The sequence below is a fragment of the Pinus tabuliformis genome, chromosome 7 (assembly GCF_031772625.1).
Source record: "Pinus tabuliformis cultivar Carrire ecotype Pingquan chromosome 7, CPIR1, whole genome shotgun sequence".
NCBI classification, from domain to species: Eukaryota; Viridiplantae; Streptophyta; class Pinopsida; order Pinales; family Pinaceae; genus Pinus; species Pinus tabuliformis.
The window spans coordinates 910511269-910655447 of record NC_142293.1 but is presented as its reverse complement, the minus strand read 5'-3'; the positions used below and the strand labels follow the sequence as shown (position 1 = coordinate 910655447).

Here is a 144179-nt window from a genome sequence, read left to right as displayed (position 1 = left end):
CTCCACAAATCTGCGCATAGGTATAATACAAAGCCATGATATTTGTAGCTTGGATTTTTTAGAAGTATGAGGCATGAGATTGACATTATTTGGTTTAATCCCACACCAACATTTACTCATGAATTGATGAAACCAGAGCTCATGGGCATTTACTGCATTTTCATTCATATGAATTCACTTATTCCATGTGCAATCAACTATATTGGAGGGTTAAACATAATTCTGGGTTTTTATACCCTCTTTGCCACCAGTACTTTACATTATTTTATGTTTTTTCATTTTCCAAGCATATTTTAGGGTTATTTATTGCATATTGGTGCTCTTCTAAAGCAGCACACCTTTATGTATATGGAGACATAAAGGTAGTGGTTCACCATGTGGTCTTAAGTGGAGATTACCCATACTCTAACAATTAATCAATGCTCAAGCACATATTTAGTGGCTGGGTTGTGTTTCATGGAGTAAAAACACTTATAAATGTGGAGAAAACACATCATTACTATAAATACAGAGGAAACCCATATTTTTTCTTGAAGAATAATACCTGGACAAGGAAACAAATCAGTATTGTCTTAAGAATTGATTTTATTTTGAACAGTCTCCTCAGCACTGACTGCATTTTCAAGAACAGATTCATCCATAACTGAAAAAGGAGCACATCATTACTATTGGTAAGGTTGGGCTTGTTTAATGGAGTATTGAAATCATTATAGCAAAGGGAACACATCATTAATATTAATACTAGGGAACTAGAACAGAGTCTAGGCATTCCCGAACTAGCGAACACATCAATAATGCCTTCAAGTTCAAAGCTGTTTGAAGAATCAACAATTTCCTGAGCCATGTCTGGTTCTGTTTCTTTATAATTACATGAAAAACTTAATTTCTGCTCTGAAGTATCACTCTCTATTTGTGTGTAGACATGAATCCAATCAACCTTGTAATGAGATGACTCACCTACATGCTAGGAAACACTAGGCATTGGCACATACATACGAGAGACATTGTCCACTTTCGAACCATACAATTCATCAAGGCCATAAAACTGTTTCTCATTGTCTGGACTCTAAATAATGAAATTTGTCTTCATGAACTTCATCCTCAATAGCTGAGTTATGAGGTTGCAGACCCATGACTGATGTCATTCCTTCAGTTGCGGTTTGCGACCCATGACTGATGTCATTCCTTTTTTTTATGGTTGTTTTGCTGATTTCTTGATCGTATCTTCCATATCGCTCCCCAAAAAAATATGATTTTCAATATGTGCCCCATAAGACACAATATTTACCAAAACACTGTCATACTTAAAAAGACCAAATAACTGAAGAATTTTACAAAGCCCCAAATTCTCTTGCCAATAATTTTTTTTTATAAAATCTTTTATAAAATCCCTTATGCTTTTTTATATATAAAACAGATCTATTTATAGAATATCTTTTTATATAAAAAAGCAAAAACCTTTATAAACTTGAACTTTTCAATATATCAAAAAATGACTCTAAAAACCTTCGAATACCTTTTATGTTAAAATCCTTCCATCTTTATGGCAAAACTTTCATATTTTATAAACATTTATCACGGGGAATAACCCATAAACTTTTAATAAATCCGTCCTTAAAAAACCCTAACACTTTAATATGGGTAAAAAGAATCCACCGAACTTTTAAAAAAGCCCTTCCGTAACAAATTTTTATGAGTCAGCGGTCACCACATGACGATTTAAACAAATTTTCTTGACTTGGTTAACGTGGCCGTGACTGGTTGAGACCTGCGTATGAATTCTCTATACGGTAAAGATAACCTGCATATGCGGTAAGTTTTTCATCTTTAACGTGGTTCTATGCTAAGCCCAACAGCATTATAACACTCTGAATACCACTGTAAGGAGTGTTATAGGAAAAAATATTTCTCTCTTCTATTTCACTATTGTTGATTTGTTTTTTGGCTCTTTGTAACCACTCTGATACCAAATTGTTGTAAAGGCAGAGGAATTCACTTTAATTTATTGGAAAGGTAGAGGACTCAAAACACAAATTCACACACAAAATATATGAGGTGCTGCTTTTTTATTGGTCATACAAAACATGATTCTTACAATGAACCCGGTGAAGTGAAGGGTATTTAAACCTTTCTAATTAGTGATTTGCCTAGAATATCTTGACATGCACACACACTTAACTCAGTTAAATCATGCTCTAAATATGGATTGCACTTAACTCTTTATCCATCACTCATCTTGACTCACCACTCAACGCTCAACATTCATTTAACTCACTCATTAATTTTAATCAACTCCTAATTACCATTTCTAACATATTACTGTGTTAATGATTAAAAATATGCCCAATATTTTATAGTATGTGAATCCCTAAAAATATGCCCAACATTGCCATAAAAAATATATAATTTTGATCGAAGACCTACTCTCCCTCTCTACAAAACATAATATCCCACTCTAATTAGGATGGACTGAAAGATGTAGGATAAATTTCAAAAATTCATGTGCTCCCAATTACAAATTTAAAATGGATGATGCAGGGATGATATGGGCACCTACGATACGAGATGGGACGCAACATGTTTGGCAATTGCAAATGGACACGATGCTACAGGAGGCTGAACACCGCAACAACAGGGATAGCCAGTTCCGAAGATGGGACGTGAGGAAATATGAAACGTTGATAAAAAGGTACGATATATTATGGTATTCGAACATACAACCTCTGCATTGATATGTAGGGTGAATGGGCGCTATCGGGGCACTTTAAATGGCCGATGGCAAGCCCGTTATTTGTTGTCGTTTTTAAAACAATCATTTCTTATTCAAAACTACATTTTATTTGTTGTCAATTAAATTGTATATTATTATTTTATATTTATTAGGCCGATAGGCCTTCCTTTGAATGAGTTTAGTCATCTACCTATTGATTCTCTGATTGACATCTGGCGTCCCACTAGCATCTGGTTTAATTGACATCTAGCATATGTTATCGGACTATTCCTCCCTCACCAAAACCGCTTTCCAATTTCTGCTCCTCCCACTTTCCGCTTTCTGCTCTTCCACGACTTCCTGCAATAATGTTTCTGGGTCCTTCCACAACCTGCTACAATAATGTTTCCAGTTTCTACTGTGCACGACCTGCCTTGTTGCCTAACTATGAATTTAGCTCTCGATTATTCAGTGGTCATCCTGCTATATCCTGCCATACTTGACCTTTTAAATACCCATCCCAACACCTGTTGTCTCCTCAAATCTGTTCTTTATATTCCTCTGCTTAGCTGCTCCTTCTAAGTGAATCAAATTTATTTATGAGTGTTGTGAAGAAAAGAAGATGGTTAAGGAAGTAGGTCAGCCTAATGTTCAAGGATGGGCTGCTAGAGACGAGTCAGGAATTCTCTCGCCCTTCAATTCCACTCGCAAGTTTCTCCTCGCTTTGCTCTCATAACTGCTTTTATTGATCCCCATTTGCAGAAAACTTACATTTAAATTGTTTGCTTCTATTGATACCCATTTGAAAAAAACTTACATTTAAATTGCCTTGAAAGGGAAACTGGGCCGCACGATGTTACTTTCAAGATAGTATACTGCGGAATCTATCACACTGATCTACATAAAATTGGTAATGAATGGAAAGCTTCCCAATACCCAATGGTTCCTGGGTAATGTCTTCATGATCTTCAACACTGCTTCACATCAAATAGCAAGACAGAAAGAGTGTATGCCTAGAAGTTCATGCTCAATTTTAATTTACTCGCAATTCTATTTTTGCAACCATGAAATAGTAGGTATAGTAGTTGAAGTTGGTTCAGAAGTGAAGAATTTTTCTTCTGGAGATTGTGTGGGCGTGGCCTGTAAGGTTGGAAGTTGCCGTCATTGCGATTCTTGTAGCAAAGGCCAAGAACAGTATTGTGAGGTGGTCATTTGGACGTATGGTAGCACCGATGTTGATTGTTCTGTCACTTTTGGAGGTTACTCATACTTGATGGTTTGTAACCAGAGGTGATTAATCATTATCCCAACTCATGCAACCATTTTTGTTTTAGGGCATATGGGCTAAACTCACCATAAAAGGCTTCCTTTTTTGTCCATATAATCTTGTTCATGTTTGGAATGGGATCAACAAGTTTCGGGAATCTCCCAATTGACTCAAAACCTCGGAAAATTTAATTCCGCCAAGTTCCGGCAGGCCTTGCCGAGATGGGTGGTTTGTCTCTTTTATATAAAACCGGAGACAAATGGCATTAATACTTTTTCTTTATATTGGTTAAATAGGGTTTTAATAATTTGGGTGGTTTGTGGGTTGTAAGTAGTTTTGTGGTGAAGGTACCAGAGAATATTCCCTTGGATGCCGCTGCACCAAATTTTATATGTGCGGGAATAACGGTGTACAGCCCCATGAAATATTTCCAGATGACGGAGCCTGGAAAGAGCCTGGGCGTGGTGGGGCTTGGCGGTTTGGGACACATGGCTGTCAAATTTGGAAAAGCTTTTGGGTTGCAAGTGACGGTGATAAGTACATCGCCTAGCAAGGAAAAGGAAGTGAGAAAAATTTTAGGAGTAGATCACTTTGTCATCAGCAAAGATGAGAAATAGATGCAGGCTACAGTCAAGTCTATAGAATATATTATTGACACAGTCTCTGCTAATCATGCTGTGAAGCCCCTCCTTAATTTGCTAAAGGTGAATGGTAAGTTGGTCATAGATGGTTTGCCAGAAAAGCCTGTGCAATTTGCTGCTCCGACTGTTGTTATGGGTAAGTCCTCCGTGCCCTTTTGTCTTGTAGATAAAAGATATGAACAAAATTATATTTCAATCAAACTGAGAGTGTCAAAGGCATCCACAACTTAGGCAGTAATGCTATCTCTAAATTTTGGATTTCTCTACTGTTTTCTTTAACAAGAATTTGGGTGTTAATCACATGGAAGCTGGGATTTAATTTTAATTTTGGTGTGTGCAGCCCATCGATTTGTTGTGGGGAGTTTGATTGGAGGAGTGAAGGAAACTCAGGAAATGTGTTATAGCTGGCGAGAAGCTTTTAGCTCTCATAGAAGAGTAGGTTTATGGCTGAATGAGGATGTGAGAAACTAGGAACTGTAACTCGTAGAATGTAATAGATGCCCGAGAGCTTGAACAATTTGGTTAATAAAGTTTGCATAATTATGTTATAGTTTAATTTTGTGTAATTAATTTATTTATGAGAATGAGAGCCTAGAAGAAGACATAGCTAACGAGCTCAGTACTGGATTGGGCTCTCAGCTACTTGGAAATTTCCACAATTCTCTTGCAAAGGAGAGGACTAAGGTTTCTGGTGCCAAAGCCAAAGATGGAACGAGGACAATTGAGTCTACTGCTATTTTAGGTAAGAAGATTCTAAGGATCCATGAATGCTCAATCTGTAAAAAAAAATTTTCTTCAAGTAAGGCTTTGGGTGGTCAAAAGAGACGCCATTGGGGTAGCGGAGCTTCAGATACTATAATTACTAGTTATGGCAACAAGGAGACCCCTAAGCTACAACAGCTGCCTGCAAGAGTGGAACTATTGGACCTAAGCATGCCTGCCCCTTTTGATGATGATGGTGATGCCAGAGACCTCAATACTCTGGATGGTAATGCAGTGGATTTTCATGGAACTTCCCATGCCCAAACCCACAACGCTCCTTCCTTTCTGTCTTCGTTGATGAGAAACCACCCAAGGCAAGGACTGTTCTTGTACAATAGTGATGCTGATTTAAGTAAATATGATGAAGCAGATAGTAAGGTAGAAAGGATATTAGATTTGGTAGAGGGAGCCATTCAAAATTCCCAACGAGGGCACAATCATGGTTGCAATTGTAAGGCACACCATTCATTATCTGTGATTGACTCATTTATGTATACCTACGCATATAAATTTCTTTTTGTATAAGACCAATAATTTCTTTTTGTATAAGACCAATAATTTCTTTTTAAGTATTACAACAATGATATCATGAAACTTTGAAAATATTTAACAAATAGCTTTATAACCTTTGGATTCAAATGAGTGACTGCTCTATGCAAGATAACTAACACCAACTCAACTATCTCTTTGGTTTGTACCAAACATTGTGAACATGATTTCACCGATTCCCAACATCAATGAGAAAATTTCGTTGTGAATTTGTAGTTATTTTACATTTATGGATTAGTTAATTTAGTAGTTATTTTATGTTTTTAGATGAGTTAATTTTGTTAAATTTATTATATATTTTAAGAATTAAATTTAGGAAGATGTAGTTATATATATATATATATATATATATATGAAGGAAGATGTAATTTTTTTAAATGAAGGTGCAAGGGAATTAGGGCAATAGCATAGTCCTCTTGTTCCCCACATTTGCTTGGAATAGGAGTTGTTGTTATGAAAGCTGGAAGATGCTGGACTGCTAGGTGAAACAGGACCTCCTACAATAACGTTTCTTTCAATTCTATTGTTGAATTTATTTTGTAATAGATATTTGTTTACTCATGTTGTTCTTATTTGGTTAATGATCATGTAAAAATAAAAAGAAAGATATTCCTTTCATCACTAATTTTGAATTGCTTGTTTGCTGGTTGAAGAGTGAAGAGGAAAATATTTTTTTCCATAAGAAATCTCTTTATATTCCATATGAGGAATATAAATGTTTCGGTCCTTTGAGGATTGCTCATATATTAAGGCTAGAAGCCATTACAAAAAATATCCATTATGAACTCAATACATCACATGGAGGGATTGAACCTATTTGGGGGCGATAACAAGTTAACAACATTTATTCCAAACACCTGAGCTAAATCTGGTTGATGTGTGTGTGTATAAGTTACACAGATTTCACATTTAAATTTGGATATAGATCCACCGGTGTTTTAAACATCAATAATTTGTTTTTACATTACATTAAGTCATTTTATGAACCATGTCACTCTTAACATGTTACTTTTAAGATTACTTACTAACTTGTTATCAACATTTATGCCAACCACCTGAGCTAAATCCGGTTGATGTGTGTGTGTATAAGTTACCAGATTTCAAATTTAAATTTGGATATGGATTCACCAATGTTTTAAACATTAATAATTTGTTTTTACATTGCATTAAGTCATTTTATGAACCATCTCACTCTTAACATGTTACTTTTAAGATTACTTACTAATAACATGTATGTGGTTTATAAAGTTTACATTTAATTCAATTATGTACAATGGCAGTGGTTTATAAAAATTATAATTTAATATATTTAAGAGCCTAATTCAGAATTCCACAAAAACAATTGTTGAACTTCTGACTCTATCAATCCCTCTTAAGGTGATATGTGAGGAGATGCCAACCTGAAGGAAATATGCTACATGTCACTACCAGAATTAAAAAATGAAAAATTAGAAATGGAGTTTATTCAAGAGTGGGCTTCTCTAAATCTATGGATGCCATTTTTGGTGCGGTCAAATTTATGGAAAGACCATGCAAAGTTCACAGCAACAATGGTCTGCACTGTGTAGAAATATTAAAAAGATTTATGAATAATTAAGTAAATGAAATATCAAAATTGTATCTTACTTGGGACAAGCACAGTAGATTTGATACAAACTGCTCATTTTTAAATCAATTCAAAACATTTTAAAAATATATATTTATATATAAAGAAAGATTTCTCAACCTTTCTTTACAATATTTCCTATTAGACTGCACTAATGTGGCAGGTTTCACGAAGAAAATGAATCAATGTTGGAGAAGAGTTACAATTGTGGAAGCATATGTTTGTGTAAAAGTTAACCAATACCCAAAGTGACAATACAATATTTTCAGTTTTTAATATGCTTTTGAAAAATACTTTTACTTTTTAATCATTCTTAGAAATTCAACAATTCCTAACTTCATAAGTATATAAGCCTCCCTTTGTACTTTTGGGACAATGAGAAGTTGATACCCTTTCTTTCGAATCAGTTCCCTTTGCATTTTCGTCTATTTTTTGCCAGATTTGACATCTGTTACATGATTTAATTATCCTGCATTGTTTATGGAATGATATGCGTTGTTTATGGAATGATATGGCTTTAAAGTTAAGTCACTACGTGGGTTGTTGTTTTATGCCATGATGTTGCGTCTTTTTATCGTGGGCGGTTGGTTTATGCAATAACGTGGCTTGAAAGTTGCGCCACTACTCTTATCTATTGAAAGAAGCAAGTTCATCATGGTTTTAAGTGTTATTTGCAGTGTTTTCCCAGGAAAACCAGTACGCAGGTTCACGAAGGATTGTGAAGTCCAGAGTTCTCGGTTGTTTTACTTGCAGGGTTTCTAGATTCCTTGTATGTATCAGAAGTTAAATATAAAGACCTAAGAAGCCTTGTGCTGCATGCAGGAATTCTGAGCGGATTTTTGAGCTGATGCCAAAAGTGATGGACGCTTGCTAGACTTTGACTTTCTGTGCAGTTAATTTCCTTTTGCGTCTTCAACGACTTCCTAATAGTTTTCCAACATGGGTGAGATTGCACAAAACATTTGATTCAATTTCATTTTAGTTTAGTTATAGTACGGTGGAGGATAGCTGAGGTCAATTTTGTTTACATTTCGGGTAGAAAGACACTTCCGTTGCTTGAATCTTCATTTCTGGTTCTGAAGGATTTCAGAGACGGTTCTTTGGGAAGGAATAAATTGCCATACTTGTTCATGACCTTTTTGAGTTGGGAGGTGTTTTTTTTCATGTTTGGCATTTAATAACTCTTAACGGTTTTGGAATATTATGTTTCAAACTCCCTTTTGTTTCTTGAGCTAAAGCATTTGCCCTTTACCCTTTGGAACATGCCACAGTGTGAAGGTTCGCATTTCCTTCTTTGCATCTATTCAAATTATACAAGGAAAGCCATGCATTTAGTCTTCAAATCTCTTCATCAATTACGCCATTTTAATTACGAATTTGATCACAAAGACCTGAATGCTACAACATACTATGGAGCGATGTGGGCTTCACGAGATGCAATGTCCTAAAGAATCCAGCTTATTGTGGTGGTTTTTGTTGATTTTACATTTATTTACCCAGGTGATTGCTGCATTGGACCTTTCCATTGACTATCAACTCACATGTGTTCGCCTTGATAATATTAGGCACAATATTATTTTTCTCCAGTTATTCTTAGGCACAATTTTCACCCAAATGATAGGGAGTTTTTCTTTCTGCAATTTTGAGGCCAGGATAATTCCATCGTCCCATATTTTGCAGGTTTAGTTTCTTATGGGCTTAAATTGATCCCACTTTTCTGGCTTGCCACCACCTCCTGGTCTCATACCAAATATCCGCAATGGATGATATGTTACCATTTAAAAGATTATTTACACCTTTAGATTTTTAAATAATATAAAATTTATTTATCCTAATCAATTCAAAACTAAATATAATATTCCTTCAAATAATACGCTGTAAAGAGTATGAAATGTATATAGTATCAAAGGTCATATCTCCACTATCATAAATTTCCATTTTAAATATTTGAAAATTCTTTCATTTTTGTAAATCATTTGATTTTCTAAAGATTCAAACATCATATCCCAATCACTCTGACATCACTTATATGTGCATCATCATAACAACTATAATATTACTTCTGAATGCAAGTGTCTGCTGTGGATAATATCAATAGTTAAAAATAAATATCAAACCAAATCAAAATCTCCAAAATTCATAAAAAGATTTATCAAGGCAACCGAGCACATTGTCAACGACCAAAGCGAACCCAATAAAATTTACATGAACCTGAAGTGAAATTAGAACAATGCATAACGAGCCAAATTGAATGGCTGAATAACGTTTAAGAAAACTGGAGAAAGAGATCTCCAACCAATAAAACCGAAAGGGTAATAATTTATTCATGTAAAACCACATTATTAAAGAATGTAAAACAACCTGAAATTACATCCAAATAGAATGACATCAGATCTGGTTTATCGTAAGCCACCGTTAGTCGGCTGCATTTATTTATTTGAAGAAATTTCACTATATTCTGAATGCGAATTGTGTTACTTTTATATTAATATTGTAAAAACTTTTATAATACTGAAATTAATTTGATAATAGTATCGGCCTCTCTTTACACTTTTGAGACCATAGCTAATAATAAAAACAGGACTCCATGAAAATCCGTATCATTGCCGGTACTAAAACCATTATAATATATTTGATGAATGTTTATTATATAACTCTCGTATCATGCAAGCTACTGTTACTGATGTCTAAACAACATAGCTAAAGAGTAGACAGTGTCTAACGGCTCCTTTCAGGTGGACGTAGTTACGAAGGAAAGTTTCCTTAACAAATCCGGCCTTCTCCAGAACTCGCGCCGAGGCCACGTTTTCAGGGAGCACAAGAGCTTCAATTCTCTTCACTCCCTGCAATTCTTTGAATCCCATTTTAAGTGCCGTTGTCACCGCTTCGGTGGTGAAGCCCATCCCCCAGTATCTTCTAGCGATGGCATACCCCATCTCAGCTCGGCAGTTGTGAATATCGGTTCCTTGTTTGAGCATTACGTGACCAATAGGCTTCCCTCTGAAACATATAGCCTTGAACCATGGATGAGGAATCACCACCTTCAGCAGAAACTCCCTGAGTTTCTCCTTGGATTTAAAAGCTTCCCATGTCATGAACTTGATCACTTCTTCGTCACTAGCCCATTCGTACAGGTCTTCCAAGTCGGCCGGGCAAAAGTTCCTCAATTCGATTTGCCCAACAGTAAAACTGCCACGCTTAGCTTCCATTCTTTCGATCTTCGACTCTCTCAAATGCTCAGCTGTGGCTCAGCGATTCACAATGGAATCTGTTATTTAAATGAAGAATATGAGCTATGAGTTTGCAGTAGCGCAACACTATGAGCTATGAGTTTGCAGTAGCGCAACACTATGAGCTATGAGCAACAATATGTTCTCAGACTATTCCTCCCTCACCAAAACTGCTTTCCAATTTCTGCTCCTCCCGCTTTCTGCTTTCTACTCTTCCACGACTTCTTGCAATAATGTTTTCAGGCTCTTCCACAACCTGCTGCAATAATGTTTCCGGTTTCTTCTGTGCACGACCTGCCTCGCTGCCTAACGATGAATTTAGCTCTCGATTATTCAGTGGTCATCCTGCTATATCCTGCCATACTTGACCTTTTAAAAACCCATCCCAACACCTGTTGTCTCCTCAAATCTGTTCTTTATATTCATCTGCTTAGCTGCTTCTTCTAAGTGAATCAAATTTATTTATGAGTGTTGTGAAGAAGAGAAGATGGTTAAGGAAGTAGGTCAGTCTAATGTTCAAGGATGGGCTGCTAGAGACGAGTCAGGAATTCTCTCACCCTTCAATTTCACTCGCAGTTTTATCCTCGCTTTACTCTCATAACTTCTTTTATTGATACCCATTTGCAGAAAACTTACATTTAAATTGTTTGCTTCTATTGATACCCATTTTCAAAAAACTTACATTTAAATTGCCTTGAAACAGAAACTGGGCCGCATGATGTTACTTTCAAGATCGTATACTGCGGAATCTGTCACACTGATCTACATCAAATTGGTAATGAATGGAAAGCTTCCCAATACCCAATGGTTCCTGGGTAATGTCTTCATGATCTTCAACACTGCTTCACATCAAATAGCAAGACAGAAAGAGTATATGCCTAGAAGTTCATACTCAATTTTAATTTACTCACAATTCTATTTTTGTAGCCATGAAATAGTAGGTATAGTAGTTGAAGTTGGTTCAGAAGTGAAGAAATTTTCTGCTGGAGATCGTGTGGGCGTGGACTGTATGGTTGGAAGTTTCCATCATTGCGATTCTTGTAGCAAAGGCCAAGAACAATATTGTGAGAAGGTCATTTGGACGTATGGTAGCAGTGATGTTGATGGTTCTGTCACTTTTGGAGGTTACTCATACTTGGTGGTTTATAACCAGAGGTAATTAATCATTATCCCAACTCATGCAACCATTTTTGTTTTAGGGCACATGGGCTAAACTCGCCATAAAAGGCTTCCTTTTCTGTCCATATAATCATGTTCATGTTTGGAATGGGATCAACGAGTTTCGAGAATCTCCCAATTGATTCAAAACCTCGGAAAATTTAACTGCGCCAAGTTCCGGCATGCCTAGCCGAGATGGGTGGTTTGTCTCTTTTATATATAACCGGAGACAAATGGCATTAATATTTTTTCTTTATATTGGTTAAATAGGGTTTTAATAATTTGGGTGGTTTGTAGTTTGTAAGTAGCTTTGTGGTGAAGGTACTAGAGAATCTTCCCTTGGATGCCGCTGCACCATTGCTATGTGCGGGAATAACGGTGTACAGCCCCATGAAATATTTCCAGATGACGAAGCCTGGGCATGGTGGGGTTTGGCAGTTTGGGACACATGGCTGTCTAATTTGGAAAAGCTTTTGGGTTGCAAGTGACGGTGATAAGTACATCGCCTAGCAAGGAAAAGGAAGTGAGAGAAATTTTAGGAGTAGATCACTTCGTCATCAGCAAAGATGAGAAATAGATGCAGGCTGCAGTCAAGTCTGTAGAATATATTATTGACACAGTCTCTGCTAATCATGCTGTGAAGATGCTCCTTAATTTGCTAAAGGTGAATTGTAAGTTGGTCATAGATGGTTTGCAAGAAAAGCCTGTGCAATTTGCTGCTCTGGCTGTTGTTATGGGTAAGTCCTCCGTGCCCTTTTGTCATGTAGATAAAAGATATGAATAAAAATATATTTTAATCAAACTGAGAGTGTCAAAGGCATCCACAGCTTAGGCAGATATGCTATCTCTAAATTTTGGATTTCTCTACTGTTTTCTTGAACAAGAATTTGGGTGTTAATCACATGGAAGTTGGGATTTGATTTTAATATTGGTGTGTGCAACCCGTCGATTTGTTGGGGGGGAGTTTGATTGGAGGGGTGAAGGAAACTCAGGAAATGTGTTATAGTTGGTGGGGAAGCTTTTAGCTCTCATAAAAGAGTAGGTTTATGGCCGAATGAGGATGTGAGAAACTAGGAACTGTAACTCGTAGAATGTAATAGATGCCCGAGAGCTTGAACAATTTGGGTAATAAAGTTTGCATAATTATGTTATAGTTTAATTTGTGTAATTAATTTTTTTATGAGAATGAGAGCCTAGAAGAAGACATAGCTGACGAGCTCAGTACTGGATTGGGCTCTCAACTGCCTGGCAATTTCGACAAGTCTCTTGCAAAGGAGAGGACTAAGGCTTCTGGTGCCAAAGCCAAAGATGGAACGAGGACAATTGAGTCTACTGCTATAAGGTTTCTGGTGCCAAAGCTAAAGATGGAACGAGGACAATTGAGTCTACTGCTATTTCAGGTAAAAAGATTCCAAGGATCCATGAATGCTCAATCTGTAAAAGGGGTTTTGCTTCAGGTCAGGCTTTGGGTGGTCAAAGGAGATGCCATTAGGGTAGTGGAGCTTCAGATACTATAATTACTAGTTGTGGCAACAAGGAAACCCCTAAGCTGCAGCAGCTGCCTGCAAGAGTGAAACTATTGGACCTAAGCATGCCTGCCCCTTTTGATGATGATGGTGATGCTGGAGACCTCAATACTCTAGATGGTAATGCAGTGGATTCTCATGGAACTTCCCATGCCCAAACCCACAACCCTTCTTCCTTGCTGTCTTCGTTGATGAGCAACCACCCAAGACAAGGACTGTTCTTGTACAATAGTGATGGTGATTTAAGTAAAGATGATGAAGCAGATAGTAAGGTAGAAAGGATATTAGATTTGGTAAAGGGAGCCATTCAAAATTCCCAGTGAGGGCACAATCATGGTTGCAATTCTAAGGCACACAATTCATTATCTGTGATTGACTCATTTGTGTATACCTACGCATTGAAATTTCGTTTTGTATAAGACCAATAATTTCTTTTTGTATAAGAGCAATAATTGGTAAGTATAAGTATTACAACAATGATATCATGAAACTTTGAAAATATTTAACAAATAGGTTTATAACCTTCGGATTCAAATGAGTGGCTGCACTGTGAAAGATAACTAACACCAACTCAACTATCTCTTTGGTTTGTACCAAACATTGTGAACATGATTTCACCAATTCCCAACATCAATGAGAAAATTCCGTTGTTAATTTGTAGTTATTTTACATTTATGGATTAGTTAATTTAGTAGTTATTTTATGTTTTTAGATGAGTTAATTTTGTTAAATTTATTATATATTTTAACAATTAAATGTATGAAGATGTAGTTTTAATTATATATATATATATAAAGGAAGATTTATTTTTTTTAAATGAAGGTGCAAGGGGAATTAGGGCAATAGCATAGTCCTCTTGTTGCCCACATTTGCTTGGAATAGGAGTTGTTGTTATGAAAGCTAGATGATGCTGGACTGCTAGGTGAAAAAGGACCTCTTGCAATAATGTTTCTTTCAATTCTATTGTTTAATTTATTTTGTAATAGATATTTCTTTACTCATGTTGTTCTTATTTGGTTAATGATCATGTAAAAATAAAAAGAAAGATATTCACCTCCTGCAATAACGTTTATTTCAATTCTATTGTTGAATTTGTTTTGTAATAGATATTTCTTTACTCATGTTGTTCTTATTTGGTTAATGATTATGTAAAAATAAAAAGAAAGATATTCCTTTCGTCACTAATTTTGAATTGCTTGTTTGCTGGTTGAAGAGTGAACACGAAAATATTTTTTTCCATAAGAAATATCTTTATATTCCATATGAGGAATATAAATGTTTAGGTCCTTGAGGGATTGCTCATACATTAAGGCTAGAAGCCATTACAAGAAATACTCATTATGAACTCAATACATCAGATGCAGGGATTGAACCTATTTAGGGGCGATAACAAGTTAACAACATTCATGCCAACCACCTGAGCTAAATCTGGTTGACGTGTGTGTATAAGTTACCAGATTTCAGATTTAAATTTGGATATGGATCCACTGGTGTTTTAAACATTAATAATTTGTTTTTACATAACATTAAGTCACTTTATGAACCATGTCACTCTCAACATGTTACTTTTAAGATTACTTACTAACTTGTTATCAACATTTATGCCAACCACCTGAGCTAAATTCGGTTAATGTGTGTGTATAAGTTAACAGATTTCAGATTTAAATTTGGATATGGATCTACGAGTATTTTAAACATTAATAATTTGTTTTTACATTGCATTAAGTGATTTTATGAACCAGGTCACTCTTAACATGTTACTTTTAAGATTACTTACTAAAGCCATTATAATATATTTGATAAATGTTTATTATATAACTCTAGTATCATGCAAGCTACTGATGTCTAAAAAACATAGCTAAAGAGTAGACAGTGTCTAACGGCTCCTTTCAGGTGGACGTAGTTACGAAGGAAAGTTTCCTTAACAAATCCGGCCTTCTCCAGAACTCGCGCCGAGGCCACGTTTTCAGGGAGCACAAGAGCTTCAATTCTAAATTCTTTGAATCCCATTTTAAGTGCCGTTGTCACCGCTTCGGTGGTGAAGCCCATCCCCCAGTATCTTCTAGCGATGGCATACCCCATCTCAGCTCGGCAGTCGTGAATATCGGTTCCTTGTTTGAGCATGACGTGACCAATAGGCTTCCCTCTGAAACATATTGCCTTGAATCATGGATGAGAGGAATCAACACCTTCAGCAGAAACTCGTTTCTCGGATTTAAAAGCTTCCCATGTCGTGAACTTGATCACTTCTTCGTCACAAGCCCATTCGTACAGGTCTTCCAAGTCGGTCGGGCAAAAGTTCCTCAATTCGATTTGCCCAACAGTAAAACTGCCACGCTTAGCTTCCATTCTTTCGATCTTCGACTCTCTCAAATGCTCAGTTGTGGCTCAGCGATTCACAATGGAATCTGTAATTTAAATGAAGAATATGAGCTATGAGTTTGCAGTAGCGCAACACTAGTCGAGTTGGATGAATGCTGCGGTGAAGATGGCGGAATTTATAAACACCCAAAACTGCGTCACATGCCGATAAATGTAACGTGGAGGTCGGCAATGAATTCCTATCGAATGCTGACTTCTGGTCGGTAGCAACTCAGAATCTCTCAGTCAGTCTAATATGAAGATGCATAGTGTTGCAGAGGTCGGCAGAGTTAATCACAAACCACTTTTAGGCTAGGATCCAACCCTACTAGCCTTGGAGAGGGCTCTCTCACTAGGGTTTCACTCAGTCAATCAAGTGACTGAAATAATTCTTGATCTTAGGTTGGCTACGATGATACAATAAGGTAATTTCAATTTGTTGTTTGAAGGTAGGTTAAAGAAGGAAGATCCACTTCAAATAGGCTCAATATAGTTAATGATTCAAGTGAATAAGGGATAACAATGATATTTTGAGCAAGGGTAGGATACGAATCTATGTTGATAAGTAACCAAGATTCATTGTAGTGTGTCGATGAGTTCAACATCAAAAGGTGACAATAAGAGGATCAAACTATATATCAATTCAAATTTCCATTAGAATAAAAGGAAACATATGAATGTTTAGTTAATATAAAACATAGCACAAAGTTAATTCTGCAAAACTCCTTTAAGATGAGAATGGAGAATTCTTTTCACACCATGGAAACATAAGAACCACTAATAACAAAGACAATACACATACCAATAGACATCTAACACAAGAATCCATGTCAAAACACCTTCTCCCTTCTTTTATTCAATTGAGAAAATGACAAAAAAAATGCAAAATTTGTAAACTAGCTTCTTCACACTGAACAACTCATTTTATGTTATATGTACATAATAATATTGAGTTAAAAAAGTCATTTCCCAGCTTCATGGGTTGATTTCCTCATTAAGAATTTTGTTCCTAAGTTCTGCAAGGAAAATAGATCTAACGGTTAAAAACTAGGGACTCATTTAAACAAATTATTTTCTAAGCGTTTACATTAATCCATTAGCCCCAATTCAATCTTATGAGTTTCCAAATGTTTTATCACAATTAATAACACCTAAAAAAATTTGCATCATGGTTTTACTAAGATAACTCGCTCAAAAATATGACTTTGCAGTTTCGTAGCTCATTCACAACAAGTCTACTACAGAACAGGTATTGAATTTCTAGAAAACTAGGGATAAAAAACTAACTCATATCTCCTAAATCCTAAACTATGTTACAACAAAAAGGAGTTTTTTATATATTACTGTTTCCTTTTGAGAAACCTCTCTAAGTTTCAAAAAATTATTCTCCAGCTCCTCACAATCTGAACCTAAACATCATAACTAAAATAGGAAATGACAAAACATGAAAACTAGGCTGCAAAGATGAATTTTAATATTCCAATGTATGAATCATATGAAGAAGCTTAAGGATTTTTGTGTTCTTTTGGTCTTTCTTAAAAAAACATTATTTTGTTTTTCCCAAATTCAGCTCCATTTGGTCGGAACCAACTTTTGAAAATGATGAAAAAAATAGTCAGGTTTTGCAGCAAATTCATAACAAGTCCAAGTAGCCCTCCATGCTTTATATGGTTTTGCACCTCCTCTGGAATAATGGATGAAATGGGTAGGATTTAAATGTATTTTTTATGGTAGAAATATCTAATTAGTATCTCTAAAGCTTAAAGACCTCCTAGATGATTGATTTCTACTTGCGCAACAATTTCATAGCAAGTCCAACACTTCAAGCTTATGATTGCCTTTCTGTTTCAAAATGGTCGAGGAGAACTCTTACCAAATAAAAAATCCTTATAAAACCTTATAAATCTATTAAAATTACAAATTTTCCACAGTTCACCAAAATGAGGGACTATGCAACTTGCACAACAAATGCGAATGCACATCCAAGGTTGGTGTACTTCGGGTCTTCTGCAAATTCTGAGACTAGTTGGAGGGTGTTCAAAAAGATTCACGAAACATTTAAAATTGAATAGAAGAGAGAAAAATTGTTACTCAAAATCCTGAGGCCGTTTCACCACTTATGCAACAGTTGCATAGCAGTAGATCACTTGTGCAGCAAATTCACAGTGACTGCTTGAAATCGACCTACAACCTCTCCTTTGCCCTTCTCAATGATTTATTTCACCTTGAAATTTCTCCAAAGCTCAAACTAGACTTTGGATGAGAGAAAATGAGTGTTTTATGATACAATTTCGAATTCTTATGCCACACAAAGCCTTCTTCTTCATATGATGGTGGATATTAAATTATGTAGTGAGATGAAATGCAAGTGTACTTTCGTGATCATAAAGTTGATATGATACTAACTGACTTTGCAACTAAATGGCATGATTGAACTAACACCGACTACTAATTGATGATGATCAATTTCCCCATGACCTAACCCTTTTTGACACAAATATTTACAATGACACTTTAACTATGATACTCATGAAACCATAAGCAAAATTTTACAGAACACCACGAAATGAATAACAATATAGAAACACTATGATCCCTATATTATAAGACAACAAAATTGGCTCTAACGGGGATCACATGCTCCCTATGAGGTGGTAGGAACACAGTAGACTAGTAGCCTAAACCATTGGTAAATGAAGTCCAACTCCAATATGCTCTAATCTGTGACCTTCTCCAATTGAAGCCAATTGAAAACTGAAACTCATACTGAAATTACCTTCCTCAGCTAAAGTTGGGAGTGAAAACCAAATTGTAACTAAACTAACAGTGTGTTCTAATCCTCAATATGAACCAAATCCATTCTTCAAACTTAAAACTAAATTGTACACTAAGAGTTGAAAACTCTACTACAAACTCAAACTAAAAAGAATGCTTTGGGTGCTGAGGTTATTCCTTACACCTACCTACTCAAATGTACTGGAAACATCTACTAGATAAGGTAATAGAAAAAATCCAGTGTAATCATGAATGTAGATGACCACTTACCTGAATTCTTCTCGCACTTTCCTTAAGTAAGCAAAGAAAATAAGAGAATGGAAGTTGTCACAAACCCTTCCTTGTACTTTTATTAATGCATTGTAAACCATCGTTTTCTCTACGTCTCATACTCATAATACATCATTACTAAGAATAGTTCAACGACTAAATTCAATAGAATTAATAATGATTGGTTCTTATGTTATTACTGGATTCCACTATCTCTGTCCATAGATTATATATTCTACTTTTATGCTCTATAATTGTAACATTGTATGATGAGGTAATCCACCACCTTTTCAACTACGACGACCACATATGTTTCTTTACCTTTGTTTTATTTCCCAATACAACCCTTAACTTATTAGTATTACCCTAACTCGGTAATTAATTCCCTAGGTTCCCTAACCCCGAGGAGTATACTTACCCACATTTTATTTTACTTATGCATTGATATAAAAAGGAACATCGAAGATGATTTGAGAGCTTATGTATGGTTACATGTATGATTAATGTTTTGACCCCAAAGTAAAATCTTATTACTCCTTATTTACAATCAATGTGATGCTATGACAATGGTTATAAAGATTGGTACGCTAAACCAATTAGTGAACCAATCTCGTCCTTCCAAATTAATATATGTCATGTGCAAGTCACATGGAGGCACTGACCTTCAGTTAAATGCATGACTGAGATGTAGCGATGGAATCCAATGGTGGTTTCTCATCCATCAAACCCTAATTGCATTAACCCTTTCCTTTTCCTTTGGCATTTGGCAGTCTCATCTATCCCTGTCCTATGCCTAGTTTCCCTCAGAGAAATCAACATACGTCCTGCATTCATGGAAAACCCTCATCCTATGCTAAAACATGCCATTACTAAACCAGTTTCCCATTGGATGATTTTCTTCCTAGGGTAAGGTCTGATCATTGTTCTTGTAAGTTTGGCAACAACCTCTTGGAGGATAGCAGCAAGACCATAGTTTGGGCCATGACAACAGAATCATTTCCACCATATCCAGGTAACTTGTTCTCAAAGAGGTAGTAATGGTTTGGTTTATCCTTGACTTGAATAGCATTGTCACCATTTCTCCTCGTCTTCACTAGTTTTTACTTTGTTCGCTCCATTAAAGGTTTTATGTTTAATTATGTGTCTTATATTAGATTTACCACCAAAACATACAGTTGCAACCTTAGTAATCCATGTAAGCTAAAATATTGCTTTCCTTTGCAATTTGCAGAGCAGGAATTTTGTTTTGCTTTGTTTATTTTTATAATTCATTGGGATTCTATTATAATGGCCACTTACTCTTTGTCATTTCTTTTTCCCTAATTGTGCGTTTCCTTATTCTAGTAAGATTTGAATGCTTGTTTACTTAGTTCTCATTTCAGAGGAACAAAGGGTCGTGGGTTTCGTTGGTTTCTTCGATTGGTTACCATATGTCACAACCACATCAGGAAATGATATCCTTATGGTCTTTTACAAGTTTCCCTAGTTCCTATCAGGCTCTATACTGTTAGAGTATTATCCTACGCTTATTCCTCCAGGGATAATGATACGTATTTACTTTTCCTTTTCCTATCCCCTCGTATGCCAGTATGACTCCTATGGTGACCTATTATCGCTTCTATGCCCCCCTGTAGAGTATTTTCGGCAAGCAGGGTTTTGGTCACTTGATAGAGACTTCATTGTTCATTTTCCCTCACCTTCACAGGTGCATGCTTTTCTTCCTAAATATATATACGATTTATAACTGATTTCACCTAGTTTTTGTTATGCATGATTTTTCATTCCCAAATACAATTTTCATTCCTTTTGTAGCAAGCAGATGAGGGAGAAAATTATTCAACTATAAAAAAATAAGGTAATATTGATTAGTAGTTTTCTAGAAATCTCAAAACACCTTTGCTAATGTACCCTGTTGTTATTCTCAACTACGCACTAAATACTGATTTCAATGTTTGTTTTCTGTAGGTACACTCACGACCACTCCCTTCCTGTCTCGTTGAGTAGAAGTATAGGATCAACAATGACTAACAAGTTATCTGGTTTCTCAAGTCAGTGGAATTTTCCCTTTATTCCTAAGAGTTACCAAATACCACAATTGTTCCTATTTGGTAGAGTCGTTGATGGAATCTTGTTCATGCTACTGGGTTTCTTTTTTCCCTATTTTGTTTCCAAAATGGTATGGTTCATACCAACTATATTGTGTTCTACAGGGTGTTCCTTCAATGGATATCCTATCCTCTAAATATTATGTCTCCATAATACTAGGATGAAGTTATTACCATTCATATGTAATTTGATAAAATCTACTCAAGATCTTACGTTATGGCTATCTAGCTGGACATTTCTATTTTATATTTTGTTTGATAGTCAGGTAAACTTCAAGCTTATATATATACTTTTAATGGCCTATAGGCCTTATCTTGATGTTTTATTTACATGGAATGATTTATAATATAATTTCAATGTTCTATGGTTTCAATAGCATTTATGATTGTAGTTTCCTTCTCTTACCCAGGTTAAAATATATTCACAGTTACATATACTAAACTAGGAAAGATTATTTGGTGTTGAGTTGTAGATATGTATTTCTTCCCTTATGTTGGAACAAGTTCCATTGTAATTTCTTAATGATCTGAATTAATAAACAAGTCTGAGTTTCTCCTATTCATTGGGCTTAGTTAATGTATGGCTCTAAGCTTAACCAATTTGTAAAAATCAGCTATCAAGTCCATGCACCTCTATTCAAAGCTTGTTAAAACACTAGGTGTATTCATAATAAATATGTTTATTAGAATGGGGACTACTGGTGCTTTGATTCTTCTACATTCCCCATCTTCTATGCATTTGATAAACGGAAAGGTCTCATTTGTTACTAATTCATAATTCATTCTTACCTTGATCACGCTACCAATAATGTGATTCTATTTACTTATTAAAACACATAAATTAATTTTCTATGCTATAATGACTATCTACTTGCATCAGAGATTTTGTTTTGTTTTCATTCTTCAGCTTCCTATGGGTACTTACCCTTCTCTTTAGGTAACAATTTGGCTTGATTGAGTTGCCTTCAATTTTAAAAAGGAATTTGAAGAGGTCTGAGCTCTAGATATTCTGAGTGTAATCTATTTTAACCCCATGGACTCAATTATCATTATCTTTTCCTTTGCACAGTGCTTATTCACAGAGAGAAAATCATAAATCCGCCCACAAGATAAATTTGGAATTTCTTTATCCTATAGTCATTTTGACCACTGAGATGTACAAAAGCATAATTCTAGTACAACATATTTAATACATTAATTCTTACACATATTTTAAGAATGAAAATATATTTATTTATTTACCAACAGAATTAAGCACGCACAATTTCTAACCAGAATAAGGAAGAATCACTGAATGAGTACACTATTCCACCCAGCCATGAACTGACCATCAGTTCCCCCCTGAGCTTAGACCAATTGGTAGTCAGATCCCTCATAGCTTCGAAAAATCCTTCATCCTCTCAATAGGTATATTTCTAGCTTTTCTTCCAAAATATTTTTTTTCTATTAGCGACGTCCCACCATTATGGAAAGATTTTTTTTGCTAAAGCCTACATTTATCTCCAACAATTATTTATCGTTCCATATATTTAACATCTTTCTCCAACTAGACAATTTAATGGATCTTGTTCTTCCATCCATTAAATTCTCACACATTGGAAATGCCTATTTCCCATGGAATATTTGTCTCAATCTTACCTAAGATTGAGATTCATAATTATCTCTTTACTCAAGTGTCTCAATCAAGTAGTTTCCATTCCAATTTATTTATAATAAAATAAAATAATTTCATAACCACTTGTATCCAAGTCATGGAAATACCATTCCAACTAATCATAGTTTGATCAATACTAATTGTTTCAAAAATAAAGAATACTAATTATTACCAAAAACTAAGGGATGTCACATCTTTCCCCCCTTTTAGCTACAACATCCTCGGTGTTTAATTCCCAGTTTCTTCTTTCGGGAACAATAGTGGATAGTTCTTCTGCATATCATCTTCCTGCTCCTAGGTAGCCTCCTCCGTAGTAAAGTGGTTCCATTGCACTTTAACCCAAACGATGACTCGATTCCGAAGATAGATCTCTTTCTTGTCTAGAATATAGAGTGGTTCTACCAAGAAGTCACCTTCTGTTTCCACTTATAGCATTTTCCAATCAATAATGTGAGAACTATCATGTATATATTTCTTAAGTAAAGAAAAATGAAATACATTATGAACTTTAATGGCACTGGGTAATTCTAATTGATAAGTTGTTGGTCCAACACGATCCAAATATTCAAATGGTCCACAATGTTGTGGTGCTAATTTTGGACAGGTTCCCATCCTCAGTGTACTTTTCCTTGGTTTTACCCTCAAATACATATGATCCCCAACTTTGAATTCTATTTATGTTCTTTTCCTATCTCCATAAGTCTTTTGTCGATCTTGTGTTGTTTTAAAATTATGTTGAATTCTTCACATCGTCTACTAGTTTCTTGAAATGTCTGCCACCCTAGAATCATCGTATCCTCTAGTTGACTCCAATTGCGTGGTGTATGGAATTTTCTACCATACAACGCTTCGAAAGGGATCAATTTTATAGATGTGTGATAAATGTTGCTGCAAGCGAACTCAACTCAATGCAGATAATCTTCCCATTTTCTAGGCTTGTTCACAACATACATTCAAAGCATGTCTTCTGAAATTTGATTGTTTCTTTCAATTTTTCCATCCATTTGAGGATGGATGTCATACTAAAATTTAATTTAGTACCCATGCCCCCAAAAAATGACTTCCAAAAATTTGAGGTGAATTTGGAATCTCTATTTGACACTATCATTTTAGGTATCCCGTGAAACCGTAAAATTTCCTTCATAAAAATATTGGCGGTCCATGAGGTACCATAAGTAGATTGCACTGGTATGAAATGGGCTTCCTTGATTAATGTATATACCACCACCATAATGGAGTCATGTTTCCTTTTAGTCATCAATAATACAATGATAAAAAAATCTAGGGAGATTATTTCCCACTTCCATTCTAGAGTAGGTAGTGGGTTCAATACCCCAGCAGTGTGTTCATGTTTTACTTTTACCTATTGATAGTCTAAATATTTTGACAAGTATTATCCCACTTCTTTCTTCATAGCGGGCTAAAATAATTTTTTCCTTAATGCCATGAATATCTTTTGGTACCTGGGATGTCATATGTGTGGTCTCTTACTATACTAATCAAGTATCATATGTTTCAAAGAAGATATATTGGGGACATACAATATATTCCTATATAACAATAATTTTTCAGAGCTTTATGTATAACCAGGAATGTGAATTTGTTGTAATTTATGTTGTATTTCTAGATATTTTGGGTCATAGAGTTTTGAATCTTCTCTATGAAATCTGTCTTACTGTTGCTAACTGCCACTTCGATGATATCGTATGCATGTATACTCAATCTGCTATCTTGTTTTCTTTTCCCTTTATACGTTTTATGTCGAATTCAAATTCACTAAGGAATGCCATCCATATAGCTTGTCTCACATTGAAATCTTGTTGACTAAACCTAATTGTAAGATGATATAGTTAGTTACTAAAGTGAATATTTTACCTAACAAATAATCTCCACATTTTCAAGGCATGTATGACAGAAACTAACTCTAAATCATATACATCATAGTTCCTTTCATGGATTTTTAACTTTCTGGACTCATAGGCTATAACAATACTATATTGTAGTACAACTCTACCTAATCTCTCCATACACGAATCAATGCAAACTATGAGAAAGCACTAGACACAACTCAGACACTGATAATGGAGGTGCCAAAAAAGGCACCAAACACCACTTTGGCACCAATAGTATAGGAACTAACGAAATATATTCCATCATTTAAAGATTCAATATATCACCACCCACATGAAAAAACAAGGAAACAACCAACAAGGTGGCAACAAACTAGCAACAAGGACAACAACCAACCCCTGGGAAATAGATAGGGAAGTGCGATGATCCAACTACAACACATCAACAAAGAGGAACTGCCATAACCAGCTTCCATCTCAAGCGAGTGAGGCACCTACTAGATCGAGTGTTCACATTTCATTGGGATGGCTAGATGCACGTGCATGGTAGCAGTGGACTACTCTTTTGGGTAGATCTTATTATTTGTGTTCTTCTCAAGTTTAGGGAATGAAACATGTTTAAGGGGGGTGCAATGTAGTATACCTGGGGGGGATAAACTGGAGTACACAAGGAGGTACCCAAAGTAATAGTGAGATATAAGGATAATAAATAAATGGGTCATAGTTAAAAAATAAAGTGGTTAACTAACATAATGTAAGGGATCACTAGCAGTTAGGAAATAATGTGATAAGCCCATTGTGTTGGATATATGATATTGATAGACCAATGGTTATTACCCATGGTATCATATGTTTGAAGCCTATATAGAGGGTAGAGACTCTCCATTGAGGGATGTCAAGGATTATTGTTAGATCTATTACATAGACCGCTTCTTTGAAAGTTTGGGTTAAATTTTTCCAAAGAAATAAAAGAGTGGGTGTGAAAAAGTGCTTGTTCGATGTGAAAAATGTGAAACAAGGATCATTGAGGAAATTGCATAATTATATATATCATGGGTTTCAAGAAAAATAGAAGAATTTAACGATCCACTGTTGCATTTCTACATTTGTCTCTCCAGGAAAAGGAGCATTGGAAAAGACAAACACTAACACGTTCCTTGGCTCCAATATAATATTGATAAGGAATTTCTTAAATACGTTCTCTAAGAACTCTAACTCCTACAAGATCACTCTCATATCCTCTACACACACTCTTGGATATTTTCTTATCCATAACTTCTCTCGTGGATACCAACTTACTTCTTAGCTTAATTACTATCTTCTATGGGTTATTTTTGAAATAAAATCATGGCCTCCCATCTTTCTTTCATAACAATTCTCTCTTTTCGTCCCTTCTTGCTACTATAAAAGCTATTATACATCTTCCTAAGAATGTTGTACCACCTCCATTGAACATTAGATGATTTCTCTCATTTTCTCCAATAATAAGCTTGTGCTATCATAAATAATTAGATTGATTCCCTCACCCACCTCTTATATGAATATAAATACTCCATATTTTAATAACTAATTAAAACTATCCTTTTAACAATCACATCCATATATTTATTAACTAATATTTAAAGAATTAAATAATGACATGCATATATTTATTAACTAATATTTAAAGAATTAAATAAAAATTATATAATAATGCCCTTTAATTTAATGAAATTGTATGGGATTATAATCATGTGATTTTCACAACCCTTTGCTATTATTTTCAATATACAATATTTTCATATCAAAACATGAGTTGCTTTTACTATTTTCGAGACACACTATCCACATATTATATATTTAATTAGGCCAATAGGCCTTTCCTATGCATAAAAAATTGTCAACACTTTTAACCTCCTCCGTTGGATCAAGTGAGACACATTCAATCGTTGATTTGACATGTGACTGCTTTTCCCAAATATACACATGGCAGAATATTTTTTACTACTTTTGCCCATTCTTTTATGTCATTCTTGAAGATATTTTTATTGCTTTTTCCCATTCTTTTATGTCACTCTTGGCCTCAGAGTTAATAGTTTCTTTTGTGTGCCAGTTGTTGTTGTTCATCTTCTTCCTTGGGTTTTTGCAAGCACTGTTCTTCTTCCCTGGCTTTTGGCAAGCATTAATTAGTATTAAGCATTTCTAATTTTCCTCAAGAGGCTAGGCTTGCAGAGGAGACAATCGATGCAATGTTGTGGCGTTAGCGAGCGATCGATGAAATATGTTGCCTTCCCAACTTCATTTTCCATCCTTCGGAAACAATTGTGTAAAGCATGGTTTGAGTTTGACAGAGTTCTATCAGATGACAATGCTTGTCAAGCCTGGTGATAGATACTCGGAATTCTTACCAATAAATTATATATTATATTTTCTCTTGTTGTTTCTTGCCGTCTGTAATTTTATTTGATGGAGTAGACACCAAGATTTCCAGCATAGTTTACTGATGTTGTCTGCAATCTGGTTTAGGCAAATTTGATGAAGGGAAACAGATGGTTGCCTGGATTCGAAGCTGTACCACGGAGCAGCAGTATCTCCATCCGTGTTTGTTGTAAAAACAACATACAGTAACCTTTTATCAAAACATAAATAACCTTCATTTAAATCTAGTAGTTATTAAAGCTCATATCCATTTCACTCCATCTGAGATAATAAAAATGTGATAAAATATCCAAAGATCTAAAGCATATAAAAATCCCTCTTTTCTGGGTCAGAGTGGAATAAGGAAACGACACCATAGCTGCTACTGGGCATATTCGGAAGTGTTGAAAACTCAGTCAGCCCTCTAGGGATCTCACTCTAAATCTTATATTGGGCAGATGAAACCATAGTTACCAAGTTCGAATTCGAATTCGAATTCGAATTCGATTCGATACGATAAAAATTCGAATGAAAAAAATTCAATTCGCAAAAAATTCAATAATAGACATCATAAAATTGTTTTTTTTATTAAATTTTTTTCAATTTATTTTGAATTATGAATATTTTTTATTAATTTTAAATAATATAATTATCTAAAAAATTTACTATTTATCTTTTCTCTCCAAAACATTCTAATATCAATTTTACTTTCTATTTTGTTCTGTCTTTTTAACTTTTTATTTTTCTTCTTTATATATGCCATCTAAACTCTATTTATTTCTATTCATAAAATCTTATAACAAAGAAAGAATAAGCTACTTTCACTTATTTTCTGTTTCTTTTCTAAATCGAAGATTGAAAAAACAGATTTTTCCTAATTTCACTGATATTTTCAATTTTTATTTTCTCTATTCGAACAAGGGAAATTAGAAATGTTCTCTAATCGATGGAAATACTACCAATCTCACCCTCCTTAATAATACCAAGTCCACGTCAGTTCTATGAACCAATAGCCAATAATCTCAACGTATATAGATGTTTGCATGCATTTGCTTATGAATGAAGGCGATTTGTAATAGTCTCGTAAAAAGAGCAAATGGCGGGCTTATCAGTCTCCTTTCAGCGAAGTAAAGACTAGTTTCCTGCCCTACTCGAGGTCTTGCGCTTCAGAGGGCTAGGTGTAGTAGTTTAGCTCTTTGATTATAATCAGATTTCATATTCAGATTACCAATTACAATGGCAAAGTTTCAACCTCACACTCGTAACCTCGTATGAGCCCCTCCGGTCGTAGAGATGCCATATCAATGGATACCACGCTCAGGGGAATTCGCTTATGCTCAGCTATGAAAGTAAGTTTTCCATCAGTTCTATTATTTGGGAGAAGAAACCAATCACCGAACCGAATTTAACCGTATTAATTAACGAACCGAATCGAACTGCCGAATATTCGAATTTTTCAACCCGATTCGGCCGAATTTGGTAACTATGGATGAAACACATGCCTCGTTAGGAATCCGCCCATGCCGTTTTTAAAGGTATATTTATTTCTGTCCGTTTCAAACTGTCCAAACTGTAAAAGGAAATGAAGGAAATCTTTGGGCGTCTGCGGAACTCATCTGAAAATATTATGATTATTTTCCCCTGTAATCTCTTTATTTAACTCTGCCGACCTCTGCAATACTATGCATCTTCATATTAGATTGTCTGAGCGATTCTATGTTGCTAGACTATTGCGTTCCAATCGACTTTTGTGACGCAGTCAGCATTCGATAGGAATTCATTGCCGACCTCCACATTACATTTATCGGCATGTGACGCAGTTTTGAGTGTTTATAAATTCCACCATCTTCACCCCAGCATTCATCCAACTCGACTAGGAGATATTGTCCATTTAAATTACAGATTCCATTGCGAATCGCTGAGCCAGAACTGAGCATTTGAGAGAGTCGAAGATCGAAAGAATGGAAGCTAAGCGTGGCAGTTTTAGTGTTGGGCAAGTCCAATTGAGGAACTTCTGCCCGGCAGACTTGGAAGACTTTTACGAATGGGCTAGTGACGAAGAAGTGACCAAGTTTATGACATGGGAAGCTTTTAAATCCAAGGAGAATCTCAGGGAGTTTCTGCTGAAGGTGGTGATTCCTCACCCATGGTTTAAGGCTATATGTTTCAGAGGGAAGCCTATTGGTCACGTCATGCTCAAGCAAGGAACCGGTATTCACAACTGCCGAGCCGAGATGGGGTACGCCATCGCTAGAAGATACTGGGGGATGGGCTTCACCACCGAAGCGGTGACAACAGCACTTAAAATGGGATTCAAAGAATTGCAGGGAGTGAAGAGAATTGAAGCTCTTGTGCTCCCTGAAAACGTGGCGTCGGCCAGAGTTCTGGAGAAGGCCGGATTTGTTAAGGAAACTTTCCTGCGTAACTACGTACACCTGAAAGGAGCCGTTAGACACTGTCTACTATTTAGCTATGTTGTTTAGACATCAGTAACAATATCAATGTGATTTCCATTCCCTAAGTCCAAGCATATTTTGGAATCTGTAGCGGGCTTGTATGATACTAGAGATATATAATAAACATTCATCAAATATATTACAATGGTTTTAGTACCGGCAATGATGTGTATCTCCGTGGATTCCTGTTTCTATTAATATTAATATACACTTTAATTGACCGCAAATAAATGGTTGTTTTGAATAAAAAATGATCGTTTTAAAAACCACCATCTTTTAAATAATATGTTAAAGAAAAGGACCTGAAATAAACCGTAAAGAAATGGTAATGATAACTGGTAAGAAAGTATGATTGGTTTACAATTTTTTACATTTACAAATCCAAAATAATTGTTTTATTAATAACTATATAGATAATAATTGTAATAATTATTTTATTCTGCTTTTGAAAATGGTTGGCGTTAGAAATAGTAAGTCCAATATTGGAAGTCTAGCCTGAGTTTGCATAAAGCATTAGCTAGAAAAAATTCAAGCCAAGTTAGTTTGATGATTCCACATTTAATCAGTGTTGTGGGTGAAAACCAAGAGCACAACTTTGTGGATGTGTATGTGATAATGATTAATGAATATAAATTTTGTTTGTGTAGTACTTGTTGGAAAGGCAGAGGAGGATAGGTACAAATTTCACACACACAATAACACAAGTTGCGGCTTTTCTATTGATCACACAAAATTATAATGAACCCGTTGTACTGTATTTAACCTTTACAACTAGTGACTCTCTCAAAATAACTTTGACATGCAACCACACTCTAGATTCTGCTTTAACTAAAATAAGACTTAACTCAACTTGACTCAACTTGATTTAGTTAATTGACTCTCTAATCTTTGATAACTCTCCATGCATGAGTAATTACAAATTTTTAACACTTCCCTTAATTACAACAGCTAAACTAAGACATAACTCATGACAACTCAAACATGTTTGTTGGTCTATGTCTTAGCTAGGATTACAACACCCAAGTTTCCTCTGTGAAACTCAAATAGATCTTTCGATCATGACTTAGTAAACATATGAGCCAATTGATCAGTCGATTTACAAGGTAGCAAGTCAACTTCTCCATTGCTTAGAAGTTATCTAACAAAATTTTATCTAGTATCAATATACTTGTTCTTCTGATAAAACACACTATTATTGGATAGTGCAATGCTTGAGGTGTTTTCACAATATATTGTTGTTGATCCTTGTTGTTTCTGCTTGAGTCCATCCAATATTGTTCTTAACCACACTGCTTGACATGTTGTTGATGTTGCTACTACATATCCTACTCCTGCTAACGAAAGTGTCACAATAGGATGCTTCTTATATTCCCATGAAATCACACTTGAACTAAGATGGAAGACACAACCAAAAGAGTTCCTCATATCATCCATATTGTGTGCAAATCACTATCTATATATGCAATTAAATCCTTCTTCTCTGTCCTTGCATACATTATGCTACAAATTGTAGTTCCTACTATGTATATTAGAATTATTTTTCCCGCTCTCCAATTTGAGTCTTTTGGAGTCTCCATAAACTTGGAAATCAAACTAAATCCTTGCATAATATCCGGTCTTGTAGCTGTGAAACACGTGAGGTTGCCAACCAATATTTTGATTAGAGTTGGATTGAAATTTGATCCTTCATCATCCTTAACTTTATACATGGTGTAGGGGTAGGTTTACAATTTTCCATCCTCAATGTTTTCAACAAATATTTAGCATATCTATTTTGAGAAATAAAAATTCCCTTCTCGAATTTCTCAACTTCTATGCCAAGAAAATATTTCATAAGACCAAGATCTGTGATTTCATTTTTTTCTTCATGGTTGCTTTAAATTAATCTAACTCGAGATCACCGGTATAAATCATGTCATCCACATACAAATAAACAATAAAAATCTATCCATGCTCATTACATACAAGCAAACAATCAAAATATGTCCATGCTCATTTACCTTTCTGTACAAGGTAGTCTTAATATTTCCTCTAAAAAATCCATTCTTGATCATGTAATTATCAATTATGCTAAATGAATCCCTTGGTGCTTACTTAGCTTACTTATAAATTCTACTATCCCCCATATGCTTTCCATCTGTCCCATCACGTAAATGATTTAAAATATGATCGTACCTTTGTTAACTATTGTGTCGTATGGCAACACCACGTCCTCCGAGAATTGTTTCATTTCTATTGGAATAGGTGGGTAGAGTCTCAACCCCTTGGAGAGATAGGCATGCGCATAATGTATTTGTTTCAACTCCTGTTTACTGAAACAAATTGTTGGATCATTATTACCTTCTTATTACTTTCTTCCTTCTAAAATGCTATAAATCTCCTCCATGATTTGATATTCGATGTGGGGATGTTGAAGGAGAAGCCAAACAAACCATGAGAGTGCTATAGGCATTCTGTCATGGTCAACAAAACTAAAATTTAAACAAACATCTCGCAATGAAATTTCAGAATACAAGAACCCATGCTCGTCTCGAGATCTCATGAACACAAATAATAAGTCCTCAGGCACCTTATGAATAGTTCTAGAGGTGCTGCTAAATTGTTTCCTCCACGAGGAAATGATGTCCATAACAAACTCATCGATGATCTTTAAGGCATATTTGAGTTTGACATCGATGCCTACCCCTAATCGTCTCATGAATCTCTATGCAAACTTAGGCATCATGAATCTAAGCGTAGCTACCTCCCCCGCAACCTCTATTTCCTTGGTAAAGGGAACATCCAGAAGACTTGGACTCAAGCAATAGGGCTCCACGCCAAATGCCCTGTTATAGATATTATCAAAAGTAAACACATGAATATGTCTTGAAGATTAATTATTATGTAGCTGGGACAGGTTTCGACCAATATCAGAATCAATTTCCCATGGATAGACTCTTGTGAGTATACCAAGTCAGCACCCTGATATAGTTATCTTACGATACATGTCGTTGATTTTGGAGCTTTAATTCCAACACTGAGTGTTAGGCCCCTATACTACTAGTGTAACCCCTTATTGTTATTAGTACAAACCCCTTATTATATTGTTGTACCCATGTAGTCCCCATATTGTTATTATTGTGCCACATAGAAGCCCACTATTGTTATTATTGTGCCCTTACATTATTATTTTTATGTCAGCTCTGATTATATTATGACCCCTTAGACTCCTATATATAGAAAGGAGGCCTTGTCATTTGTATCATCCAGGAATTGTTCATTTGTGTAATGTAAAGGAGGTTGCCCCCTCGAAGTAGGCTCATAATGCTCCTCTCTTTGATATATAGAGTCATGATATCCTACTTTAGTTTTGGTATCACTCAATTTATCTTCTTGGGCTTCATCATTAACCAGTGAGATGTGACATTTCTGAACATCATTTAGAACTAAAATTCCTCTTCATTGCATTCCCCAGGATCTTGACCTTCACTATATGATTCCAGCTGTGACAGGTTTTCTAGAGACAAAGCCTTTAGCAGGAGTTCGAATTGGTGAGCACCATTCAAATTGTCTGCATCAAATTGAAGTTTATTTTTTAATTTTGGAGCCACAATCCATTGGTTCACTTTCATAAGCTTCATTCTCATAAATCTGTTGGTTTTCATCTTCCTCCTTTTGAGGACCATTGAACTCATCAAGTCCAAAACACACTTTGCTCTTGTTTGAAAAATAAGACTTGATTTCATGAGCTTCATCCTTCACAGCCTCTCGAGCTTCCTCATTGTAGTTCTTAGGAGATACACTTTCTTGAGCATTCTGAGTTTTCCTCTTGGAAAACTATTCAATTTGCTCTTCGCTTTCAACTACAGAGACCTGATACCCTTTAGTGGTTTTTGAATCATTCAATTCATCCTCTAAACCTTCATCATTAACAAGTGATATGGGATTTTCTTGAAGATACTCTTTACTGCATTTTTCATTGGCTTGATCTTCACAAAATCATACATACCTTGATGAGGGAACACATTGTTATAGTCTACAAAATCGATTGAAATGTTTCTTCTGTTTCAAGAATAGAATCAATTATACCTCAACAAGGGAACATATCATTATCATCTAGAAGCCTGGCTCGTTTAATTTGTTCTAGAATTATTACAACAGATCATTAGTGGCTAGGTTGTGTTTCATGGAGTAAAAAAACTTATAAATGTGGAGAAAACACATCATTACTATAAATACAAAGGAAACCCATTTTTTTTCCTGAAGAATAATACGTGAACAAGGGAACAAATCAGTACTGTCTTAAGAATTGTTTTTATTTTGAACAGTCTCCTCAGCTGTGACTGCTTTTTCAAGAACAAATTCATCCATAACTGAACAAGGAACACATCATTACTGTCGGTAAGGTTGAGCTTGTTTAATGGAGTACTGAAATCATTATAGCAAAGGGAACACATCATTAATATTAATACTAGGGGAACTAGAATAGAGTCAAGGCATTCCTAAACTAGCGAACACATAATACTGCCTTCAAAACTGCTTGAAGAATTAACAATTTCCTGAGCCCTATCTGGTTCTGTTTCTTTATAATTACATGAACAACTAAATTTCTGCTTTGAAGTATCGCTCTCTATTTGTGTGTAGACACGAATCCAATCAACCTTGTAATGAGATGACTCACCTGCATGCTGGGAACCACTAGGCATTGGCTCATACATACTACAGACACTATCCACTTTGGAACCATACAATTCATCAAGGCCATAAAACTGTTTGTCATTGTCTAGACTCTGAATAATGAAATTTGTCTTCATGAACTTCATCCTCAATAGCTTAGTTATGAGGTTGCATACCAACATCTCAAACTCGAATATTCTCATAAGCTTCTTGAGGTTCATCGTATGATGAATGAATCAGTTGATGATCTCCAAATTTCAAAGAAGTTGCATTATACAACATGGGAAAACCATCATTTTGGCTACTGTTATAATTCTTATGTGATTTTCGTTCTTCATCATCGTGAGTTTCACTTTTGTAAACTTGTTCAATTTGCTCTTCTTTTTCAACTACATGATCTTGATATCTTTCAATTGCATCTGAATTCTTAAACCCATACTCGTGAGTTTCATTATTAACAAGTGAGATGGGATTTTCCTGAATAGAAGTAGCTGAAATGTACTGTATGGTGCATTATTCACCATCTCGAACTTCATTGGATGATGCCTATAACTGACGAATTTTACAAAGCCCTAAATTCTATTGCCAATAATTTTTTTCATAAACTATTTTATAAAATCCCTTAATGATTTTTTATATATAAAGCCGATCTATTTATAGAATATCTTTATATATAAAAAAGGCAAAAACCTTTATAAACTTGAAATTTTCAATATATCAAAAAATGACTTTAAAAACCTCTGAATACCTTTTATGTTAAAATCCTTCAATCTTTATGGCAAAACTTTCATATTTTATAAACATTTATCACGGGGAATAACCCATAAACTTTTAATAAATCAGTCCTTCAAAAAACCCTAACACTTTAATATGGGTAAAAAGAATCCACCGAACTTTTTAAAAAGCCATCCCATAACAGATTTTTATGAGTCAGCTGTCACCACGTGACAGTTTAAATAAATTTTCTTGACTTGGTTGGTTGAGACCTGCGTACGAATTCTCTATATGGCCACGATAACCTGTGTATGCGGTAAGTTCTTCATCTTTAACGTGGTTCTATTCTAAGCACAATAGCATTATAACACTCTGAATACCACTGTAAGGAGTGTTATAGGTCAAACAAGAGGAGTGTTATATGAAAAATTATTTCTCTCTTCTATTTCACTATTGTTGATTTGTTTTTTGGGCTCTTTGTAACCGCTTTGATATCAATTTGTTGTAAAGGCAGAGGAATTCACTTTAATTTGTTGGAAAGGTAGAGGACTCAAAACAAAAATTCACACACAAAATATATGAGGTGCTGCCTTTTTATTGGTCATACAAAACATGATTCTTACTGTGAACCCAGTTAAGTGAAGGGTATTTAAACCTTTCTAAGTAGTGATTTGCCTAAAATATCTTGACATGCACACACACTTAACTCAGTTAACTCATGCTCTAAATATGGATTGCAGTTAACTCTTTATCTATCACTCAGCTTGACTCACCACTCAACACTCGACATTCATTTAAATGACTCATTAATTTTAGTCAACTCCTAATTACCATTTCTAACATATTATTGTGTTAATGATTAAGAATATGCCCAATATTTTATAGTATGTGAATCCCTAAAAATATGCCCAACATTGCCATAAAAATATATATAATTTTGGTCGAAGACCTACTCTGCCTCTCTATAAAACATAATATCCCACTCTAATTAGGATGGGCTGAAAGATGTAGGATAAATTTCAAAAATTCATGTGCTCCCGATTACAAATTTAAAATGGATGATGCAGGGATGATATGGGCACCTACGATATGAAATGGGATGCAGGATGTTTGGCAATTGCAAATGGACACGACGCTACAGGAGGCTGAACACCGCAACAACAGGGATAGCTAGTTCCAGAGATGGGAGGTGGAGAAATATGAAACGTTGATAAACAGGTACGATATATTATGGTATTCGAACATACAACCTCTGCATTGATATGTAGGGTGAATGGGCGCTATCAGGGCGCTTTAAATGGCCGATGGAAATTCTGTTATTTGTTGTCATTTTTAAAACAATCATTTCTTATTCAAAAATACATTTTATTTGTTGTCAATTAAAGTGTATATTATTATTTTATATTTATTAGGCCGATAGGCCTTCCTTTGAATGAGTTTAGTCATCTACCTATTGATTCTCTGATTGACATCTGGCGTCCCACTGGCATCTGGTTTAATTGACATCTAGCATATGTTCTCGGACTATTCCTACCTCACCAAAACTGCTTTCCGATTTCTGCTCCTCCCGCTTTTCGCTTTCTGCTCTTCCACGACTTCCTGCAATAATGTTTTCGGGCTCTTCCACAACCTGCTGCAATAATGCTTCTGGTTTCTGCTGTGCACGACCTGCGTTGCTGCCTAACGATGAATTTAGCTCTCGGTTATTCAGTGGTCATCCTGCTATATCCTGCCATACTTGACCTTTTAAAAACCCATCCCAACACCTGTTGTCTCCTCAAATCTGTTCTTTATATTCATCTGCTTAGCTGCTTCTTCTAAGTGAATCAAATTTATTTATGAGTGTTGTGAAGAAGAGAAGATGGTTAAGGAAGTAGGTCAGTCTAATGTTCAAGGATGGGCTGCTAGAGACGAGTCAGGAATTCTCTCACCCTTCAATTTCACTCGCAGGTTTCTCCTCTCTTTACTCTCATAACTGCTTTTATTGATACCCTTTTGCAGAAAACTTACATTTAAATTGTTTGCTTCTATTGATACCCATTTGCAAAAAACTTACATTTAAATTGCCTTGAAACAGAAACTGGGCCGCATGATGTTACTTTCAAGATCGTATACTGCGAAATCTGTCACACTGATCTACATCAAATTGGTAATGAATGGAAAGCTTCCCAATATGCAATGGTTCCTGGGTAATGTCTTCATGATCTTCAACGCTGCTTCACATCAAATAGCAAGACAGAAAGAGTATATGCCTAGAAGTTCATGCTCAATTTTAATTTACTCGCAATTCTATTTTTGTAGCCATGAAATAGTAGGTATAGTAGTTGAAGTTGGTTCAGAAGTGAAGAATTTTTCTGCTAGAGATCGTGTGGGCGTGGACTGTATGGTTGGAAGTTGCCATCATTGCGATTCTTGTAGAAAAGGCCAAGAACAATATTGTGAGAAGGTCATTTGGACGTATGGTAGCACCGATGTTGATGGTTCTGTCACTTTTGGAGGTTACTCATACTTGGTGGTTTGTAACCAGAGGTAATTAATCATTATCCCAACTCATGCAACCATTTTTGTTTTAGGGCACATGGGCTAAACTCGCCATAAAAGGCTTCCTTTTCTGTCCATATAATCCTGTTCATGTTTGGAATGGGATCAACGAGTTTCTAGAATCTCTCAATTGACTCAAAACCTCGGAAAATTTAACTGCGCCAAGTTCCGGCAGGCCTTGCCGAGATGGGTGGTTTGTCTCTTTTATATAAAACCGGAGACAAATGGCATTAATATTTTTTCTTTATATTGGTTAAATAGGGTTTTAATAATTTGGGTGGTTTGTGGTTTGTAAGTAGCTTTGTGGTGAAGGTACTAGAGAATCTTCCCTTGGATGCCGCTACACCATTGCTATGTGTGGGAATAACGGTGTACAGCCCCATGAAATATTTCCAGATGACGGAGCCTGGGCATGGTGGGGCTTGGCAGTTTGGGACACATGGCTGTCAAATTTGAAAAAGCTTTTGGGTTGCAAGTGACGATGATAAGTACATCGCCTAGCAAGGAAAAGGAAGTGAGAGAAATTTTAGGAGTAGATCACTTTGTCATCAGCAAAGATGAGAAATAGATGCAGGCTGCAGTCAAGTCCGTAGAATATATTATTGACACAGTCTCTGCTAATCATGCTGTGAAGCCCCTCCTTAATTTGCTAAAGGTGAATGGTAAGTTGGTCATAGATGGTTTGCGAGAAAAGCCTGTGCAATTTCGTGCTCTGACTATTGTTATGGGTAAGTCCTCCGTGCCCTTTTGTCTTGTAGATAAAAGATATGAACAAAATTGTATTTCAATCAAACTGAGAGTGTCAAAGGCATCCACAGCTAAGACAGATATGCTATCAATAAATTTTGGATTTCTCTACTATTTTCTTGAACAAGAATTTGGGTGTTAATCACATGGAAGTTGGGATTTAATTTTAATTTTGGTGTGTGCAGCCCGTCAATTTGTTGGGGGGAGTTTGATTGGAGGGGTGAAGGAAACTCAGGAAATGTGTTATAGTTGGTGAGAAGCTTTTAGCTCTCATAAAAGAGTAGGTTTATGGCCGAATGAGGATGTGAGAAACTAGGAACTGTAACTCGTAGAATGTAATAGATGCCCGAGAGCTTGAACAATTTGGTTAATAAAGTTTGCATAATTATGTTATAGTTTAATTTTGTGTAATTAATTTTTTTATGAGAATGAGAGCCTAGAAGAAGACATAGCTGACGAGCTCAGTACTGGATTGGGCTCTCAACTGCCTGGCAATTTCCACAAGTCTCTTGCAAAGGAGAGGACTAAGGTTTCTGGTGCCAAAGCCAAAGATGGAACGAGGACAATTGAGTCTACTGCTATAAGGTTTCTGGTTCCAAAGCTAAAGATGGAATGAGGACAATTGAGTCTACTGCTATTTCAGGTAAGAAGATTCCAAGGATCCATGAATGCTCAATCTGTAAAAGGGGTTTTGCTTCAGGTCAGGCTTTGGGTGGTCAAAGGAGATGCCATTGGGGTAGTGGAGCTTCAGATACTATAATTACTAGTTGTGGCAACAAGGAGACCCCTAAGCTGCAACAGCTGCCTGCAAGAGTGAAACTATTGGACCTAAGCATGCCTACCCCTTTTGATGAATGATGGTGATGCTGGAGGGCTAAATACTCTAGATGGTAATGCAGTGGATTGTCATGGAACTTCCCATGCCCAAACCCACAACCCTCCTTCCTTGCTGTCTTCGTTGATGAGCAACCACCCAAGACAAGGACTGTTATTGTACAATAGTGATGTTGATTTAAGTAAAGATGATGAAGCAGATAGTAAGGTAGAAAGGATATTAGATTTGGTAAAGGGAGCCATTCAAAATTCCCAGTGAGGGCATAATCATGGTTGCAATTCTAAGGCACACAATTCATTATCTATGATTGACTCATTTGTGTATACCTACACATTGAAATTTCTTTTTGTATAAGACCAATAATTTCTTTTTATATAAGAGCAATAATTGGTAAGTATAAGTATTACAACAATGATATCATGAAACTTTGAAAATATTTAACAAATAGGTTTATAACCTTCAGATTCAAATGAGTGACTGCACTGTGAAAGATAACTAACACCAACTCAACTATCTCTTTGGTTTGTACCAAACATTGTGAACATGATTTCACCAATTCCCAACATCAATGAGAAAATTCCGTTGTTAATTTGTAGTTATTTTACATTTATGGATTAGTTAATTTAGTAGTTATTTTATGTTTTTAGATGAGTTAATTTTGTTAAATTTATTATATATTTTAACAATTAAATGTATGAAGATGTAGTTTTAATTATATATATATATATATATATATATAGAAAGTAAGATGTAATTTTTTTAAATGAAGGTGCAAGGGGAATTAGGGCAATAGCATAGTCCTCTTGTTCCCCACATTTGCTTGGAATAGGAGTTGTTGTTATGAAAGCTAGAACATGCTGGACTGCTAGGTGAAAAAGGACCTCCTGCAATAACGTTTCTTTCAATTCTATTGTTTAATCTATTTTGTAATAGATATTTCTTTACTCATGTTGTTCTTATTTGGTTAATGATCATGTAAAAATAAAAAGAAAGATATTCACCTCCTGCAATAACGTTTTTTTCAATTCTATTGTTGAATTTATTTTGTAATAGATATTTCTTTACTCATGTTGTTCTTATGTGGTTAATGATCATGTAAAAATAAAAAGAAAGATATTGCTTTCGTCACTAATTTTGAATTGCTTGTTTGCTGGTTGAAGAGTGAACACGAAAATATTTTTTTCCATAAGAAATATCTTTATATTTCATATGAGGAATATAAATGCTTCAGTCCTTGAGGGATTGCTCATACATTAAGGCTAGAAGCCATTACAAGAAATACTCATTATGAACTCAATACATCACATGCAGGGATTGAACCTATTTGGGGGCTATAACAAGTTAACAACATTTATGCCAACCACCTGAGCTAAATCTGGTTGATGTGTGTGTGTAAAAGTTACCAGATTTTAGATTTAAATTTGGATATGGATCCACGGGTGTTTTAAACATTAATAATTTGTTTTTACATAACATTAAGTCATTTTATGAACCATGTCACTCTTAACATGTTACTTTTAAGATTACTTACTAACTTGTTATCAACATTTATGCCAACCACCTGAGCTAAATCCGGTTGATGTGTGTATAAGTTAACAGATTTCAGATTTAAATTTGGATATGGATCCACCAGTATTTTAAACATTAATAATTTCTTTTTACATTACATTAAGTCATTTTATGAACCAAGTCACTCTTAACATGTTACTTTTAAGATCACTTACTAAAACCATTATAATATATTTGATGAATGTTTATTATATAACTCTAGTATCATGCAAGCTACTGTTACTGATGTCTAAAAAACATAGCTAAAGAGTAGACAGTGTCTAACAGCTCCTTTCAGGTGGACGTAGTTACGAAGGAAAGTTTCCTTAACCAATCCGGCCTTCTCCATAACTTGCGCCGAGGCCACGTTTTCAGGGAGCACAAGAGCTTCAATTCTCTTCACTCCCTGCAATTCTTTGAATCCCATTTTAAGTGTCGTTGTCACCGCTTCGGTGGTGAAGCCCATCCCCCAGTATGTTCTAGCGATGGCATACCCCATCTCAGCTCGGCAGTTGTGAATATCGGTTCCTTGTTTGAGCATGACGTGACCAATAAGCTTCCCTGTGAAACATATAGCCTTGAATCATGGATGAGGAATCAACACCTTCAGCAAAAACTCGTTTCTCGGATTTAAAAGCTTCCGATGTCATGAACTTGATCACTTCTTCGTCACAAGCCCATTCATACAGGTTTTCCAAGTCGGTCGGGCTTAGCCTCAATTCGATTTGCCCAACAATAAAACTGCCACGCTTAGCTTCCATTCTTTCGATCTTCGACTTTCTCAAATGCTCAGCTGTGGCTCAGCGATTCACAATGGAATCTGTAATTTAAATGAAGAATATGAGCTATGAGTTTGCAGTAGCGCAACACTAGTCGAGTTGGATGAATGCGGAGGTGAAGATGGCGGAATTTATAAACACCCAAAACTGCGTCACATGCCGATCAATGTAACGTGGAGGTCGGCAATGAATTCCTATCGAATGCTGACTTCTAGTAGGTAGCAACTCAGAATCTCTCAGTCAGTCTAATATGAAGATGCATAGTGTTGCACAGGTCGGCAGAGTTAAATAAAGAGATTATAGGGAAAAATAATCATAATATTTTCAGATGAGTTCCGGCGCAGAGGCCCAAAGATTTCCTTCATTTCCTTTTACAGTTTGGACAGTTTGAAACGGCATTTGCGGATTCCTAACGAGGCATGTGTTTCGTCTGCCCAATATCTAGGTAACCTACAATTTCACTTTGCAGAAGATATTCGAAGGGACATAAAGGAAGGTATCCAAGAAAAGATTTAGAATGAGAAGTTTTAGTTGTGTTTTGGGAGGGTTGTGGATTTATGTTGAAATCCCTAGAGGGCCGACTAAGCTTCAATATCGATGTTTGGTTGGTGTTCAAATTTGACGACAGCTGACCATGTAAATTAAAACATACATATATCCAAACATACGATAAGAACACTTCCAACACATTCTTACAAAAAGATTTTTTAAAAGGTAATTTAAAACTAAATTGAGAAATTGGTACTCTAAAATATTGTAAATGTTCAATGTTCGCAGAAGTTTTTTGAAGAAATATTTCCAACGCTTCCGAATTTGCCTAACAGCAGCTATTTAGTCTTTTCCTTATTCCACTGTCACCCAGAATATGTTTTAAAGTTCAGATTAATGAATGCGATGTATTTTGTGAAGTGGAGAAAAGAGGAAAAAACTTTAGTATCACTCAAGACAAAATGCCGAGACCTTTTGATTTTGGAACATGAAGGTTTTTAAACCTTTGATTACATGTAACCTTTGAAATTTGTAAACGGTTCTATTAGCACTCTCTAAATTTCACTAGGTTGAGGTGAGAAATTCTAGAGGTAATCACAAACCACTTTTAGGCTAGGATCCAACCCTACTAGCCTTGGAGAGGGCTCTCTCACTAGGTTTCACTCAATCAATCAAGTGACTGAAATAATTCTTGATCTTAGATTGGCTACGAGGATACAAAAAGGTAATTTCAATTTGTTGTTTGAAGGTAGGTTAAAGAAGGAAGATCCACTTCAAATAGGCTCAATATAGTTAATGATTCAAGTGAATAAGGGATAACAATGATATTTTGAGCAAGGGTAGGATAGGAAGCTATGTTGATAAGTAACCAAGATTCATTGTAGTGTGTCGATGAGTTCAACATCAAAAGGTGACAATAAGAGGATCAAACTATATATCAATTCAAATTTCCATTAGAATAAAAGGAAACACATGAATGTTTAGTTAATATAAAACATAGCACAAAGTTAATTATGCAAAACTCCTTTAAGATGAGAATGAAGAATTCTTTTCACACCATGGAAACATAAGAACCACTAATAACAAAGACAATACACATACCAATAGACATCTGACACAAGAATCCATGTCAAAACACCTTCTCCCTTCTTTTATTCAATTGAGAAAATGACAAAAAAATGCAAAATTTGTAAACTAGCTTCTTCACACTGACCAACTCATTTTCTGTTATATGTACATAAAAATATTGAGTCAAAAAAGTCATTTCCCACCTTCATGGGTTGAATTCCTCATTTGGAATTTTGTTCCTAACTTCTGCAAGGAACATAGAACTAATGGTTAAAAACTAGGGACTCATTTAAAAAAATTATTTTCTAAGCATTTACATTAATTCATTAGCCCCAATTCAATCTTATGAGTTTCCAAATGATTTATCACAATTAATAACACCTAAAAAAAATTGCATCATGTTTTTACTAAGATAACTCGCTCAAAAATATGACTTTGCAGTTTCGTAGCTCATTCACAACAAGTCTACTACAAAACAGGGATTGAATTTCTAGAAAACTAGGGATAAAAAACTAGCTCATATCTCCTAAATCCTAAACTATGTTACAACAAAAAGGAGTTTTTTATATATTACTGTTTCCTTTTGAGAAACCTCTCTAAGTTTCAAAAAATTATTCTCCAGCTCCTCACAATCTGAACCTAAGCATCATAACAAAAATAGGAAATGACAAAACATGAAAACCAGGCTGCAAAGATGAATTTTAATATTCCAATGTATGAATCATATGAAGAAGCTTAAGGATTTTTGTGTTCTTTTGGTCTTTCTTAAAAAAACATTATTTTGCTTTTCCAAAATTTAGCTCCATTTGGTCGGAACCAACTTTTAAAAATGATGAAAAAAATAGTCAGGTTTTGCAGCAAATTCATAACAAGTCCAAGTAGCCCTCCACGCTTTATATGGTTTTGCACCTCCTCTGGAATAATGGATGAAATGGGTAGGATTTAAAAGTATTTTTTATGGTAGAAATATTGAATTAGTATCTCTAAAGCTTAAAGACCTCCTAGATGATTGATTTCCACTTGCGCAACAATTTAATAGCAAGTCCAACATTTCAAGCTTATGATTGCCTTTCTGTTTCAAAATGGCCGAGGAGAACTCTTACCAAATAAAAACTCCTTATAAAACCTTATAAATCTTTCAAAATTACAATTTTTCCACAGTTCACCAAAATGAGGGACTATGCAACTTGCACAACAAATGCGAATGCACATCCAAGGTTGGTGTACTTTGGGTCTTCTGCAAATTCTGAGACTAGTTGGAGGGTGTTCAAAAATATTCATGAAACATTTAAAATTGAATAGAAGAGAGAAAAATTGTTACTCAAAATACCGAGGCCGTTTCACCACTTATGCAACAGTTGCATAGCAGTAGATCACTTGTGCATCAAATTCACAGTGACTGCTTGAAATCGACCTACAACCTCTCCTTTGCCCTTCTCAATGATTTATTTCACCTTGAAATTACTCCAAATCTAAAACTAGACTTTGGATGAGAGAAAATGAGTGTTTTATCATACAATTTTGAATTCTTATACCACTTACCTGAATTCTTCTCACACTTTCCTTAAGTAAGCAAAGAAAATAAGAGAATGGAAGTTGTCACAAACCCTTCCTTGTACTTTTATTAATGCATTGTAAACCATCTTTTTCTCTACGTCTCATACTCATAATATATCATTACTAAGAATAGTTCAACAACTAAATTCAATAGAATTAATGATGATTGGTTCTTATGTTGTTACTGGAGTCCACTATCTCTGTCCATAGATTATATATTCTACTTTTATGCTCTATAATTGTAACATTGTATGATGAGGTAATCCACCACCTTTTCAACTACGACGACCACATATGTTTCTTTACCTTTGTTTTATTTCCCAATACAACCCTTAACTTATTAGTATTACCCTAACTCGGTAATTAATTCCCTAGGTTCCCTAACCCCGTGGAGTATACTTACCCACATTTTATTTTACTTATGCATTGATATAAAAAGGAACATCGAAGATGATTTGAGAGCTTATGTATGGTTACATGTATGATTAATGTTTTGACCCAAAAGTAAAATCTTATTACTCCTTATTTACAATCAATGTGATGCTATGACAATGGTTATAAAGATTGGTATGCCAAACCAATTAGTGAACCAATCTCGTCCTTCCAAATTAATATATGTCATGTGCAAGTCACATGGAGGCACTGACCTTCAGTTAAATGCATGACTGAGATGTAGCGATGGAATCCAATGGTGGTTTCTCATCCATCAAACCCTAATTGCATTAACCCTTTCCTTTTCCTTTGGCATTTGGCAGTCTCATCTATCCCTGTCATATGCCTAGTTTCCCTCAGGGAAATCAACATATGTCCTGCATTCATGGAAAACCCTCATCCTATGCTAAAACATGCCATTACTAAACCAGTTTCCCATTGGATGATTTTCTCCCTCGGGTAAGGTCTGATCATTGTTCTTGTAAGTTTGGCACCAACCTCTTGGAGGATAGCAACAAGACCATAGTTTGGGCGATGACAACAGAATCATTTCCACCATATCCAGGTAACTTGTTCTCAAATAGGTAGTAATGGTTTGGTTTATCCTTGACTTGAATAGAATTGTCACCATTTCTCCTCGTTTTCACTAGTTTTTACTTTGTTCCCTCCATTAAAGGTTTTATGTCTAATTATGTGTCTTATATTAGATTTACCAGCAAAACATACAGTTGCAACCTTAGTAATCCATGTAAGCTAAAATATTGCTTTCCTTTGCAATTTGCAAAGAAGGAATTTTGTTTTTCTTTGTTTATTTTTATAATTCATTGGGATTCTATTATAATGGCCACTTACTCTTTGTCATTTCTTTTTGCCTAATTGTGCGTTTCCTTATTCTAGTAAGATTTGAATGCTTGTTTACTTAGTTCTCATTTCAGAGGAACAAAGGGTCGTGGGTTTCGTTGGTTTCTTCGATTGGTTACCATATGTCACAACCACATCAGGAAATGATATCCTTATGGTCTCTTACAAGTTTCCCTGGTTCCTATCAGGCTCTATACTGTTAGAGTATTATCCTACGCTTATTCCCCAGGTATAATGATACGTATTTACTTTTCCTTTTCCTATCCCCTCGTATGCCAGTATGACTCCTATGGTGACCTATTATCGCTTCTATGCCCCCCTGTAGAGTATTTTCGGCAAGCAGGGTTTTGGTCACTCGATAGAGACTTCATTGTTCATTTTCCCTCACCTTCACAGGTGCATGCTTTTCTTCCTAAATATATATACGATTTATAACTGATTTCACCTAGTTTTTGTTATGCATGATTTTTCATTCCCAAATACAATTTTCATTCCTTTTGTAGCAAGCAGATGAGGGAGAAAATTATTCAACTATAAAAAATAAGGTAATATTGATTAGTAGTTTTCTAGCAATCTCAAAACACCTTTGCTAATGTACCCTGTTGTTATTCTCAGCTATGCACTAAATACTGATTTCAATGTTTGTTTTCTGTAGGTACACTCACGACCACTCCCTTCCTGTCTCGTTGAGTAGAAGTATAGGATCAACAATGACTAACAAGTTATTTGGTTTCTCAAGTCATTGGAATTTTCCCTTTATTCCTAAGAGTTACCAAATACCACAATTGTTCCTATTTGGTAGAGTCGTTGATGGAATCTTGTTCGTGCTACTGGGTTTCTTTTTTTCCTATTTTGTTTCCAAAATGGTATGGTTCATACCAACTATATTGTGTTCTACAGGGTGTTCCTTCAATGGATATCCTATCCTCTAAATCTTATGTCTCCATAATACTAGGATGAAGTTATTACCATTCATATGTAATTTGATAAAATCTACTCAAGATCTTACGTTATGGCTATCTAGCTGGACATTTCTATTTTATATTTTGTTTGATAGTCAGGTAAACTTCAAGCTTATATATATACTTTCAATGGCCTATAGGCCTTATCTTGATGTTTTATTTACATGGAATGATTTATAATATAATTTCAGTTTTCTATGGTTTCAATAGCATTTATGATTGTAGTTTCCTTCTCTTACCCAGGTTAAAATATATTCACAGTTACATATACTGAACTAGGAAAGATTATTTGGTGTTGAGTTGTAGATATGTATTTCTTCCCTTATGTCGGAACAAGTTCCATTGTAATTTCTTAATGATCTGAATTAATAAACAAGTCTGAGTTTCTCCTATTCATTGGGCTTAATTAATGTATGGCTCTAAGCTTAACCAATTTGTAAAAATCAGCTATCAAGTCCACGCACCTCTATTCAAAGCTTGTTAAAACACTAGGTGTATTCATAATAAATATGTTTATTAGAATGGGGACTACTGGTGCTTTGATTCTTCTACATTCCCCATCTTCTATGCGTTTGATAAACTGAAAGGTCTCATTTGTTACTAATTCATAATTCATTCTTACCTTGATCACGCTACCAATAATGTGATTCTATTTACTTATTAAAACACATAAATTAATTTTCTATGCTATAATGACTATCTACTTGCATCAAAGATTTTGTTTTGTTTTCATTCTTCAGCTTCCTATGGGTACTTACCCTTCTCTTTAGGTAACAATTTGGCTTGATTGAGTTGCCTTCAATTTTAAAAAGGAATTTGAAGAGGTCTGAGCTCTAGATATTCTGAGTGTAATCTATTTTAACCCCACGGACTCAATTATCATTATCTTTTCCTTTGCACAGTGCTTATTCACAGAGAGAAAATCATAAATCCGCCCACAAGATAAATTTGGAATTTCTTTATCCTATAGTCATTTTGACCACTGAGATTTACAAAAGCATAATTCTAGTACAACATATTTAATACATTAATTCTTACACATATTTTAAGAATGAAAATATATTTATTTATTTACCAACAGAATTAAGCACGCACAATTTCTAACCAGAATAAGGAAGAATCACTGAATGAGTACACTATTCCACCCAACCATGAACTGACCATCAGTTCCCCCCTGAGCTTAGACCAATTGGTAGTCAGATCCCTCATAGCTTCGAAAAATCCTTCATCCTCTCAATAGGTATATTTCTAGCTTTTCTTCCAAAATAATTTTTTTCTATTAGCGACGTCCCACCATTCTGGAAAGATTTTTTTTGCTAAAGCCTACATTTATCTCCAACAATTATTTATCGTTCCATATATTTAACATCTTTCTCCAACTAGACAATTTAATGGATCTTGTTCTTCCATCCATTAAATGCTCACACATTGGAAATGCCTATTTCCCATGGAATATTTGTCTCAATCTTACCTAAGATTGAGATTCATAATTATCTCTTTACTCAAGTGTCTCAATCAAGTAGTTTCCATTCCAATTTATTTATAATAAAATTGAATTATTTCATAACCACTTGTATCCAAGTCATGGAAATACCATTCCAACTAATCATAGTTTGATCAATACTAATTGTTTCAAAAATAAAGAATACTAATTATTACCAAAAACTAAGGGATGTCACATCTTTCCCCCCTTTTAGCTACAACATCCTCGGTGTTTAATTCCCAGTTTCTTCTTTCTGGAACAATAGTGGATAGTTCTTCTGCATATCATCTTCCTGCTCCTAGGTAGCCTCCTCCATAGTAAAGTGGTTCCATTGCACTTTAACCCAAACGATGACTCGATTCCGAAGATAGATCTCTTTCTTGTCTAGAATACAGAGAGGTTCTACAAGGAAGTCGCCTTCTGTTTCCACTTATAGCATTTTCCAATCAATAATGTGAGAACTATCATGTATATATTTCTTAAGTAAAGAAAAATGAAATACATTATGAACTTTAATGGCACTGGGTAATTCTAATTGATAAGTTATTGGTCCAACACGATCCAAATATTCAAATGGTCCACAATGTTGTGGTGCTAATTTTGGACAGGTTCCCGTCCTCAGTGTACTTTTCCTTGGTTTTACCCTCAAATACATATGATCCCCAACTTTGAATTCTCTTTATGTTCTTTTCCTATCCCCATAAGTCTTTTGTCGATCTTGTGTTGTTTTAATATTATGTTGAATTCTTCACATTGTCTACTAGTTTCTTGAAATGTCTCCCACCCTAGAATCATCGTATCCTCTAGTTGACTCCAATTGCGTGGTGTATGGAATTTTCTACCATACAACGCTTCGAAAGGGCTCAATTTTATAGATGTGTGATAAATGTTGCTGCAAGCGAACTCAGCTCAATGCAGATAATCTTCCCATTTTCTAGGCTTGTCCACAACATACATTCAAAGCATGTCTTCTAAAATTTGATTGTTTCTTTCAATTTTTCCATCCATTTGAGGATGGATTTCATACTAAAATTTAATTTAGTACCCATGCCCCCAAAAAATGACTTCCAAAAATTTGAGGTGAATTTGGAATCTCTATTTGACACTATCATTTTAGGTATCCCGTGAAACCGTAAAATTTCCTTCATAAAAATATTGGCGGTCCGTGAGGTACCATAAGTAGATTGCACTGGTATGAAATGGGCTTCCTTGATTAATGTATATACCACCACCATAATGGATTCATGTTTCGTTTTAGTCATCGATAATACAATGATAAAAAAATCTAGGGAGATTATTTCCCACTTCCATTCTAGAATAGGTAGTGGGTTCAATACCCCAGCAGTGTGTTCATGTTTTACTTTTACCTATTGACAGTCTAAAAATTTTGACAAGTATTATCCCACTTCTTTCTTCATAGCGGGCTAAAATAATTTTTTCCTTAATGCCATGATCATCTTTTGGTACCCGGGATGTCATGTGTGTGGTCTCTTACTATACTAATCAAGTATCATATTTTTCAAAGAAGATATATTGGGGACATACAATATCTTCCTATATAACAATAATTTTTCAGAGCTTTATGTATAACCATGAATGTGAATTTGTTGTAATTTATGTTGTATTTCTAGATATTTTGGGTCATTAATTGTAGAGTTTTGAATCTTCTCTATGAAATCTGTCTTACTGTTGCTAACTGCCACTTCCATGATATCGTATGCATGTATACTCAAGGCATCTGCTATCTTGTTTTCTTTTCCCTTTATACGTTTTATGTCGAATTCAAATTCACTAAGGAATGCCATCCATATAGCTTGTCTCACATTGAAATCTTGTTGACTAAACATAATTGTAAGATGATATAGTTAGTTACTAAAGTGAATATTTTACCTAACAAATAATCTCCACATTTTCAAGGCATGTATGACAGAAACTAACTCTAAATCATATACATCATAGTTCCTTTCATGGATTTTAACTTTCTTGACTCATAGGCTATAACAATACTATCTTGCAGTACAACTCTACCTAATCTCTCCATACACGAATCAGTGCAAACTATGAGAAAGCACTAGACACAACTCAGACACTGATAATGGAGGTGCCAAAAAAGGCACCAGACGCCACTTTGGCACCAATAGTAGAGGAACTAACGAAGTATATTCCATCATTTAAAGATTCAACATATCACCACCCACATGAAAAAACAAGGAAACAACCAACAAGGTGGCAACAAACTAGCAACAAGGACAACAACCAACCCCTGGGAAATAGATAGGGAAGTGCGATGATCCACCCACAACACATCAACACAGAGGAACCGCCAGAACCAGCTTCCATCTCAAGCGAGTGAGGCACCTACTAGATCGAGTGTTCACATTTCATTGGGATGGCTAGATGCACGTGCATGGTACTAGTGGACTACTCTTTTGAGTAGACCTTATTATTTGTGTTCTTCTCATGTTTCGGGGATGAAAAATGTTTAAGTGGGGTGCAATGTAGTATACCTAGGGGGGATAAACTAGAGTACACAGGGAGGTACCCAAAGTAATAATGAGATGTAAGGATAATAAATAAATGGGCCATAGTTAAAAAATAAAGTGGTTAACTAACATAATGTAAAGGACCACTAGTAATTAGGAAATAATGTGATAAGCTCATTGTATTGGATATATGGTATTGAGAGACCAACGGTTATTATCCATGGTATTATATGTCTGAAGCCTATATAGAGGCTAGAGACTCTCCATTGAGGGATGTCAAGGATTATTGTTAGATCTATTACATAGACCACTTCTTTGAAAGTTTGGGTTAAATTTTTCCAAAGAAATAAAAGAGTGGGTGTGAAAAAGTGCTTGTTCGATGCGAAAACTGTGAAACAAGGATCATTGGGGAAATTGCATAATTATATATATCATGGGTTTCAAGAAAAATAGAAGAATTTAATGATCCACTGTTGCATTTCTACATTTGTCTCTCCAGGAAAAGGAGCATTGGAAAAGACAAACACTAACACGTTCCTTGGCTCCAATATAATATTGATAAGGAATTTCTTAAATACGTTCTCTAAGAACTCTAACTACTACAAGATCACTCACATATCCTCTACACACACTCTTGGATATTTTCTTATCCATAACTTCTCTCGTGGATACCAACTTACTTCTTAGCTTAATTACTATCTTCTATGGGTTATTTTTGAAATAAAATCATGGCCTCCCATCTTTCTTTCATAACAGTTCTCTCTTTTCGTCCCTTCTTGCTACTATAAAAGCTATTATACATCTTCCTACGAATGTTGTACCACCTCCATTGAAAATTAGATGATTTCTCTCATTTTCTCCAATAAGAAGCTTGTGCTATCATAAATAATTAGATTGATTCCCTCACCCACCTCTTATATGAATATAAATACTCCATATTTTAATAACTAATTAAAACTATCCTTTTAACAATCACATCCATATATTTATTAACTAATATTTAAAGAATTAAATAATGACATGCATATATTTATTAAATAATATTTAAAGAATTAAATAAAAATTATATAATAATGCCCTTTAATTTAATGAAATTGTATGGGATTATAATCATGTGATTTTCACAACCCTTTGCTATTATTTTCAATATACAATATTTTCATATCAAAACATCAGTTGCTTTTACTATTTTTGAGACACACTATCCACATATTATATATTTAATTAGGTCAATAGGCCTTTCCTATGCATCAACAATTGTCAACGCTTTTACCCTCCTCCGTTGGATCAAGTGAGACACTTTCAATCGTTGATTTGACATGTGACTGCTTTTTCCAAATATACACATGGCAGGATATTTTTTACTACTTTTGCCCATTCTTTTATGTCATTCTTGAAGATATTTTTATTGCTTTTTCCCATTCTTTTATGTCACTCTTGGCCTCAGAGTTAATAGTTTCTTTGGTCTGCCAGTTGTTTTTGTTGTTCTTCTTCCTTGGGTTTTGGCAAGCACTGTTCTTCTTCCCTGGCTTTTGGCAAGCATTAATTAGTATTAAGCATTTCTAATTTTCCTCAAGAGGCTAGGCTTGCAGAGGAGACAATCGATGCAATGTTGTGGCGTTAGCGAGCGATCGATCATATCTGTGGCCTTCCCAACTTCATTTTCCATCCTTCGGAAACAATTGTGTAAAGCATAGTTTGAGTTTGACAGAGTTCTATCAGATGACAACGCTTGTCAAGCCTGGCGATAGATACTCGGAATTCTTACCAATAAATTATATATTATATTTTCTCTTGTTGTTTCTTGCCGTGTGTAATTTTATTGATGGAGCAGACACCAAGATTTCCAGCATAGTTTATTGCTGCTGTCTGCAATCTGGTTTAGGCAAAGTTGATGAAGGGAAACAGATGGTTGCCTGGATTCGAAGCTGTACCACGGAGCAGCAGTATCTCCATCCGTGTTTGTTGTAAAAACAACATACAGTAACCTTTTATCAAAATATAAATAACCTTCATTTAAATCTAGTAGTTATTAAAGCTCATATCCATTTCACTCCATCTGAGATAATAAAAATGTGATAAAATATCCAAAGATCTAAAGCAGTTGCCTTCAACCGTTAACCTTGAAATCCTATTTAGCCTCTTACACAGTGGTAAAGAAAACAAGGCAAAGCTAGGCAAAGTGTGTAAATGTTTGCATTTCGAAAGTATTTTATAAATAGCCCAATTCATTTGTGTTGTAACTGCATGTTAAACATTTTGAAGACCTTATCTAAACACTGACACCGAGGACAAGTTTAATTCTATTAAGATGTCCAGCTGTTCACATCGTGAACATTTAGCGTTGGAAAATTAAAATAACAAACTAAATCATTTCTTTATAATACACATCTTAGTTCTTTGATTGAGGCATTCTGTCATTTACATAAAAGGTAAAGTAAATACGATGAGTCCTTCCAAAGAATAATGTCATTTAAAGTTTAGCGTCTTGTATTTGACTTCACGTTCTTACAATTGCAATGGAACTTCTCTAGCTCGATTACGGTTTCCAATCTCTGAACAGTGAAAATCTTGAACAGACAATATGCTATACATTATGTTGTTCTGAGAAATTTTTGCATAAAATTTTCACAAGAAACTTGTTCCAACCCTTGTCTGCCTCCGCGTATGCTTCGTCTTTTCGAAGAAAGATCAACAACATTGAACAGGACTGCAAAGTGTTCGATTTTGTGCCAAATCTTCGGGGCCGAAAAACTCAACGAACAAATACTTTAGTGGACCACCAAGTTCATAAAATCACAGAGGCATTAACGTCTGCCAGGAAGTGGATGTTTATAATTATGAGAAAACCATATGCGGTTTTGGTTTTTGTTTGAATAGATTTCATTTGGCAATAAGTGTGTATGTCGAGTATGTACGATGATTATGTTTATATACGTCGAATATGTGCGATGATTATGTTTAGGCCGATAGAACTTTTTATGCATTAACAAACGTCGCATCCAAGCATTGAAATTTTAGAAGTTGGGTTTATTGTGCATATGAAATAGCATATGTTCATGGTTTGGGTAATTAACTTACTCTAAAATGAAATAATACATTCAATGTATTCCTTGTAATATAGATATAAACAAAACATCTAAAGAAAAGTGATTGCACAATGATCGAGTCCAAGAAAACAAGGTTTTCCACAAACCAATTAACTCTTCTAGAAAAATTCAACAATTCCAATTTAATAATCCTATCAGCCTCTCTTTGTATCTTTTGGAACAATTGCTAATATATATGCCGTACTAATTTAGGGACTAGAACTTGGCGGTTATAAAATCAATAGGTTGGGTGGATACCAAAGTCGCATTGCTCAGTGATTAGACCTCTGCACAGAGAGAGACCTGCGTTGCCAAGCATTCAGATGATATTTGCTAGCATAGAATATAAGATAACCGCATCAAGGTATGTCCACTACAAGTAATGCATTGCATGATCACTGCTTCATATTCTAAGGCGGAAAAGCTTATTTTACATATTAGACCATGTATAATTTAGTCCCTACTCAATTTAGAATTGACACAGGTCCTTTAAAAATATATATATTTTAAATGAAAAAATATGGTAGATTATAATAAAAACTTTATAATCTCAATCTCATTATATTCTGGTTAAAAATAAGTAAAATTTTTATATAATTTTAAATAAGATAAGATAAATAATTTTAATAATATAATATAATTATATAAAATACCTATATTATATAATATAATTTTATATAATTTTAAATAAAATAATAAAAATTAAAAAACACTTCTGAATATTTTATAAACAATTTAAGGTAAAATATATATATAAATTATTAGAATATATATATTTAAAGTAATATATATATATATATATATATATATAAATTATTAGAATATATATATATATATATATATATATATATATATATATATATATAAATTATAATATATATATATATAAATTATTAGAATATTAAAAATTTCAGTAACCCACTTTTTGCATTTTCCTTTTCGACCCTCTGCATATACGAAATGCGGATCAAATTCTCGAGCACAGACCATAAAAATCCCTCTTTTCTGGGTCAGAGTGGAATAAGGAAACGACACCATAGCTGCTACTGGGCATATTCGGAAGTGTTGAAAATATTTCTTCCAGATAATTCTGCGAAACTCAGTCAGCCCTCTAGGGATCTCACTCTAAATCTTATATTGGATACCTACCTTTAAGTCCCTTCGAATATCTTCTACAAAGTGAAATTGTAGGTTACTTAAATATTGGGCAGATGAAACACATGCCTCGTTAGGAATCCGCCCATGCCGTTTTTAAAGGTATATTTATTTCTGTCCGTTTCAAACTGTCCAAACTGTAAAAGGAAATGAAGGAAATCTTTGGGCGTCTGCGGAACTCATCTGAAAATATTATGATTATTTTCCCCTGGAATCTCTTTATTTAACTCCGCCGACCTCTGCAATACTATGCATCTAGTATCAATATACTTGTTCTTCTGATAAAACACACTATTATTGGATAGTGCAATGCTTGAGGTGTTTTCACAATATATTGTTGTTGATCCTTGTTGTTTCTGCTTGAGTCCATCCAATATTGTTCTTAACCACACTGCTTGACATGTTGTTGATGTTGCTACTACATATCCTACTCCTGCTAACGAAAGTGTTACAATAGGATGCTTCTTATATTCCCATGAAATCACACTTGAACTAAGATGGAAGACACAACCAAAAGAGTTCCTCATATCATCCATATTGTGTGCAAATCACTATCTATATATGCAATTAAATCCTTCTTCTCTGTCCTTGCATACATTATGCTACAATTTGTAGTTCCTACTATGTATATTAGAATTATTTTTCCCGCTCTCCAATTTGAGTCTTTTGGAGTCTCCATAAACTTGGAAATCAAACTAAATCCTTGCATAATATCCGGTCTTGTAGCTGTGAAACACGTGAGGTTGCCAACCAATATTTTGATTAGAGTTGGATTGAAATTTGATCCTTCATCATCCTTAACTTTATACATGGTGTAGGGGTAGCTTTACAATTTTCCATCCTCAATGTTTTCAACAAATATTTAGCATATCTATTTTGAGAAATAAAAATTCCCTTCTCGAATTTCTCAACTTCTATTGCAAGAAAATATTTCATAAGACCAAGATCTGTGATTTCAATTTTTTCTTCATGGTTGCTTTAAATTAATCTAACTCGAGATCACCGGTATAAATCATGTCATCCACATACAAATAAACAATAAAAATCTATCCATGCTCATTACATACAAGCAAACAATCAAAATATGTCCATGCTCATTTACCTTTCTGTACAAGGTAGTCTTAATGTTTCCTCTAAAAAATCCATTCTTGATCATGTAATTATCAATTATGCTATACGAATCCCTTGGTGCTTACTTAGCTTACTTATAAATTCTACTATCCCCCATATGCTTTCCATCTGTCCCATCACGTAAATGATTTAAAATATGATCGTACCTTTGTTAACTATTGTGTCGTATGGCAACACCACGTCCTCTGAGAATTGTTTCATTTCTATTGGAATAGGTGGGTAGAGGCTCAACCCCTTGGAGAGATAGGCATGTGCATAATGTATTTGTTTCAACTCCTGTTTACTGAAATTTTTGGATCCTTATTACCTTCTAATTACTTTCTTCCTTCTAAAATTCTATAAATCTCCTCCACGATTTGATATTTGATGTGGGGATGTTGAAGGAGAAGTCAAACAAACCATGAGAGTGCTACAGGCATTGTGTCATGGCCAATAAAACTAAAATTTAAATAAACATCTCGCAATGAAATTTCAAAATACAAGAACCCATAATCGTCTCGAGATCTCATGAACACAAATAGTAAGTCCTCAGGCACCTTATGAATAGTTCTGGAGGTGCTGCTAAATTGTTTCTTGCACGAGGAAATGATGTCCATAACAAACTCGTCAATGATCTTTAAGGCATATTTGAGTTTGACATCGATGCCTACCCCTAATCGTCTCATGAATCTCTATGCAAACTTGGGCATCATGAATCTAAGCGTAGCTACCTCCCCCGCAACCTCTATTTCCTTGGTAAAGGGAACATCCAGAAGGCTTGGACTCAAGCAGTAGGGCTCCATGCCAAATGCCCTGTTATAGATATTATCAAAAGTAAACACATGAATATGTCTTGAAGATTAATTATTCTGTAGCTGGAACAAGTTTCGACCAATATCAGAATCAATTTCCCATGGATAGACTCTTGTGAGTATACCAAGTCAGCACCCTGATATAGTTATCCTACGATACATGTCGTTGATTTTGGAGCTTTAATTCCAACACTGAGTGTTAGGCCCCTGTACTACTAGTGTAACCCCTTATTGTTATTAGTACAAACCCCTTATTATATTGTTGTACCCATGTAGTCCCCATATTGTTATTATTGTGCCACATAGAAGCCCACTATTGTTATTATTGTGCCCTTACATTATTATTTTTATGTCAGCTCTGATTATATTATGACCCCTTAGACTCCTATATATAGAAAGGAGGCCTTGTCATTTGTATCATCCAGGAATTGTTCATTTGTGTAATGTAAAGGAGGTTGCCCCCTCGAAGTAGGTTCATAATGCTCCTCTCTTTGATATATAGAGTCATGATATCCTACTTTAGTTTTGGGATCACTCAATTTATCTTCTTGGGCTTCATCATTGACCAGTGAGATGTGACATTTCTGAACATCATTTAGAACTAAAAGCTCCTCTTCATTGCATTCCCAAGGATGTTGACCTTCACTAGATGATTCCAGCTGTGTCAGATTTTCTAGAGACAAAGCCTTTAGCAGGAGTTCGAATTGGTGAGCACCATTCAAATTGTCTGCATCAAATTGAAGTTTGTATTTTAATTTTGGAGCCACAATCCATTGGTTCACTTTCATAAGCTTCATTCTCATAAATCTGTTGGTTTTCATCTTCCTCCTTTTGAGGACCATTGAACTCATCAAGTCCAAAACACACTTTGCTCTTGTTTGAAAAATAAGACTTGATTTCATGAGCTTCATCCTTCACAGCCTCTCGACCTTCCTCATTGTAGTTCTTAGGAGATACACTTTCTTGAGAATTCTGAGTTTCACTCTTGGAAAACTATTCAATTTGCTCTTCGTTTTCAACTACAGAGACCTGATACCCTTTAGTGGTTTTTGAATCATTCAATTCATCCTCTAAACCTTCATCATTAACAAGTGATATGGGATTTTCTTGAAGATACTCTTTACTGCATTTTTCATCGGCTTGATCTTCACAAAATCATACATACCTTGATGAGGGAACACATTGTTATAGTCTACAAAATCGATTGAAATGTTTCTTCTGTTTCAAGAATAGAATCAATTATACCTCAACAAGGGAACATATCATTATTATCTAGAAGCCTGGCTCTTTTAATTTGTTCTAGAATTATTGCAACAGATCATTAGTGGCTGGGTTGTGTTTCATGGAGTAAAAAAACTTATAAATGTGGAGAAAACACATCATTACTATAAATACAAAGGAAACCCATTTTTTTTCCTGAAGAATAATATGTAAACAAGGGAACAAATCAGTACTGTCTTAAGAATTGATTTTATTTTGAACAGTCTCCTATACCGTGACTACTTTTTCAAGAACAGATTCATCCATAACTGAACAAGGAACACATCATTACTGTCGGTAAGGTTGAGCTTGTTTAATGGAGTATTGAAATCATTATAGCAAAGGGAACACATCATTAATATTAATACTAGGGGAACTAGAATAGAGTCAAGGCATTCCTAAACTAGCGAACACATAATACTGCCTTCAAAACTGTTTGAAGAATCAACAATTTCCTGAGCCGTGTCTGGTTCTGTTTCTTTATAATTACATGAACAACTAAATTTTTGCTTTGAAGTATCGCTCTCTATTTGTGTGTAGACACGAATCCAATCAACCTTGTAATGAGATGACTCACCTGCATGCTGGGAACCACTAGGCATTGGCTCATACATACTACAGACACTGTCCACTTTGGAACCATACAATTCATCAAGGCCATAAAACTGTTTGTCATTGTCTAGACTCTGAATAATGAAATTTGTCTTCATGAACTTCATCCTCAATAGCTTAGTTATGAGGTTGCAGACCAACATCTCAAACTCGAATATTCTCATAAGCTTCTTGAGGTTCATCGTATGATGAATGAATCAGTTGATGATCTCCAAATTTCAAAGAAGTTGCATTATACAACATGGGAAAACCATCATTTTGGCTACTGTTATAATTCTTATGTGATTTTCGTTCTTCATCATCGTGAGTTTCACTTTTGTAAACTTGTTCAATTTGCTCTTCTTTTTCAACTACATGATCTTGATATCTTTCAATTGCATCTGAATTCTTAAACCCATACTCGTGAGTTTCATTATTAACAAGTGAGATGAGATTTTCCTGAATAGAAGTAGCTGAAATGTACTGTATGGTGCATTCTTCACCATCTCGAACTTCATTGGATGATGCCTCCTTTCTAAATAACAATTCTTTCTTGTCAATGAAAAACTGTCTCCTTTCTAATTAAGACAAGAAAAGGAATTTCTTTATGTATCCCATGGAGTATAACCTTTTATATGCAATTGTGTCTTATAACATGATAGTGTTGCAACCTAAGCCAACATAAAACATTGTAACAATCCTAGTTCCTTTGGGTGTGTTTTGAGAAATGAGTTCATCCTTTTATGTAAATGCACACCCCATTGGATCAGTGTTATATATTTCAACTTCTATGCAATAAATGGCCACATTGAGTTACTTGATATCTACCATTCTAGGAGATGCACTCGGATGATCTTTTGCTTGAATATGTGATAATGTGTTTGGCACTAGACTCTAATTCGTTAGCATGAAATAGGTTCTAGAGGGGTGTTATGAAAATATGATTGATTCTCCTCTGAACATCTCAAATCTCCACAAATCTGCGCATAGGTATAATACAAAGCCATGATATTTGTAGCTTGGATTTTTGAGAAGTATGAGGCATGAGATTGACATTATTTGGTTTAATCCCACACCAACATTTACTCATGAATTGATGAAACCAGAGCTCATGGGCATTTACTGCATTTTCATTCATATGAATTCACTTATTCCATGTGCAGTCAACTATATTGGAGGGTTAAACATAATTCTGGGTTTTTATACCCTCTTTGCCACCAGTACTCTACATTATTTTATGTTTTTTCATTTTCCAAGCATATTTTAGGGTTCTTTATTGCATATTGGTGCTCTTCTAAAGCAGCACACCTTTATGTATATGGAGACATAAAGGTAGTGGTTCACCATGTGGTCTTAAGTGGAGATTACCCATACTCTAACAATTAATCAATGCTCAAGCACAGATTTAGTGGCTGGGTTGTGTTTCATGGAGTAAAAACACTTATAAATGTGGAGAAAACACATCATTACTATAAATACAGAGGAAACCCATATTTTTTCTTGAAGAATAATACCTGGACAAGGAAACAAATCAATATTGTCTTAAGAATTGATTTTATTTTGAAGAGTCTCCTCAACAGGGACTGCTTTTTCAAGAACAGATTCATCCATAACTGAAAAAGGAACACATCATTACTATCGGTAAGGTTGGGCTTGTTTAATGGAGTATTGAAATCATTATAGCAAAGGGAACACATCATTAATATTAATACTAGGGAACTAGAACAGAGTCTAGGCATTCCCGAACTAGCGAACACATCAATAATGCCTTCAAGTTCAAAGCTGTTTGAAGAATCAACAATTTCCTGAGCCATGTCTGGTTCTGTTTCTTTATAATTACATGAAAAACTTAATTTCTGCTCTGAAGTATCGCTCTCTATTTGTGTGTAGACATGAATCCAATCAACCTTGTAATGAGATGACTCACCTACATGCTAGGAAACACTAGGCATTGGCTCATACATACTAGAGACATTGTCCACTTTCGAACCATACAATTCATCAAGGCCATAAAACTGTTTCTCATTGTCTGGACTCTAAATAATGAAATTTGTCTTCATGAACTTCATCCTCAATAGCTGAGTTATGAGGTTGCAGACCCATGACTGATGTCATTCCTTCAGTTGCGGTTTGCGACCCATGACTGATGTCATTCCTTTTTTTTATGGTTGTTTTGCTGATTTCTTGATCGTATCTTCCATATCGCCCCCCAAAAAAATATGATTTTCAATATGTGCCCCATAAGACACAATATTTACCAAAACACTGTCATACTTAAAAAGACCAAATAACTGAGGAATTTTACAAAGCCCCAAATTCTCTTGCCAATAATTTTTTTTATAAACTCTTCTATAAAATCCCTTATGCTTTTTTATATATAAAACAGATCTATTTATAGAATATCTTTTTATATAAAAAAAGCAAAAACCTTTATAAACTTGAACTTTTCAATATATCAAAAAATGACTCTAAAAACCTTCGAATACCTTTTATGTTAAAATCCTTCCATCTTTATGGCAAAACTTTCATATTTTATACACATTTATCACGGGGAATAACCCATAAACTTTTAATAAATCCGTCCTTCAAAAAACCCTAACACTTTAATATGGGTAAAAAGAATCCACCGAACTTTTAAAAAAGCCCTTCCGTAACAAATTTTTATGTCAGCGGTCACCACATGACGGTTTAAACAACTTTTCTTGACTTGGTTAACGTGGCCGTGACTGGTTGAGACCTGCGTATGAATTCTCTATACGGTAAAGATAACCTGCATATGCGGTAAGTTTTTCATCTTTAACGTGGTTCTATGCTAAGCCCAACAGCATTATAACACTCTGAATACCACTGTAAGGAGTGTTATAGGAAAAAATATTTCTCTCTTCTATTTCACTATTGTTGATTTGTTTTTTTGGCTCTTTGTAACCACTCTGATACCAAATTGTTGTAAAGGCAGAGGAATTCACTTTAATTTATTGGAAAGGTAGAGGACTCAAAACACAAATTCACACACAAAATATATGAGGTGCTGCTTTTTTATTGGTCATACAAAACATGATTCTTACAATGAACCCGGTGAAGTGAAGGGTATTTAAACCTTTCTAATTAGTGATTTGCCTAGAATATCTTGACATGCACACACACTTAACTCAGTTAACTCATGCTCTAAATATGGATTGCACTTAACTCTTTATCCATCACTCATCTTGACTCACCACTCAATGCTCAACATTCATTTAACTCACTCATTAATTTTAATCAACTCCTAATTACCATTTCTAACATATTACTGTGTTAATGATTAAGAATATGCCCAATATTTTATAGTATGTGAATCCCTAAAAATATGCCCAACATTGCCATAAAAAATATATAATTTTGATCGAAGACCTACTCTGCCTCTCTACAAAACATAATATCCCACTCTAATTAGGATGGACTGAAAGATGTAGGATAAATTTCAAAAATTCATGTGCTCCCAATTACAAATTTAAAATGGATGATGCAGGGATGATATGGGCACCTACGATATGAGATGGGACGCAACATGTTTGGCAATTGCAAATGGACACGACGCTACAGTAGGCTGAACACTGCAACAACAGGGATAGCCAGTTCTGAAGATGGGACGTGAGGAAATCTGAAACGTTGATAAAAAGGTACGATATATTATGGTATTCGAACATACAACCTCTGCATTGATATGTAGGGTGAATGGGCGCTATCGGGGCACTTTAAATGGCCGATGGCAAGCCCGTTATTTGTTGTCGTTTTTAAAACAATCATTTCTTATTCAAAACTACATTTTATTTGTTGTCAATTAAATTGTATATTATTATTTTATATTTATTAGGCCGATAGGCCTTCCTTTGAATGAGTTTAGTCGTCTACCTATTGATTCTCTGATTGACATATGGCGTCCCACTAGCATCTGGTTTAATTGACATCTAGCATATGTTATCGGACTATTCCTCCCTCACCAAAACCGCTTTCCGATTTCTGCTCCTCCCACTATCCGCTTTCTGCTCTTCCACGACTTCCTGCAATAATGTTTCTGGGTCCCTCCACAACCTGCTACAATAATGTTTCTGGTTTCTACTGTGCACGACCTGCCTTGCTGCCTAACTATGAATTTAGCTCTCGATTATTCAGTGGTCATCCTGCTATATCCTGCCATACTTGACCTTTTAAATACCAGTCCCAACACCTGTTGTCTCCTCAAATCTGTTCTTTATATTCCTCTGCTTAGCTGCTCCTTCTAAGTGAATCAAATTTATTTATGAGTGTTGTGAAGAAAAGAAGATGGTTAAGGAAGTAGGTCATCCTAATGTTCAAGGATGGGCTGCTAGAGACGAGTCAGGAATTCTCTCGCCCTTCAATTCCACTCGCAAGTTTCTTCTCGCTTTACTCTCATAACTGCTTTTATTGATACCCATTTGCAGAAAACTTACAATTAAATTGTTTGCTTCTATTGATACCCATTTGAAAAAAACTTACATTTAAATTGCCTTGAAAGGGAAACTGGGCCGCATGATGTTACTTTCAAGATCGTATACTGCGGAATCTATCACACTGATCTACATAAAATTGGTAATGAATGTAAAGCTTCCCAATACCCAATGGTTCCTGGGTAATGTCTTCATGATCTTCAACGCTGCTTCACATCAAATAGCAAGACAGAAAGAGTATATGCCTAGAAGTTCATGCTCAATTTTAATTTACTCGCAATTCTATTTTTGCAACCATGAAATAGTAGGTATAGTAGTTGAAGTTGGTTCAGAAGTGAAGAATTTTTCTTCTGGAGATTGTGTGGGCGTGGCCTGTATGGTTGGAAGTTGCCATCATTGCGATTCTTGTAGCAAAGGCCAAGAACAGTATTGTGAGGTGGTCATTTGGACGTATGGTAGCACCGATGTTGATGGTTCTGTCACTTTTGGAGGTTACTCATACTTGGTGGTTTGTAACCAGAGGTAATTAATCATTATCCCAACTCATGCAACCATTTTTGTTTTAGGGCATATGGGCTAAACTCGCCATAAAAGGCTTCCTTTTCTGTCCATATAATCTTGTTCATGTTTGGAATGGGATCAACGAGTTTCGGGAGTCTCCCAATTGACTCAAAACCTCGGAAAATTTAATTGCGCCAAGTTCCGGCAGGCCTTGCCGAGATGGGTGGTTTGTCTCTTTTATATAAAACCAGAGACAAATGGCATTAATACTTTTTCTTTATATTTGTTAAATAGGGTTTTAATAATTTGGGTGGTTTGTGGGTTGTAAGTAGTTTTGTGGTGAAGGTACCAGAGAATCTTCCCTTGGATGTCGCTGCACCAAATTTTCTATGTGCGGGAATAACGGTGTACAGCCCCATGAAATATTTCCAGATGACGGAGCCTGGAAAGAGCCTGGGCGTGGTGGGGCTTGGCGGTTTGGGACACATGGCTGTCAAATTTGGAAAAGCTTTTGGGTTGCAAGTGACGGTGATAAGTACATCGCCTAGCAAGGAAAAGGAAGTGAGAGAAATTTTAGGAGTAGATCACTTTGTCATCAGAAAATATGAGAAATAGATGCAGGCTGCAGTCAAGTCTGTAGAATATATTATTGACACAGTCTCTGTTAATCATGCTGTGAAGCCCCTCCTTAATTTGCTAAAGGTGAATGGTAAGTTGGTCATAGATGGTTTGCCAGAAAAGCCTGTGCAATTTGCTGCTCCGACTGTTGTTATGGGTAAGTCCTCCGTGCCTTTTGTCTTGTAGATAAAAGATATGAACAAAATTATATTTCAATCAAACTGAGAGTGTCAAAGGCATCCACAGCTTAGACAGATATGCTATCTCTAAATTTTGGATTTCTCTACTGTTTTCTTGAACAAGAATTTGGGTGTTAATCACATGGAAGCTGGGATTTAATTTTAATTTTGGTGTGTGCAGCCCATCGATTTGTTGTGGGGAGTTTGATTGGAGGAGTGAAGGAAACTCAGGAAATGTGTTATAGCTGGCGAGAAGCTTTTAGCTCTCATAGAAGAGTAGGTTTATGGCTGAATGAGGATGTGAGAAACTAGGAACTGTAACTCGTAGAATGTAATAGATGCCTGAGAGCTTGAACAATTTGGTTAATAAAGTTTGCATAATTATGTTATAGTTTAATTTTGTGTAATTAATTTATTTATGAGAATGAGAGCCTAGAAGAAGACATAGCTAACGAGCTCAGTACTGGATTCGGCTCTCAGCTACCTGGAAATTTCCACAAGTCTCTTGCAAAGGAGAGGACTAAGGTTTCTGGTGCCAAAGCCAAAGATGGAACGAGGACAATTGAGTCTACTGCTATTTTAGGTAAGAAGATTCTAAGGATCCATGAATGCTCAATCTGTAAAAATGGTTTTTCTTCAGGTCAGGCTTTGGGTGGTCAAAAGAGACGCCATTGGGGTAGCAGAGCTTCAGATACTATAATTACTAGTTATGGCAACAAGGAGACCCCTAAGCTACAACAGCTGCCTGCAAGAGTGGAACTATTGGACCTAAGCATGCCTGCCCCTTTTGATGATGATGGTGATGCCAGAGACCTCAATACTCTGGATGGTAATGCAGTGGATTTTCATGGAACTTCCCATGCCCAAACCCACAACGCTCCTTCCTTTCTGTCTTCGTTGATGAGCAACCACCCAAGGCAAGGACTGTTCTTGTACAATAGTGATGCTGATTTAAGTAAATATGATGAGGCAGATAGTAAGGTAGAAAGGATATTAGATTTGGTAGAGGGAGCCATTCAAAATTTCCAACGAGGGCACAATAATGGTTGCAATTGTAAGGCACACCATTCATTATCTGTGATTGACTCATTTATGTATACGTACGCATATAAATTTCTTTTTGTATAAGACCAATAATTTCTTTTTGTATAAGTATTACAACAATGATATCATGAAACTTTGAAAATATTTAACAAATAGCTTTATAACCTTTGGATTCAAATGAGCGACTGCTCTATGCAAGATAACTAACACCAACTCAACTATCTCTTTGGTTTGTACCAAACATTGTGAACATGATTTCACCGATTCCCAACATCAATGAGAAAATTCCGTTGTTAATTTGTAGTTATTTTACATTTATGGATTAGTTAATTTAGTAGTTATTTTATGTTTTTAGATGAGTTAATTTTGTTAAATTTATTATATATTTTAAGAATTAAATGTAGGAAGATGTAGTTATATATATATATATATATATATATATATATATATATGGGAAGATGTAATTTTTTTAAATGAAGGTGCAAGGGAATTAGGGCAATAGCATAGTCCTCTTGTTCCCCACATTTGCTTGGAATAGGAGTTGTTGTTATGAAAGCTGGAAGATGTTGGACTGCTAGGTGAAACAGGACCTCCTACAATAACGTTTCTTTCAATTCTATTGTTGAATTTATTTTGTAATAGATATTTGTTTACTCATGTTGTTCTTATTTGGTTAATGATCATGTAAAAATAAAAAGAAAGATATTCCTTTCATCACTAATTTTGAATTGCTTGTTTGTTGGTTGAAGAGTGAACAGGAAAATATTTTTTTCCATAAGAAATCTCTTTATATTCCATATGAGGAATATAAATGTTTCGGTCCTTAGAGGATTGCTCATACATTAAGGCTAGAAGCCATTACAAAAAATATTCATTATGAACTCAATACATCACATGCAGGGATTGCACCTATTTGGGTGTGATAACAAGTTAACAACATTTATTCCAAACACCTGAGCTAAATCTGGTTGATGTGTGTGTGTGTGTGTATAAGTTACCAGATTTCACATTTAAATTTGGATATAGATCCACCGTTGTTTTAAACATCAATAATTTGTTTTTACATTACATTAAGTCATTCTATGAACCATGTCACTCTTAACATGTTACTTTTAAGATTACTTACTAACTTGTTATCAACATTTATGCCAACCACCTGAGCTAAATCCGGTTGATGTGTGTGTGTATAAGTTACCAGATTTCAAATTTAAATTTGGATATGGATCCACCAGTGTTTTAAACATTAATAATTTGTTTTTACATTGCATTAAGTCATTTTATGAACCATGTCACTCTTAACATGTTACTTTTAAGATTACTTACTAATAACATGTATGTGGTTTATAAAGTTTACATTTAATTCAATTATGTACAATGGCAGTGGTTTATAAAAATTATAATTTAATATATTTAAGATCCTAATTCAGAATTCCACAAAAACAATTGTTGAACTTCCGACTCTATCAATCCCTCCAGAATTCCACTTGTTGAACTTCTCTATCAATCCCTCTTAAGGTGATATGTGAGGAGATGCCAACCTAAAGGAAATATGCTACATGTCACTACCAGAATTAAAAAATGAAAAATTAGAAATGGAGTTTATTCAAGAGTGGGCTTCTCTAAATCTATGGATCCCATTTTTGGTGCGGTCAAATTTATGGAAAGACCATGCAAAGTTCACAGCAACAATGGTCTGCACTGTCCATTGTGAACAAATAACGAGTAGAAATATTAAAAAGATTTATGAATAATTAAGTAAATGAAATATCAAAATTGTATCTTACTTGGGACAAGCACAGTAGATTTGATACAAACTGCTCATTTTTAAATCAATTCAAAACATTTTAAAAATATATATTTATATATAAAGAAAGATTTCTCAACCTTTCTTTATAATATTTCCTATTAGACTGCACTAATGTGGCAGGTTTCACGAAGAAAATGAATCAATGTTGGAGAAGAGTTACAATTGTGGAAGCATATGTTTGTGTAAAAGTTAACCAATACCCAAAGTGACAATACAATTGAGATTTTAATATCTATATATATATAATTTAGACTGTAGATGTTATATGCTTTCCAATATTCATTATTTTCAATTTTTAATATGTTTTTGAAAAATACTTTTACTTTTTAATCATTCTTAGAAATTCAACCATTCCTAACTTCATAAGTATATAAGCCTCCCTTTGTACTTTTGGGACAATGAGAAGTTGATACCCTTTCTTTCGAATCAGTTCCATTTGCATTTTCGTCTATTTTTTCGTCTATTTTTTGCCAGATTTGACATCTGTTACATGATTTAATTATCCTGCATTGTTTATGGAATGATATGCGTTGTTTATGGAATGATATGGCTTTAAAGTTAAGTCACTACGTGGGTTGTTGTTTTATGCCATGATGTTGCGTCTTTTTATCGAGGGCGGTTGGTTTATGCAATAACGTGGCTTGAAAGTTGCGCCACTACTCTTATCTATTGAAAGAAGCAAGTTCATCATGGTTTTAAGTGTTATTTGCAGTGTTTTCCCAGGAAAACCAGTACGCAGGTTCACGGAGGATTGTGAAGTCCAGAGTTCTCGGTTGTTTTACTTGCAGGGTTTCTAGATTCCTTGTATGTATCAGAAGTTAAATATAAAGACCTAAGAAGCCTTGTGCTGCATGCAGGAATTATGAGGGGATTTTTGAGCTGATGCCAAAAGTGATGGACGCTTGCTAGACTTTGACTTTCTGTGCAGTTAATTTCCTTTTGCGTCTTCAACGACTTATAGTACGGTGGAGGATAGCTGAGGTCAATTTCGGGTAGAAAGACACTTCCGTTGCTTGAATCTTCATTTCTGGTTCTGAAGGATTTCAGAGGATTTCAGAGACGGTTCTTTGGGAAGGAATAAATTGCCATACTTGTTCATGATAATTAATTAATTATTAATTATTAATTAATTAATTAATTATTAATATTAATATTAAACATGGGAAGGATTTTAGGATAATTAATTATTATTAATATTTTTATATTAAAAATTGAATGGGTTACATATTTTCAAATTATTTTTATTTTAATTACATTTTTGCATTTATAATTAACATATTTTAGGAAGATAAACAATAACGTACATTATTATTATTATTATTATTATTATTATTATATATATAATAGTTAATATGGATATCCCAATAATTTGTCTATTTTCTACATTGAAATATTTATAAGTTAATTAAAAGTGCTTTTTAATTTTGTATTATTATATCTATATAAAATTATATTATTTAATATAAATATTGAAAAGTTTTATTTATTTTCAACAATGAGTACAATGAGATTGACATTATAAATCATTTTAGTTAAATAACTGTAGTTGTAATAAATCCTTGATATTTTCGATGTTTGTTTTAACTTGATAAAACATAAATAACACTATATTGATTTTGTAACTGCCTAGTTTTGGTCACCAAATTAGTACTATGTATATTTCCTCTATTGGAATTGGCTACTTTAATCTTTTTCTTAATTTTTTTTTTATCTGATGGTATCAACTTAAAAGATGCCACTATTTTCTTGTAATCCCACTAGATCAATAAATGAACTTCACACAATTAACTTTCTTGCATAACTAAATCATATGTTTCAAAGCTACTTAAATTAACTTTTTACAAAGCACACTGAAAAGGTTCACAAGTTATTTCTCAACAAATATGAAGATTACATAAATAAAATTAAAAATAAAAATATTAAAATTGTAGTATCAACCAATTGTGAAAACATTAACATGGTTTTATAACAATTAATAGTTTTAAGTTATAATAGTATTTTTAGATTTTAGGTTTTCAATATTAACCTAATTTATATAAGATTAAGTTTTAGTATTGTTAATATAATATATAATATAATATTCTCAATAAAATATTAGATATTAGTATTAAATTTAATATATATAATTGGTTTTAATAATAAATTTGAATCACTATGTTTTCCCTCTTCAAGGTTTGTCTTCACCTTTCTCTCTTTTTTTACTAAATTTCAAATAAATTTGTTTGATTTAAAATCAACAGGAATTTGAATATATATATATATATATATATATGCCAAGTTTTTTTTTTTTTTTTTTTTTTTTTTTTTTTTTTTTGTATATAATAGAATTTTTTTAATAAAAACTAGGTAAACTATAAGATGCTCACTTGGGTAAACTATGAAAGGCTCTCTTGGAAAAGTTCAAATAATGTAAAGCCCTGATTCAGACTTTAAATTCATTAATTTGGTTCAACCGTATATAGTGATATTTGATATAGCACTATATTGTTCAAATGAATATTTTATATCATCATATTTATTTTCACTTGAATGCCTGTTTCAATCATACATATTTCAGTTTATTTTAATATAATATTATAGATATTATAATATTAGTTTTATGGTTTTAATGTTAACTTTTAAATTTCAATGAGTTGGCAATGGATGAGTTTTTTTTCCTTAACAAACTATTTAAATTTTCCTTTTTAAATTCATTTCAATCACAAATGCGTAAAATAAATAAAGATATTTTATTTTAAATTCAAGTATTATTAAATTTTAATAAACATATTGTTTGTTTATTAAAAATTTTAAGGGATTAATATTATCATTCTCTTCTTTTGATTGGAAGTGCCATTCTTTGAATATATAAATAGAACCCTATATTTCATATTCGAACAACGCACATTCTTTGAATATCTAAATGGAGTCTATTACATATTCAAACAATTCTCAGTAATTTCTTTCTCTCCATAGCCACAAATTTTATAGGTGTTGCAAGTTACTGGTCCATTATTTATATTTAATTTTCTCTTTATGTATAGAAATTTCTGGGCATGTATCACAATTTTTGGTTTTGAATATTATGACATTATTTGTTGTAAAACAAAAATTATAACTGGAAAAAAATGTATCATAATATTTTTGTGAAATGTTTGTGAGTTGATTTATATGGGTGAAAATGTATTGTAATATTATAATATTTTTGTGAAATGTTTGTAAGTTGATTTATATGGGTGAGTTGATTTATATGAGTTGATTATAATATGTTTTCTTCCATGGACCACTCGTGTTATTGCTTCCTTCTCGGGTGAGGGTAGTCAGTCAATCGTGCCATTCTTTGTCTGTAATACCTGGTATTCATTTTAATACATTTTAATACATTCATTGATTCAGAAGCTGGAGAATATTATGTTGTAAAGGTAGAGGAGTCAAAACAGAAATTCACACACAAAACACATGAGCTGCGGCTCTTTTGTTGATCACAGAAAACATGATTGTTACAAGGAACTCGGTGAAGGGTATTTAACCTTTTCCAACTAGTGAATTGCCTAAAATATATTGACATGCACACAGACTTAACTCAGTTAACTCATACCCTAAATATGGATTGCACTTAACTCTTTATCCATCACTCAACTTGACTCACCGCTCAACACTCAGTGAACTAACTCTCCAATTTTAGTCAACTCCTCATGCGGGAGTAATTAAAATTTCTAACACTCCCCCTTAATTACGACCATATGAATCAACATAAATCAAACATGACTCAACTTTCCCTGTTAGGATTACAATAGAAATTGACTCAATTATCACTCAAACATGCCTGCTGGTCTATGTCTCAGATAGGCTTACAATGACTCAAGACTTTCATAATTTTGCATTCTTTTTTCGCTTCTTCCAAATTTCAAATCTTACAATTATTGAAGACTTTCACAATTTTGCATTTTTTTCGGTTCTTCCAAATTTTAAATCCTCGAAATTCCTTCACTCTCTGTTGCGCTTTCTTGTTGTAAGCTTTATTCACTTGTTGCTGCTGCAATTTTTCTTTGACTTGTCTTGAGCTTGTTCTGAGAAACAATTGGATCATGTCTTTGACAACTTCCTCTTCAAATATTCATTCAACTATGGACTGTTGCCAAAACATTGGATCTTCAAACTGTCGTCTTTGCTTTGTTGCTTGTGTTTCATATTCCTGATTTTCTTTTTGCCATATTTCTGGATACCAGAATCTTATCTCTTCTTGATTCCATTGCTGAAAAATGGTTTCAACGCATTCATCTTTGTCTTCAGAAACATCCATATCATTCTTTTCATTTCCATCGTCAAGTACTACTACATTTTCCCTGTAATCTGCACACTCAAGATCATTATTCACCATTTCATTCATTTCTTTTATTTTAGTTGCTTCTTTAAGACTCGAATCAATTTGATTTATTGGTTTTTGAATGCATTCTTCAATGAGTCTCAAATCTGCATCAAATTTATTAACAACCTTGTTTTCAATTTTTTCACTCATGCTATTCTGAACACCTGCATATTCAAAAGCAATGTTAAAAGCATCTATATTATGCTCTTTAGTGACAACTTCCTGCTCTACCTCTTCCTTCTCTGCCTTCTTTTCAACTTCACTAAAACTATCTTCCACTATTATGTGGTCAGTGGATATTCTCATCAAAAACTATTCAATCACTTTATCATGTTCTTGATCATCAACTGTTGCTAGATCACATACTGCTTCATGAGAAATTACAACTGCTTCATATCTTGCTACTATAGTGGCAACTTCAACCTTCAATTCTTCATCAAATATTGCACTTACTGTATTGCCACAATTAATATCTGTTTCAAAAATAAACCACACATATCATCAACATAATGTTCATCTACACTATGGTGGGATATCCGAGCATGCATATGTTCATTGCCAATTTCATCTTCACGAAATCCATCAGCTACGGTTGGATTCACTAATTCACATCTCACTTTGTAGTCATCATCCACATGTGCATCATCACAGTGGGATTCACAATCATCTGTATCGTCCACGTTACAATGGATTCCTTGAGCATTTATATGCTCTTGCTTTGCTTCAAATACAGATACTTCTTCTTCTATCTCTGCAATCTTTGTTGCATATTGTTCATCCATATGCATGTTTGCATAATGGGTTTCAATTTTATGGTCTTGAAAACCATTGTTCACTTTTTAGTGGGATTCTCCAAGCTCTGTTTTCCTCTCAGAGTCTTGCTCATACACTCTTAGATCTGCAACTGACTTCTTTTCCTGTGACATAACCTGATGTTGCCTGTCACTCTCCCTTGCACCAAACTTTGCTTCCAGAAACTTCCATGCTTCCTTGGAAGTTGTAGCTTTTGCTACCTTGCACAAACAATTCTCATCCAATGCTTGTTTTATAAAATTTAATGCTAAAACATCACATACTGCATCATCGAGGTTATTAGACACGTACTCAATTAACTCTCTAGCTTGAATAAAAGTTAACATCTTGATAACCCAATCATCAAAATATTCACCTGTAAACATAGGGGTGGTAGCAAATCAAAGTTACACCAATCACCCTCGTTTTCTTCTTTATCTTCTGCTAGACTTCATAGTTCCTCGGCTGCATCGTGAACCTCTCTAACCATGGAAACAATCTCTACCTCTTCTTTCCAATTCCTTTTTTTAATATGCTTCAGTTGCGGTTTGCGACCCATGACTGATGTCATTCCTTTTTTTTATAGTAGTTTTGCTGATTGCTTGATTGTATCTTCCATATCACCCCCCAAAAAATATGATTTTCAATATGTGCCCCCATAAGGCACAATATTTACCAAAACATTGTCATACTTACAAAGAACCAAATAACTGACGAATTTTACAAAGCCCTAAATTCTATTGCCAATAATTTTTTTCATAAACTATTTTATAAAATCCCTTAATGATTTTTTATATATAAAGCCGATCTATTTATAGAATATCTTTATATATAAAAAAGGCAAAAACCTTTATAAAGTTGAACTTTTCAATATATCAAAAAATGACTTTAAAAACCTCCGAATACCTTTTATGTTAAAATCCTTCAATCTTTATGGCAAAACTTTCATATTTTATAAACATTTATCACGGGGAATAACCCATAAACTTTTAATAAATCAGTCCTTCAAAAAACCCTAACACTTTAATATGGGTAAAAAGAATCCACCGAACTTTTTAAAAAGCCATCCCATAACAGATTTTTATGAGTCAGCTGTCACCACGTGACAGTTTAAACAAATTTTCTTGACTTGGTTGGTTGAGACCTGCGTACGAATTCTCTATATGGTCACGATAACCTGGGTATGCGGTAAGTTTTTCATCTTTAACGTGGTTCTATGCTAAGCACAATAGCATTATAACACTCTGAATACCACTGTAAGGAGTGTTATAGGTCAAACAAGAGGAGTGTTATATGAAAAATTATTTCTCTCTTCTATTTCACTATTGTTGATTTGTTTTTTTGGGCTCTTTGTAACCACTTTGATATCAATTTGTTGTAAAGGCAGAGGAATTCACTTTAATTTGCTGGAAAGGTAGAGGACTCAAAACAAAAATTCACACACAAAATATAAGAGGTGCTGCCTTTTTATTGGTCATACAAAACATGATTCTTACTGTGAACCCAGTGAAGTGAAGGGTATTTAAACCTTTCTAATTAGTGATTTTCCTAAAATATCTTGACATGCACACACACTTAACTCAGTTAACTCATGCTCTAAATATGGATTGAACTTAACTCTTTATCTATCACTCAGCTTGACTCACCACTCAACACTCAACATTCATTTAACTGACTCATTAATTTTAGTCAACTCCTAATTACCATTTCTAACATATTATTGTGTTAATGATTAAGAATATGCCCAATATTTTATAGTATGTGAATCCCTAAAAATATACCCAACATTGCCATAAAAATATATATAATTTTGATCGAAGACCTACTCTGCCTCTCTACAAAACATAATATCCCACTCTAATTAGGATGGGCTGAAAGATGTAGGATAAATTTCAAAAATTCATGTGCTCCCGATTACAAATTTAAAATGGATGATGCAGGGATGATATGGGCACCTACGATATGAGATGGGATGCAGGATGTTTGGCAATTGCAAATGGACACGACGCTACAAGAGGCTAAACACCGCAACAACAGGGATAGCCAGTTCCAGAGATGGGACGTGGAGAAATCTGAAACGTTGATAAACAGGTACGATATATTATGGTATTCGAACATACAACCTCTGCATTGATATGTAGGGTGAATGGGCGTTATCAGGGCGCTTTAAATGGCAGATGGCAATTCCGTTATTTGTTGTCATTTTTAAAACAATCATTTCTTATTCAAAAATACATTTTATTTGCTGTCAATTAAAGTGTATATTATTATTTTATATTTATTAGGCCGATAGGCCTTCCTTTGAATGAGTTTAGTCATCTACCTATTGATTCTCTGATTGACATCTGGCGTCCCACTGGCATCTGGTTTAATTGACATCTGGCATATGTTCTCGGACTATTCCTACCTCACCAAAACTGCTTTCCGATTTCTACTCCTCCCGCTTTCCGCTTTCCGCTCTTCCACGACTTCCTGCAATAATGTTTTCGGGCTCTTCCACAACCTGCTGCAATAATGTTTCTGGTTTCTGCTGTGCACGACCTGCCTTGCTGCCTAACGATGAATTTAGCTCTCGGTTATTCAGTGGTCATCCTGCTATATCCTGCCATACTTGACCTTTTAAAAACCCATCCCAACACCTGTTGTCTCCTCAAATCTATTCTTTATATTCATCTGCTTAGCTGCTTCTTCTAAGTGAATCAAATTTATTTATGAGTGTTGTGAAGAAGAGAAGATGGTTAAGGAAGTAGGTCAGTCTAATGTTCAAGGATGGGCTGCTAGAGACGAGTCAGGAATTCTCTCACCCTTCAATTTCACTCGCAGGTTTCTCCTCTCTTTACTCTCATAACTGCTTTTATTGATACCCATTTGCAGAAAACTTACATTTAAATTGTTTGCTTCTATTGATACCCATTTGCAAAAAACTTACATTTAAATTGCCTTGAAACGGAAACTGGGCCACATGATGTTACTTTCAAGATCGTATACGACGGAATTTGTCACACTGATCTACATCAAATTGGTAATGAATGGAAAGCTTCCCAATACCCAATGGTTCCTGGGTAATGTCTTCATGATCTTCAATGCTGCTTCACATCAAATAGCAAGACAGAAAGAGTATATGCCTAGAAGTTCATGCTCAATTTTAATTTACTCGCAATTCTATTTTTGTAGCCATGAAATAGTAAGTATAGTAGTTGAAGTTGGTTTAGAAGTGAAGAATTTTTCTGCTAGAGATCGTGTGGGCATGGACTGTATGGTTGGAAGTTGCCATCATTGCGATTCTTTTAGAAAAGGCCAAGAACAATATTGTGAGAAGGTCATTTGGACGTATGGTAGCACCGATGTTGATGGTTCTGTCACTTTTGGAGGTTACTCATACTTGGTGGTTTGTAACCAGAGGTAATTAATCATTATCCCAACTCATGCAACCATTTTTGTTTTAGGGCACATGGGCTAAACTCGCCATAAAAGGCTTCCTTTTCTGTCCATATAATCCTGTTCATGTTTGGAATGGGATCAACGAGTTTCAAAAATCTCTCAATTGACTCAAAACCTCGGAAAATTTAACTGCGCCAAGTTCCGGCAGGCCTTGCCGAGATGGGTGGTTTGTCTCTTTTATATAAAACCGGAGACAAATGGCATTAATATTTTTTCTTTATATTGGTTAAATAGGGTTTTAATAATTTGGGTGGTTTGTGGTTTGTAAGTAGCTTTGTGGTGAAGGTACTAGAGAATCTTCCCTTGGATGTCGCTGCACCATTGCTATGTGTGGGAATAACGGTGTACAGCCCCATGAAATATTTCCAGATGACGGAGCCTGATGCTGATTTAAGTAAAGATGATGAAGCAGATAGTAATGCTGATTTAAGTAAAGATGATGAAGCAGATAGTAAGGTAGAAAGGATATTAGATTTGGTAAAGGGAGCCATTCAAAATTCCCAGTGAGGGCACAATCATGGTTGCAATTCTAAGGCACACAATTCATTATCTGTGATTGACTCATTTGTGTATACCTACGCATTGAAATCTCTTTTTGTATAAGACCAATAATTTCTTTTTATATAAGAGCAATAATTGGTAAGTATAAGTATTACAACAATGATATCATGAAACTTTCAAAATATTTAACAAATAGGTTTATAACCTTCGGATTCAAATGAGTGACTGCACTGTGAAAGATAACTAACACCAACTCAACTATCTCTTTGGTTTGTACCAAACATTGTGAACATGATTTCACCAATTCCCAACATCAATGAGAAAATTCCGTTGTTAATTTGTAGTTATTTTACATTTATGGATTAGTTAATTTAGTAGTTATTTTATGTTTTTAGATGAGTTAATTTTGTTAAATTTATTATATATTTTGACAATTAAATGTATGAAGATGTAGTTTTAATTATATATATATATATATATATATATATATATAGAAAGGAAGATGTAATTTTTTTAAATGAAGGTGAAAGGGGAATTAGGGCAATAGCATAGTCTTCTTGTTCCCCACATTTGCTTGGAATAGGAGTTGTTGTTATGAAAGCTAGAAGATGCTGGTGGACCTCCTGCAATAACGTTTCTTTCAATTCTATTGTTTAATTTATTTTGTAATAGATATTTCTTTACTCATGTTGTTCTTATTTGGTTAATGATCATGTAAAAATAAAAAGAAAGATATTCACCTCCTGCAATAACGTTTCTTTCAATTCTATTGTTGAATTTATTTTGTAATAGATATTTCTTTACTCATGTTGTTCTTATTTGGTTAATCATGTAAAAATAAAAAGAAAGATATTCCTTTCGTCACTAATTTTGAATTGCTTGTTTGCTGGCTGAAGAGTGAACACGAAAATATTTTTTTCCATAAGAAATATCTTTATATTTCATATGAGTTTATATTTCATATGAGGAATATAAATGTTTCGGTCCTTGAGGGATTGCTCATACATTCAGGCTAGAAGCCATTACAAGAAATACTCATTATGAACTCAATACATCACATGCAGGGATTGAACCTATTTGGGGGCTATAACAAGTTAACAGCATTTATACCAACCACCTGAGCTAAATCTGGTTGATGTGTGTGTGTAAAAGTTACCAGATTTTAGATTTAAATTTGGATATGGATCGACCGGTGTTTTAAACATTAATAATTTGTCTTTACATAACATTAAGTCATTTTATGAACCATGTCACTCTTAACATGTTACTTTTAAGATTACTTACTAACTTGTTATCAACATTTATGCCAACCACCTGAGCTAAATCCGGTTGATGTGTGTATAAGTTAACAGATTTCAGATTTAAATTTGGATATGGATCCACCAGTATTTTAAACATTAATAATTTGTTTTTACATTTGTTTTTACATTGCATTAAGTCATTTTATGAACCAAGTCACTCTTAACATGTTACTTTTAAGATCACTTACTAAAACCATTATAATATATTTGATGAATGTTTATTATATAACTGTAGTATCATGCAAGCTACTGTTACTGATGTCTAAAAAACATAGCTAAAGAGTAGACAGTGTCTAACGGCTCCTTTCAGGTGGACGTAGTTACGAAGGAAAGTTTCCTTAACAAATCCGGCCTTCTCCATAACTCGCGCCGAGGCCACGTTTTCAGGGAGCACAAGAGCTTCAATTCTCTTCACTCCCTGCAATTCTTTGAATCCCATTTTAAGTGCCGTTGTCACCGCTTCGGTGGTGAAGCCCATCCCCCAGTATGTTCTAGCGATGGCATACCCCATCTCAGCTCGGCAGTTGTGAATATCGGTTCCTTGTTTGAGCATGACGTGACCAATAGGCTTCCCTGTGAAACATATAGCCTTGAATCATGGATGAGGAATCAACACCTTCAGCAGAAACTCGTTTCTCGGATTTAAAAGCTTCCGATGTCATGAACTTGATCACTTCTTCGTCAGAAGCCCATTCGTACAGGTCTTCCAAGTCGGTCGGGCAAAAGTTCCTCAATTCGATTTGCCCAACAGTAAAACTGCCACGCTTAGCTTCCATTCTTTCGATCTTCGACTCTCTCAAATGCTCAGCTGTGGCTCAGCGATTCACAATGGAATCTGTAATTTAAATGAAGAATATGAGCTATGAGTTTGCAGTAGCGCAACACTAGTCGAGTTGGATGAATGCTGAGGTGAAGATGGCGGAATTTATAAACACCCAAAACTGCGTCACATGCCGATCAATGTAACGTGGAGGTCGGCAATGAATTCCTATCGAATGCTGACTTCTAGTAGGTAGCAACTCAGAATCTCTCAGTCAGTCTAATATGAAGATGCATAGTGTTGCACAGGTCGGCAGAGTTAAATAAAGAGATTATAGGGAAAAATAATCATAATATTTTCAGATAAGTTCCGGCGCAGAGGCCCAAAGATTTCCTTCATTTACTTTTACAGTTTGGACAGTTTGAAACGACATGGGTGGATTCCTAACGAGGCATGTGTTTCATCTGCCCAATATCTAGGTAACCTACAATTTCACTTTGCAGAAGATATTCGAAGGGACATAAAAGAAGGTATCCAAGAAAAGATTTAGAATGAGAAGTTTTAGTTGTGTTTTGGGAGGGTTGTGGATTTATGTTGAAATCCCTAGAGGGCCGACTAAGCTTCAATATCGATGTTTGGTTGGTGTTCAAATTTGACGACAGCTGACTATGTAAATTAAAACATACATATATCCAAACATACGATAAGAACACTTCCAACACATTCTTACAAAAAGATTTTTTAAAAGGTAATTTAAAACTAAATTGAGAAATTGGTACTCTAAAATATTGTAAATCTGCAATGTTCGCAGAAGTTTTTTTGAAGAAATATTTCCAACGCTTCCGAATTTGCCTAGCAGCAGCTATTTAGTCTTTTCCTTATTCCACTGTCACCCAGAATATGTTTTAAAGTTCAGATTAATGAATGCGATGTATTTTGTGAAGTGGAGAAAAGAGGAAAAAACTTTAGTATCACTCAAGACAAAATGCCGAGACCTTTTGATTTTGGAACATGAAGGTTTTTAAACCTTTGATTACATGTAACCTTTGAAATTTGTAAACGGTTTTATTAGCACTCTATAAATTTCACTAGGTTGAGGTGAGAAATTCTAGAGGTAATCAGAAACCACTTTTAGGCTAGGATCCAACCCTACTAGCCTTGGAGAGGGCTCTCTCACTAGGTTTCACTCAATCAATCAAGTGACTGAAATAATTCTTGATCTTAGATTGGCTACGAGGATACAAAAAGGTAATTTCAATTTGTTGTTTGAAGGTAGGTTAAAGAAGGAAGATCCACTTCAAATAGGCTCAATATAGTTAATGATTCAAGTGAATAAGGGATAACAATGATATTTTGAGCAAGGGTAGGATAGGAAGCTATGTTGATAAGTAACCAAGATTCATTGTAGTGTGTCGATGAGTTCAACATCAAAAGGTGACAATAAGAGGATCAAACTATATATAAATTCAAATTTCCATTAGAATAAAAGGAAACACATGAATGTTTAGTTAATATAAAACATAGCACAAAGTTAATTCTGCAAAACTCCTTTAAGATGAGAATGAAGAATTCTTTTCACACCATGGAAACATAAGAACCACTAATAACAAAGACAATACACATACCAATAGACATCTGACATAAGAATCCATGTCAAAACACCTTCTCCCTTCTTTTATTCAATTGAGAAAATGACAAAAAAATGCAAAATTTGTAAACTAGCTTCTTCACACTCACCAACTCATTTTCTGTTATATGTACATAATAATATTGAGTCAAAAAAGTCATTTCCCACCTTCATGGGTTGAATTCCTCATTAGGAATTTTGTTCCTAACTTCTGCAAGGAAAATAGAACTAATGGTTAAAAACTAGGGACTCATTTAAACAAATTATTTTCTAAGCATTTACATTAATTCATTAGCCCCAATTCAATCTTATGAGTTTCCAAATGTTTTATCACAATTAATAACACCTAAAAAAAATTGCATCATGTTTTTACTAAGATAACTCGCTAAAAAATATGACTTTGCAGTTTCGTAGCTCATTCACAACAAGTCTACTACAAAACAGGGATTGAATTTCTAGAAAACTAGGGATAAAAAACTAGCTCATATCTCCTAAATCCTAAACTATGTTACAACAAAAAGGAGTTTTTTATATATTACTGTTTCCTTTTGAGAAACCTCTCTAAGTTTCAAAAAATTATTCTCCAGCTCCTCACAATCTGAACCTAAACATCATAACTAAAATAGGAAATGACAAAACATGAAAACTAGGCTGCAAAGATGAATTTTAATATTCCAATGTATGAATCATATGAAGAAGCTTAAGGATTTTTGTGTTCTTTTGGTCTTTCTTAAAAAAACATTATTTTGTTTTTCCCAAATTTAGCTCCATTTGGTCGGAACCAACTTTTGAAAATGATGAAACAAATAGTCAAGTTTTGCAGCAAATTCATAACAAGTCCAAGTAGCCCTCCATGCTTTATATGGTTTTGCACCTCCTTTGGAATAATGGATGAAATGGGTAGGATTTAAATGTATTTTTTATGGTAGAAATATTGAATTAGTATCTCTAAAGCTTAAAGACCTCCTAGATGATTGATTTCCACTTGCGCAACAATTTCATAGCAAGTCCAACATTTCAAGCTTATGATTGCCTTTCTGTTTCAAAATGGCCGAGGAGAACTCTTACCAAATAAAAACTCCTTATAAAACCTTATAAATCTTTCAAAATTACAAATTTTCCATAGTTCACCAAAATGAGGGACTATGCAACTTGCACAACAAATGCGAATGCACATCCAAGGTTGGTGTACTTTGGGTCTTCTGCAAATTTTGAGACTAGTTGGAGGGTGTTCAAAAATATTCATGAAACATTTAAAATTGAATAGAAGAGAGAAAAACTGTTACTCAAAATCCCGAGGCCGTTTCACCACTTATGCAACAGTTGCATAGCAGTAGATCACTTGTGCAGCAAATTCACAGTGACTGCTTGAAATCGACCTACAACCTCTCCTTTGCCCTTCTCAATGATTTATTTCACCTTGAAATTACTCCAAAGCTCAAACTAGACTTTGGATGAGAGAAAATGAGTGTTTTATCATACAATTTTGAATTCTTATGCCACACAAAGCCTTCTTCTTCATATGATGGTGGATATTAAATTATGTAAGTGAGATGAAATGCAAGGGTACTTTCGTAATCATAAAGTTGATATGATACTAACTGACTTTGCAACTAAATGACATGATTGAACTAACACCGACTACTAATTGATGATAATCAATTTCCCCATGACCTAACCCTTTTTGACACAAATATTTACAATGACACTTTAACTATGATACTCATGAAACCATAAGCAAAATTTTACAGAACACCACGAAATGAATAACAATATAGAAACACTATGATCCCTATATTATAAGACAACCAAATTGGCTCTAATGGGGATCACATGCTCCCTATGAGGTGGTAGGAACACAATAGACTAGTAGCCTAAACCATTGGTAAATGAAGTCCAACTCCAATATGCTCTAATCTGTGACCTTCTCAAATTGAAGCCAATTGAAAACTGAAACTCATACTGAAATTACCTCCCTCAGCTAAAGTTGGGAGTGAAAACCAAATTGTAACTAAACTAACAGCGTGTTCTAATCCTCAATATGAACCAAATCCATTCTTCAAACTTAAAACTAAATTGTACACTAAGAGTTGAAAACTCTACTACAAACTCAAACTAAAAAGAATGCTTTGGGTGCTGAGGTTATTCCTTACACCTACCTACTCAAATGTACTGGAAACATCTACTAGATAAGGTAATAGAAAAAATCCATTGTAACCATGAATGTAGATGACCACTTACCTGAATTCTTCTCGCACTTTCCTTAAGTAAGCAAAGAAAATAAGAGAATGGAAGTTGTCACAAACCCTTCCTTGTACTTTTATTAATGCATTGTAAACCATCTTTTTCTCTACGTCTCATACTCATAATATATCATTACTAAGAATAGTTCAACAACTAAATTCAATAGAATTAATGATGATTGGTTCTTATGTTATTACTGGAGTCCACTATCTCTGTCCATAGATTATATATTCTACTTTTATGCTCTATAATTGTAACATTGTATGATGAGGTAATCCACCACCTTTTCAACTACGACGACCACATATGTTTCTTTACCTTTGTTTTATTTCCCAATACAACCCTTAACTTATTAGTATTACCCTAACTCGGTAATTAATTCCCTAGGTTCCCTAACCCCGTGGAGTATACTTACCCACATTTTATTTTACTTATGCATTGATATAAAAAGGAACATCGAAGATGATTTGAGAGCTTATGTATGGTTACATGTATGATTAATGTTTTGACCCCAAAGTAAAATCTTATTACTCCTTATTTACAATCAATGTGATGCTATGACAATGGTTATAAAGATTGGTACGCCAAACCAATTAGTGAACCAATCTCGTCCTTCCAAATTAATATATGTCATGTGCAAGTCACATGGAGGCACTGACCTTCAGTTAAATGCATGACTGAGATGTAGCGATGGAATCCAATGGTGGTTTCTCATCCATCAAACCCTAATTGCATTAACCCTTTCCTTTTCCTTTGGCATTTGGCAGTCTCATCTATCCCTGTCCTATGCCTAGTTTCCCTCAGGGAAATCAACATACGTCCTGCATTCATGGAAAACCCTCATCCTATGCTAAAACATGCCATTACTAAACCAGTTTCCCATTGGATGATTTTCTTCCTAGGGTAAGGTCTGATCATTGTTCTTGTAAGTTTGGCACCAACCTCTTGGAGGATAGCAGCAAGACCATAGTTTGGGCCATGACAACAGAATCATTTCCACCATATCCAGGTAACTTGTTCTCAAATAGGTAGTAATGGTTTGGTTTATCCTTGACTTGAATAGAATTGTCACCATTTCTCCTCGTTTTCACTAGTTTTTACTTTGTTCGCTCCATTAAAGGTTTTATGTCTAATTATGTGTCTTATATTAGATTTACCACCAAAACATACAGTTGCAACCTTAGTAATCCATGTAAGCTAAAATATTGCTTTCCTTTGCAATTTGCAGAGAAGGAATTTTTTTTTGCTTTGTTTATTTTTATAATTCATTGGGATTCTATTATAATGGCCACTTACTCTTTGTCATTTCTTTTTCCCTAATTGTGTGTTTCCTTATTCTAGTAAGATTTGAATGCTTGTTTACTTAGTTCTCATTTCAGAGGAACAAAGGGTCGTGGGTTTCGTTGATTTCTTCGATTGGTTACCGTATGTCACAACCACATCAGGAAATGATATCCTTATGGTCTTTTACAAGTTTCCCTAGTTCCTATCAGGCTCTATACTGTTAGAGTATTATCCTACACTTATTCCTCCAGGTATAATGATACGTATTTACTTTTCCTTTTCCTATCCCCTCGTATGCCAGTATGACTCCTATGGTGACCTATTATCGCTTCTATGCCCCCCTTAGAGTATTTTCGGCAAGCAGGGTTTTGGTCACTCGATAGAGACTTCATTGTTCATTTTCCCTCACCTTCACAGGTGCATGCTTTTCTTCCTAAATATATATACGATTTATAACTGATTTCACCTAGTTTCTGTTATGCATTATTTTTCATTCCCAAATACAATTTTCATTCCTTTTGTAGCAAGCAGATGAGGGAGAAAATTATTCAACTATAAAAAATAAGGTAATATTGATTAGTAGTTTTCTAGCAATCTCAAAACACCTTTGCTAATGTACCCTGTTGTTATTCTCAGCTACGCACTAAATACTGATTTCAATGTTTGTTTTCTGTAGGTACACTCACGACCACTCCCTTCCTGTCTCGTTGAGTAGAAGTATAGGATCAACAATGACTAACAAGTTATCTAGTTTCTCAAGTCAGTGGAATTTTCCCTTTATTCCTAAGAGTTACCAAATACCACAATTGTTCCTATTTGGTAGAGTCGTTGATGGAATCTTGTTCGTGCTACTGGGTTTCTTTTTTTCCTATTTTGTTTCCAAAATGGTATGGTTCATACCAACTATATTGTGTTCTACAGGGTGTTCCTTCAATGGATATCCTATCCTCTAAATCTTATGTCTCCATAATACTAGGATGAAGTTATTACCATTCATATGTAATTTGATAAAATCTACTCAAGATCTTACGTTATGGCTATCTAGCTGGACATTTCTATTTTATATTTTGTTTGATAGTCAGGTAAACTTCAAGCTTATATATATACTTTCAATGGCCTATAGGCCTTATCTTGATGTTTTATTTACATGGAATGATTTATAATATAATTTCAGTGTTCTATGGTTTCAATAGCATTTATGATTGTAGTTTCCTTCTCTTACCCAGGTTAAAATATATTCACAGTTACATATACTGAACTAGGAAAGATTATTTGGTGTTGAGTTGTAGATATGTATTTCTTCCCTTATGTCGGAACAAGTTCCATTGTAATTTCTTAATGATCTGAATTAATAAACAAGTCTGAGTTTCTCCTATTCATTGGGCTTAATTAATGTATGGCTCTAAGCTTAACCAATTTGTAAAAATCAGCTATCAAGTCCACGCACCTCTATTCAAAGCTTGTTAAAACACTAGGTGTATTCATAATAAATATGTTTATTAGAATGGGGACTACTGGTGCTTTGATTCTTCTACATTCCCCATCTTCTATGCATTTGATAAACTGAAAGGTCTCATTTGTTACTAATTCATAATTCATTCTTACCTTGATCACGCTACCAATAATGTGATTCTATTTACTTATTAAAACACATAAATTAATTTTCTATGCTATAATGACTATCTACTTGCATCAAAGATTTTGTTTTGTTTTCATTCTTCAGCTTCCTATGGGTACTTACCCTTCTCTTTAGGTAACAATTTGGCTTGATTGAGTTGCCTTCAATTTTAAAAAGGAATTTGAAGAGGTCTGAGCTCTAGATATTCTGAGTGTAATCTATTTTAACCCCACCGACTCAATTATCATTATCTTTTCCTTTGCACAGTGCTTATTCACAGAGAGAAAATCATAAATCCGCCCACAAGATAAATTTGGAATTTCTTTATCCTATAGTCATTTTGACCACTGAGATTTACAAAAGCATAATTCTAGTACAACATATTTAATACATTAATTCTTACACATATTTTAAGAAATAAAATATATTTATTTACTTACCAACAGAATTAAGCACGCACAATTTCTAACCAGAATAAGGAAGAATCACTGAATGAGTACACTATTCCACCCAACCATGAACTGACCATCAGTTCCCCCCTGAGCTTAGACCAATTGGTAGTCAGATCCCTCATAGCTTCGAAAAATCCTTCATCCTCTCAATAGGTATATTTCTAGCTTTTCTTCCAAAATAATTTTTTTCTATTAGCGACGTCTCACCATTATGGAAAGTTTTTTGTTGCTAAAGCCTACATTTATCTCCAACAATTATTTATCGTTCCATATATTTAACATCTTTCTCCAACTAGACAATTTAATGGATCTTGTTCTTCCATCCATTAAATGCTCACACATTGGAAATGCCTATTTCCCATGGAATATTTGTCTCAATCTTACCTAAGATTGAGATTCATAATTATCTCTTTACTCAAGTGTCTCAATCAAGTAGTTTCCATTCCAATTTATTTATAATAAAATTTAATTATTTCATAACCACTTGTATCCAAGTCATGGAAATACCATTCCAACTAATCATAGTTTGATCAATACTAATTGTTTCAAAAATAAAGAATACTAATTATTACCAAAAACTAAGGGATGTCACATCTTTCCCCCCTTTTAGCTACAACATCTCGGTGTTTAATTCCCAGTTTCTTCTTTCTGGAACAATAGTGGATAGTTCTTCTGCATATCATCTTCCTGCTCCTAGGTAGCCTCCTCCATAGTAAAGTGGTTCCATTGCACTTTAACCCAAACGATGACTCGATTCCGAAGATAGATCTCTTTCTTGTCTAGAATACAGAGAGGTTCTACAAGGAAGTCGCCTTCTGTTTCCACTTATAGCATTTTCCAATCAATAATGTGAGAAATATCATGTATATATTTCTTAAGTAAAGAAAAATGAAATACATTATGAACTTTAATGGCACTGGGTAATTCTAATTGATAAGTTATTGGTCCAACACGATCCAAATATTCAAATGGTCCACAATGTTGTGGTGCTAATTTTGGACAGGTTCCCATCCTCAGTGTACTTTTCCTTGGTTTTACCCTCAAATACATATGATCCCCAACTTTGAATTCTCTTTATGTTATTTTCCTATCCCCATAAGTATTTTTTCAATCTTGTGTTGTTTTAATATTTTGTTGAATTCTTCACATTGTCTACTAGTTTCTTGAAATGTCTCCCACCCTAGAATCATCGTATCCTCTAGTTGACTCCAATTGCGTGGTGTATGGAATTTTATACCATACAATGCTTCGAAAGGGCTCAATTTTATAGATGTGTGATAAATGTTGCTGCAAGTGAACTCAGCTCAATGCAGATAATCTTCCCATTTTCTAGGCTTGTCCACAACATACATTCAAAGCATGTCTTCTAAAATTTGATTGTTTCTTTCAATTTTTCCATCCATTTGAGGATGGATGTCATACTAAAATTTAATTTAGTACCCATGCCCCCAAAAAATGACTTCCAAAAATTTGAGGTGAATTTGGAATCTCTATTTGACACTATCATTTTAGCTATCCCATGAAACCGTAAAATTTCCTTCATAAAAATATTGGCGGTCCGTGAGGTACCATAAGTAGATTGCACTGGTATGAAATGGGCTTCCTTGATTAATGTATATACCACCACCATAATGGATTCATGTTTCCTTTTAGTCATCGATAATACAATGATAAAAAAATCTAGGGAGATTATTTCCCACTTCCATTCTAGAATAGGTAGCGGGCTAAAATAATTTTTTCCTTAATGCCATGATCATCTTTTGGTACCCGGGATGTCATGTTTGTGGTCTCTTACTATACTAATCAAGTATTCAATATATCACCACCCACATGAGAAAACAAGGAAACAACCAACAAGGTGGCAACAAACTAGCAACAAGGACAACAACCAACCCCTGGGAAATAGATAGGGAAGTGCGATGATCCAACCACAACACATCAACAAAGAGGAACCGCCATAACCAGCTTCCATCTCAAGCGAGTGAGGCACCTACTAGATCGAGTGTTCAAATTTCATTGGGATGGCTAGATGCACGCACATGGTACCAGTTGACTACTCTTTTGAGTAGATCTTATTATTTGTGTTCTTCTCAAGTTTCGGGAATGAAACATGTTTAAGGGGGGTGCAATGTAGTATACCTGGGGGGATAAAATTGAGTACACAAGGAGGTACCCAAAGTAATAATGAGATATAAGGATAATAAATAAATGGGTCATAGTTAAAAAATAAAGTGGTTAACTAAAATAATGTAAGGGATCACTAGTAGTTAGAAAATAATGTGATAAGCCCATTGTGTTGGATATATGATATTGAGAGACCAATGGTTATTACCCATGGCATCATATGTTTGAAGCCTATATAGAGGCTAGAGACTCTCCATTTAGGGATGTCAAGGATTATTGTTAGATCTATTACATAGACCGCTTCTTTGAAAGTTTGGGTTAAATTTTTCCAAAGAAATAAAAGAGTGGGTGTGAAAAATTGCTTGTTCGATGTGAAAACTGTGAAACAAGGATCATTGGGGAAATTGCATAATTATATATATCATGGGTTTCAAGAAAAATAGAAGAATTTAATGATCCACTGTTGCATTTCTACATTTGTCTCTCCAGGAAAAGGAGCATTGGAAAAGACAAACACTAACACGTTCCTTGGCTCCAATATAATATTGATAAGGAATTTCTTAAATACATTCTCTAAGAACTCTAACTACTACAAGATCACTCGCATATCCTCTACACACACTCTTGGATATTTTCTTATCCATAACTTCTCTCGTGGATACCAACTTACTTCTTAGCTTAATTACTATCTTCTATGGGTTATTTTTGAAATAAAATCATGGCCTCCCATCTTTCTTTTATAACAGTTCTCTCTTTTCGTCCCTTCTTGCTACTATAAAAGCTATTATACATCTTCCTAAGAATGTTGTACCACCTCCATTGAAAATTAGATGATTTCTCTCATTTTCTCCAATAAGAAGCTTGTGCTATCATAAATAATTAGATTGATTCCCTCACCCACCTCTTATATGAATATAAATACTCCATATTTTAATAACTAATTAAAACTATCCTTTTAACAATCACATCCATATATTTATTAACTAATATTTAAAGAATTAAATAATGACATGCATATATTTATTAAATAATATTTAAAGAATTAAATAAAAATTATATAATAATGCCCTTTAATTTAATGAAATTGTATGGGATTATAATCATGTGATTTTCACAACCCTTTGCTATTATTTTCAATATACAATATTTTCATATCAAAACATCAGTTGCTTTTACTATTTTCGAGACACACTATCCACATATTATATATTTAATTAGGCCAATAGGCCTTTCCTATGCATCAACAATTGTCAACACTTTTACCCTCCTCCATTGGATCAAGTGAGACACTTTCAATCGTTGATTTGACATGTGACTGCTTTTTCCAAATATACACATGGCAGGATAATTTTTACTACTTTTGCCCATTCTTTTATGTCATTCTTGAAGATATTTTTGTTGCTTTTTCCCATTCTTTTATGTCACTCTTGGCCTCAGAGTTAATAGTTTCTTTGGTCTGCCAGTTGTTTTTGTTGTTCTTCTTCCTTGGGTTTTGGCAAGCACTGTTCTTCTTCCTTGGCTTTTGGCAAGCATTAATTAGTATTAAGCATTTCTAATTTTCCTCAAGAGGCTAGGCTTGCAGAGGAGACAATCGACGCAATGTTGTGGCGTTAGCGAGCGATCGATCATATCTGTGGCCTTCCCAACTTCATTTTCCATCCTTCGGAAACAATTTTGTAAAGCATAGTTTGAGTTTGACAGAGTTCTATCAGATGACAACGCTTGTCAAGCCTGGCGATAGATACTCGGAATTCTTACCAATAAATTATATATTATATTTTCTCTTGTTGTTTCTTGCCGTCAGTAATTTTATTGATGGAGCAGACACCAAGATTTCCAGCATAGTTTGTTGCTGCTGGCTGCAATCTAGTTTAGGCAAAGTTGATGAAGGGAAACAGATGGTTGCTTGGATTCGAAGCTGTACCACGGAGCAGCAGTATCTCCATCCGTGTTTGTTGTAAAAACAACATACAGTAACCTTTTATCAAAATATAAATAACCTTCATTTAAATCTAGTAGTTATTAAAGCTCATATCCATTTCACTCCATCTGAGATAATAAAAATTTGATAAAATATCCAAAGATCTAAAGCAGTTGCCTTCAACCGTTAACCTTGAAATCCTATTTAGCCTCTTACACAGTGGTAAAGAAAACAAGGCAAAGCTAGGCAAAGTGTGTAAATGTTTGCATTTCGAAAGTATTTTATAAATAGCCCAATTCATTTGTGTTGTAACTGCATGTTAAACATTTTGAAGACCTTATCTAAACACTGACACCGAGGACAAGTTTAATTCTATTAAGATGTCCAGATGTTCACATCGTGAACATTTAGCGTTGGAAAATTAAAATAACAAACTAAATCATTTCTTTATAATACACATCTTAGTTCTTTGATTGAGGCATTCTGTCATTTACATAAAAGGTAAAGTAAATACGATGAGTCCTTCCAAAGAATAATGTCATTTAAAGTTTAGCGTCTTGTATTTGACTTCACGTTCTTACAATTGCAATGGAACTTCTCTAGCTCGATTACGGTTTCCAATCTCTGAACAGTGAAAATCTTGAACAGACAAGATGCTATACATTATGTTGTTCTGAGAAATTTTTGCATAAAATTTTCACAAGAAACTTGTTCCAACCCTTGTCTGCCTCCGCGTATGCTTCATCTTTTCAAAGAAAGATCAACAACATTGAACAGGATTGCAAAGTGTTTGATTTTGTGCCAAATCTTCGGGACCGAAAAACTCAACGAACAAATACTTTAGTGGACCACCAAGTTCATAAAATCACAGAGGCATTAACGTCTGCCAGGAAGTGGATGTTTATAATTATGAGAAAACCATATGCGGTTTTGGTTTTTGTTTGAATAGATTTCATTTGGCAATAAGTGTGTATGTCGAGTATGTACGATGATTATGTTTATATACGTCGAATATGTGCGATGATTATGTTTAGGCCGATAAAACTTTTTATGCATTAACAATCGTCGCATCCAAGCATTGAAATTTTAGAAGTTGGGTTTATTGTGCATATGAAAGAGCATATGTTCATGGTTTTGAAATTTTACTCAGAGAAAAGGAAAGAGGGATTTGGTATTGCATATGAATGAGATGTATTTTTTGTATACGCTTGGCCATCTATAGAAGTTTCTTGATTTTGGGTAATTAACTTAACCTCTTGATTTTGGGTAATTAACTTACTCTAAAATGAAATAATACATTCAATGTATTCCTTGTAATATAGATATAAACAAAACATCTAAAGAAAAGTGATTGCACAATGATCGAGTCCAAGAAAACAAGGTTTTCCACAAACCAATTAACTCTTCTAGAAAAATTCAACAATTCCAATTTAATAATCCTATCAGCCTCTCTTTGTATCTTTTGGAACAATTGCTAATATATATGCCGTAATAATTTAGGGACTAGAACTTGGCGGTTATAAAATCAATAGGTTGGGTGGATACCAAAGTCGCATTGCTCAGTGATTAGACCTCTGCACAGAGAGAGACCTGTGTTGCCAAGCATTCAGATGATATTTGCTAGCATAGAATATAAGATAACCGCATCAAGGTATGTCCACTACAAGTAATGCATTGCATGATCACTGCTTCATATTCTAAGGCGGAAAAGCTTATTTTACATATTAGACCATGTATAATTTAGTCCCTACTCAATTTAGAATTGACACAGGTCCTTTAAAAATATATATATTTTAAATGAAAAAATATAGTAGATTATAATAAAAACTTTATAATCTCAATCTCATTATATTCTGGTTAAAAATAAGTAAATTTTTATATAATTTTAAATAACATAATATAAATAATTTTAATAATATAATATAATTATATAAAATACCTATATTATATAATATAATTTTATATAATTTTAAATAAAATAATAAAAATTAAAAAACACTTCTGATTATTTTATAAACAATGTAAAGTAAAATATATATATAATTATTAGAATATATATATTTAAAGTTATATATATATATATATAGAATATATATATATATATAAATTATAATATATATATATATATATAAATTATTAGAATATTAAAAATTTCAGTAACCCACTTTTTGCATTTTCCTTTTCGACCCTCTGCATATACGAAATGCGGATCAAATTCTCGAGCACAGACCATAAAAATCCCTCTTTTCTGGGTCAGAGTGGAATAAGGAAACGACACCATAGCTGCTACTGGGCATATTCGGAAGTGTTGAAAATATTTCTTCCAGATAATTCTGCGAAACTCAGTCAGCCCTCTAGGGATCTCACTCTAAACCTTATATTCGATACCTACCTTTAAGTCCCTTCGAATATCTTCTACAAAGTGAAATTGTAGGTTACTTAAATATTGGGCAGATGAAACACATGCCTCGTTAGGAATCCGCCCATGCCGTTTTTAAAGGTATATTTATTTCTGTCCGTTTCAAACTGTCCAAACTGTAAAAGGAAATGAAGGAAATCTTTGGGCGTCTGCGGAACTCATCTGAAAATATTATGATTATTTTCCCCTGTAATCTCTTTATTTAACTTCGCCGACCTCTGCAATACTATGCATCTTCATATTAGATTGTCTGAGCGATTCAGCATTCGATAGGAATTCATTGCCGACCTCCACATTACATTTATTGACGCAGTTTTGAGTGTTTATAAATTCCACCATCTTCACCCCAGCATTCATCCAACTCGACTAGTGTTGCCGTGCTGCAAACTCATAGGAGATATTGTCCATTTAAATTACAGATTCCATTTCGAATCGCTGAGCCAGAACTGAGCATTTGAGAGAGTCGAAGATCGAAAGAATGGAAGCTAAGCGTGGCAGTTTTAGTGTTGGGCAAGTCCAATTGAGGAACTTCTGCCCGGCAGACTTGGAAGACTTTTACGAATGGGCTAGTGACGAAGAAGTGACCAAGTTTATGACATGGGAAGCTTTTAAATCCAAGGAGAATCTCAGGGAGTTTCTGCTGAAGGTGGTGATTCCTCACCCATGGTTTAAGGCTATATGTTTCAGAGGGAAGCCTATTGGTCACGTCATGCTCAAGCAAGGAACCGGTATTCACAACTGCCGAGCCGAGATGGGGTACGCCATCGCTAGAAGATACTGGGGGATGGGCTTCACCACCGAAGCGGTGACAACAGCACTTAAAATGGGATTCAAAGAATTGCAGGGAGTGAAGAGAATTGAAGCTCTTGTGCTCCCTGAAAACGTGGCGTCGGCCAGAGTTCTGGAGAAGGCCGGATTTGTTAAGGAAACTTTCCTGCGTAACTACGTCCACCTGAAAGGAGCCGTTAGACACTGTCTACTATTTAGCTATGTTGTTTAGACATCAGTAACAATATCAATGTGACTTCCATTCCCTAAGTCCAAGCATATTTTGGAATCTGTAGCGGGCTTGTATGATACTAGAGATATATAATAAACATTCATCAAATATATTACAATGGTTTTAGTACCGGCAATGATGTGTATCTTCGTGGATTCCTGTTTCTATTAATATTAATATACACTTTAATTGACCGCAAATAAATGGTTGTTTTGAATAAAAAATGATCGTTTTAAAAACCACCATCTTTTAAATAATATGTTAAAGAAAAGGACCTGAAATAAACCGTAAAGAAATGGTAATGATAACTGGTAAGAAAGTATGATTGGTTTACAATTTTTTACATTTACAAATCGAAAATAATTATTTTATTAATAACTATATAGATAATAATTATAATAATTATTTTATTCTGCTTTTGAAAATGGTTGGTTGGCGTTAGAAATAGTAAGTCCAATATTGGAAGTCTAGCCTGAGTTTGCATAAAGCATTAGCTAGAAAAAATTCAAGCCAAGTTAGTTTGATGATTCCACATTTAATCAGTGTTGTGGGTGAAAACCAAGAGCACAACTTTGTGGATGTGTATGTGATAATGATTAATGAATATAAATTTTGTTTGTGTAGTACTTGTTGGAAAGGCAGAGGAGGATAGGTACAAATTTCACACACACAATAACACAAGTTGCGGCTCTTCTATTGATCACACAAAATTATAATGAACCCGTTGTACTGTATTTAACCTTTACAACTAGTGACTCTCTCAAAATAACTTTGACATGCAACCACACTCTAGATTCTGCTTTAACTAAAATAAGACTTAACTCAACTTGACTCAACTTGATTTAGTTAATTGACTCTCTAATCTTTGATAACTCTCCATGCATGAGTAATTAGAAATTTTTAACACTCCCCTTAATTACAACAGCTAAACTAAGACATAACTCATGACAACTCAAACATGTTTGTTGGTCTATGTCTTAGCTAGGATTACAACACCCAAGTTTCCTCTGTGAAACTCAAATAGATCTTTCGATCATGACTTAGTAAACATATGAGCCAATTGATCAGTCGATTTACAAGGTAGCAAGTCAACTTCTCCATTGCTTAGAAGTTATCTAACAAAATTTTATCTAGTATCAATATACTTGTTCTTCTGATAAAACACACTATTATTGGATAGTGCAATGCTTGAGGTGTTTTCACAATATATTGTTGTTGATCCTTGTTGTTTCTGCTTGAGTCCATCCAATATTGTTCTTAACCACACTGCTTGACATGTTGTTGATGTTGCTACTACATATCCTACTCCTGCTAACGAAAGTGTCACAATAGGATGCTTCTTATATTCCCATGAAATCACACTTGAACTAAGATGGAAGACATAACCAAAAGAGTTCCTCATATCATCCATATTGTGTGCAAATCACTATCTATATATGCAATTAAATCCTTCTTCTCTGTCCTTGCATACATTATGCTACAATTTGTAGTTCCTACTATGTATATTAGAATTATTTTTCCCGCTCTCCAATTTGAGTCTTTTGGAGTCTCCATAAACTTGGAAATCAAACTAAATCCTTGCATAATATCCGGTCTTGTAGCTGTGAAACACGTGAGGTTGCCAATCAATATTTTGATTAGAGTTGGATTGAAATTTGATCCTTCATCATCCTTAACTTTATACATGGTGTAGGGGTAGGTTTACAATTTTCCATCCTCAATGTTTTCAACAAATATTTAGCATATCTATTTTGAGAAATAAAAATTCCCTTCTCGAATTTCTCAACTTCTATGCCAAGAAAATATTTCATAAGACCAAGATCTGTGATTTCAATTTTTTCTTCATGGTTGCTTTAAATTAATCTAACTCGAGATCACCGGTATAAATCATGTCATCCACATACAAATAAACAATAAAAATCTATCCATGCTCATTACATACAAGCAAACAATCAAAATATGTCCATGCTCATTTACCTTTCTGTACAAGGTAGTCTTAATGTTTCCTCTAAAAAATCCATTCTTGATCATGTAATTATCAATTATGCTATACGAATCCCTTGGTGCTTACTTAGCTTACTTATAAATTCTACTATCCCCCATATGCTTTCCATCTGTCCCATCACGTAAATGATTTAAAATATGATCGTACCTTTGTTAACTATTGTGTCGTATGGCAACACCACGTCCTCCGAGAATTGTTTCATTTCTATTGGAATAGGTGGGTAGAGGCTCAACCCCTTGGAGAGATAGGCATGTGCATAATGTATTTGTTTCAACTCCTGTTTACTGAAATTTTTGGATCCTTATTACCTTCTAATTACTTTCTTCCTTCTAAAATTCTATAAATCTCCTCCACGATTTGATATTTGATGTGGGGATGTTGAAGGAGAAGCCAAACAAACCATGAGAGTGCTACAGGCATTGTGTCATGGCCAATAAAACTAAAATTTAAATAAACATCTCGCAATGAAATTTCAAAATACAAGAACCCATAATCGTCTCGAGATCTCATGAACACAAATAGTAAGTCCTCAGGCACCTTATGAATAGTTCTGGAGGTGCTGCTAAATTGTTTCTTGCACGAGGAAATGATGTCCATAACAAACTCGTCAATGATCTTTAAGGCATATTTGAGTTTGACATCGATGCCTACCCCTAATCGTCTCATGAATCTCTATGCAAACTTGGGCATCATGAATCTAAGCGTAGCTACCTCCCCCGCAACCTCTATTTCCTTGGTAAAGGGAACATCCAGAAGGCTTGGACTCAAGCAGTAGGGCTCCATGCCAAATGCCCTGTTATAGATATTATCAAAAGTAAACACATGAATATGTCTTGAAGATTAATTATTCTGTAGCTGGAACAAGTTTCGACCAATATCAGAATCAATTTCCCATGGATAGACTCTTGTGAGTATACCAAGTCAGCACCCTGATATAGTTATCCTACGATACATGTCGTTGATTTTGGAGCTTTAATTCCAACACTGAGTGTTAGGCCCCTATACTACTAGTGTAACCCCTTATTGTTATTAGTACAAACCCCTTATTATATTGTTGTACCCATGTAGTCCCCATATTGTTATTATTGTGCCACATAGAAGCCCACTATTGTTATTATTGTGCCCTTACATTATTATTTTTATGTCAGCTCTGATTATATTATGACCCCTTAGACTCCTATATATAGAAAGGAGGCCTTGTCATTTGTATCATCCAGGAATTGTTCATTTGTGTAATGTAAAGGAGGTTTCCCCCTCGAAGTAGGTTCATAATGCTCCTCTCTTTGATATATAGAGTCATGATATCCTACTTTAGTTTTGGGATCACTCAATTTATCTTCTTGGGCTTCATCATTAACCAGTGAGATGTGACATTTCTGAACATCATTTAGAACTAAAAGCTCCTCTTCATTGCATTCCCCAGGATGTTGACCTTCACTATATGATTCCAGCTGTGACAGATTTTCTAGAGACAAAGCCTTTAGCAGGAGTTCGAATTGGTGAGCACCATTCAAATTGTCTGCATCAAATTGAAGTTTGTTTTTTAATTTTGGAGCCACAATCCATTGGTTCACTTTCATAAGCTTCATTCTCATAAATCTGTTGGTTTTCATCTTCCTCCTTTTGAGGACCATTGAACTCATCAAGTCCAAAACACACTTTGCTCTTGTTTGAAAAATAAGACTTGATTTCATGAGCTTCATCCTTCACAGCCTCTCGAGCTTCCTCATTGTAGTTCTTAGGAGATACACTTTCTTGAGCATTCTGAGTTTCACTCTTGGAAAACTATTCAATTTGCTCTTCGCTTTCAACTACAGAGACCTGATACCCTTTAGTGGTTTTTGAATCATTCAATTCATCCTCTAAACCTTCATCATTAACAAGTGATATGGGATTTTCTTGAAGATACTCTTTACTGCATTTTTCATCGGCTTGATCTTCACAAAATCATACATACCTTGATGAGGGAACACATTGTTATAGTCTACAAAATCGATTGAAATGTTTCTTCTGTTTCAAGAATAGAATCAATTATACCTCAACAAGGGAACATATCATTATTATCTAGAAGCCTGGCTCATTTAATTTGTTCTAGAATTATTGCAACAGATCATTAGTGGCTGGGTTGTGTTTCATGGAGTAAAAAAACTTATAAATGTGGAGAAAACACATCATTACTATAAATACAAAGGAAACCCATTTTTTTTCCTGAAGAATAATACGTGAAAAAGGGAACAAATCAGTACTGTCTTAAGAATTGATTTTATTTTGAACAGTCTCCTCAGCCGTGACTGCTTTTTCAAGAACAAATTCATCCATAACTGAACAAGGAACACATCATTACTGTCGGTAAGGTTGAGCTTGTTTAATGGAGTATTGAAATCATTATAGCAAAGGGAACACATCATTAATATTAATACTAGGGGAACTAGAATAGAGTCAAGGCATTCCTAAACTAGCGAACACATAATACTGCCTTCAAAACTGTTTGAAGAATCAACAATTTCCTGAGCCGTGTCTGGTTCTGTTTCTTTATAATTACATGAACAACTAAATTTCTGCTTTGAAGTATCGCTCTCTATTTGTGTGTAGACACAAATCCAATCAACCTTGTAATGAGATGACTCACCTGCATGCTGGGAACCACTAGGCATTGGCTCATACATACTACAGACACTGTCCACTTTGGAACCATACAATTCATCAAGGCCATAAAACTGTTTGTCATTGTCTAGACTCTGAATAATGAAATTTGTCTTCATGAACTTCATCCTCAATAGCTTAGTTATGAGGTTGCAGACCAACATCTCAAACTCGAATATTCTCATAAGCTTCTTGAGGTTCATCGTATGATGAATGAATCAGTTGATGATCTCCAAATTTCAAAGAAGTTGCATTATACAACATGGGAAAACCATCATTTTGGCTACTGTTATAATTCTTATGTGATTTTCGTTCTTCATCATCGTGAGTTTCACTTTTGTAAACTTGTTCAATTTGCTCTTCTTTTTCAACTACATGATCTTGATATCTTTCAATTGCATCTGAATTCTTAAACCCATACTCGTGAGTTTCATTATTAACAAGTGAGATGGGATTTTCCTGAATAGAAGTAGCTGAAATGTACTGTATGGTGCATTCTTCACCATCTCGAACTTCATTGGATGATGCCTCCTTTCTAAATAACAATTCTTTCTTGTCAATGAAAAACTGTCTCCTTTCTAATTAAGACAAGAAAAGGAATTTCTTTATGTATCCCATGGAGTATAACCTTTTATATGCAATTGTGTCTTATAACATGATAGTGTTGCAACCTAAGCCAACATAAAACATTGTAACAATCCTAGTTCCTTTGGGTGTGTTTTGAGAAATGAGTTCATCCTTTTATGTAAATGCACACCCCATTGGCTCATTGTTATATATTTCAACTTCTATGCAATAAATGGCCACATTGAGTTACTTGATATCTACCATTCTAGGAGATGCACTGGGATGATCTTTTGCTTGAATATGTGATAATGTGTTTGGCACTAGACTCTAATTCGTTAGCATGAAATAGGTTCTAGAGGGGTGTTATGAAAATATGATTGATTCTCCTCTGAACATCTCAAATCTCCACAAATCTGCGCATAGGTATAATACAAAGCCATGATATTTGTAGCTTGGATTTTTGAGAAGTATGAGGCATGAGATTGACATTATTTGGTTTAATCCCACACCAACATTTACTCATGAATTGATGAAACCAGAGCTCATGGGCATTTACTGCATTTTCATTCATATGAATTCACTTATTCCATGTGCAGTCAACTATATTGGAGGGTTAAACATAATTCTGGGTTTTTATACCCTCTTTGCCACCAGTACTCTACATTATTTTATGTTTTTTCATTTTCCAAGCATATTTTAGGGTTCTTTATTGCATATTGGTGCTCTTCTAAAGCAGCACACCTTTATGTATATGGAGACATAAAGGTAGTGGTTCACCATGTGGTCTTAAGTGGAGATTACCCATACTCTAACAATTAATCAATGCTCAAGCACATATTTAGTGGCTGGGTTGTGTTTCATGGAGTAAAAACACTTATAAATGTGGAGAAAACACATCATTACTATAAATACAGAGGAAACCCATATTTTTTCTTGAAGAATAATACCTGGACAAGGAAACAAATCAGTATTGTCTTAAGAATTGATTTTATTTTGAACAGTCTCCTCAGCAGTGACTGCTTTTTCAAGAACAGATTCATCCATAACTGAAAAAGGAACACATCATTACTATCGGTAAGGTTGGGCTTGTTTAATGGAGTATTGAAATCATTATAGCAAAGGGAACACATCATTAATAATAATACTAGGGAACTAGAACAGAGTCTAGGCATTCCCGAACTAGCGAACACATCAATAATGCCTTCAAGTTCAAAGCTGTTTGAAGAATCAACAATTTCCTGAGCCATGTCTGGTTCTGTTTCTTTATAATTACATGAAAAACTTAATTTCTGCTCTGAAGTATCGCTCTCTATTTGTGTGTAGACATGAATCCAATCAACCTTGTAATGAGATGACTCACCTACATGCTAGGAAACACTAGGCATTGGCTCATACATACTAGAGACATTGTCCACTTTCGAACCATACAATTCATCAAGGCCATAAAACTGTTTCTCATTGTCTGGACTCTAAATAATGAAATTTGTCTTCATGAACTTCATCCTCAATAGCTGAGTTATGAGGTTGCAGACCCATGACTGATGTCATTCCTTCAGTTGCGGTTTGCGACCCATGACTGATGTCATTCCTTTTTTTATGGTTGTTTTGCTGATTTCTTGATCGTATCTTCCATATCTCCCCCCAAAAAAATATGATTTTCAATATGTGCCCCATAAGACACAATATTTACCAAAACACTGTCATACTTAAAAAGACCAAATAACTGAAGAATTTTACAAAGCCCCAAATTCTCTTGCCAATAATTTTTTTTTATAAACTCTTTTATAAAATCCCTTATGCTCTTTTATATATAAAACAGATCTATTTATAGAATATCTTTTTATATAAAAAAAAGCAAAAGCCTTTATAAACTTAAAGTTTTCAATATATCAAAAAATGACTCTAAAAACCTTCGAATACCTTTTATGTTAAAATCTTTCCATCTTTATGGCAAAACTTTCATATTTTATAAACATTTATCACGGGGAATAACCCATAAACTTTTAATAAATCCGTCCTTCAAAAAACCCTAACACTTTAATATGGGTAAAAAGAATCCACCGAACTTTTAAAAAAGCCCTTCCGTAACAAATTTATATGAGTCAGCGGTCATCACATACAAATTTTCTTAACTTGGTTAACGTGGCCGTGACTGGTTGAGACCTGCGTATGAATTCTCTATACGGTAAAGATAACCTGCATATGCGGTAAGTTTTTCATCTTTAACGTGGTTCTATGCTAATCCCAACAGCATTATAACACTGAATACCACTGTAAGGAGTGTTATAGGAAAAAATATTTCTCTCTTCTATTTCACTATTGTTGATTTGTTTTTTGGGCTCTTTGTAACCACTCTGATACCAAATTGTTGTAAAGGCAGAGGAATTCACTTTAATTTATTGGAAAGGTAGAGGACTCAAAACACAAATTCACACACAAAATATATGAGGTGCTGCTTTTTTATTGGTCATACAAAACATGATTCTTACAATGAACCTGGTGAAGTGAAGGGTATTTAAACCTTTCTAATTAGTGATTTGCCTAGAATATCTTGACATGCACACACACTTAACTCAGTTAACTCATGCTCTAAATATGGATTGCACTTAACTCTTTATCCATCACTCATCTTGACTCACCACTCAACGCTCAACATTCATTAACTCACTCATTAATTTTAATCAACTCCTAATTAGCATTTCTAACATATTACTGTGTTAATGATTAAGAATATGCCCAATATTTTATAGTATGTGAATCGCTAAAAATATGCCCAACATTGCCATAAAAAATATATAATTTTGATCGAAGACCTACTCTGCATCTCTACAAAACATAATATCCCACTCTAATTAGGATGGACTGAAAGATGTAGGATAAATTTCAAAAATTCATGTGCTCCGAATTACAAATTAAAAATGGATGATGCAGGGATGATATGGGCACCTACGATATGAGATGGGACGCAACATGTTTGGCAATTGCAAATGGACATGACGCTACAGGAGGCTGAACACCGCAACAACAGGGATAGCCAGTTCCGAAGATGGGACGTGAGGAAATCTGAAACGTTGATAAAAAGGTACGATATATTATGGTATTCGAACATACAACCTCTGCATTGATATGTAGGGTGAATGGGCGCTATCGGGGCACTTTAAATGGCCGATGGCAAGCCCGTTATTTGTTGTCGTTTTTAAAACAATAATTTCTTATTCAAAACTACATTTTATTTGTTGTCAATTAAATTGTATATTATTATTTTATATTTATTAGGCCGATAGGCCTTCCTTTGAATGAGTTTAGTCGTCTACCTATTGATTCTCTGATTGACATCTGGCGTCCCACTAGCATCTGGTTTAATTGACATCTAGCATATGTTATCGGACTATTCCTGCCTCACCAAAACCGCTTTCCGATTTCTGCTCCTCCCACTTTCCGCTTTCTTCTCTTCCACGACTCCCTGCAATAATGTTTCTGGGTCCTTCCACAACCTGCTACAATAATGTTTCCAGTTTCTACTGTGCACGACCTGCCTTGCTGCCTAACTATGAATTTAGCTCTCGATTATTCAGTGGTCATCCTGCTATATCCTGCCATACTTGACCTTTTAAATACCCATCCCAACACCTGTTGTCTCCTCAAATCTGTTCTTTATATTCCTCTGCTTAGCTGCTCCTTCTAAGTGAATCAAATTTATTTATGAGTGTTGTGAAGAAAAGAAGATGGTTAAGGAAGTAGGTTAGCCTAATATTCAAGGATGGGCTGCTAGAGACGAGTCAGGAATTCTCTCGCCCTTCAATTCCACTCGCAAGTTTCTCCTCGCTTTACTCTCATAACTGCTTTTATTGATCCCCATTTGCAGAAAACTTACATTTAAATTGTTTGCTTCTATTGATACCCATTTCAAAAAAACTTACATTTAAATTGCCTTGAAACAGAAACTGGGCCGCATGATGTTACTTTCAAGATCGTATGCTGCGGAATCTATCACACTGATCTACATAAAATTGGTAATGAATGGAAAGCTTCCCAATACCCAATGGTTCCTGGGTAATGTCTTCATGATCTTCAACACTGCTTCACATCAAATAGCAGAACAGAACGAGTATATGCCTAGAAGTTCATGCTCAATTTTAATTTACTCGCAATTCTATTTTTGCAACCATGAAATAGTAGGTATAGTAGTTGAAGTTGGTTCAGAAGTGAAGAATTTTTCTTCTGGAGATTGTGTGGGCGTGGCCTGTATGGTTGGAAGTTGCCATCATTGCGATTCTTGTAGCAAAGGCCAAGAACAGTATTGTGAGGTGGTCAATTGGATGTATGGTAGTACCGATGTTGATGGTTCTGTCACTTTTGGAGGTTACTCATACTTGATGGTTTGTAACCAGAGGTGATTAATCATTATCCCAACTCATGCAACCATTTTTGTTTTAGGGCATATGGGCTAAACTCGCCATAAAAGGCTTCCTTTTCTGTCCATATAATCTTGTTCATGTTTGGAATGGGATCAACAAGTTTCGGGAATCTCCCAATTGACTCAAAACCTCGGAAAATTAAATTGCGCCAAGTTCTGGTAGGCCTTGCCGAGATGGGTGGTTTGTCTCTTTTATATAAAACCGGAGACAAATGGCATTAATACTTTTTCTTTATATTGGTTAAATAGGGTTTTAATAATTTGGGTGGTTTGTGGGTTGTAAGTAGTTTTGTGGTGAAGGTACCAGAGAATATTCCCATGGATGCCGCTGCACCAAATTTTATATGTGCGGGAATAATGGTGTACAGCCCCATGAAATATTTCCAGATGACGGAGCCTGGAAAGAGCCTGGGCGTGGTGGGGCTTGGCGGTTTGGGACACATGGCTGTCAAATTTGGAAAAGCTTTTGGGTTGCAAGTGACGGTGATAAGTACATCGCCTAGCAAGGAAAAGGAAGTGAGAGAAATTTTAGGAGTAGATCACTTTGTCATCAGCAAAGATGAGAAATAGATGCAGGCTGCAGTCAAGTCTGTAGAATATATTATTGACACAGTCTCTGCTAATCATGCTGTGAATCCCCTCCTTAATTTGCTAAAGGTGAATGGTAAGTTGGTCATAGATGGTTTGCCAGAAAAGCCTGTGCAATTTGCTGCTCCGACTGTTGTTATGGGTAAGTCCTCCGTGCCCTTTTGTCTTGTAGATAAAAGATATGAACAAAATTATATTTCAATCAAACTGAGAGTGTCAAAGCCATCCACAGCTTAGGCAAATATGCTATCTCTAAATTTTGGATTTCTCTACTGTTTTCTTGAACAAGAATTTGGGTGTTAATCACATGGACGCTGGGATTTAATTTTAATTTTGGTGTGTGCAGCCCATCGATTTGTTGTGGGGAGTTTGATTGGAGGAGTGAAGGAAACTCAGGAAATGTGTTATAGCTGGCGAGAAGCTTTTAGCTCTCATAGAAGAGTAGGTTTATGGCTGAATGAGGATGTGAGAAACTAGGAACTGTAACTCGTAGAATGTAATAGATGCCCGAGAGCTTGAACAATTTGGTTAATAAAGTTTGCATAATTATGTTATAGTTTAATTTTGTGTAATTAATTTATTTATGAGAATGAAAGCCTAGAAGAAGACATAGCTAACGAGCTCAGTACTGGATTGGGTTCTCCACTACCTGGTAATTTCCACAAGTCTCTTGCAAAGGAGAGGACTAAGGTTTCTGGTGCCAAAGCCAAAGATGAAACGAGGACAATTGAGTCTACTGCTATTTTAGGTAAGAAGATTCTAAGGATCCACGAATGCTCAATCTGTAAAAATGGTTTTTCTTCAGGTAAGGCTTTGGGTGGTCAAAAGAGACGCCATTGGGGTAGCGGAGCTTCAGATACTATAATTACTAGTTATGGCAACAAGGAGACCCCTAAGCTACAACAGCTGCCTGCAAGAGTGGAACTATTGGACCTAAGCATGCCTGCCCCTTTTGATGATGATGGTGATGCCAGAGACCTCAATACTTTGGATGGTAATGCAGTGGATTTTCATGGAACTTCCCATGCCCAAACCCACAACGCTCCTTCCTTTCTGTCTTCGTTGATGAGAAACCACTCAAGGCAAGGACTGTTCTTGTACAATAGTGATGCTGATTTAAGTAAATATGATGAAGCAGATAGTAAGGTAGAAAGGATATTAGATTTGGTAGAGGGAGCCATTCAAAATTCCCAACGAGGGCACAGTCATGGTTGCAATTGTAAGGCACACCATTCATTATCTGTGATTGACTCATTTATGTATACCTACGCATATAAATTTCTTTTTGTATAAGACCAATAATTTCTTTTTAAGTATTACAACAATGATATCATGAAACTTTGAAAATATTTAACAAATAGCTTTATAACCTTTGGATTCAAATGAGTGACTGCTCTATGCAAGATAACTAGCACCAACTCAACTATCTCTTTGGTTTGTACCAAACATTGTGAACATGATTTCACCGATTCCCAACATCAATGAGAAAATTCCGTTGTTAATTTGTAGTTAGTTTACATTTATGGATTAGTTAATTTAGTAGTTATTTTATGTTTTTAGATGAGTTAATTTTGTTAAATTTATTATATATTTTAAGAATTAAATGTAGGAAGATGTATATATATATATATATATATATATATGTATGTATGTATGTATGTATGTATGTATGTATGTATGTATGTATATATATATATATATATATATATATATATATATATATATATATATATATATATATATATATATATATATATATATATGTACGTATATATATATATGAAGGAAGATGTAATTTTTTTAAATGAAGGTGCAAGGGAATTAGGGCAATAGCATAGTCCTCTTGTTCCCCACATTTGCTTGGAATAGGAGTTGTTGTTATGAAAGCTGGAAGATGCTGGACTGCTAGGTGAAACAGGACCTCCTACAATAACGTTTCTTTCAATTCTATTGTTGAATTTATTTTGTAATAGATATTTGTTTACTCATGTTGTTCTTATTTGGTTAATGATCATGTAAAAATAAAAAGAAAGATATTCCTTTCATCACTAATTTTGAATTGCTTGTTTGCTGGTTGAAGAGTGAAGAGGAAAATATTTTTTTCCATAAGAAATCTCTTTATATTCCATATGAGGAATATAAATGTTGCGGTCCTTAGAGGATTGCTCATATATTAAGGCTAGAAGCCATTACAAAAAATATCCATTATGAACTCAATACATCACATGGAGGGATTGAACCTATTTGGGGGCGATAACAAGTTAAAAACATTTATTCCAAACACCTGAGCTAAATCTGGTTGATGTGTGTGTGTGTGTATAAGTTACACAGATTTCACATTTAAATTTGGATATAGATCCACCGGTGTTTTAAACATCAATAATTTGTTTTTACATTACATTAAGTCATTTTATGAACCATGTCACTCTTAACATGTTACTTTTAAGATTACTTACTAACTTGTTATCAACATTTATGCCAACCACCTGAGCTAAATCCGGTTGATGTGTGTGTGTATAAGTTACCAAATTTCAAATTTAAATTTGGATATGGATTCACCAGTGTTTTAAACATTAATAATTTGTTTTTACATTGCATTAAGTCATTTTATGAACCATGTCACTCTTAACATGTTACTTTTAAGATTACTTACTAATAACATGTATGTGGTTTATAAAGTTTACATTTAATTCAATTATGTACAATGGCAGTGGTTTATAAAAATTATAATTTAATATATTTAAGAGCCTAATTCAGAATTCCACAAAAATAATTGTTGAACTTCCGACTCTATCAATCCCTCTTAAGGTGATATGTGAGGAGATGCCAACCTGAAGGAAATATGCTACATGTCACTACCAGAATTAAAAAATGAAAAATTAGAAATGGAGTTTATTCAAGAGTGGGCTTCTCTAAATCTATGGATCCCATTTTTGGTGTGGTCAAATTTATGGAAAGACCATGCAAAGTTCACAGCAACAATGGTCTGCACTGTCCATTGTGAACAAATAACGAGTAGAAATATTAAAAAGATTTATGAATAATTAAGTAAATGAAATATCAAAATTGTATCTTACTTGGGACAAGCACAGTAGATTTGATACAAACTGCTCATTTTTAAATCAATTCAAAACATTTTAAAAATATATATTTATATATAAAGAAAGATTTCTCAACCTTTCTTTACAATATTTCCTATTAGACTGCACTAATGTGGCAGGTTTCACGAAGAAAATGAATCAATGTTGGAGAAGAGTTACAATTGTGGAAGCATATGTTTGTGTAAAAGTTAACCAATACCCAAAGTGACAATACAATTGAGATTTTAATATATATATATATATATATATATATAATAATAATAATAATAATTTACACTGTAGATGTTATATGGTTTCTAATATTCATTATTTTCAATTTTTAATATGTTTTTGAAAAATATTTTTACTTTTTAATCATTCTTAGAAATTCAACAATTCCTAACTTCATAAGTATATAAGCCTCCCTTTGTACTTTTGGGACAATGAGAAGTTGATACCCTTTCTTTCGAATCAGTTCCCTTTGCATTTTCGTCTATTTTTTGCCAGATTTGACATCTGTTACATGATTTAATTATCCTGCATTGTTTATGGAATGATATGCGTTGTTTATGGAATGATATGGCTTTAAAGTTAAGTCACTACGTGGGTTGTTGTTTTATGCCATGATGTTGCGTCTTTTTATCGTGGGCGGTTGGTTTATGCAATAACGTGGCTTGAAAGTTGCGCCACTACTCTTATCTATTGAAAGAACCAAGTTCATCATGGTTTTAAGTGTTATTTGCAGTGTTTTCCCAGGAAAACCAGTACGCAGGTTCACGGAGGATTGTGAAGTCCAGAGTTCTCGGTTGTTTTACTTGCAGGGTTTCTAGATTCCTTGTATGTATCAGAAGTTAAATATAAAGACCTAAGAAGCCTTGTGCTGCATGCAGGAATTCTGAGCGGATTTTTGAGCTGATGCCAAAAGTGATGGACGCTTGCTAGACTTTGACTTTCTGTGCAGTTAATTTCCTTTTGCGTCTTCAACGACTTCCTAATAGTTTTCCAAAATGGGTGAGATTGCACAAAACATTTGATTCAATTTCATTTTAGTTTAGTTATAGTACGGTAGTTGTGAATATCGGTTCCTTGTTTGAGCATGACGTGACCAATAGGCTTCCCTCTGAAACATATAGCCTTGAACCATGGATGAGGAATCACCACCTTCAGCAGAAACTCCCTGAGTTTCTCCTTGGATTTAAAAGCTTCCCATGTCATGAACTTGATCACTTCTTCGTCACTAGCCCATTCGTACAGGTCTTCCAAGTCGGCCGGGCAAAAGTTCCTCGATTCGATTTGCCCAACAGTAAAACTGCCACGCTTAGCTTCCATTCTTTCGATCTTCGACTCTCTCAAATGCTCAGCTGTGGCTCAGCGATTCGCAATGGAATCTGTAATTTAAATCAAGAATATGAGCTATGAGTTTGCAGTAGCGCAACACTAGTCGAGTTGGATGAATGCTGAGGTGAAGATGGCGGAATTTATAAACACCCAAAACTGCGTCACATGCCGATAAATGTAACGTGGAGGTCGGCAATGAATTCCTATCGAATGCTGACTTCTGGTAGGTAGCAACTCAGAATCTCTCAGTCAGTGTTATATGAAAAATTATTTCTCTCTTCTATTTCACTATTGTTGATTTGTTTTGTGGGCTCTTTGTAACCACTTTGATATCAATTTGCTGTAAAGGCAGAGGAATTCACTTTAATTTGTTGGAAAGGTAGAGGACTCAAAACAAAAATTCACACACAAAATATAAGAGGTGCTGCCTTTTTATTGGTCATACAAAACATGATACTTACTGTGAATCCAGTGAAGTGAAGGGTATTTAAACCTTTCTAATTAGTGATTTGCCTAAAATATCTTGACATGCACACACACTTAACTCAGTTAACTCATGCTCTAAATATGGATTGCACTTAACTCTTTATCTATCACTCAGCTTGACTCACCACTCAACACTCAACATTCATTTAACTGACTCATTAATTTTAGTCAACTCCTAATTACCATTTCTAACATATTATTGTGTTAATGATTAAGAATATGCCCAATATTTTATATTATGTGAATCCCTAAAAATATACCCAACATTGCCATAAAAATATATATAATTTTGATCGAAGACCTACTCTGCCTCTCTACAAAACATAATATCCCACTCTAATTAGGATGGTCTGAAAGATGTAGGATAAATTTCAAAAATTCATGTGCTCCCGATTACAAATTTAAAATGGATGATGCAGGGATGATATGGGCACCTACGATATGAGATGGGATGCAGGATGTTTGGCAATTGCAAATGGACACGACGTTACAGGAGGCTGAACACCGCAACAACAGGGATAGCCAGTTCCAGAGATGGGACATGGAGAAATCTGAAACGTTGATAAACAGGTACGATATATTATGGTATTCGAACATACAACCTCCGCATTGATATGTAGGGTGAATGGGCGCTATCGGGGCGCTTTAAATGGCCAATGGCAATTCCGTTATTTGTTGTCATTTTTAAAACAATCATTTCTTATTCAAAAATACATTTTATTTGCTGTCAATTGAAGTGTATATTATTATTTTATATTTATTAGGCCGATAGGCCTTCCTTTGAATGAGTTTAGTCATCTACCTATTGATTCTCTGATTGGCATCTGGCGTCCCATTGGCATCTGGTTTAATTGACATCTGGCATATGTTCTCGGACTATTCCTACCTCACCAAAACTGCTTTTCGATTTCTGCTCCTCCCGCTTTCCGCTTTCTGCTCTTCCACGACTTCCTGCAATAATGTTTTTGGGCTCTTCCACAACCTACTGCAATAATGTTTCTGGTTTCTGCTGTGCACGACCTGCCTTGCTGCCTAACGATGAATTTAGCTCTCGGTTATTCAGTGGTCATCCTGCTATATCCTGCCATACTTGACCTTTTAAAAACCCATCCCAACACCTGTTGTCTCCTCAAATCTGTTCTTTATATTCATCTGCTTAGCTGCTTCTTCTATGTGAATCAAATTTATTTATGAGTGTTGTGAAGAAGAGAAGATGATTAAGGAAGTAGGTCAGTCTAATGTTCAAGGATGGGCTGCTAGAGACGAGTCAGGAATTCTCTCACCCTTCAATTTCACTCGCAGGTTTCTCCTCGCTTTACTCTCATAACTGCTTTTATTGATACCTATTTGCAGAAAACTTACATTTAAATTGTTTGCTTCTATTGATACCCATTTGCAAAAAACTTACATTTAAATTGCCTTGAAACAGAAACTGGGCTGCATGATTTTACTTTCAAGATCGTATACTGCGGAATCTGTCACACTGATCTACATCAAATTGGTAATGAATGGAAAGCTTCCCAATACCCAATGGTTCTTGGGTAATGTCTTCATGATCTTCAACGCTCCTTCACATCAAATAGCAAGACAGAAAGAGTATATGCCTAGAAGTTCATGCTCAATTTTAATTTACTCGCAATTCTATTTTTGTAGCCATGAAATAGTAGGTATAGTAGTTGAAGTTGGTTCAGAAGTGAAGAATTTTTCTGCTAGAGATCGTGTGGGCGTGGACTGTATGGTTGGAAGTTGCCATCATTGCGATTCTTGTAGAAAAGGCCAAGAACAATATTGTGAGAAGGTCATTTGGACATATGGTAGCACCGATGCTGATGGTTCTGTCACTTTTGGAGGTTACTCATACTTGGTGGTTTGTAACCAGAGGTAATTAATCATTATCCCAACTCATGCAACCATTTTTGTTTTAGGGCACATGGGCTAAACTCGCCATAAAAGGCTTCCTTTTCTGTCCATATAATCCTGTTCATGTTTGGAATGGGATCAACGAGTTTCGAGAATCTCTCAATTGACTCAAAACCTCGGAAAATTTAACTGCGCCAAGTTCCGGCAGGCCTTGCCGAGATGGGTGGTTTATCTCTTTTATATAAAACCGGAGACAAATGGCATTAATATTTTTTCTTTATATTGGTTAAATAGGGTTTTAATAATTTGGGTGGTTTGTGGTTTGTAAGTAGCTTTGTGTTGAAGGTACTAGAGAATCTTCCGTTGGATGCCGCTGCACCATTGCTATGTGCGGGAATAACGGTGTACAGCCCCATGAAATATTTCCAGATGACGGAGCCTGGGCATGGTGGGGCTTGGCAGTTTGGGACACATGGTTGTCAAATTTGAAAAAGCTTTTGGGTTGCAAGTGACGATGATAAGTACATCGCCTAGCAAGGAAAAGGAAGTGAGAGAAATTTTAGGAGTAGATCACTTTGTCATCAGCAAAGATGAGAAATAGATGTAGGCTGCAGTCAAGTTTGTAGAATATATTATTGACACAGTCTTTGCTAATCATGCTGTGAAGCCCCTCCTTAATTTGCTACAGGTGAATGGTAAGTTGGTCATAGATGGTTTGCCAGAAAAGCCTGTGCAATTTGGTGCTCTGACTGTTGTTATGGGTAAGTCCTCCGTGCCCTTTTGTCTTGTAGATAAAAGATATGAACAAAATTGTATTTCAATCAAACTGAGAGTGTCAAAGGCATCCACAGCTTAGACAGATATGCTATCTCTAAATTTTGGATTTCTCTACTGTTTTCTTGAACAAGAATTTGGGTGTTAATCACATGGAAGTTGGGATTTAATTTTAATTTTGGTGTGTGCATCCCGTCGATTTGTTGGGGGGAGTTTGATTGGAGGGGTGAAAGAAACTCAGGAAATGTGTTATAGTTGGTGACAAGCTTTTAGCTCTCATAAAAGAGTAGGTTTATGGCCGAATGAGGATGTGAGAAACTAGGAACTGTAACTCGTAGAATGTAATAGATGCCCGAGAGCTTGAACAATTTGGTTAATAAAGTTTGCATAATTATGTTATAGTTTAATTTTGTGTAATTAATTTTTTTATGAGAATGAGAGCCTAGAAGAACACATAGCTGACGAGCTCAGTACTGGATTGGCCTCTCAGCTGCCTGGAAATTTCCAAAAGTCTCTTGCAAAGGAGAGGACTAAGGTTTCTGGTGCCAAAGGTGTATTCATAATAAATATGTTTATTAGAATGGGGACTACTGGTGCTTTGATTCTTCTACATTCCCCATCTTCTATGCATTTCATAAACTGAAAGGTCTCATTTGTTACTAATTCATAATTCATTCTTACCTTGATCACGCTACCAATAATGTGATTCTATTTACTTATTAAAACACATAAATTAATTTCTATGCTATAATGACTATCTACTTGCATCAAAGATTTTGTTTTGTTTTCATTCTTCAGCTTCCTATGGTTACTTACCCTTCCCTTTAGGTAACAATTTGGCTTGATTGAGTTGCCTTCAATTTTAAAAAGGAATTTGAAGAGGTCTGAGCTCTAGATATTCTGAGTGTAATCTATTTTAACCCCACGGACTCAATTATCATTATCTTTTCCTTTGCACAGTGCTTATTCACAAAGAGAAAATCATAAATCCGCCCACAAGATAAATTTGGAATTTCTTTATCCTATAGTCATTTTGACCACTGAGATTTACAAAAGCATAATTCTAGTACAACATATTTAATACATTAATTCTTACACATATTTTAAGAATGAAAATATATTTATTTATTTACCAACAGAATTAAGCACGTACAATTTCTAACCAGAATAAGGAAGAATCACTGAATGAGTACACTATTCCACCCAACCATGAACTGACCATCAGTTCCCCCCTGAGCTTAGACCAATTGGTAGTCAGATCCCTCATAGCTTCGAAAAATCCTTCATCCTCTCAATAGGTATATTTCTAGCTTTTCTTCCAAAATAATTTTTTTCTATTAGCGACGTCTCACCATTATGGAAAGATTTTTGTTGCTAAAGCCTACATTTATCTCCAACAATATTTATCGTTCCATATATTTAACATCTTTCTCCAACTAGACAATTTAATGGATCTTGTTCTTCCATCCATTAAATGCTCACACATTGGAAATGCCTATTTCCCATGGAATATTTGTCTCAATCTTACCTAAGATTGAGATTCATAATTATCTCTTTACTCAAGTGTCTCAATCAAGTAGTTTCCATTCCAATTTATTTATAATAAAATTTAATTATTTCATAACCACTTGTATCCAAGTCATGGAAATACCATTCCAACTAATCATAGTTTGATCAATACTAATTGTTTCAAAAATAAAGAATACTAATTATTACCAAAAACTAAGGGATGTCACATCTTTCCCCCCTTTTAGCTACAACATCCTCGGTGTTTAATTCCCAGTTTCTTCTTTCTGGAACAATAGTGGATAGTTCTTCTGCATATCATCTTCCTGCTCCTAGGTAGCCTCCTCCATAGTAAAGTGGTTCCATTGCACTTTAACCCAAACGATGACTCGATTCCGAAGATAGATCTCTTTCTTGTCTAGAATACAGAGAGGTTCTACAAGGAAGTCGCCTTCTGTTTCCACTTATAGCATTTTCCAATCAATAATGTGAGAACTATCATGTATATATTTCTTAAGTAAAGAAAAATGAAATACATTATGAACTTTAATGGCACTGGGTAATTCTAATTGATAAGTTATTGGTCCAACACGATCCAAATATTCAAATGGTCCACAATGTTGTGGTGCTAATTTTGGACAGGTTCCCATCCTCAGTGTACTTTTCCTTGGTTTTACCCTCAAATACATATGATCCCCAACTTTGAATTCTCTTTATGTTCTTTTCCTATCCCCATAAGTATTTTGTCGATCTTGTGTTGTTTTGGTATTATGTTGAATTCTTCACATTGTCTACTAGTTTCTTGAAATGTCTCCCACCCTAGAATCATCGTATCCTCTAGTTGACTCCAATTGCGTGGTGTATGGAATTTTATACCATACAACGCTTCGAAAGGGCTCAATTTTATAGATGTGTGATAAATGTTGCTGCAAGCGAACTCAGCTCAATGCAGATAATCTTCCCATTTTCTAGGCTTGTCCACAACATACATTCAAAGAATGTCTTCTAAAATTTGATTGTTTCTTTCAATTTTTCCATCCATTTGAGGATGGATGTCATACTAAAATTTAATTTAGTACCCATGCCCCCAAAAAATGACTTCCAAAAATTTGAGGTGAATTTGGAATCTCTATTTGACACTATCATTTTAGGTATCCCATGAAACCGTAAAATTTCCTTCATAAAAATATTGGCGGCCCGTGAGGTACCATAAGTAGATTGCAATGGTATGAAATGGGCTTCCTTGATTAATGTATATACCACCACCATAATGGATTCATGTTTCCTTTTAGTCATCGATAATACAATGATAAAAAAATCTAGGGAGATTATTTCCCACTTCCATGATCATCTTTTGGTACCCGAGATGTCATGTTTGTGGTCTCTTACTATACTAAGCAAGTATCATATGTTTCAAAGAAGATATATTGGGGACATACAATATCTTCCTATATAACAATAATTTTTCAGAGCTTTATGTATAACCAGGAATGTGAATTTGTTGTAATTTATGTTGTATTTCTAGATATTTTGGGTCATTAATTATAGAGTTTTGAATCTTCTCTATGAAATCTGTCTTACTGTTACTAACTGCCACTTCCATGATATCGTATGGATGTATACTCAAGGCATCTGCTATCTTGTTTTCTTTTCCCTTTATACGTTTTATGTCAAATTCAAATTCACTAAGGAATGCCATCCATATAGCTTGTCTCACATTGAAATCTTGTTGACTAAACATAATTGTAAGATGATATAGTTAGTTACTAAAGTGAATATTTTACCTAACAAATAATCTCCACGTTTTCAAGGCAAGTATGACAGAAACTAACTCTAAATCATATACATCATAGTTCCTTTCATGGATTTTTAACTTTCTGGACTCATAGGCTATAACAATACTATCTTGCAGTACAACTCTACCTAATCTCTCCATACACGAATCAATGCAAACTATGAGAAAGCACTAGACACAACTCAGACACTGATAATGGAGGTGCCAAAAAAGGCACCAAACACCACTTTGGCACCAATAGTATAGGAACTAACGAAATATATTCCATCATTTAAAGATTCAATATATCACCACCCACATGAGAAAACAAGGAAACAACCAACAAGGTGGCAACAAACTAGCAACAAGGACAACAACCAACCCCTGGGAAATAGATAGGGAAGTGCGATGATCCAACCACAACACATCAACAAAGAGGAACCGCCATAACCAGCTTCCATCTCAAGCGAGTGAGGCACCTACTAGATCGAGTGTTCACATTTCATTGGGATGGCTAGATGCACGCACATGGTACCAGTTGACTACTCTTTTGAGTAGATCTTATTATTTGTGTTCTTCTCAAGTTTCGGGAATGAAACATGTTTAAGGGGGGAGCAATGTAGTATACCTGGGGGGGATAAACTTGAGTACACAAGGAGGTACCCAAAGTAATAATGAGATATAAGGATAATAAATAAATGGGTCATAGTTAAAAAATAAAGTGGTTAACTAAAATAATGTAAGGGATCACTAGTAGTTAGGAAATAATGTGATAAGCCCATTGTGTTGGATATATGATATTGAGAGACCAATGGTTATTACCCATGGTATCATATGTTTGAAGCCTATATAGAGGCTAGAGACTCTCCATTGAGAGATGTCAAGGATTATTGTTAGATCTATTACATAGACCGCTTCTTTGAAAGTTTGGGTTAAATTTTTCCAAAGAAATAAAAGAGTGGGTGTGAAAAAGTGCTTGTTCGATGTGAAAACTGTGAAACAAGGATCATTGGGGAAATTGCATAATTATATATGTCATGGGTTTCAAGAAAAATAGAAGAATTTAATGATCCACTGTTGCATTTCTACATTTGTCTCTCCAGGAAAAGGAGCATTGGAAAAGACAAACACTAACACGTTCCTTGGCTCCAATATAATATTGATAAGGAATTTCTTAAATATGTTCTCTAAGAACTCTAACTACTACAAGATCACTCACATATCCTCTACACACACTCTTGGATATTTTCTTATCCATAACTTCTCTCGTGGATACCAACTTACTTCTTAGCTTAATTACTATCTTCTATGGGTTATTTTTGAAATAAAATCATGGCCTCCCATCTTTCTTTTATAACAGTTCTCTCTTTTCGTCCCTTCTTGCTACTATAAAAGCTATTATACATCTTCCTAAGAATGTTGTACAACCTCCATTGAAAATTAGATGATTTCTCTCATTTTCTCCAATAAGAAGCTTGTGCTATCATAAATAATTAGATTGATTCCCTCACCCACCTCTTATATGAATATAAATACTCCATATTTTAATAACTAATTAAAACTATCCTTTTAACAATCACATCCATATATTTATTAACTAATATTTAAAGAATTAAATAATGACATGCATATATTTATTAAATAATATTTAAAGAATTAAATAAAAATTATATAATAATGCCCTTTAATTTAATGAAATTGTATGGGATTATAATCATGTGATTTTCACAACCCTTTGCTATTATTTTCAATATACAATATTTTCATATCAAAACATCAGTTGCTTTTACTATTTTCGAGACACACTATCCACATATTATATATTTAATTAGGCCAATAGGCCTTTCCTATGCATCAACAATTGTCAACACTTTTACCCTCCTCCATTGGATCAAGTGAGACACTTTCAATCGTTGATTTGACATGTGACTGCTTTTTCCAAATATGCACATGGCAGGATATTTTTTACTACTTTTGCCCATTCTTTTATGTCATTCTTGAAGATATTTTTGTTGCTTTTTCCCATTCTTTTATGTCACTCTTGGCCTCAGAGTTAATAGTTTCTTTGGTCTGCCAGTTGTTTTTGTTGTTCTTCTTCCTTGGGTTTTGGCAAGCACTGTTCTTCTTCCTTGGCTTTTGGCAAGCATTAATTAGTATTAAGCATTTCTAATTTTCCTCAAGAGGCTAGGCTTGCAGAGGAGACAATCGACGCAATGTTGTGGCGTTAGCAAGCGATCGATCATATCTGTGGCCTTCCCAACTTCATTTTCCATCCTTCGGAAACAATTGTGTAAAGCATAGTTTGAGTTTGACAGAGTTCTATCAGATGACAACGCTTGTCAAGCCTGGCGATAGATACTCGGAATTCTTACCAATAAATTTATATATTATATTTTCTCTTGTTGTTTCTTGCCGTCACTAATTTTATTGATGGAGCAGACACCAAGATTTCCAGCATAGTTTGTTGCTGCTGGCTGCAATCTAGTTTAGCTGGTTGCCTGGATTCGAAGCTGTACCACGGAGCAGCAGTATCTCCATCCGTGTTTGTTGTAAAAACAACATACAGTAACCTTTTATCAAAATATAAATAACCTTCATTTAAATCTAGTAGTTATTAAAGCTCATATCCATTTCACTCCATCTGAGATAATAAAAATTTGATAAAATATCCAAAGATCTAAAGCAGTTGCCTTCAACCGTTAACCTTGAAATCCTATTTAGCCTCTTACACAGTGGTAAAGAAAACAAGGCAAAGCTAGGCAAAGTGTGTAAATGTTTGCATTTCGAAAGTATTTTATAAATAGCCCAATTCATTTGTGTTGTAACTGCATGTTAAACATTTTGAAGACCTTATCTAAACACTGACACCGAGGACAAGTTTAATTCTATTAAGATGTCCAGCTGTTCACATCGTGAACATTTAGCGTTGGAAAATTAAAATAACAAACTAAATCATTTCTTTATAATACACATCTTAGTTCTTTGATTGAGGCATTCTGTCATTTACATAAAAGGTAAAGTAAATACGATGAGTCCTTCCAAAGAATAATGTCATTTAAAGTTTAGCGTCTTGTATTTGACTTCACGTTCTTACAATTGCAATGGAACTTCTCTAGCTCGATTACGGTTTCCAATCTCTGAACAGTGAAAATCTTGAACAGACAATATGCTATACATTATGTTGTTCTGAGAAATTTTTGCATAAAATTTTCACAAGAAACTTGTTCCAACCCTTGTCTGCCTCCGCGTATGCTTCGTCTTTTCAAAGAAAGATCAACAACATTGAACAGGATTGCAAAGTGTTCGATTTTGTGCCAAATCTTCGGGACCGAAAAACTCAACGAACAAATACTTTAGTGGACCACCAAGTTCATAAAATCACAGAGGCATTAACGTCTGCCAAGAAGTGGATGTTTATAATTATGAGAAAACCATATGCGGTTTTGGTTTTTGTTTGAATAGATTTCATTTGGCAATAAGTGTGTATGTCGAGTATGTACGATGATTATGTTTATATACGTCGAATATGTGCGATGATTATGTTTAGGCCGATAGAACTTTTTATGCATTAACAATCGTCGCATCCAAGCATTGAAATTTTAGAAGTTGGGTTTATTGTGCATATGAAAGAGCATATGTTCATGGTTTTGAAATTTTACTCAGAGAAAAGGAAAGAGGGATTTGGTATTGCATATGAATGAGATGTGTTTTTTTTATACGCTTGGCCATCTATAGAAGTTTCTTGATTTTGGGTAATTAACTTAACCTCTTGATTTTGGGTAATTAACTTACTCTAAAATGAAATAATACATTCAATGTATTCCTTGTAATATAGATATAAACAAAACATCTAAAGAAAAGTGATTGCACAATGATCGAGTCCAAGAAGACAAGGTTTTCCACAAACCAATTAACTCTTCTAGAAAAATTCAACAATTCCAATTTAATAATCCTATCAACCTCTCTTTGTATCTTTTGGAACAATTGCTAATATATATGCCGTAATAATTTAGGGACTAGAACTTGGCGGTTATAAAATCAATAGGTTGGGTGGATACCAAAGTCGCATTGCTCAGTGATTAGACCTCTGCACACAGAGAGACCTGTGTTGCCAGGCATTCAAATGATATTTGCTAGCATAGAATATAAGATAACCGCATCAAGGTATGTCCACTACAAGTAATGCATTGCATGATCATTGCTTCAAATTCTAAGGCGGAAATGCTTATTTTACATATTAGACCATGTATAATTTAGTCCCTACTCAATTTAGAATTGACACAGGTCCTTTAAAAATATATATATTTTAAATGAAAAAATATAGTAGATTATAATAAAAACTTTATAATCTCAATCTCATTATATTCTGGTGAAAAATAAGTAAAATTTTTATATAATTTTAAATAACATAATATAAATAATTTTAATAATATAATATAATTATATAAAATACCTATATTATATAATATAATTTTATATAATTTTAAATAAAATAATAAAAATTAAAAAACACTTCTGATTATTTTATAAAAAACAATGTAAGGTAAAATATATATATAAATTATTAGAATATATATATTTAAAGTAATATATATATATATATATATACATATATATTATTAGAATATATATATATATATATATATATAAATTATAATATATATATATATATATATATATATATATATATATATATATATAAATTATTAGAATATTAAAAATTTCAGTAACCCACTTTTTGCATTTTCCTTTTCGACCCTCTGCATATACGAAATGCGGATCAAATTCTCGAGCACAGACCATAAAAATTCCTCTTTTCTGGGTCAGAGTGGAATAAGGAAACGACACCATAGCTGCTACTGGGCATATTCGGAAGTGTTGAAAATATTTCTTCCAGATAATTCTGCGAAACTCAGTCAGCCCTCTAGGGATCTCACTCTAAATCTTATATTGGGCAGATGAAACACATGCCTCGTTAGGAATCCGCCCATGCCGTTTTTAAAGGTATATTTATTTCTGTCCGTTTCAAACTGTCCAAACTGTAAAAGGAAATGAAGGAAATCTTTGGGCGTCTGCGGAACTCATCTGAAAATATTATGATTATTTTCCCCTGTAATCTCTTTATTTAACTCTGCCGACCCTTGCGTTCCAATCGACTTTTGTGACGCAGTCAGCATTCGATAGGAATTCATTGCCGACCTCCACATTACATTTATCGGCATGTGACTAGTGTTGCCGTGCTGCAAACTCATAGGAGATATTGTCCATTTAAATTACAGATTCCATTGCGAATCGCTGAGCCAGAACTGAGCATTTGATCGAAAGAATGGAAGCTAAGCGTGGCAGTTTTAGTGTTGGGCAAGTCCAATTGAGGAACTTCTGCCCGGCAGACTTGGAAGACTTTTACGAATGGGCTAGTGACGAAGAAGTGACCAAGTTTATGACATGGGAAGCTTTTAAATCCAAGGAGAATCTCAGGGAGTTTCTGCTGAAGGTGGTGATTCCTCACCCATGGTTTAAGGCTATATGTTTCAGAGGGAAGCCTATTGGTCACGTCATGCTCAAGCAAGGAACCGGTATTCACAACTGCCGAGCCGAGATGGGGTACGCCATCGCTAGAAGATACTGGGGGATGGGCTTCACCACCGAAGCGGTGACAACAGCACTTAAAATGGGATTCAAAGAATTGCAGGGAGTGAAGAGAATTGAAGCTCTTGTGCCAGAGTTCTGGAGAAGGCCGGATTTGTTAAGGAAACTTTCCTTCGTAACTACGTCCACCTGAAAGGAGCCGTTAGACACTGTCTACTATTTAGCTATGTTGTTTAGACATCAGTAACAATATCAATGTGACTTCCATTCCCTAAGTCCAAGCATATTTTGGAATCTGTAGCGCGCTTGTATGATACTAGAGATATATAATAAACATTCATCAAATATATTACAATGGTTTTAGTACGGGCAATGATGTGTATCTTCGTGGATTCCTGTTTCTATTAATATTAATATACACTTTAATTGACCGCAAATAAATGGTTGTTTTGAATAAAAAATGATCGTTTTAAAAACCACCATCTTTTAAATAATATGTTAAAGAAAAGGACCTGAAATAAACCGTAAAGAAATGGTAATGATAACTGGTAAGAAAGTATGATTGGTTTACAATTTTTTACATTTACAAATCCAAAATAATTATTTTATTAATAACTATATAGATAATAATTGTAATAATTATTTTATTCTGCTTTTGAAAATGGTTGGTGTTAGAAATAGTAAGTCCAATATTGGAAGTCTAGCCTGAGTTTGCATAAAGCATTAGCTAGAAAAAATTCAAGCCAAGTTAGTTTGATGATTCCACATTTAATCAGTGTTGTGGGTGAAAACCAAGAGCACAACTTTGTGGATGTGTATGTGATAATGATTAATGAATATAAATTTTGTTTGTGTAGTACTTGTTGGAAAGGCAGAGGAGGATAGGTACAAATTTCACACACACAATAACACAAGTTGCGGCTCTTCTATTGATCACACAAAATTACAATGAACCCGTTGTACTGTATTTAACCTTTTCAACTAGTGACTCTCTCAAAATAACTTTGACATGCAACCACACTCTAGATTCTACTTTAACTAAAATAAGACTTAACTCAACTTGATTTAGTTAATTGACTCTCTAATCTTTGATAACTCTCCATGCAGGAGTAATTAGAAATTTTTAACACTCCCCCTTAATTACAACAGCTAAACTAAGACATAACTCATGACAACTCAAACATGTTTGTTGGTCTATGTCTTAGCTAGGATTACAACACCCAAGTTTCCTCTGTGAAACTCAAATAGATCTTTCGATCATGACTTAGTAAATATATGAGCCAATTGATCAGTCGATTTGCAAGGCAGCAAGTAAACTTCTCCATTGCTTAGAAGTTATCTAACAAAATTTTATCTAGTATCAATATACTTGTTCTTTTGATAAAACACACTATTATTGGATAGTGCAATGCTTGAGGTGTTTTCACAATATATTGTTGTTGATCCTTGTTGTTTCTGCTTGAGTCCATCCAATATTGTTCTTAACCACACTGCTTGACATGTTGTTGATGTTGCTACTACATATCCTACTCCTGCTAACGAAAGTGTCACAATAGGATGCTTCTTATATTCCCATGAAATCACACTTGAACTAAGATGGAAGACATAACCAAAAGAGTTCCTCATATCATCCATATTGTGTGCAAATCACTATCTATATATGCAATTAAATCCTTCTTCTCTGTCCTTGCATACATTATGCTACAATTTGTAGTTCCTACTATGTATATTAGAATTATTTTTCCCGCTCTCCAATTTGAGTCTTTTGGAGTCTCCATAAACTTGGAAATCAAACTAAATCCTTGCATAATATCGGGTCTTGTAGCTGTGAGATACGTGAGGTTGCCAACCAATATTTTGATTAGAGTTGGATTGAAATTTGATCCTTCATCATCCTTAACTTTATACCTGGTGTAGGGGTAGGTTTACAATTTTCCATCCTCAATGTTTTCAACAAATATTTAGCATATCTATTTTGAGAAATAAAAATTCCCTTCTCGAATTTTTCAACTTCTATGCCAAGAGAATATTTCATAAGACCAAGATCTGTGATCTCAATTTTTTCTTCATGGCTGCTTTAAATTAATCTAACTCGAGATCACCAGTATAAATCATGTCATCCACATACAAATAAACAATAAAAATCTATCCATGCTCATTACATACAAGCAAACAATCAAAATATGTCCATGCTCATTTACCTTTCTGTACAAGGTAGGCTTAATGTTTCCTCTAAAAAATCCATTCTTGATCATGTAATTATCAATTATGCTATACGAATCCCTTGGTGCTTACTTAGCTTACTTATAAATTCTACTATCCCCCATATGCTTTCCATCTGTCCCATCACGTAAATGATTTAAAATATGATCGTACCTTTGTTAACTATTGTGTCGTATGGCAACACCACGTCCTCCGAGAATTGTTTCATTTCTATGGGAATAGGTGGGTAGAGGCTCAACCCCTTGGAGAGATAGGCATGTGCATAATGTATTTGTTTCAACTCCTGTTTACTGAAATTGTTGGATCCTTATTACCTTCTAATTACTTTCTTCCTTCTAAAATTCTATAAATCTCCTCCACGATTTGATATTTGATGTGGGGATGTTGAAGGAGAAGCCAAACAAACCATGAGAGTGCTACAGGCATTGTGTCATGGCCAATAAAACTAAAATTTAAATAAACATCTCGCAATGAAATTTCAAAATACAAGAACCCATAATCGTCTCGAGATCTCATGAACACAAATAGTAAGTCCTCAGGCACCTTATGAATAGTTCTGGAGGTGCTGCTAAATTGTTTCTTGCACGAGGAAATGATGTCCATAACAAACTCGTCAATGATCTTTAAGGCATATTTGAGTTTGACATCGATGCCTACCCCTAATCGTCTCATGAATCTCTATGCAAACTTGGGCATCATGAATCTAAGCGTAGCTACCTCCCCCGCAACCTCTATTTCCTTGGTAAAGGGAACATCCAGAAGGCTTGGACTCAAGCAGTAGGGCTCCATGCCAAATTCCCTGTTATAGATATTATCAAAAGTAAACACATGAATATGTCTTGAAGATTAATTATTCTGTAGCTGGAACAGGTTTTGACCAATATCAGAATCAATTTCCCATGGATAGACTCTTGTGAGTATACCAAGTCAGCACCCTGATATAGTTATCCTACGATACATGTCGTTGATTTTGGAGCTTTAATTCCAACACTGAGTGTTAAGCCCCTATACTACTAGTGTAACCCCTTATTGTTATTAGTACAAACCCCTTATTATATTGTTGTACCCATGTAGTCCCCATATTGTTATTATTGTGCCACATAGAAGCCCACTATTGTTATTATTGTGCCCTTACATTATTATTTTTATGTCAGCTCTGATTATATTATGACCCCTTAGACTCCTATATATAGAAAGGAGGCCTTGTCATTTGTATCATCCAGGAATTGTTCATTTGTGTAATGTAAAGGAGGTTGCCCCCTCGAAGTAGGTTCATAATGCTCCTCTCTTTGATATATAGAGTCATGATATCCTACTTTAGTTTTGGGATCACTCAATTTATCTTCTTGGGCTTCATCATTGACCAGTGAGATGTGACATTTCTGAACATCATTTAGAACTAAAAGCTCCTCTTCATTGCATTCCCAAGGATGTTGACCTTCACTAGATGATTCCAGCTGTGTCAGATTTTCTAGAGACAAAGCCTTTAGCAGGAGTTCGAATTGGTGAGCACCATTCAAATTGTCTGCATCAAATTGAAGTTTGTATTTTAATTTTGGAGCCACAATCCATTGGTTCACTTTCATAAGCTTCATTCTCATAAATCTGTTGGTTTTCATCTTCCTCCTTTTGAGGACCATTGAACTCATCAAGTCCAAAACACACTTTGCTTTTGTTTGAAAAATAAGACTTGATTTCATGAGCTTCATCCTTCACAGCCTCTCGAGCTTCCTCATTGTAGTTCTTAGGAGATACACTTTCTTGAGAATTCTGAGTTTCACTCTTGGAAAACTATTCAATTTGCTCTTCATTTTCAACTACAGAGACCTGATACCCTTTAGTGGTTTTTGAATCATTCAATTCATCCTCTAAACCTTCATCATTAACAAGTGATATGGGATTTTCTTGAAGATACTCTTTACTGCATTTTTCATCGGCTTGATCTTCACAAAATCATACATACCTTGATGAGGGAACACATTGTTATAGTCTACAAAATCGATTGAAATGTTTCTTCTGTTTCAAGAATAGAATCAATTATACCTCAACAAGGGAACATATCATTATTATCTAGAAGCCTGGCTCGTTTAATTTGTTCTAGAATTATTGCAACAGATCATTAGTGGCTGGGTTGTGTTTCATGGAGTAAAAAAACTTATAAATGTGGAGAAAACACATCATTACTATAAATACAAAGGAAACCCATTTTTTTTCCTGAAGAATAATATGTGAACAAGGGAACAAATCAGTACTGTCTTAAGAATTGATTTTATTTTGAACAGTCTCCTATACCGTGACTGCTTTTTCAAGAACAGATTCATCCATAACTGAACAAGGAACACATCATTACTGTCGGTAAGGTTGAGCTTGTTTAATGGAGTATTGAAATCATTATAGCAAAGGGAACACATCATTAATATTAATACTAGGGGAACTAGAATAGAGTCAAGGCATTCCTAAACTAGCGAACACATAATACTGCCTTCAAAACTGTTTGAAGAATCAACAATTTCCTGAGCCGTGTCTGGTTCTGTTTCTTTATAATTACATGAACAACTAAATTTCTGCTTTGAAGTATCGCTCTCTATTTGTGTGTAGACACGAATCCAATCAACCTTGTAATGAGATGACTCACCTGCATGCTGGGAACCACTAGGCATTGGCTCATACATACTACAGACACTGTCCACTTTGGAACCATACAATTCATCAAGGCCATAAAACTGTTTGTCATTGTCTAGACTCTGAATAATGAAATTTGTCTTCATGAACTTCATCCTCAATAGCTTAGTTATGAGGTTGCAGACCAACATCTCAAACTCGAATATTCTCATAAGCTTCTTGAGGTTCATCGTATGATGAATGAATCAGTTGATGATCTCCAAATTTCAAAGAAGTTGCATTATACAACATGGGAAAACCATCATTTTGGCTACTGTTATAATTCTTATGTGATTTTCGTTCTTCATCATCGTGAGTTTCACTTTTGTAAACTTGTTCAATTTGCTCTTCTTTTTCAACTACATGATCTTGATATCTTTCAATTGCATCTGAATTCTTAAACCCATACTCGTGAGTTTCATTATTAACAAGTGAGATGAGATTTTCCTGAATAGAAGTAGCTGAAATGTACTGTATGGTGCATTCTTCACCATCTCGAACTTCATTGGATGATGCCTCCTTTCTAAATAACAATTCTTTCTTGTCAATGAAAAACTGTCTCCTTTCTAATTAAGACAAGAAAAGGAATTTCTTTATGTATCCCATGGAGTATAACCTTTTATATGCAATTGTGTCTTATAACATGATAGTGTTGCAACCTAAGCCAACATAAAACATTGTAACAATCCTAGTTCCTTTGGGTGTGTTTTGAGAAATGAGTTCATCCTTTTATGTAAATGCACACCCCATTGGATCAGTGTTATATATTTCAACTTCTATGCAATAAATGGCCACATTGAGTTACTTGATATCTACCATTCTAGGAGATGCACTGGGATGATCTTTTGCTTGAATATGTGATAATGTGTTTGGCACTAGACTCTAATTCGTTAGCATGAAATAGGTTCTAGAGGGGTGTTATGAAAATATGATTGATTCTCCTCTGAACATCTCAAATCTCCACAAATCTGCGCATAGGTATAATACAAAGCCATGATATTTGTAGCTTGGATTTTTGAGAAGTATGAGGCATGAGATTGACATTATTTGGTTTAATCCCACACCAACATTTACTCATGAATTGATGAAACCAGAGCTCATGGGCATTTACTGCATTTTCATTCATATGAATTCACTTATTCCATGTGCAGTCAACTATATTGGAGGGTTAAACATAATTCTGGGTTTTTATACCCTCTTTGCCACCAGTACTCTACATTATTTTATGTTTTTTCATTTTCCAAGCATATTTTAGGGTTCTTTATTGCATATTGGTGCTCTTCTAAAGCAGCACACCTTTATGTATATGGAGACATAAAGGTAGTGGTTCACCATGTGGTCTTAAGTGGAGATTACCCATACTCTAACAATTAATCAATGCTCAAGCACAGATTTAGTGGCTGGGTTGTGTTTCATGGAGTAAAAACACTTATAAATGTGGAGAAAACACATCATTACTATAAATACAGAGGAAACCCATATTTTTTCTTGAAGAATAATACCTGGACAAGGAAACAAATCAATATTGTCTTAAGAATTGATTTTATTTTGAAGAGTCTCCTCAGCAGCGACTGCTTTTTCAAGAACAGATTCATCCATAACTGAAAAAGGAACACATCATTACTATCGGTAAGGTTGGGCTTGTTTAATGGAGTATTGAAATCATTATAGCAAAGGGAACACATCATTAATATTAATACTAGGGAACTAGAACAGAGTCTAGGCATTCCCGAACTAGCGAACACATCAATAATGCCTTCAAGTTCAAAGCTGTTTGAAGAATCAACAATTTCCTGAGCCATGTCTGGTTCTGTTTCTTTATAATTACATGAAAAACTTAATTTCTGCTCTGAAGTATCGCTCTCTATTTGTGTGTAGACATGAATCCAATCAACCTTGTAATGAGATGACTCACCTACATGCTAGGAAACACTAGGCATTGGCTCATACATACTAGAGACATTGTCCACTTTCGAACCATACAATTCATCAAGGCCATAAAACTGTTTCTCATTGTCTGGACTCTAAATAATGAAATTTGTCTTCATGAACTTCATCCTCAATAGCTGAGTTATGAGGTTGCAGACCCATGACTGATGTCATTCCTTCAGTTGCGGTTTGCGACCCATGACTGATGTCATTCCTTTTTTTTATGGTTGTTTTGCTGATTTCTTGATCGTATCTTCCATATCGCCCCCCAAAAAAATATGATTTTCAATATGTGCCCCATAAGACACAATATTTACCAAAACACTGTCATACTTAAAAAGACCAAATAACTGAAGAATTTTACAAAGCCCCAAATTCTCTTGCCAATAATTTTTTTTTATAAACTCTTTTATAAAATCCCTTATGCTTTTTTATATATAAAACAGATCTATTTATAGAATATCTTTTTATATAAAAAAAGCAAAAACCTTTATAAACTTGAACTTTTCAATATATCAAAAAATGACTCTAAAAACCTTCGAATACCTTTTATGTTAAAATCCTTCCATCTTTATGGCAAAACTTTCATATTTTATACACATTTATCACGGGGAATAACCCATAAACTTTTAATAAATCCGTCCTTCAAAAAACCCTAACACTTTAATATGGGTAAAAAGAATCCACCGAACTTTTAAAAAAGCCCTTCCGTAACAAATTTTTATGTCAGCGGTCACCACATGACGGTTTAAACAACTTTTCTTGACTTGGTTAACGTGGCCGTGACTGGTTGAGACCTGCGTATGAATTCTCTATACGGTAAAGATAACCTGCATATGCGGTAAGTTTTTCATCTTTAACGTGGTTCTATGCTAAGCCCAACAGCATTATAACACTCTGAATACCACTGTAAGGAGTGTTATAGGAAAAAATATTTCTCTCTTCTATTTCACTATTGTTGATTTGTTTTTTTGGCTTATTGTTGATTTGTTTTTTTTGGCTCTTTGTAATCACTCTGATACCAAATTGTTGTAAAGGAAGAGGAATTCACTTTAATTTATTGGAAAGGTAGAGGACTCAAAACACAAATTCACACACAAAATATATGAGGTGCTGCTTTTTTATTGGTCATACAAAACATGATTCTTACAATGAACCCGGTGAAGTGAAGGGTATTTAAACCTTTCTAATTAGTGATTTGCCTAGAATATCTTGACATGCACACACACTTAACTCAGTTAACTCATGCTCTAAATATGGATTGCACTTAACTCTTTATCCATCACTCATCTTGACTCACCACTCAACGCTCAACATTCATTTAACTCACTCATTAATTTTAATCAACTCCTAATTACCATTTCTAACATATTACTGTGTTAATGATTAAGAATATGCCCAATATTTTATAGTATGTGAATCCCTAAAAATATGCCCAACATTGCCATAAAAAATATATAATTTTGATCGAAGACCTACTCTGCCTCTCTACAAAACATAATATCCCACTCTAATTAGGATGGACTGAAAGATGTAGGATAAATTTCAAAAATTCATGTGCTCCCAATTACAAATTTAAAATGGATGATGCAGGGATGATATGGGCACCTACGATATGAGATGGGACGCAACATGTTTGGCAATTGCGAATGGACACAACGCTACAGTAGGCTGAACACCGCAACAACAGGGATAGCCAGTTCTGAAGATGGGACGTGAGGAAATCTGAAACGTTGATAAAAAGGTACGATATATTATGGTATTCGAACATACAACCTCTGCATTGATATGTAGGGTGAATGGGCGCTATCGGGGCACTTTAAATGGCCGATGGCAAGCCCGTTATTTGTTGTCGTTTTTAAAACAATCATTTCTTATTCAAAACTACATTTTATTTGTTGTCAATTAAATTGTATATTATTATTTTATATTTATTAGGCCGATAGGCCTTCCTTTGAATGAGTTTAGTCGTCTACCTATTGATTCTCTGATTGACATATGGCGTCCCACTAGCATCTGGTTTAATTGACATCTAGCATATGTTATCGGACTATTCCTCCCTCACCAAAACCGCTTTCCGATTTCTGCTCCTCCCACTTTCCGCTTTCTGCTCTTCCACGATTTCCTGCAATAATGTTTCTGGGTCCTTCCACAACCTGCTACAATAATGTTTCTGGTTTCTACTGTGCACGACCTGCCTTGCTGCCTAACTATGAATTTAGCTCTCGATTATTCAGTGGTCATCCTGCTATATCCTGCCATACTTGACCTTTTAAATACCCATCCCAACACCTGTTGTCTCCTCAAATCTGTTCTTTATATTCCTCTGCTTAGCTGCTCCTTCTAAGTGAATCAAATTTATTTATGAGTGTTGTGAAGAAAAGAAGATGGTTAAGGAAGTAGGTCAGCCTAATGTTCAAGGATGGGCTGCTAGAGACGAGTCAGGAATTCTCTCGCCCTTCAATTCCACTCGCAAGTTTCTCCTCGCTTTACTCTCATAACTGCTTTTATTGATACCCATTTGCAGAAAACTTACAATTAAATTGTTTGCTTCTATTGATACCCATTTGCAGAAAACTTACAATTAAATTGTTTGCTTCTATTGATACCCATTTGAAAAAAACTTACATTTAAATTGCCTTGAAAGGGAAACTGGGCCGCATGATGTTACTTTCAAGATCGTATACTGCGGAATCTATCACACTGATCTACATAAAATTGGTAATGAATGGAAAGCTTCCCAATACCCAATGGTTCCTGGGTAATGTCTTCATGATCTTCAACACTGCTTCACATCAAATAGCAAGACAGAAAGAGTATATGCCTAGAAGTTCATGCTCAATTTTAATTTACTCGCAATTCTATTTTTGCAACCATGAAATAGTAGGTATAGTAGTTGAAGTTGGTTCAGAAGTGAAGAATTTTTCTTCTGGAGATTGTGTGGGCGTGGCCTGTATGGTTGGAAGTTGCCATCAAAGGCCAAGAACAGTATTGTGAGGTGGTCATTTGGACGTATGGTAGCACCGATGTTGATGGTTCTGTCACTTTTGGAGGTTACTCATACTTGATGGTTTGTAACCAGAGGTAATTAATCATTATCCCAACTCATGCAACCATTTTTGTTTTAGGGCATATGGGCTAAACTCGCCATAAAAGGCTTCCTTTTTGTCCATATAATCTTGTTCATGTTTGGAATGGGATCAACGAGTTTCGGGAATCTCCCAATTGACTCAAAACCTCGGAAAATTTAATTGCGCCAAGTTCCGGCAGGCCTTGCCGAGATGGGTGGTTTGTCTCTTTTATATAAAACCAGAGACAAATGGCATTAATACTTTTTCTTTATATTTGTTAAATAGGGTTTTAATAATTTGGGTGGTTTGTGGGTTGTAAGTAGTTTTGTGGTGAAGGTACCAGAGAATCTTCCCTTGGATGCCGCTGCACCAAATTTTCTATGTGCGGGAATAACGGTGTACAGCCCCATGAAATATTTCCAGATGACGGAGCCTGGAAAGAGCCTGGGCGTGGTGGGGCTTGGCGGTTTGGGACACATGGCTGTCAAATTTGGAAAAGCTTTTGGGTTGCAAGTGACGGTGATAAGTACATCGCCTAGCAAGGAAAAGGAAGTGAGAGAAATTTTAGGAGTAGATCACTTTGTCATCAGAAAATATGAGAAATAGATGCAGGCTGCAGTCAAGTCTGTAGAATATATTATTGACACAGTCTCTGTTAATCATGCTGTGAAGCCCCTCCTTAATTTGCTAAAGGTGAATGGTAAGTTGGTCATAGATGGTTTGCCAGAAAAGCCTGTGCAATTTGCTGCTCCGACTGTTGTTATGGGTAAGTCCTCCGTGCCCTTTTGTCTTGTAGATAAAAGATATGAACAAAATTATATTTCAATCAAACTGAGAGTGTCAAAGGCATCCACAGCTTAGACAGATATGCTATCTCTAAATTTTGGATTTCTCTACTGTTTTCTTGAACAAGAATTTGGGTGTTAATCACATGGAAGCTGGGATTTAATTTTAATTTTGGTGTGTGCAGCCCATCGATTTGTTGTGGGGAGTTTGATTGGAGGAGTGAAGGAAACTCAGGAAATGTGTTATAGCTGGCGAGAAGCTTTTAGCTCTCATAGAAGAGTAGGTTTATGGCTGAATGAGGATGTGAGAAACTAGGAACTGTAACTCGTAGAATGTAATAGATGCCCGAGAGCTTGAACAATTTGGTTAATAAAGTTTGCATAATTATGTTATAGTTTAATTTTGTGTAATTAATTTATTTATGAGAATGAGAGCCTAGAAGAAGACATAGCTAACGAGCTCAGTACTGGATCGGGCTCTCAGCTACCTGGAAATTTCCACAAGTCTCTTGCAAAGGAGAGGACTAAGGTTTCTGGTGCCAAAGCCAAAGATGGAACGAGGACAATTGAGTCTACTGCTATTTTAGGTAAGAAGATTCTAAGGATCCATGAATGCTCAATCTGTAAAAATGGTTTTTCTTCAGGTCAGGCTTTGGGTGGTCAAAAGAGACGCCATTGGGGTAGCAGAGCTTCAGATACTATAATTACTAGTTATGGCAACAAGGAGACCCCTAAGCTACAACAGCTGCCTGCAAGAGTGGAACTATTGGACCTAAGCATGCCTGCCCCTTTTGATGATGATGGTGATGCCAGAGACCTCAATACTCTGGATGGTAATGCAGTGGATTTTCATGGAACTTCCCATGCCCAAACCCACAACGCTCCTTCCTTTCTGTCTTCGTTGATGAGCAACCACCCAAGGCAAGGACTGTTCTTGTACAATAGTGATGCTGATTTAAGTAAATATGATGAGGCAGATAGTAAGGTAGAAAGGATATTAGATTTGGTAGAGGGAGCCATTCAAAATTTCCAACGAGGGCACAATAATGGTTGCAATTGTAAGGCACACCATTCATTATCTGTGATTGACTCATTTATGTATACCTACGCATATAAATTTCTTTTTGTATAAGACCAATAATTTCTTTTTGTATAAGAGCAATAAATGGTAAGTATAAGTATTACAACAATGATATCATGAAACTTTGAAAATATTTAACAAATAGCTTTATAACCTTTGGATTCAAATGAGCGACTGCTCTATGCAAGATAACTAACACCAACTCAACTATCTCTTTGGTTTGTACCAAACATTGTGAACATGATTTCACCGATTCCCAACATCAATGAGAAAATTCCGTTGTTAATTTGTAGTTATTTTACATTTATGGATTAGTTAATTTAGTAGTTATTTTATGTTTTTAGATGAGTTAATTTTGTTAAATTTATTATATATTTTAAGAATTAAATGTAGGAAGTGTAGTATATATATATATATATATATATATATATATATATATATATATATATATATATATGAAGGAAGATGTAATTTTTTTAAATGAAGGTGCAAGGGAATTAGGGCAATAGCATAGTCCTCTTGTTCCCCACATTTGCTTGGAATAGGAGTTGTTGTTATGAAAGCTGGAAGATGTTGGACTGCTAGGTGAAACAGGACCTCCTACAATAACGTTTCTTTCAATTCTATTGTTGAATTTATTTTGTAATAGATATTTGTTTACTCATGTTGTTCTTATTTGGTTAATGATCATGTAAAAATAAAAAGAAAGATATTCCTTTCATCACTAATTTTGAATTGCTTGTTTGTTGGTTGAAGAGTGAACAGGAAAATATTTTTTTCCATAAGAAATCTCTTTATATTCCATATGAGGAATATAAATGTTTCGGTCCTTAGAGGATTGCTCATACATTAAGGCTAGAAGCCATTACAAAAAATATTCATTATGAACTCAATACATCACATGCAGGGATTGAACCTATTTGGGTGTGATAACAAGTTAACAACATTTATTCCAAGCACCTGAGCTAAATCTGGTTGATGTGTGTGTGTGTGTATAAGTTACCAGATTTCACATTTAAATTTGGATATAGATCCACCGTTGTTTTAAACATCAATAATTTGTTTTTACATTACATTAAGTCATTCTATGAACCATGTCACTCTTAACATGTTATTTTTAAGATTACTTACTAACTTGTTATCAACATTTATGCCAACCACCTGAGCTAAATTCGGTTGATGTGTGTGTGTATAAGTTAGCAGATTCCAAATTTAAATTTGGATATGGATCCACCAGTGTTTTAAACATTAATAATTTGTTTTTACATTGCATTAAGTCATTTTATGAACCATGTCACTCTTAACATGTTACTTTTAAGATTACTTACTAATAACATGTATGTGGTTTATAAAGTTTACATTTAATTCAATTATGTACAATGGCAGTGGTTTATAAAAATTATAATTTAATATATTTAAGATCCTAATTCAGAATTCCACAAAAACAATTGTTGAACTTCCGACTCTATCAATCCCTCTTAAGGTGATATGTGAGGAGATGCCAACCTAAAGGAAATATGCTACATGTCACTACCAGAATTAAAAAATGAAAAATTAGAAATGGAGTTTATTCAAGAGTGGGCTTCTCTAAGTCTATGGATCCCATTTTTGGTGCGGTCAAATTTATGGAAAGACCATGCAAAGTTCACAGCAACAATGGTCTGCACTGTCCATTGTGAACAAATAACGAGTAGAAATATTAAAAAGATTTATGAATAATTAAGTAAATGAAATATCAAAATTGTATCTTACTTGGGACAAGCACAGTAGATTTGATACAAACTACTCATTTTTAAATCAATTCAAAACATTTTAAAAATATATATTTATATATAAAGAAAGATTTCTCACCCTTTCTTTACAATATTTCCTATTACACTGCACTAATGTGGCAGGTTTCACGAAGAAAATGAATCAATGTTGGAGAAGAGTTACAATTGTGGAAGCATATGTTTGTGTAAAAGTTAACCAATACCCAAAATGACAATACAATTGAGATTTATATATATATATATATATATATAATAATTTAGACTGTAGATGTTATATGCTTTCCAATATTCATTATTTTCAATTTTTAATATGTTTTTGAAAAATACTTTTACTTTTTAATGATTCTTAGAAATTCAACCATTCCTAACTTCATCAGTATATAAGCCTCCCTTTGTACTTTTGGGACAATGAGAAGATGATACCCTTTCTTTCGAATCAGTTCCCTTTGCATTTTCATCTATTTTTTCGTCTATTTTTTGCCAGATTTGACATCTGTTACATGATTTAATTATCCTGCATTGTTTATGGAATGATATGCGTTGTTTATGGAATGATATGGCTTTAAAGTTAAGTCACTACGTGGGTTGTTGTTTTATGCCATGATGTTGCGTCTTTTTATCGTGGGCGGTTGGTTTATGCAATAACGTGGCTTGAAAGTTGCGCCACTACTCTTATCTATTGAAAGAAGCAAGTTCATCATGGTTTTAAGTGTTATTTGCAGTGTTTTCCCAGGAAAACCAGTACGCAGGTTCACGGAGGATTGTGAAGTCCAGAGTTCTCGGTTGTTTTACTTGCAGGGTTTCTAGATTCCTTGTATGTATCAGAAGTTAAATATAAAGACCTAAGAAGCCTTGTGCTGCATGCAGTAATTCTGAGCGGATTTTTGAGCTGATGCCAAAAGTGATGGACGCTTGCTAGACTTTGACTTTCTGTGCAGTTAATTTCCTTTTGCGTCTTCAACGACTTCCTAATAGTACGGTAGTTGTGAATATCGGTTCCTTGTTTGAGCATGAAGTGACCAATAGGCTTCCCTCTGAAACATATAGCCTTGAACCATGGATGAGGAATCACCACCTTCAGCAGAAACTCCCTGAGTTTCTCCTTGGATTTAAAAGCTTCCCATGTCATGAACTTGATCACTTCTTCGTCACTAGCCCATTCGTACAGGTCTTCCAAGTCGGCCGGGCAAAAGTTCCTCAATTCGATTTGCCCAACAGTAAAACTGCCACGCTTAGCTTCCATTCTTTCGATCTTCGACTCTCTCAAATGCTCAGCTGTGGCTCAGCGATTCACAATGGAATCTGTAATTTAAATGAAGAATATGAGCTATGAGTTTGCAGTAGCGCAACACTAGTCGAGTTGGATGAATGCTGAGGTGAAGATGGCGGAATTTATAAACACCTAAAACTGCGTCACATGCCGATAAATATAACGTGGAGGTCGGCGATGAATTCCTACCGAATGCTGACTTCTGGTAGGTAGCAACTCAGAATCTCTCAGTCAGTCTAATATGAAGATGCATAGTGTTGCAGAGGTCGGCAGAGCTAAATAAAGAGATTATAGGGAAAAATAATCATAATATTTTCAGATGAGTTCCGGCGCAGAGGCCCAAAGATTTCCTTCATTTCCTTTTACAGTTTGGACAGTTTGAAACGGCATGGGCGGATTCCTAACGAGCCATGTGTTTCATCTGCCCAATATCTAGGTAACCTACAATTTCACTTTGTAGAAGATATTCGAAGGGACATAAAGGAAGGTATCCAATAAAAGATTTAGAAAGAGAAGTTTTAGTTGTGTTTTGGGAGGGCTGTGGATTTATGTTGAAATCCCTAGAGGGCCGACTAAGCTTCAATATCGATGTTTGGTTGGTGTTCAAATTTGACGACAGCTGACTATGTAAATTGAAACATACATATATCAAAACATACGATAAGAACACTTCCAACACATTCTTACAAAAACATTTTTTAAAAGGTAATTTAAAACTAAATTGAGAAATTGGTACTCTAAAATATTGTAAATGTGCAATGTTCGCAGAAGTTTTTTGAAGAAATATTTCCAACGCTTCCCAATTTGCCTAGCAGCAGCTATTTAGTCTTTTCCTTATTCCATTCTCACCCAGAATATGTTTTAAAGTTCAGAATAATGAATGCGATGTATTTTGTGAAGTGCAGAAAAGAGGGATTTTCGAGAATTTGATCCGCATTTCGTATATGCAGAGGGTCGAAAAGAAAGATGCAAAAAGTGCGTTAACGATTGACAGGGACACTATTTTGGAATTTGTGCTTTTCTTGTTGATGTTAAGATCTGCTACGCTTACGCACAGTCACGTAAGACGAAGTATCTCCACGTAAGACGAAGAATCTCCACGTGTATTTTTTCTTTATTAACTTCATTGTCTTATTCGAATTTTGTGCATAGCTGTCCTATAAATGGGTGCAGCGTCCATGGGACCATTGATGTATATGCCTAAGATTATGAAAAAATTGTATGGTACAGAATTCAACTTCCTTTAATCTAAATTCTTTGAAACTCCATCAAGTTAAATTCAACTTTTTTAATCTAAGTTGTTTGGAGCTGACCAAATTTATGGTATACAATTCAACTTCTTTTAATTTAAATTTTTTGAATCTCCACCAAGTTTATGGTATAGTTAAGAAATACATTTACTAGTTATGGGAATAAATTCATCTTAATTATTGATTTATTAAAGTTTGGAGATCAAATCTCATTTTTTGCAAGTCTTTTTTTAGTGGTTGATAAATCTTTAATATCTTATTTATAGACCATCTGTAATTTTTTATTGTTTAAATTGTATTTTTAGATAATTGATTATTATTAATATTTTATATTAAAAATTATATTTTACGATAATTAATTATTATTAATATTTTTATATTAAAAATTGAATGGGTTACATATTTTCAAATTATTTTTATTTTAATTACATTTTTGCATTTATAATTAACATATTTTAGGAAGATAAACAATAATGTACATTATTATTATTATTATTATATATATAATAGTTAATATGGATATCCCAATAATTTGTCTATTTTCTACATTGAAATATTTATAAGTTAATTAAAAGTGTTTTTTAATTTTGTATTATTATATCTATATAAAATTATATTATTTAATATAAATATTGAAAAGTTTTATTTATTTTCAACAATGAGTACAATGAGATTGACATTATAAATCATTTTAGTTAAATGACTGTAGTTGTAATAAATCCTTGATATTTTCGATGTTTGTTTTAACTTGATAAAACATAAATAACACTATATTGATTTTGTAACTGCCTAGTTTTGGTCACCAAATTAGTACTATGTATATTTCCTCTATTGGAATTGGCTACTTTAATCTTTTTCTTAATTTTTTTTTGATCTGATGGTATCAACTTAAAAGATGCCACTATTTTCTTGTAATCCCACTAGATCAATAAATAAACTTCACACAATTAACTTTCTTGCATAACTAAATCATATGTTTCAAAGCTACTTAAATTAACTTTTTACAAAGCACACTGAAAAGGTTCACAAGTTATTTTTCAACAAATATGAAGATTACAGAAATAAAATTAAAAATAAAAATATTAAAATTGTAGTATCAACCAATTGTGAAAACATTAACATGGTTTTATAACCAGAATTAATAGTTTTAAGTTATAATAGTATTTTTAGATTTTAGGTTTTCAATATTAACCTAATTTATATAAGATTAAGTTTTAGTATTGTTAATATAATATATAATATAATATTCTCAATAAAATATTAGATATTAGTATTAAATTTAATATATATAATTGGTTTTAATAATAAATTTGAATCACTATGTTTTCCCTCTTCAAGGTTTGTCTTCACCTTTCTCTCTTTTTTTACTAAATTTCAAATAAATTTGTTTGATTTAAAATCAACAGGAATTTGAATATATATATATATGACAAGTTTTTTTTTTTTTTTTGTATATAATAGAATTTTTTTAATAAAAACTAGGTAAACTATAAGATGCTCACTTGGGTAAACTATGAAAGGCTCTCTTGGAAAAGTTCAAATAATGTAAAGCCCTGATTCATGCTTTAAATTCATTAATTTGGTTGAACCCTATATAGTGATATTTGTTATAGCACTATATTGTTCAAATGAATATTTTATATCATCATATTTATTTTCACTTGAATGCCTGTTTCAATCATACATATTTCAGTTTATTTTAATATAATATTATAGATATTATAATATTAGTTTTATGGTTTTAATGTTAACTTTTAAATTTCAATGAGTTGGCAATGGATGAGTTTTTTTTCCTTAACAAACTATTTAAATTTTCCTTTTTAAATTCATTTCAATCACAAATGCGTAAAATAAATAAAGATATTTTATTTTAAATTCAAGTATTTTTAAATTTTAATAAACATATTGTTTGTTTATTAAAAATTTTAAGGGATTAATATTATCATTCTCTTCTTTTGATTGGAAGTGCCATTCTTTGAATATATAAATATAACCCTATATTTCATATTCGAACAACACACATTCTTTGAATATCTAAATGGAGTCTATTACATATTCAAACAATTCTCAGTAATTTCTTTCTCTCCATAGCCTCAAATTTTTATAGGTCTTGCAAGTTACTGGTCCATTATTTATATTTAATGTTCTCTTTATCTATAGAAATTTCAGTGCATGTATCACAACTTTTGGTTTTGAATATTATGACAATATTTGTTGTAAAACAAAAATTATAACTGGAAAAAAATGTATCATAATATTTTTGTGAAATGTTTGTGAGTTGATTTATTTGGGTGAAAATGTATTGTAATATTATAATATTTTTGTGAAACGTTTGTAAGTTGATTTATATGGGTGAGTTGATTTATATGAGTTGATTATAATATGTTTTCTTCCATGGACCACTCGTGTTATTGCTTCCTTCTTGGGTGAGGGTAGTCAGTCAATCGTGCCATTCTTTGTCTGTAATACCTGGTATTCATTTTAATGCATTCAACAAAAAGATCAAATCCACATAATACATATTGCTTTTCCCATTGATTCAGAAGCTGGAGAATATTATGTTGTAAAGGTAGAGGAGTCAAAACACAAATTCACACACAAAACACATGAGCTGCGGCTCTTTTGTTGATCACAGAAAACATGATTGTTACAAGGAACTCGGTGAAGGGTATTTAACCTTTTCCAACTAGTGAATTGCCTAAAATATATTGACATGCGCACAGACTTAACTCAGTTAACTCATACCCTAAATATGGATTGCACTTAACTCTTTATCCATCACTCAACTTGACTCACCGCTCAACACTCAGTTAACTAACTCTCCAATTTTAGTCAACTCCTCATGCGGGAGTAATTAAAATTTCTAACACTCCCCCTTAATTACGACCATATGAATCAACATAAATCAAACATGACTCAACTTTCCCTGTTAGGATTACAATAGAAATTGACTCAATTATCACTCAAACATGCCTGTTGTTCTATGTCTCAGATAGGCTTACAATGACTCAAGACTTTCATAATTTTGCATTCTTTTTTCACTTCTTCCAAATTTCAAATCTTACAATTATTGAAGACTTTCACAATTTTGCATTTTTTTCGGTTCTTCCAAATTTTAAATCCTCGAAATTCCTTAACTCTCTGTTGCGCTTTCTTGTTGTAAGCTTTATTCACTTGTTGCTGCTGCAATTTTTCTTTGACTTGACGTGAGCTTGTTCTATGAAATAATTGGATCATGTCTTCGACAACTTCCTCTTCAAATATTCATTCAACTATGGACTGTTGCCAAAACATTGGATCTTCAAACTGTTGTCTTTGCTTTGTTGCTTGTGTTTCATATTCCTGATTTTCTTTTTGCCATATTTCCTGATACCAGAATCTTATCTCTTCTTGATTCCATTGCTGAAAAATGGTTTCAACGCATTCATCTTTGTCTTCAGAAACATCCATATCATTCTTTTCATTTCCATCGTCAAGTACTACTACATTTTCCCTGTAATCTGCACACTCAAGATCATTATTCACCATTTCATTCAATTCTTTTATTTTAGTTGCTTCTTTAAGACTCGAATCAATTTGCTTTATTGGTTTTTGAATGCATTCTTCAATGAGCCTCAAATCTGCATCAAATTTATTAACAACCTTGTTTTCAATTTTTTCGCTCATGCTATTCTGAACACCTGCATATTCAAAAACAATGTTAAAAGCATCTATATTATGCTCTTCAGTGACAACTTCCTGCTCTACCTCTTCCTTCTCTGCCTTCTTTTCAACTTCACTAAAACTATCTTCCACTATTATGTGGTCAGTGGATATTCTCATCAAAAACTATTCAATCACTTTATCATGTTCTTGATCATCAACTGTTGCTAGATCACATACTGCTTCATGAGAAATTACAACTGCTTCATATCTTGCTACTATAGTGGCAACTTCAACCTTCAATTCTTCATCAAATATTGCACTTACTATATTGCCACAATTAATATCTGTTTCAAAAAATAAACCACACATATCATCAACATAATGTTCATCTACACTATGGTGGGATATCCGAGCATGCATATGTTCATTGCCAATTTCATCTTCACGAAATCCATCAGCTACGGTTGGATTCACCAATTCACATCTCACTTTGTAGTCATCATCCACATGTGCATCATCACAGTGGGATTCACAATCATCTGTATCGTCCACGTTACAATGGATTCCTTGAGCATTTATATGCTCTTGCTTTGCTTCAAATACAGATACTTCTTCTTCTATCTCTGCAATCTTTGTTGCATATTCTTCATCCATATGCATGTTTGCATAATGGGTTTCAATTTTATGGTCTTGAAAACCATTGTCCACTTTTTAGTGGGATTCTCCAAGCTCTGTTTTCCTCTCAGAGTCTTGCTCATATACTCTTAGATCTGCAACTGACTTCTTTTCCTGTGACATAACCTGATGTTGCATGTCACTCTCCCTTGCACCAAACTCTGCTTCCAGAAACTTCCATGCTTCCTTGGAAGTTGTAGCTTTTGCTACCTTGCACAAACAATTCTCATCCAATGCTTGTTTTATAAAATTCAATGCTAAAACATCACATACTGCATCATATGGGTTATTAGACACGTACTCAATTAACTCTCTAGCTTGAATAAAAGTTAACATCTTGATAACCCAATCATCAAAATATTCACCTGTAAACATAGGGGTGGTAGCAAATCAAAGCTACACCAATCACCCTCGTTTTCTTCTTTATCTTCTGCTAGACTTCTTAGTTCCTCGGCTGCGTCGTGAACCTCTCTAACCATGGCAACAATCTCTACCTCTTCTTTCCAATTCCTTTTTTTAATATGCTTCAGTTGCGGTTTGCGACCCATGACTGATGTCATTCCTTTTTTTTATAGTTGTTTTGCTGATTGCTTGATTGTATCTTCCATATCACCCCCCCAAAAAATATGATTTTCAATATGTGCCCCCATAAGGCACAATCTTTACCAAAACACTGTCATACTTACAAAGAACCAAGTAACTGACGAATTTTACAAAGCCCTAAATTCTATTGCCAATAATTTTTTTCATAAACTATTTTATAAAATCCCTTAATGATTTTTTATATATAAAGCCAATCTATTTATAGAATATCTTTATATATAAAAAGGCAAAAACCTTTATAAAGTTGAACTTTTCAATATATCAAAAAATGACTTTAAAAACCTTCGAATACCTTTTATGTTAAAATCCTTCAATCTTTATGGCAAAACTTTCATATTTTATAAACATTTATCACGGGGAATAACCCATAAACTTTTAATAAATCAGTCCTTCAAAAAACCCTAACACTTTAATATGGGTAAAAAGAATCCACCGAACTTTTTAAAAAGCCATCCCATAACAGATTTTTATGAGTCAGTTGTCACCACGTGACAGTTTAAACAAATTTTCTTGACTTGGTTGGTTGAGACCTGCATATGAATTCTCTATATGGTCACGATAACCTGTGTATGCGGTAAGTTTTTCATCTTTAACGTGGTTCTATGCTAAGAACAATAGCATTATAACACTCTGAATACCACTGTAAGGAGTGTTATAGGTCAAACATGAGGAGTGTTATATGAAAAATTATTTCTCTCTTCTATTTCACTATTGTTGATTTGTTTTTTGGGCTCTTTGTAACCACTTTGATATCAATTTGTTGTAAAGGCAGAGGAATTCACTTTAATTTGTTGGAAAGGTAGAGGACTCAAAACAAAAATTCACACACAAAATATAAGAGGTGCTGCCTTTTTATTGGTCATACAAAACATGATTCTTACTGTGAACCCAGTGAAGTGAAGGGTATTTAAACCTTTCTAATTAGTGATTTGCCTAAAATATCTTGACATGCACACACACTTAACTCAGTTAACTCATGCTCTAAATATGGATTGCACTTAACTCTTTATCCATCACTCAGCTTGACTCACCACTCAACACTCAACATTCATTTAACTGACTCATTAATTTTAATCAACTCCTAATTACCATTTCTAACATATTATTGTGTTAATGATTAAGAATATGCCCAATATTTTATAGTATGTGAATCCCTAAAAATATGCCCAACATTGCCATAAAAATATATATAATTTTGATCGAAGACCTACTCTGCCTCTCTACAAAACATAATATCCCACTCTAATTAGGATGGGCTGAAAGATGTAGGATAAATTTCAAAAATTCATGTGCTCCCAATTACAAATTTAAAATGGATGATGCAGGGATGATATGGGCACCTACGATATGAGATGGGATGCAGGATGTTTGGCAATTGCAAATGGACACGACGCTACAGGAGGCTGAACACCGCAACAACATGGATAGCCAGTTCCGGAGATGGGACGTGGGGAAATCTGAAACGTTGATAAACAGGTACGATATATTATGGTATTCGAACATACAACCTCTGCATTGATATGTAGGGTGAATGGGCGCTATCAGGGCGCTTTAAATGGCCGATGGCAATTCCGTTATTTGTTGTCATTTTTAAAACAATCATTTCTTATTCAAAAATACATTTTATTTGCTGTCAATTAAAGTGTATATTATTATTTTATATTTATTAGGCCGATAGGCCTTCCTTTGAATGATTCTCTGATTGGCATCTGGCGTCCCACTGGCATCTGGTTTAATTGACATCTGGCATATGTTCTCGGACTATTCCTCCCTCACCAAAACTGCTTTCCGATTTCTGCTCCTCCTGCTTTCCGCTTTCTGCTCTTCCACGACTTCCTGCAATAATGTTTCTGGGCTCTTCCACAACCTGCTGCAATAATGTTTCCGGTTTCTGCTGTGCACGACCTGCCTTGCTGCCTAACGATGAATTTAGCTCTCGGTTATTCAGTGGTCATCCTGCTATATCCTGCCATACTTGACCTTTTAAATACCCATCCCAACACCTGTTGTCTCCTCAAATCTGTTCTTTATATTCATCTGCTTAGCTGCTTCTTCTAAGTGAATCAAATTTATTTATGAGTGTTGTGAAGAAGAGAAGATGGTTAAGGAAGTAGGTCAGTCTAATGTTCAAGGATGGGCTGCTAGAGACGAGTCACGAATTCTCTCGCCCTTCAATTTCACTCGCAGGTTTCTCCTCGCTTTACTCTCATAACTGCTTTTATTGATACCCATTTGCAGAAAACTTACATTTAAATTGTTTGCTTCTATTGATACCCATTTGCAAAAAACTTACATTTAAATTGCCTTGAAACGGAAACTGGGCCGCATGATGTTACTTTCAAGATCGTATACTGCGGAATCTGTCACACTGATCTACATCAAATTGGTAATGAATGGAAAGCTTCCCAATACCCAATGGTTCCTGGGTAATGTCTTCATGATCTTCAACGCTGCTTCACATCAAATAGCAAGACAGAAAGAGTATATGCCTAGAAGTTCATGCTCAATTTTAATTTACTCGCAATTCTATTTTTGTAGCCATGAAATAGTAGGTATAGTAGTTGAAGTTGGTTCAGAAGTGAAGAATTTTTCTGCTAGAGATCGTGTGGGCGTGGACTGTATGGTTGGAAGTTGCCATCATTGCGATTCTTGTAGAAAAGGCCAAGAACAATATTGTGAGAAGGTCATTTGGACGTATGGTAGCACCGATGTTGATGGTTCTGTCACTTTTGGAGGTTACTCATACTTGGTGGTTTGTAACCAGAGGTAATTAATCATTATCCCAACTCATGCAACCATTTTTGTTTTAGGGCACATGGGCTAAACTCGCCATAAAAGGCTTCCTTTTCTGTCCATATAATCCTGTTCATGTTTGGAATGGGATCAACGAGTTTCGAGAATCTCTCAATTGACTCAAAACCTCGGAAAATTTAACTGCGCCAAGTTCCGGCAGGCCTTGCCGAGATGGGTGGTTTGTCTCTTTTATATAAAACCGGAGACAAATGGCATTAATATTTTTTCTTTATATTGGTTAAATAGGGTTTTAATAATTTGGGTGGTTTGTGGTTTGTAAGTAGCTTTGTGGTGAAGGTACTAGAGAATCTTCCCTTGGATGTCGCTGCACCATTGCTATGTGCGGGAATAACGGTGTACAACCCCATGAAATATTTCCAGATGACGGAGCCTGGGCATGGTGGGGCTTGGCAGTTTGGGACACATGGTTGTCAAATTTGAAAAAGCTTTTGGGTTGCAAGTGACTATGATAAGTACATCGCCTAGCAAGGAAAAGGAAGTGAGAGAAATTTTAGGAGTAGATCACTTTGTCATCAGCAAAGATGAGAAATAGATGCAGGCTGCAGTCAAGTCTGTAGAATATATTATTGACACAGTCTTTGCTAATCATGCTGTGAAGCCCCTCCTTAATTTGCTAAAGGTGAATGGTAAGTTGGTCATAGATGGTTTGCCAGAAAAGCCTGTGCAATTTGGTGCTCTGACTGTTGTTATGGGTAAGTCCTCCGTGCCCTTTTGTCTTGTAGATAAAAGATATGAACAAAATTGTATTTCAATCAAACTGAGAGTGTCAAAGGCATCCACAGCTTAGACAGATATGCTATCTCTAAATTTTGGATTTCTCTACTGTTTTCTTGAACAAGAATTTGGGTGTTAATC

The 144179-nt window shown here is 34.6% G+C and overlaps 8 pseudogenes; all 8 read left to right on the top strand.

The window, feature by feature from the left end:
- Positions 1-3332: 3332 nt before the first annotated feature.
- Positions 3333-5905, top strand: LOC149250615 (putative mannitol dehydrogenase; annotated as a pseudogene).
- Positions 5906-11252: 5347 nt separating this feature from the next.
- On the top strand, positions 11253-13772 carry LOC149250614 (putative mannitol dehydrogenase; annotated as a pseudogene).
- Positions 13773-36548: 22776 nt separating this feature from the next.
- Positions 36549-38591, top strand: LOC149250613 (putative mannitol dehydrogenase; annotated as a pseudogene).
- Positions 38592-62791: 24200 nt separating this feature from the next.
- On the top strand, positions 62792-74482 carry LOC149250612 (8-hydroxygeraniol dehydrogenase-like; annotated as a pseudogene).
- Positions 74483-74960: 478 nt separating this feature from the next.
- On the top strand, positions 74961-107134 carry LOC149250611 (putative mannitol dehydrogenase; annotated as a pseudogene).
- Positions 107135-109255: 2121 nt separating this feature from the next.
- LOC149250610 (putative mannitol dehydrogenase) lies at positions 109256-110938 on the top strand (annotated as a pseudogene).
- A 17807-nt stretch (positions 110939-128745) lies between these two features.
- Positions 128746-131346, top strand: LOC149250609 (putative mannitol dehydrogenase; annotated as a pseudogene).
- Positions 131347-142608: 11262 nt separating this feature from the next.
- Positions 142609-144179, top strand: part of LOC149250608 (putative mannitol dehydrogenase) — a 2043-nt pseudogene continuing 472 nt past the window's right edge.